Source organism: Micromys minutus (assembly GCF_963924665.1).
Source record: "Micromys minutus genome assembly, chromosome: 10".
In the NCBI taxonomy this organism is placed as follows: domain Eukaryota; kingdom Metazoa; phylum Chordata; class Mammalia; order Rodentia; family Muridae; genus Micromys; species Micromys minutus.
The window spans coordinates 36414418-36536135 of NC_137979.1; the positions used below are offsets into that span (position 1 = coordinate 36414418).

A 121718-nucleotide genomic window follows, 5' to 3' on the forward strand; every position below is an offset into this window, starting at 1 on the left:
ATTATCCTCAAGGACCATTGGACAGAAGGTGTGATCAATCCTTGGGCTGACCCAGCTTCCTGTCCATTTCTTCTTTAAAGTGTTTTATAGCCTCAGAGAATACCATTCACACCTATGTGGATCTGTAAATCTCTACACCCCTGGCCTGGCCCTGGCAGGTGCCGTGTCCTTTCTCTGAGTCCCTCCGGGTTGAATGCTGGCTGGATTTGGGGAGTAGAGTCCAGTTTCTCTTACTAAGCACCTTTTGAGCACCTAAGGTGGGGCCAGAGAACTCAAGTTTGATTCCCAGCACCTGCATCTGGAAGCTCACAATTGCCTTTAATTCCAGCTCTAGGGCATCCAACACCCCTGGTCTCTGGGAACACCTGTATTCATGTGCACATACACACAGACATACATATGATTAAAAATAACAAAATTTAAAACACCTTTAAAAAAGAATGGGGCTACCCATAGTAGGCAGGTCTTTCTACCTCTGCATAATCAGGAGAGTCCCAGACATGCATAGAGACCTGTCTTCTAGATGATTCTGGATCCTGCCAAGTTGACAAGTAACATTAATTACAGACCTCTTATTTCCTGCCTCCTTTATGACCATATCAATTTTGAGGGGACTGTTGTTCAGCCTCATCTCAGGCATGAGAAAATCTGATGGAAGATGTGTTGAAAAAGCCACCACCAGTTGGAGATTAACTTGAGATGTGGCCTGAAGGCTTTATGCTAGAATCCCAAAAGAACCAGGATGTCAGGAGACAGGCTATGTGCCTGTCTGGGTACGGTGTATCTTGGGGAGGCATTCCTTTCTCCTTCCCCTCCCCACCTTTACCGTGTCGACTGGAGGTACTGGGGTACAGCTCTCTTGAGCAATCCCACCCTGCGAAACATCAGCCTCTCTTCTTTTCCAAGAAAAAAGGGAGTGCCCCCACCTTTTCTGGATGGAGAAAGGCCTCCTTTTAGACCAGCAGCTCCCAATTTGTGGGTCGAGACCCATTTGACAATCCAGTCTCCAAAAATATTTACATCACAACTTATAATAGTAGCAAAATTGCGGCTATGAAGTAGCAACGAATGTAATTTTGTGGTTGGGGGTCACCACAGCATAAAGAACTGTATTAAAGGGTCGCAGCATTAGGAAGCTTGAGAAACCACTGTTCTAGACCCTCTTATTCCTGAGCCAGTTTCCGCCCTCCTAGGATGTCCTGGGTACAGTGCAATAGGCAAATGCGGCGTTGCCATGGCTGCAGCAATCCAGGTTTAGCGGTCTCTGGCTGTACCTTTGGTTTAATCTACTTTGCCGGCCTCTCTGCAGCTTCCAGGCCTCTTTCTCCCTAGAACTGAATGCCAGGGCGGTGGGGGAGGGGCACCAGGCCAACAAACAACTCTTTCGGAGCGTCAGCCCCGCCCTGCCTAGAACATCGCTGAGCTGGGATTGGCTGAGGTATACTGAATCCTGATTGGTTGGTTTTATCCTCTTGCTCATTCACAGATTGCGGGCAACTGCGTATACAGAAGCTTTTATGTGGAAAGCTACTTCGCTTCTACACTTGGCAAGATGGTTTGTAACCATTCCACGTAGACGGTCAAAATTCAATTCCATGGCTTCCTAAATCCGGCGCTAGCTCTTCTAAGGATAGCTGGCTGAGTCGGTTTATGTATCTTACATCCAAATCCTTTGAGAGCAAGCGAGGGAACCAGCCTGTACGAAACAGTGGAGGAACACATTTTGCAACCCAGACAAGACCACGACTTGTCATTAAAGGTCGACTGCTAGGCTACCCTTGCACCTTTATGTTAGCAACATCTAGACTTACCACACCTCCTTCCTTTGATCATACCGTTCCATATGCTAGAAATGCTTTTTCTTCCTTCCCATTTACCTATTTTTATAATGTGGCTAAATGCTTTTGTTCCTTTGGAACTCACTCCTTACCCCAGACCCCAGAGACAAAGATGATGCAGAGTTTATGTAGGGAAAACTCAAAGCAAAACAAACACCAAACCAAGAAAAGGTAAAACAGGGGTGATCTGTTTTCAAATTTACAGTAAACACCTATATGCCTTTTACAGAATTCACGTTCTTCCTCATGCTAAATCATCATGGACACCTCACTTTAATTAATCAATTAATTTCTACTTTTTATGTACGCCTGGCCTAGTCTGGTTGGGAACTTGCAACGTAAACTTCTTTGACCTTGAATCGCAGATATCCTCTTGCTCCTCCTGCCTTCTGGGTGCTGGGATAAAAAGCCTGAACCACCCCACGGGGCTCTTCTAATTTTTGTTTGTTAGTCTGTTGTTGCTATTTTCCTGGACTTTCCAGGTTTTCTACATCATGGCTGTGACCTGTAAAGATGGCTTTCCAAACACTTTTATACCTCAGCCTGGGCATTAACTTCACATAGTTATATGATGCTTTCATTTAATCAGCCACTCATAGTCCAACTTTTTCCTGTGATGGTTAATTTCATTGTCAGCTTGACTGGACATGGTATTGATGAGGCACATAGTTGGGTTCTATGAGGAACTTTTCAGAGGATGACTTTGGATATGGATGGTATCGTCCTTTGAGCTGTGGACCTCAACTGAATAAAGAGGGGAAGGGGGAAGCTAGACGAATCCTATCATTGCTTTCTTCCCTGCTTATTGGTCCATAGACAAGCAGCCATAATGGACTGTGTTCCTCCGAACTGTGAGCCAAAAGAAAACCTTCCCTGAAGTTGCTTTTTGCAGGTTGATTCCAGCAAAGGTATAAGTAATTAATATATTGTCTTTCCTCCAACACATTACATATTATATAGCTGATATTTTTAAAAGATACAGATTCCAGACCCCTATGGGGCTGGAGTGATGGCTCTGTGGTTAAGAACACTGATAGATTTTCCAGAAGACCTGGGTTTAATTTCCAGAACCCACATGGCAGCTCATGACCAACTGTAACTTCAGTTCCTAGGGATCCACTGCCCTCCTCTGATGTCAGTGGGCATCAGGCATGTACATGGTACATGAACATACATGCAGACCCAATACCAATATATAGAAAAAAATTAAAATTATACAGCCCCCCTACCTGGCTTTGTTTTTACTTGAAAATTTCTCTATTTGTGTTTGCTTAACATTGTCTCAAGACATTCTTCACTGTTGCCTGGAATAGTACATGGGCAATGTCCCCAGGGTATCACATCTGAAAGCACAAAATGTCCCTCTGACTCACAGAGATGAAATTAATTCTGATAGAGTGCCTACCTAGTCTCTTCTCTCCCTCCTTTCTCCCCTCTCTCCCCACAACTAATATACAGTGAGAGGGAGAGTCCATTAGGACTATTAGAAACTCCTACTCTTTGTCTGGGCTTCCCTCTGAAAACACATAAATTGGCTTAATTCAGTCTTCACCATAGTGAGCAAAGCATCTCTGCACAAGAAAGGAAGGAAGAGACTGTGGTTCACATGCCTGTAATCCCAACACTTGGGAGGAGAAAGCAATTAGATACAAACACTAATCCAGGAATCAGTGCTGCTGCTGCTCCTCCTCCTCCTCCTCTTTCTCCTCCTGCTCTTCCTCCCCCTCTTCCTCCTCTTTCTCCCCCTCCTCCCCCTCTTCCTCCTCCTACTCTTCTTCCTCTTCCTCCTCTCTTCCTCCCCCTCCTTTTCCTCCTTTTCCTCCCCATCTCAGTTCTTCCAGGATGATGCCTCCAAACCTTCCCCAGAGGACCAACTGCAGGATCCTGACACATTCCTATCCATAGGACCTGAACTGCACTATGGGTAAGAGGAGCAAGCTCTGTCAGCTAAATGTGGGCACTGCTGAGGGGCTGGTTCCCCAGGACCCAGTCCTGCCATCTCCTTAGGGTCCTCTTGCCCCAAAGGGCTTAATACTAACTCAGGGAGGGGAGAGTCTCTCTCTCTCTCTCTCTCTCTCTCTCTCTCTCTCTCTCTCTCTCTCTCTCTCTCTCTCTCTCTCTCTCTCTCTCCTCCCCTCCTCTCCCTCCTCCATCTCCACAGTCTTACTCTCCAGCTTTAGCTAACCAGACTGGCCTCAAACTGGGAGCTATTAAACCTGACTGATTTGTCTTATGAAGAACTACCTGCTGAATGAGCACTCCCTTAGGCACTCGCTGCTTTGGAATGATGCCAGACAACCTAAGTGAGGTTCTTCCACAAAAGAAAACCTTTGCGGAGTGGTGGTGGTCCATGCCTTTAATCCCAGCACTCGGGAGACAGAGGCAGGCAGAGGCTAGCCTGCCTGAGTTTGAGGTTACTCTGGTCTACAAAGCTAGTTTTAGGATAGCTAGTGCTACACAGAGAATCCTTGCTTGAAAAACAAAACAAACTTAAAAGTATAAGACATTCTTTTTCCATTTCTACTAGTGCTTAAGGACCAATGAGATAGCACCAGGAAACAAGAATGGGAGATACCTGGTTCCCTTGAAGAAAGAAGGAGCTTTCCTCCAGGGTGTCACAGTGTCTGTGGCACCCATTCCAAGTCTTGGTCAAGATTGCTCATCCACCCAACTCACTTTCACCCTATTTTCTCTCCTCTCTCTCTCTCTCTCTCTCTCTCTTTTTCTCCCTCATTTCCTCCCTCCCTCTCTCCTTCCCCATGTTCTCATGTACCCCGGGCTGGCCTCAAATTCTCTAAGTAAGCAAGGATCACCTTGAATATTCTTTTTCAGAGCAAAATAAGAATGGCAAAAAGCAGAAGAGGCATCCATTGCCGAATATGAAACTAGCAAGCAATAAATGGCACAGCCTGACTACTACTCATGACTTTGCCATAAAGCAGCAACTGATTTAATCTCTCTGTGCCCAGCTTCCTTGTCTGTAACGGGGATGATGGTGGTACCTGCTGTAGGGTCACTGAGCAGTGAGTCACCCTGTGATTGCCAGCTCAAAAGCTTCGTTTGCTTGTTATTAATGTTATCAGCAGAAGCACAGTGAAGTGCTGGGCTCTGGAGTCCGGATGAGTCCGTATCTGTCTCTAGGACTTCAGATGACTTCTTTGACCTCCCTGTATCTCAGTTCCCTCATCTGTAATGTCTGACAAGCTTTTCCCTGAAGATTTATTAACATATTCCAAAGTGCTTAAAACAGAGCCAGACACACTGTAAATGTTCAAGAAACATCAGGGCCACCAAGACGGCTTAAAGTTTACCTCTGACTTCCACATACACACTGTGACCACATCTGCCCAGGTGCTTAATCATACTAACACACATGCACACACACAATAGATAAATGTCATTTTAAAAGTTTTTTTTTTAAGAGGAAAATGAAAGGTTACTCTCCACTATTCCTGTTTCCAAGCTATTGAGATGAAACTATTGTCTTTGCTATTTATAGATTACATAAACAGAGCTAGGGCTGGAGAGATGGTTCAGTGGTTAAGAGTGCTGGCTGTTCTTCTAGAGGACCTGGATTCAATTCCCAGTACCCACATAGAAGCTCACAACGTCTGTAAGTCCAATTCTAGGGGGTCTGATGCCTTTAGACAGACATACATACAGGCAAAATACCAATGCATACGAAATATAAATAAACCATTTAAAATACTTAATGAATGAATGATCGAAAAGGAGGCTAAGTCACCCAGCAAGGATGTGGCTCAGCAGAGATTCACCTGTATCTTGGCCTGACCATCATTTTACCTTTATCATGTTCTGGGCAACTAGAGGGAATTCAGGAGGTACAGGCAGGCTGACCTTCCCCATTCAGAGGACCAGCAAGTTCTTCTCTTGAATCTGTGGATTATTTGTAGCAAATGCTTCCCTCCTAGTTGGTTTACCTATTTGGTACAGGGCCTTAGCTTTTGATGCCTTCGGTAAAGTCAGAGTATACATTCCAGTCAATTTTAAATTCTTCTTCTTTAAAAGCCCCGGGTGCCCCATCCACACCAGCTAAAGATTTGGTCCTTTATTCCACATACTACACATACTAGACCATTCCCCATCACATCCTCCTAAGGCTTCCCAATGTGCTTTGATGTTCACCAGCCATCTGCCTTACAGACCATTTTGCTATCCACCCACCCCCCACCTATGCACATGTCATCCACCCCACATCTAGAGCACACGCTCCCTGGTAATCAGATGCTCTCCAACCTCTCTCCTCTATGCCCTTATTCATGTTTTGCACAGAATGGAGGCACTCTCGTGTTCATTCAATCATTTCTGTCTCCCAAGGCTCAGTTAGCACCCCTGAGGTACCCTCCTTGTGTCCTCCCTTCCCCCAGAGCTAACCACTTCCTCCCTGTGCCCCCCACAGATATGCATGTCACATGTCATCAAGTGACATACACTTTGTGGTATTAGTTACCAGTTCCTTCATATCTGCCTTCCCCATAGACTTAGTTGCAATGTCAGGGAGGAAGTGCTACATATTTTTCGTCTTTGGAGTATCAGTGGGGGCATATGAGAGAAAAACAAAAGTGTTTATGAACTGAATGAAAACATTCTATGTTAAAGACAATTACACAGGAACTAGGGGTGTGGCTCATTTGGTTCGGTATTTAAGTGCCAAGCATGGATGAAGCACTGAGTTCTGATGTGATGGTGCATACATAAAATCCTACACTGAGGATGCTGAAACAGGATGATCAGAAGTTCAAGGTTGGAGCTGGAAGGATGCTCAGTGGTTATTTCGGTTTTTTCAGAGGACCAGGTTCAGTTCCCAGCACCCACATGGCAGCTCACAACAATCTATAATTCTAGTTCCAGGGATCCGATAACCTCCCAAAGACACACATGCAGACAAAACAACCAATGTACATAAAAAAAGTCATTAACCAAAAAAATTTTTAAAGTATGTTAAAGCCATGCCTAGTGATGGCACCTATAATCCCGGTACCTGGGAAACGGAGGCAGTGACACTGTTGTGACTTGCTAGTCGTGCCTTTTCTGTTTATAACTAACTAGAAGAAAATGAATGGGGTCAACTTGCAGTGAATCTTCTGAAGCATCTTCCTCAAAACATTAGATCAGAATGTTCTAGACATTAAACACGCTCTGAGAACAATTCTAATGGTTACGTGGGATTCCTCGTGCATGCTTAATCACCCTTAAGCTTTACCGAGAACCAGCAGGACAGCTTGTGTGCAGGAAGGTGGAGCCCAGGGTGGTCAGATTAGTCGCCACTCAATACAAAAGTATAAGGGTTTTTTTTTTTTTTTTGGTCTGGACAAACTAGGCATGTCTTGGTGCCGGAGAGATGGTTTAGTGGTTATAAGAGCACTTCTCTTCCATAGAACTCGAATTTAGTTCCTAGCATCTTCGCTGGATGGCTTTTAGTGGCTCACATCCATCTGTAACTTCAGCTTCCAAGGGAACTGACAACCTTGTCTGCCCTCTAAGCAAACCCATTCCCATGTGGCATACACTCACACAGAAACACAAAACTAAAATTAACAAACTAACTGATTAAATGTTAGAAAAAAAACCTTCCAGAACTAGTTATGCCCCATGAATTAAGAAGTTATTCCTGACACCAGGCATGGTGTCATACACATTTAATCCCAGCATTCAGGAGGCGGAGGCAATCAAATTCTGTGAGTTAGAGATAGATCAAAGCTGTGTGGTGAGATCTGTATCAAAATTAAAAAATAATAATAATCAAGTTTGACCTGGTAGCACACACCTTTAATGTCATTACTCAGTTCTGGTGAACTTCTGAATTCAGTTTAAACTGAAAACAGTTTAGTTCCAGGACAGCCAGGGCTACACAGAAAAAAATATGTCTCCAAAACAAACAAACAAATATCAACAAACAATAGAGACATAGATAGAGAGACAGAGAGACACAGAGAGAGGTTGGTCCTGAGGCTGGAGAGATGACTCACTCATTGATCAAGGGCCAATATGGCTTCTGCTGAGGACCACTTAGCTCATAACTGCCTGTAACTCCAGCTCCAGGGAGATCCGATGCCTGTGGCCTCCAGAGGCGTCAGCACTCATATATACATACCCACACAAGAGCATAATTAAAAATAGTAAAATAAGTCTTTTTTTTTAAGTTGGTCCTGTGGGCTCACTTTGCCTCTACTAGTTGGGTTTTGGTTCTCAGTCTTTTCAAACACTAAGCAATTTTGTTCGGAGCTAGTTTTTGAGGCTTCTGCCCACCGCCATGGAGGAACCTTCAGAGAAAAGTCGACCCAGTTGTGGACCCAGAAACTCCTCAGACGAAAGATGAAGAGGACTCATCCGAGGATTCAGTTGCAGAAATCCTACAACCAGAAGCACTAGTAAAGGTCATGAAAAAGCTAACCCTGACCCCAGTGCCAAGCGGCCAGCACGTCGCCGAGTCAAGAGCAGACCTGTGGAGAACGGAAGTGAAAGATTCTTGAGGGATGTTCAAAGCCCCTTTCCCAAAATAAAGTTCCGCACATTGCTGTCGGTGCTGAAGGTTCCCAGAGCTAGGATGAGAAGGCTTGTTCGGATTGAGCAGAGACAAAAGGGGCTTGAAGGAGATGAGTTTGAAAGGAACAGTGAACCATTCAGATGTCTATGCACTTTCTGCCATTATCAAAGACGGGATCCTTCTGAGAATGCTACAATCGGCAAGAATAAGGACAGTCAGTTTAAATTGTACCCTGTCAGTCCTGTTAGTGATGCCACACAGCAGATGTGAAAGCTGCTTTTTGTTTAAGATTAAACTTTTCCTGGTGTTGGGGAATCTTCTAACTTGTTAATTAGCCTTCAAATTATATAGGATGTGTGATGTTTGGATTCATGTAAATGACTTAAATTTACCCAAAAAATGGAGAATGAGACAAAGCATTCTGTGAACTTTAGACGCCTCAAGCCTCGGGCTGAGAAATAATGTAAACAGAATTTGGAGTCGTTTGGTGTAGAAGGTGATTGGAATAGATCTTTGAATTTTCTAGTTGGCAGAAATCTGTAATACAGGCAATTTTGTTATCTCAAAAAAAAAAAAAAAAAAAAAAAAAAAAAAAAAAAAAAGTTGGACCTTCAGCAAATAGTTACTATGTCTTAGAGGCTTGGTAGGCCAGTGTTTTTGGAGGCATAGCAGCATCCCCTTCTTCCTGGGAACAATGCAAAAACTGACCACACTGTCTCTGGGCTTTCCCGTGTCTAGGCTGCCTAGCTGGATGCAGGGACAACCAGGGAGAAATGTGCCTTACAGGAGGAGATGGGTATTTCTCAGGCATTCGAATAACACCTTCCTGGTTATTCACTTAGGTTATCCTAAAAGGGATAGTGTCCCCCACATTGTTTTAGATACTGCTTCTCTGATTCAAATCCTCAGGTAATATCTTTGGTGGTGGTAGGAGGAGGTGGGGGAGGTCTCATGGTGGTGGAAATGATACAGTCGCTTGTGTCTTCCCTGGAGCCCAGCTGTTGGGCAACAGCTGTCCCTCAGCCTCGTGCTTAGCATGGGCATAGAAGAGGCTCCCATAACCTCCACTTTTGTACTATGGGTACCAGGTTCCAGTCAGTGATGGTGGTTTTGGACTCTACCCCTGTGTATCTCTTAGGATGCTCCCTGATAAGACAGATGTACACAGTAGTGACTTGTAGGGAAAGACCGCCCTCAGTGCAGCCCAGATCAAAGTGAAGTCTGAGAGAAAAGAACTCATGCTACCCTTTCCTTCTTTCTGAGCAAACATCGCTGCTGCCGAGCTCAGACACCAGCATCACAGGTTCCAACATGGATTCAGAATTAATTCTCGCCAGAGATTTTGGCGCACATCCTCAGGACTACTGCGGCACCCCACTTCTGGGTCTGAGAAACTACTGTGTTCTCAGTTTCTCCAGTGTGCAGACCGCCTTTTTTGGGTTACCCAAGTCCTATCATGTAAATCAACCTAATAATATTATTTTATCTTACTTTTATTTTTTTGTGTTTTCAAGACCAGGTCTCTGTGTAGTCCTGGCCATCCTAGAATTTACTTTTTAGACCAGGGTGACCTTGAACTCAGAGACCCACCTGCCTCTGCCTCCCAATGCTGGGTTTAAAGGTGTGAGCCACCTCTGGCCTGTAAATCCCCTCTTATCATACATTATATAATATATAATAATACATACACATGTTCTATCGGCCTCGTGTCTCTGGAGCTCACCTTCTTACACTGTAGGTCACAGCCCCAGATTGGGTTGCATAACTGAATGTGAAGGTTACAAATTTTCTGGAAATAGTAAAAGGTCTCTGAAGACATAGTGTCCCCAAAAAATAATTTGAAACCAAACACTCAATGAACCTGAGCTTTTGCTGGCAGCATCCACCCATGTTCTACACATGCTTCACCACAGATTTTGTTCTGAACATACAACACACACATTTCACACCACCAATGCCACTGCAGAGAACCAAAACCAAAATCCAGCTAATACATCCAGAAACACGCTGGCTGGAATTCAAGACTATTATACATTCTGAGTTGCAGTATTTTTAATATATGTAAAGTTTCCTTTTTCTTCATAGAAACAAAGCAGTTTAATTATAGAAAACAAAGAGTTTTAATTTGTCACTTCCCAGCATAGATCAAATTATTGTTATTTGTTAGAGTGTTTGAATTTTAAATTTGCTGTTTGAGTTGCTGACTTGACTTTCATAGAAAGTATTAAATGAAACTAGGCATAGTGGCACCGGCCTTTAATCCCAGCACTCAGCAGGCAGAAGTGGGTGAATCCCTGTGAGTTTGAGGTAAGTCTGGTCTACACAGTGAATTTCAAAACAGCCAGTGTTACATAGTTGAGACCCTGTCTCAAAAAAAATTAAGTGAATTTTTGCTTGGGATTAGAACAGATTCCAGAAAGTTTTGAAATGGTCCTAAACATACCTTGCCAGCCTGTACTCTATGTTTATTTAAATATGTTCTCAGTATTGATGATTCTAAAATCAATATATCAAATATGAAGAACATTGAAGATGCTCTACAGCCTTCAGAATCAGCCAAGATCTGGTTCTTTATGTAAAACTGAACAAACATGTGCATCTCATTACTGTGCAATTTTGCTTTCACCTTTAAGAAATAGTAAAAGTTATAGGCATACCAAAAATCACTTAAATATTTTATTATTTATTAACAATAAACATTTGATTTGTATAACTGGGGTCATGTAAAAATCCTTGAACAAGAAGGGGTCAAGAGTTTCAGAAGTCTTGCTCTAGAGAGCCCTGACTGACATGATCAAGTATGTGTTGCTTTACAGGCTTTCATGAGGCGGCTTTCATGGCAGGGGCACTAGTTGAACAAAACTACTCTCCTGGATGGAGAGGGGAGGAGAAGAGGGAGGGTATAGGCATCACTATCCCCTCTGAGGCCATGGAAAGAGCATTCACTGTGTCCCATTTCCTGAGCTCTATCACCTGCTAAATATGCCAATGGTAGAGACCTAGGTTTTACACAGAGGCATTTGGGTAGCACTCCAGATCTGAACTGGAGCAGAGTTTAAATTTTACCCTCTGTGATGGTGATGGTTTTAATATGCTTGGCCCAAGGAGTGACACTATTAGGAGATGTGGCCTTGTTGGAGTAGGTGTGACCTTGTCCGAGGAAGTGTCTTATCATGGGCTTGGGCTTTAAGACCCTCTTTCTAGTTACCTGTCTGCCTTCGGAATAAGGTGCAGAACTCTCAGCTCCTCCTGCACCACGCCTTCTTGGAGGCTGCCATGCTCCCACCTTGATGATAATGGACTGAACTTCTGAACCTGTAAGTCAGCCCCAATTATATGTTGTCTTTGTAAGAGTTGCCTTGGTCATGGTGACTGTTCACAGCAGTAAAACCCTAACTAATTAGACACCCTCCGAGGAATGGGCAGTCACCAACCATATTCAACAGAGGGAATCACCAACTCTATGCTTCAGAACAACAGCTGCTAGCACTGGGGAGGGTGGTTGGCAGGCAAAATCCTGGTGGTAGAGCCTGAATCGGGGTAGAGTATAGAAATCCCAAATAAATTTAGAAATCAGAAAGCCTTGAGGTTATTGTGGGGTTTGCCTAGGAATTCACAGCTCAGTGAATGACATACGTCTTTATCCAGGACAGAAACTTTGGCAACTAAGAGAGAGTGTAGGGATGCTGAATATATGTGAAGGAGAAATAGCCATGGTACAGCCTGTGCCATGGCAGCTGTGCATCCCACACAGTAGACTCAAAAGGACAGAGGTACAGGGATAGGCAGGTCATTGGCCCAGCGTCTTAAGGAGACTATTGCTGTGATGGAACATTACGACCAAAAGGAAGTTGAGGAGGAAAAGGGTTTATTTGGCTTACACTTCCACATTATAGTTCATCACTGAAGAAAGTCAGGGCAGGAACTCAAACAAGGCAGAAAATCCGGAGGCAGGAGCTAATGCAGAGATGTGTGTGTGTGTGTGTGTGCTCGTGTGCCCGAGCACATGTGCCCATGCACCCTATTAGCTTGCTCTTCCTGGCTTGCTTCTTGTAGCACCAAGGACCAGCAGCCAAGGGACTGCCTACCCACTAGACATCACCCACTCTTACATCAGTCACCAGTTTAGAAAACGCTCTTCTACAGGCTGGCCTACATTCAGATGTTATGAAGACATTTTCCCAACTGAGGCACTCCTCTCTTTGATAATTCTAGCTTGTGTCGAGTAGATATAAAACTAGCCAGCATACCCCACTATACGAGAGAGTAGATGCAGGAATATATTTATAACAACACGGAGCATGTAGCATACCAAGTGCTGTTCTGCATACTTCAGACCATGTGGACTGATTACATTCACACCATGGTCCTTTGAGTGGGGCTGGAGAGATGGTTCAGTAGTTAACAGCACTGGATGTTCTTCCAGAGGACCTGGGTTTGATTCTCAGCCTCCACATAGTGGCTCACAACCATCTGTAACTCCAGTTCCAGGGGATCTGATGCCCTCTTTAGGCACACACAATCTTTGGCACACAGACAATTATGCAGGCAAAACACCCAAATGCATTAAATGAGCTAGACCTTAGTTAGCCCAAGTAAGAAAACTGAGGCACAGAAAGTCATGTAACAAGTCAAAGAAGCTCTGAAGGTTGGTGCCACTGAAAACTATTAACCTCTATGAATACATCCTAGGAAGTAGTTTGTTGGAAAAGCAAGAAGGAACTGGGTATAGAGAGGCTACTAAAGAAGTGTGGGGGTAGTTGGGAAAGCCTTATGGAACAGGGGATCTGTGGGGTGAGAGTAATTTCAAAGAAGCCTTAATTGCATCTGGTGTTGCATCAGAGTCAGGAAGTGGGGTGAGCAGAAGATTCATAGGTTTAGACAACCAGGTGCCTGCCAGGGCCTCCACTGAGTGTAGCTCCTGGGGTAACTGGGAAAGAAGGGCCAGACCACAGGAAAGAAAGGCTGTCCTGGAACAAGTAAGAGATAAGTGTCTCCATTCTAGAGGAAGTCTATTACAAATGAAAAGACATTAACAGGGCCGTGGCTTGTGGGCAGGGCAGGATCTGGACAGGGTTGTTTAAAAGGGGGCATCTTGAAGAGTTGGTAGTCTTGAAGCAGAGAGGGGGCGGTGGAGGCATTGAAGTCCTCTGAAGCAGGCATGAAGTTTGGCTAGAGAGCACAAGGGGTCTCCCACCAGCTGTGGAGACCAGAGCACAGGGGTTGGAGCCAGGCAGCAGCTGCCGGGGAAAGTCGGGGGGAAAGGGAAGGAAAGCAATAGAATACCCAGGAAGAGGGAGGGCAGGGACTGAGCTGGTTCACCTCAGTGCCAGAGATGGCGTTTAGATGGGGGGGGGGGTGTTTTTGAGTTTGTTGTTAGCCTCTGTGTGAGGTGGCCAAGGGACCTGCTGCTGGAGACCAGAGGCAGGCAGCAGATATGAGGGGCTGGGTTGCAGGAGAGACAGACCTGGTCTGAGCCTCTGGGTGCTCAGGAGCAGTAGTCCGGGTGAGTGAAGTTGCTCTTGATATGAGAACCAGAAAAGGGGGGGGGGGCGGCGACTAGCCAGCCTTGCTAATGACTTCAATGAAAATACATTTAAACATTTTATAAGTCCACAGGCATGCACAACCAGGAAAAATCTCCAGATTGATAGCCCCCACGTCAACCCCAAGTCTTGAAATGTCAAAGTGACTGGGACAGATTAGAGAAAAGAGTCTGCCAATAAGCAGAAAAAGTGACAGGTGAAGTTAACACTATAGAATAAGGTGACAGACTTGATACCATCATCGGTGACAGCTCAGAGTCAGCAGCCACATTGGAGCATTTCAGATTCGGAATCTTTAACACCGGGCGCTGGATGGGGGGGGGGGGGGGGCTAGGAACCAATTCCTGATAGCTTGAGGGTTTTCTAAAATCGGGTGAAAGGGCATGGGCAGAGGGGAACAAGGGACTCTCAAAGGTGAGGCTTTTCTCGGGGTATCCTCAGATTCCGCCTTGCTGAAGAGGTTACCCTTGGCATGCAAATGATGGGAACACTGGGGCTCTGGGTTGTGGTTTTTACACAGATGTGTCTTGGGTGAGCATGCCCAGCTTTCTCAGCAAAGCTTGCTGGTTGCAAGCCTTCAGAGGAGGAGAGGGGCTGTTTGCAGGGCTCCACACACACAAAGGGGCAGGCTTTCCTAGTGGGAGGGTTTAGATTTTTCGTTAAGATGTTGCTGATTTGACCTTCATCCTGTTTAGACCCCTCGTAGGTAGCTCCACTTCAAAACCGGTCTTGGTAGTCATCCCTTCTATTCCCTTTCTCATCTCCAAATTAGTGCACAAAACCAAAGCACTTGGGAGATTAGTCAAAGTTGGTCGACAGTTTATTAAACTGCTAGTGGAACCCTTTGTGGAGGCTCAGAAGCCTCGAAGCAGTGTTGAAAGTTGGGTGGAGATAAGATGTTAGGGGGTGGTAACTATAGGGTGAACTGGGTGTGACTTTGATTTTCCTCATCAACGCCATAACTTCCTCTTGGCCTCGATATTAGATTTTATTACCTTGCCTGAACCCTAACTCCACAGAGCTGCCACTTTCCCCACACTCCTGCTGTCACAAGGCCCAGAGGTTCGTGCACCTTCTGCAGCCCTCACTCCTGGTATATGTCTACAAACTTTCAGGCCAGCCTTACACTAAGGTCCCCCTCTTTCCCAAATCTCCCATGTCTCGGGTCTCCTTGCATCAACAACCTTTTAAGGTGCTCCCCAAGTTGGCAGAGCCCAAACACAGCACCTGGCCATAAAGGGAAGATCACCGATCCTCAAGAGGAGCGGTCCGTGCAGATGGCGCGGGAAAGAACAGAAGAGATTGTCGTCCCAATGTCCTCAGCTGCCCCTTGCCCCTTATCCCTCGCAACCGCATTGGCCTCCTGACCCCTATTCCTGCTTCCCGTCCTGGGGAGAGGGTCTGGGGGTGTCGCAGCCTGAGCCCCGCCGCGCGCGCAGCCCCGCTCCTCCCCGCGCGGCCCCACTTGTGGCCCCGCCGGCAGCTTCGCAGGGACAGCTGCATTTCTCGCCGCCCGCCGCTAGGAAGCCGGCCTCGCCTCGCTTTCTCCGCCTCCCGGCGCCCAGCCGCGCCGCCGCGCCACCGAGCCGGGCCCGCCGCCGCCGCCGCCGCCGCGGGACCGCGCCCCTCCCCCGCCGCCCGGCCCCAGCGGCCCCGCGGGAGCGGACGCGCGTGCGGTGCTCGGTAAGACCCCGATTCGCTCTCGCCGCCCCCAGCGCGAGCTCGCCGGCGCCGCGCTCCACCCCGGCCCGGCGGCCCCACCTTCCCCGGGAGCATCGCCGAGGCGCGGCCGCGAGGGCCGGGCCGTCGCGAGTTTGAGTCCTCGCGCGGTGGCCGAGAGCCCACGGCAGGTCCCCGGCCGCCCTCCCTTCCGCGGCTGCCCGCCTCGTCCCCGGTCCTGGGAGCAGGAGGCGTGCGAAGCCCGGGGCCGCGATCCGAGGGGTGGTCGCCGGCCGGCCGGCGCCGTGGGGTAGGGATGCGAGGCCTTGGGGAGCCTGCTCGTCCGGGGTCTCTGCTCCCCGGTTCCCCGCTTTGTGTGGACACCCTCCCGGCTTCGCCCGGGCTTGGGGGCGCAGCCTGAATGGCGATGGCGAGGCGGGGGCCTGGGCTGGGAGCTGAACTCCTTTTAGGGGGAGGGGAAAATCGTTTCCTGCTCCCGCCGTGGTCACCGGTCGGCTCAGCCTTTTCTGGTCCCACCCGGTCCCCTGGGAGCTGCGTCTCTCCGCGACCCGGCTGGAGAAAGTTCAGAATGCGCTATCCCCGCCCCTGCTCCCCCGCCCCTCGGACTCTAAGTGCCTGGGGCGCTGAGCTCCAGGGGGCCTGGGCTTGCCTTTATTCCTTCCGCGCTCTTGGTTTTCTCCCTGAGTGGTTGGTGGCTTTGCACCCCAGCACGGGCTTGTCCATTTTTTCCCCTTAATAAAAAGTTTTAGCTTCAAGAAATTTATACTCTATTAATTTCCTGGAGAGGGTGTTTTAAGGAAGAGAGATTTTAGATTTCCTTTATTTGTTTGTTTATTTACTTATTGTAAGAATAGAGGCTGGGAGGGGGGATAATTGGGAATATAGTGATGAGACACCCTGGAGGTGGTGTCGGACAGAAGACCATGTGCCTTGATTCCCACCTGTTCCTTGGGTAGCCTGAAACCCGGGAAATACACCTTGCAACACCCTGAACCACCTGGCCCAGGAGAAGGGATTCTGGGGGTGCTCTGGACCTACCAGCCTTGCTGTTCTTTACAGGCTGATGGGGTTCACTATGCTGTTTGAAGGAAGTGAGTGATACTAAGTCTCTTTATAGATGTCATCTCATGAAGTTTGGCCCCTGCTGGATCAAATGTGAAGTGGGACCTCCATTTGAATGGAGTGTGGCACTTTTTGTGCAGCTGGCTTGTGCAGCTGGCTTGCATCCACTAGGGTTAGACTGGAAATCGCTGGTCCATGCTCTCCTGCTGGAAGGAGCTGGAGACAAGGAAACAGCTGGGTACAGCCTTGGAAAGCAAAGGCTATGGGCAGTTAGGGTGGCTCAGGGCTCGGGAGAGATGGGGAAGACCAAGTGTGAGAGTTAGAACAAGGGCTTCTTTAGGATCTGGTGAAAGCTATACTCTAACCACACTTCCCCAACTTGCACAAGTGCTGGTGCAATTCATGCACACTACCAGATGGGTAATATACCCCCTTGCAACTGGGGTTCTAATTAAGACCCCTGTACTAGAGTTTGTAATCTAGTTCGGGCCTTTTTGGAGTAGTTAGTACATAATCCCAGGGGGCCCAAAGTAGGAATATTGTGAGGTTCTTTCTCATGCCACTTTGAACTTGTGGCCATGGAGACCTGGAAGCTCTGGCCCAGCTCCCAGCTCCATCCAGTTGGCTAGAGGACAGGGGCAACTGAGGTGGCCATTCTCCCAGGACCAAGTTTGCTGTCTGTTTAGTGGGGAGTGTTAAGGCCAAAGGGCTACTGAGTTAGAGAGAAACAAAAGGACAAGTGTGGGTAAGTGTGGAAGACATTTTCAGGAGTGTTTGTTTGTCTTAAGGACAGGAGGTTGAGGGGCCATATGGAGAGTATTGGTAAGTGTGGAAGAAGAGACTTCTGGGGAAGCCTTGAGGCAGATTTTCCCAAGAAAACAATCTGGGTATTTGCAGTTCTTTTCACGTCTTGAGACTTCAGAACACGAGTGGAGGACAGACAAGCCATTGGGGTTCATCCCCTGTACAGTCCCAAAGATGGTGGGTCTGCTGTTCTTACCCATGATGCTCTGGATGCTGGGCTGTTGGGGTGCTGTGCAGGTGTCTGTTCATCTACACCTGCTTGAGATCTGGAGGAGCCCAGGATCTTCCATGTTAGACTTATCTGCCTCAGTAATGAGAAGTCTTTCTTAGGCTCACACCAGCTCTGATGGTCCAGAGCACCTGAATGTGCTTTGAATGATGCCGCTAGCATGGTCTTAAAAGCCAGTCACAAATAGCCAATGCAGAGGCAATGTTTGGAAGTGGAACTCCCATCTCATAAAATGCAACAATGGCATTTCTGGTTTTAGTGTGATAAGAAGTTCTGACTCCATGGATCTAACCTGCAGCCTACCTCATCCCATGCCATCCAGCTCACGAGGACTTTTCTTTAGCTAGTGAGTACAGGGCTTGATGTGCAGACCCCCCCCCTTTTCCTTTAGAGTTCCCTAAAGTCACCCTGCTGTTACTAAGAACAGAACTCAGAATTTTTCAGAGTCTTGGGCTCACCTCTGACCAGGCAAGGTGAGCTGGAGCAGGAGGTGCCTGGGGTTTGCTGGCTCCTGCATCATGACAAGCTACAGTTAGGGCTGAGGATCCAGATTGACTGTGGTCTAGGATATGGGAATTGGAGGATGTCTTGGTAGCATGCAAGATTCCCCTTCCCTTGTGACTAGGACTTACCTTTCTGCTGGAGCTCTGGCTTTCAGATGTTGGTGGGTAGACTCAGCATGTGAGTTCCTTTGGCTGCTCTGCCATTGAATCCTCTCTGCTTCCAGCCACCAAGAGATACTGCTGATGTGCCGGAGCAATGTAATAAATCCCTTCCTAAGGAAGCAGCTAAAGTCCTCATCTTCAAAAGAAGTCATGGGGCTGGGATGCAGCTAAGTTGGTAGAATGCTCATGTACTTTCCTAACATCCCCCAAACCCAAGGTTCAACTCCCAGCATCCTATAAACTGGGTATGGTGGCATAAGCTTGTCATCCAAGCCCTGGGGAGGTGGAGGCAAAGGGATCAGAAGTTCAAGGTCATCCTTGGCTACATAGAGAGTTTGAGACCAGCCTGGGTTATGGTAGACCCTGTGTCAAATAAAATAAAATAAAACCATTTATAAATATAGCTAGGAGGTTGTGGTGGCACATACCTTTACTCCCAACACTCAGGAAACAGAAGCAGGTGGATTTCTGAGTTCGAGGACAGCCTGGTCTACAGAGTGAGTTTTAGGACAACAGGGCTACACAGAAAAATTCTTTTTTTTTTTAAACCAAACCAAATCCAAAACCTCAAAACCAAAGCAAATCATAAACCCATTCATAAACAGTAGATGGAGTAATTGCTTGGGAGCACAACTCCCTTCTTAAAAAACATACAGCCAGTGCTTTTCTACTACGGGGTGTCAAGGATCTTCAAGGAGTTCTTGGCTGCATACAGATGTGTAACCTGCACTCCAGGAAGCAGCCACTCTATTTTCATGCCCATTTTTAAAAAAAAACAAGATATTTTAAAAATATATATTGAGTACACTGTTACTGTTCTCAGACACACCAGAAGAAAGCATCAGATCTCATTACAGATGGCTGTGAGCCACCATGTGGTTGCTGGGAATTGAACTCGGAACCTCTGGAAGAGCAGCCAGTGCTCTTAACTGCTGAGCAATCTCTCCAGCCCTTCGTGTCCATTTCTACTAGGAAATCGTCGTGGTTTGGTTTGGTTTTTGTGGTGCTGGAAATTGGATTCGGGGCTTTTCCCATGCTAAGTGCATGCTCTACCACCGAGTTCCACCCCTAGCACCATGGCTTACAGGATTCCTGGTACTTACTGACTCATCTCCACGGGGCTCTTGATCTTACTCCGAAGCTTTCTTCATAAGCTTCCGCATCTCATTCTTCGAAGGTGTCGCCAGACAGATAGAGCCCCTTTGATAGTTGCTGTTATTTCTGTACGTGGGCTCACGAGCTCCGATACTTGCGGCTAAGGAAATAATCTTTGGTCAAAACTGTAGAGGCCGGGACAGATGTGGTGTTGGGGGGAGGGGACGATAAGTGGAGGTGTATGACTGCTAAAATGTCAGAGTGAGGTAGGAAGCGTGAAATGACTCAGTAGGGTTTAATGGCTTTTTTAAAAAGTTAGTGTTGGTCCCAAGGGACAAGGCACCTAGTGAGGGTGTGGCAGGGTCGACAAGTGGAGTGGTTAGTAAAAGTTTTCCTTCCTGTGAAGGAAGAAGCATTGGGATATGGTATAGTGGATAAAGGTCTACACCACACACACGCGCGCGCGCGCGCACACACACACACACACACACACACACACACAGACTCACACACACACACACGTCAAAACATACTCTCAGTCCACCAAGAAGCCAATCCTTGCCATGGTTAGATTTGTTCTTTTTGTTTTGTTTTTGTCTGTTTGAGACTCGGTCTCACTCTGTAGCCTTCGATGGCCTGGAATTTGCTGTGTAGACCAGGCCGGCCGAAAACTCAGATATCCACTGCTTCTGCTTGATGGGATGTGTGCGTGTGTGTGTTTTGCTTTAAAGAATATTATTAAAGATTCGTTCATTTTATGTGTCTGAGTGTTTTAGCTGCATGCACACCACTGTGCCTCTGGAACTGCAGTTATGGATAATTGTGAGCTACCATGTGGGTGCTGGGAATGGAAATTAGGTCTTCTACAAGAGCTCTTAAGTGCTGAGCCATCCCTTCAGTGAATCCTGTGCATTCTTAATTCCCGGGCTGGAAAGATGGCTCAGTGGTTAGGAGAACTAGCTTTCTCATGAGACCCCGTGAGATGACATTCATTTCTCAGGTGAGGAAACAGAGACCTAAGAAGTATCAAGAGATTAAATAACATGCCTGAGGTTGTGTATCTCAAAGTGGCAGGGTTGGGGGTGCTGTACTCAAGGTCTGCCAATGCAGTGTCTAGTCATTGGAACAGGTCTGGTAGGCTCTGCTCAACGTGTTCTGCTAAGAGCTGCTGGCCAGCCAGTTAGGCCTGACCTAGGCACAAAGCTCACCAAGATGGTCCTGTCCTCAAGAGGCCTGAAGTCCAGTAGCAGGATAAACTCTGGCAAGAGCTGTGAGATGGAACTCTGGGGTCAGGGGTGTAGCTCAGGCCTAGAATACTGATGCGAAGCCCAGAGAACCCGTGCCCAGCCCCCATAGAGTGAAAACAAGGTGAAATACCGAATAAGCGGGTAATTGCCGGTCAGAAGAGCTGCCAGAGCAGACAAGGCTTGGGGAAGATTGGGGAAGTGGCAATTGTCTTCCAGGCACTCCATCTGGCCCCAGCATGTTCCTGCTCTGAGATGCTAGTATAGCCCTGTGGGCTGGCGTGTGGTGTGTGAGGCATGTTAGGTGTTTTTTGTTTGTTTGTTTGTTTTTTGTTTTGTTTTGTTTTGATCCTGTAAAATCTTTGCCAGGTAAGGCAGAAACCCTGCAGTGTGGTCAACTTCCTGAATACATTGTTTGTTTGTCTTTGCAGGTTTTGTTTTGTTTCTTTTTGTTGTTGTTGTTGCTATTTATCTTCTGGTATTTTATATATGTGAATACACTGTTGCGGGATCTCATTACAGATGGTTGTGAGCCAGCCACCATGTGGTTGCTGGGAATTGAACTCAGGACCTCTGGAAGAGCTGTCAGTGCTCTTAACTGCTGAGTCATCTCTCTAGCCTGTCACTATCTTTTCTGTCTCTTAACCGCTGAGCCATCTCTCCAGCCCTTTTGTTGTTGTTTTTGAGACTGTCTCATTTTAGCCCAGGTTGACCTGAAACTTACTATATCAGCCTACACTGGCCTTGAAGCCCTACTCTCTTCCTAGCTCTGCCTCCCAAGTGCTGGGACTATAGCCTAAGCTACTATGGCAAGCTTAGATTTGTTTTTTTGAGACATAGTCTCCCTCTGTAAACCAAGCTGGCCTGGAACTCACTCTGTAGCCTAGGCTGGGCCTCAAACTCCTTTTGCCTCTTCCGTGCCCTAAAATGTTGAGATTATAGACATTAACCACCATGCCTGGCTGGTTTTGTGCTTTTTTAATGATTATTTTTATTTATGTGCATGGATATTTTGCCTGCATGTATGTTGTACACCACATTTGTGCCTGCTGCCTGCAGATGCCAAAAGAGGGCCGGCTAGTTCTTGGCACCGGAGTTACAGATGGTTGTTAGCAACCATGTGGGTGCTGGAAATCAGTCTGGTAGAGTCTCTGGTGCTCATAGCTGCTGGGCTGTTTCTCCAGGCTGGTTTTTGTGGTCTTCATAGCTAAGCCACAGTCGCTTCTTATAACACCTTCAGCGAACACTGAAGAGACAGACGTCTTACAAGCTGTGATGCTAAGAACACAGCTGCTCACTAGACAGATGACCAGAGGTGAATGAATTTAAATTGCAAAGTGTGTGTGTGTGTGTGTGTGTGTGAAGATGTTCCAGATAAGCTGTAATGAGTAAGAAAAGTGACTCATTGGAGCAGAGGGGAACGTCCCTTCCCCCCAGCTCCAAAGGGCTTGGGAAATAGGAACAAGATTCATTCATTTTTGTGGTTTAAGAAGTTCATCTGCAGACAGGAAGATGAAGTGGAGGTCCCTGGAGGTTCGTGTCTGGTCGGTTATAGTGGGATGAAAGCTGGAAGTTTTGAGGTTGAAGGGTTGCTTGAATCTGGCTTACCCTCTCCTTTGTGCTGTGGAGTCACTGAAGACTGCTGTGTGGCAGAGGGCAGTCTGTCCATGGATTTAGAGTCAAGATGTAAATTCTACCTGCTCAGCAATTGGAACTCATGCCTTGCCTGGGTCCTGAGACAGGCTTATGCTCTCTGGGAGTGACCCAAAGTCAAATAGGATGGAGTCCAAGCCTTGGGAAAAGAGGCATGGAAGCTGGAAATAACTGGACATTTGTCAGTACCTGGCTTCAGAATCATCCGGTCTATTCAAAAGACATTTGTGCTTGGGGCTACTGGGTTATTCACTTCATTCTAGTCAGCTCCCTGAGTTCTGCACAGGGATTGAGGCCCTCAGTAAACCCTGCAGAAGGAATGAGCAAACAGTAGCTAATCCAAGTTAATTCTCTGTGACCATTTACTTGCTGGGCCTATGGTACAATCATTTCATGATTGCTCCCATTAGCAAAAAAGGATCCTGATAGGCTGAGGGGGCAAGGGCAGGGTTAACAAAGTACATCTGGAGAGCCTTCTCAAAATGTGTAATTCTTCCAAAGATCATCAAGGGCAGGCGAGTTCATAAATATGGCTTTTTCCTTTTTCTCCAACCCCGCCTCAAACATAAAAGGCTTCAGCGTTTAGGGAAAACATGCATTATGACAATCTCAGCACAGTGAACAAAATAGCTACAAAAGTCTCAGAAGAAAACAGATTTGCTCTCAAAAGGGACTCATTAAGAATAAATCAGACTGGGCACGGTGGCATACGCCTTCAATCCCAACACTTGGGAGGCAGAGGCATGCTGATGAATTTCTGTGAATTTGACGCCAGCCTGGTCTACATAGTAAATTCCAAGACAGTCAGCGCTTAATTAGTCAGGGAGGCATGGTTGTGCATGCCTGTAATCCCAGCACTCCCAGAAAACCTCGTGTTCAAGGACAGCCTGAAGTATTCAGTGAGATCTTGGGATACAGTGAGAAAATGGAATTGAAGGCATGTCTCAGCTGTTTGAAGGGTTTACTGCTTTTATATCCATGATGGGGGGAGGAGAGAGAGGGAGGGAGGGAGGGAGAGAGGGAGAGAGAGGGAGGGAGGGAGGGAGAGAGGGAGAGAGAGGGAGGGAGGGGGAGAATTTAAGAATTTAAGTACGTTTTAAAAAGCAGGTCTGGGAAGATGGCTCAGCAGTTAAAAGCTTTGCCTTTTCCAAAGCTGGATTTGGAGCTTGGCTCAGGCAAAGATGCTTTGTGGTTGTGTAGGGTGGCCAGGCGCAGGAAATGATTTCACTTGGTTTGGTTCTGAGATTGGTTTCAGTTCCAGGCTGTACCAGGAGCTGAGTGCTCTGAGAGTCAGGGAGAGGCCCATTTGGAGGGACTTTCCCTGTTGTCTGTACAGAAGTAATGAGGTGGGTGGACAAGGAATTTCTGGGCTGAGCAGGGGAAAGAGGTGAGTCTGAGATGGAGCCAGAAAGCAGCAATGAGTGACTGGAAGCTGGACTGGCACAGTTGGTGTGGGGGGTCACTCAGGTATATGAAAATATATGTGCCGGTCAGAACCCCATGGCCCATTAGAAGACATGAAAACCACAGGCTTAGGCCATAGGGAAATCATACCCACAAATGACCTGGGTGAGGTAGTTTTCCTACAAGCAGGTGGAGAAAGCAAGCTCAGCATGGTAAAAGGTCAATTACATCTTGTGCTGGCATCCTTAAGACTAGCTCCTTCTGGTCTACAGAAATGGCCAGCAGCTAAGAGTACTGCCTATTCTTTCAGAGACCCAACTCCTGTGTCAGATGGAAGCACCTGTAACTGTAGCTCCAGGGAAATCTGACTCGCTCTTCTAGCCTCTGAGGACACACACGTGGCATGTTATCTCTCTCTCTTACACACACATTCACACAGGTTTTTTTTTAGATTATTTATGTGTTATGATTGTTTTCCTGATGGATATATTTGCACCACATATGCTTAGTCCCCTTGGAGATAAGAAGACGTTACATGCCCTCAAGCAGGAGTCAGTTGTGAATGGCTGTGTAGGATCTGGGAGCCAATCTTGGGTCCTCTTCAAGAGCAGCGAGTGCTCTTTAACTGCTGAGCCACCTCTCCAGCCCCTACAGATGCTTAAAAAAACTTTTAAAGATTTATTTTCTGTTTATGTATGTGTGCACACACAAACTGTGCATGTATGTGCACCTTATATGTGCACAGGGGTCCTTGGAGGAGAAAAGAGATTGAGTCCCATTGGAGCTAGAGAAAGGGCTGTTTATGAGCCACTGTGTGAGCCCTGTGGAAGAGCAGTACCCATTCCTGACCTCTCTCTAAGCTTCGAATTAAAAAAAGGAGACCATCCCTTCCATGGGACAGTGGCACATACATACCTGTAATCCCAATCCTCAGAGGGTGATTAGACTGAGGCCATTCTGCACTGTATAGTGCACTGTATAGTGAACTCCTGCCATGAACTAGCCTCTGATGGGTAACATTTTCTTGTGTTTGACTGTCTTTATAAAAAGGGCAAACATAAGTCGAAGAAGTAATGGTTGCAGACTTGCAGACCTTTGCATGCTGAGGATTCTCTGAGACCTCAAGCTGTCAATTTTCCCAAGACACTTTGGGGCCAGCCTGGTGATTTCACAGAGACCATCATTACCCTAGGACAGTAGAGGTTTTCCTCCTGCCTCCTTCTGGGCGAGGCATACATAGATGTTTTTGTCCATCTTAGTGAGTTGTAACATTCTGAATTTGATTTTTCATTTTCTTTATTGAGACAGGGTTTCTCTGTGTAACCCTGGCAGTCCTGGAACTTGTTTTGTAGACTAGGCAGGCCTCAAACTCAGGCCTACCTGCTTCTGCCTTCTGAGTGCTAGGATTAAAGGCATGTGCTACCATCCCTTTCTCCCCCCCCCCCAACTCTCACTCCCACACCTGGTTTTATTGTGTAGCTTTGACTAGCCTAGAACTTGCTCACAGAGATCCATCCATCTCTGTCTCCAGAGTGCTGGGATCGTAGATAAAATACCATTATACACATTTTATTTCTAAAAGAGAAACTTGGACTTTAAAGCCAGAGAGGATCTTGAAATGACTGCCTGCTCCTGGAGGAATTTGTAGTCCCAGAACACCACACACATTGAAAAGATGAAGGGTATTGGTTAAGAACCGTGGATACAAATCAGTTGATAAGAGTTTTTTAGTAGCATGTATGAAGCCCTGGGTTCCCATGTTCAGTACCATATGAAATATAGTGTGGTGGTTGGGGCTGGAGAGATGCTCAGTGGCTAAAAGCACTATCTGCTCTTCCAGAGGACCCAGGTTCCATTCCCAACATCTACATGGCAGATTACAACTATGTATAACTCCAGTTCCAGGAGATCTGACAGTCTCTTCTGGACTCCATAGGCATCAGACATGGTGTGGTACATACACATACATTCAGACGAAATACTCATATACATAATGTTGTGAGATATAAATAAATAAGTAAATAAATAGAGAAAGAAAGAAAGAAAGGAGGGAAGGAAGGAAAGAAAGAAGGAAGAAGAAAACATGGTGGTTCATGAGTGTAATTCCGGTACTGGAAAGGTAGAGACAGGTAGGTGAGAAATTGAAGGTTATCTTCAGCTACACAATAAGTGTGAGGCCAACCTGGGCTGCTTGAGACCCTGTCTCACTTGACAGCAGAACTGAATCACTTGCTTGCAAAGAAAAACAAAGACAACCCCCCTGACTATCTGTGTTTAAATCCACTCTGTGCTTGTGGATGCTGCTTGCAGGGAGGCGGGGGGAGGGAGGAGGCAGTTACTCAATGTTGCTCAGTATTAGTTTCCTAATATCAACAAGAGTAATGATAGTCTTAATGATTGTCAACGAGAATCAAATACCCGCTAAACCTTAGCTCAGTATAGCAGATATTCTCAACAAACAAGCTGTTACTGTTCTTTTTTAGAAGGCACGTAACCACTTAATGATAACAGCCAAGGCTATAGTGTTTAGTTCTTGTCTTCTCATCTCAGTCTGTTTGTAAGCTGCCTAACTCGGGAGATGGACCACACCCCAGTTCTCTGGAGGAGAAGACTTTTTTTTAAAAAAAATTTATTTGTCAGTCAGGTGTGGTGGTGAATGCCTTTAATTCCAGCGATGCGGAAGCAGAGGCAGGTGGATCTCTGAGTTGGAGACCAGCCTGGTCTACAGAGTGAGTTCCGGGACAGCTATTATGAAGCCCTATCTTACAAACATCGAATATATTTAATCAGGATTGCTAACATGAGTGAGTGAGTGTGTGAGTGTGTGTGTGTGTGTGTTCCTCAGTTAGTGGTGAGCCACCTCGGTCTCGAAGTACAAGGAAAGCATTTGACAAGAGTACGTAGAGAAGCCTTCTGTTAAGTGTTGACAGTGGACCCGAAAGATGTGGCTTGCACCCTTTGCTAGATCCGTTGGGACCTGGGACATGAGGGCGTCCTTGTGTTTAGATTGTTTCTTTCCGCACACACCATTGACCGACATCTAGAGGTTTCACCAGATTCTTTGCTTCTGCTGGGGAGTTTGGAGGTGTGTGTAGATATCTTCAGTGAGTTCTCCTCAGGTTGGGAACATCCATAAGCAGGAGCGGCAGGGCAGCCTTCTGAGTGTCAGGGAAATGCCCCTGTAGTTTGCTCGCTCTGAACCCAGAGTGAAGACAGTACAGATGTTTCTAAAATATATGGGTTTGGCAAGCACGCATGTGTGAGAGACCATGCCTACACAAATGCTTCCCAAGTGATTTATGCTGACCTTTCACAGAATTGCTGACAGCCCAGGAGCCTCCCGAGAGAGTCTGAGACTTGTGGAAGCTGGTGTGGGCCCTAGCCTTGAGTCGTCCTCGTCACTTTGGGATGGTGGCATCCTTTCCCTAAGGATGCTCTGGATTGTTTTTTTTTTTTTTTTTTTTTTTTTTTTCCCTAGAAGATGAAAAAGAACAGAAATTAATTTTGTTTGGCAAGCCACACATCACTTCCTCGAGACATCCACTGCCTTTCTGGGGGCCTAGAGAGTGGAGACTGGATTTTGATGCTGATGCAGGAGGCTAGGAAGAAGGAGTGTGTTAATGCAGGGGGGCCTTGTGTGTGCGCATTAGAATGTACAGCTCGAGCTCCCGAGGAAGCTCTGCTGTGTAAGGGCAGCGCCATGCTCAGCCGGTCATGCCACCGTCACCTTCTAACCTGTGCTCCCCTTCTTCCTGTCTTTCTTTTTCTTCCTTCCTCTCTTTTTCCTTCTTTCCTTTCTTCTTTTCCTAATTTTTTTTTGGGGGGGGGATAGGGTCTCTCCAGACCTCATGGAACATGACTTTAGTCCCAGCACTTGGAAGGTACAGGCAAGTGGATCTCTGTGAGTTTGAGGCCACCCCTGATCTGCACCCTCCACACCAGTCTGGGGTACATAGTGAGAACCTGTCTCAAAAATAAAAACAAAACAAAACAAACAACCAAACCAAACCAAACCAAACCACAGAACTAAAGAACTCACAGAGAGCTGGGTCTCACCACTTCTGGAAGAAAGGGTTGCTTTGCACAGTGCTGTTCAAGTTGAAGCTTGTTATATAGACCAGGCTGGCTGTGAACTTGTGGTCCTTTTGTTCCTCTGCCACCAACTGGTCTGCTGCGATTATAGGTGTGAGCCACCATACCTAGCCCCATGGGTACTTGGGCTTTGCCATTGATAGTGCCTACCTCTGAGCCTTGTTCTCTCCCTTCCTTCTACCTTTTTATTCTGAGCCTGGATCTCACTGAGTCATAGAGGCCAAGCTTTCAGTTCCCTCTGTAGCCCATGATGGCCTTGAACTTGGAGAGTTTCCTCCCTTGGTCTCATGGGTAGCTGGATTTCAGGCCTGTGCCACGAGGCAGCTCTGGTGTGTTATTTTTTCCACAAGAGCAAATGGCTGTAGAGCACACCTGTCAAACAGAAGTAGAAGTAACAACTCCAATGGCACAGGACTGCTGTGATGGTCCAGTAACCAGCTACATTTGTTGTATGCTTACTGGATGCCAGAAAGCTTTCTACTCATGTAGGAGTCTTACTGTATTTTATTGTTATTATTATATTTACTAGAGGAGATAGTATTGTTATTATCATAGAGATCTATTGAGAGAGACTATGTGTGTGTGTGTGTGTGTGTGCACTCACACATGAACCTTGGCATGGATGTGGAGGTCAGAGGATAATTATCTAGGAGTTGCTTTTCTCCTTTCCCTTGGTGGCCTTTTGTTTTATTTTAAGTTAGGGTCTTTTGATTTTGCCAATTTCTATTCCATCTCGAGGTCAGAATGTAGGATTACCAATAGGAAGCATCTGTCTGGCTTTTATTTTTATTTATTTACTTTTTCATGTCTGTTCCAGGGTTCCAACTCATGTCATCAGGCTTGTAAGGCAAGCACTTTTACCTGCTGAGCTCCGGGAGGTCAGATTGTTGCCAGTTCACCAGAGGAAAAGGAGGCAGAGAAGGTCAAATTAACTTATCTAAAGCCATCTCCCTAGGTAGTCCAGGAGGTGGGATTTGAACTCAAAAAGCCCCTGCTGGGTCTCACTAGGTACTTTGTCACACAGCTGTGCTGGGACCCTTCCTAGAATTGAGGGAGGGATAAACTGAACCTCCGAAGATTAAGTGTTCCGATTGCAGTCCTGGGAGGAATGAGGAGCTGCACTTAGGAGAACTGTTTTTAGAGTTCTGAGGAAACAGCTGTTTCTAAGTTTGGAAGTTTGGGACCGAGCTGAGGAGATTCTGCAGGGACAGAGAAGGACCTTCATCAGGTAGCTTTTTACTCACTGCCGAGAGGGGTTGCACCCCTAGAAGCTAAAGATCCACAAGTGGCACCCCTACTTCTACCCTTCCCCCTACCCCTCATTCCCCCCCAACCCCCCACCCCCGCCATGGCTCTGTATTTTGAAGCCTGTCTTTAAGCCGAGTTAGCACAACTTCAGTGGCTGGTAGGGATTCAACAAACTGCCGGGAACAGTGAATACTTTTTGACAGGAAAGGAAAGATGGTCAGTGCATCTAGGTGACAAGCCACGGAACAGCTTGTGTCCAGTGGATAGAGGGCTGGGGACACAGATGACTTTTCTTTTCTTAAGAGTTGATTTAATAAGGGAATGGATCATCCTATTAGTTTTTGTCCTTGAAAAGAAAGAGTTCCAGTGACATGGTGTTTGACTGAAGCCAGAAACCATCTGTGTCTTGTCACCTAGACAGATGCCTAGGCTTTGACAATTGCTGCCCAAGATGCAGTACCTCCAGAGGCCTTGGAAGGGCCCTTAGCTTCCCGCTGTTACCACTCTTGGTGCTACCATCCCTTCATAGGGTTCTGAGACCCTGGGAGACTCTTAGAGAGAAATGGATAAAATGTCATTAAAAGTAAATGACTAAGAATGGAAAGATGACTCCTAATGAGGACCCAGGTTTGATCCCCAGAACCTGCACACCAAACAGTTAGGGGTCGAAAAAACAAAATAAGGGCTGGAGAGCTAGCTCAGCAGTTAAGAACACTTGTTACTCTTACAAAGGAAGGGCCTGTCTTCAGGACCCAGCATCCACATGCTGGTTGTCAACCATCTATAACCCCAGTTTTAGGGGATCCAAAGCCTTCTGACCTCCACAGCCACCAGGCACATGTGTGGTACACATATATACAACAGGCAGAACACTCATGTATGTAAAATAAAAAGCTAAAATACCATGAAATAAGAACAGAAAATACCCCCGCATTTTGATGGCACATCACTTAATCCCAGCATTTGGGAGACGGAGACAGACAGAGCTCTGTGAGTTCCAAGTCAGCCCATGCTCATAGTAAGAACCTGTCTCAGAAACAAAAGCAGGGCAGGCATGGTGGCATGTATTTATAATCTCAGACCTGGGGAAGTGGAAACTAGAGGGTCCTTAGGACTTGCTAGCAAACCAGCCTCTTCTGCTTGGTGAATTCCAGATCAATGAGGGAGCTCTTTTTAGTGGGGGGTAAAAAGTAGCTGGACATGCCTTTAAGCCTAGCACTGTGGTGGTGGGGGACGGCAGAGGCATGCAGATCTCTGAACTCTAGGCCAGCCTGATCTACAGAGTGAGTTCCAGGACAGCCAGGGCTACGTAGAGAAACCCTGTCTCAAAGGTAGCAGCCACAAGAGCAACCAAAGGTAGATATTCCCTGAGGATCAAGGCACAAGGTGATCTTTTAGCTTTCATATGCATACAAGTGCACACACACACACACACACGCACACACACACACGCGCACACACACAAAGGACGAGTGAGCTCACAGTGATAGTTATGTTGAAGATATTGGCATAAAAATTCATTCTACCATGAAATCTATAATTTTGCCTGTAAGCAAAGCCCAAAGCTTGATCCTTAGTACTAGTTAAAAAAAAAAAAAAATCATTCTAAATGTCTAAGACTAGGCAATGGAAAAATAGTTTTGACTTTTGAAGGCAGCAGACCCTTCTGTGACAGTGCCAGGTTCTCTGGACTGTCTGTGGGGACATGCTGTTCTTTCTCAGATTCCAGCTGCCAGCCTTCCACGTGTGTCCTGCCCAGCCTGTAATCTGGCCATGAGAGGCTGAGGAACACATCCTGTTCTGAGCCACTCTCTTTGACCTCTCTGTGGAATGGTGACCTGTGACCTTACCTCAGACTCAGAGCTGAGTGAGAACCCCAAGGAAATAAGAAGGGTGCCCAGGAGGAGACCAGGGGGTGCCGTGAGAACTCCCAGATGTTTAGGAACAATAGCAGGGTGGTTCCTTTTGCAGACTCCAGATGCTGGTCACACATTTCCTAAAGTGTTTGCTTTTCTTTTCCCCCTCTGTGTGTTCCATTTGCCTCTGTTTCCTTCCTGTCCCCAGCCAGCAGCAGGGGCTACTGTGAAGAGCTTCCGTCTGGAAGAAGACCTGTTCTGCTCAGACATTTTTTTACTTATTCAGTTTAGTTCTTACCCCAGCCTGTGGCCTGCTGTTCTTTTGGATATGGGAATTGAAGACAGAAGACATTAATCTGTCCCAGTAACATACCTACCTTCTGAGTGGAATTTTTCTTACTTTAGTTTTTGCTTTACCTATTTATTTGCTTATTCATTTGTTTATTTTGTTTTTGTTTGCTTGCTTGTTTGAGGCAGGGTCTCGATGTAGCTCTGGCTGTCTTAGAAGTTGCTGTGAAGACCAGGCTGGTCTCTAAGTTAACTCAGAGATCCACCTGCCTCTCTATCTCCTGAGTACTCGGATTAAAGATGGGTACCACTGTGCCTGGCTTTGATTTTATTTGAATTTTTGAGATCGGATCTTATGTGACCAAAGCTGACCTTCAACCTCACTATGTATCTCCAGGATGACCTTGAACTTCTGAAAGTGTCCCTTTAGCCTTTGCAGTTAAGCTTTGTGCCACGATGTCTGGCTTATGTAGTACTAAGAATAGAACCCAGGGCTTTGAGTTTGCCATAGGAACACACTACTAAGCTATACCTCTGGCCCTTGATTTAAACTCTTACTATAATAAATGTCACACACACACAGTGTCAACACAATGAATTCTCTTGTACCCATCACCAAGTCCTGCCATATACCTTTGGGTCAGCTAGAAGAAGGTCCCCTTCCTCCAGGGTCCTCAGCCTGGTAAGCAGATGGTGGGCTGGATTCCAGCCCTCTCTGACCCTCTGACTGGGCACTTTGTGCTGTGAACAGCCTATGTAACCGTATATGACAACCCTGCCTAAGAGTCTTCTTAACTTGCTTTTGGCATAACAAAAAGCACCAACAGCCAGTCACCGGGTAGAGTGCTGATTGCAATGGTCGGTGCTTTGCTAAGTGGGACTCAGGGAGAAAAGCTCAGACGATGAGGACGTTTCCACTTCATGGTAAGCTAGGAGACAATTCCAGAGCAGACTGCTTATGTACAGAGGAGGGAGGAGACAGATGAACTGTGTCCTGCTGTTCCTGTTTCCTGCAGCCTTCCTCTTGTCTCCAGGATTCCCCACCCACCCACCCAAGGCTTCCCCCTTCCCTTCTGTGCCTGGGGGACAAGGAGGGTGTTTGTCTGTGGCCACCACAGTCTTGGGCTGGCAGAAGGAACTAGGTGGAGTCCAAGGTGTGAAAATCCAGTGTGAACTGCTGCTTGGCAGCTACCCTCCTGGAGTTCCTCACTGGAACATTCTCTGCCCCTGGGTCACTAGCTTGTCTGAGGCTCTGCTTAGCCAGGGTCTGGGTGGGAGTGCTACTTTTGCACCTGGAGAACTGTTTCTTTGTATCCCAAGCCTGCAGGCTCCTTGGGCCATCAGATGTGGGGCTTCTTCTGAGTAGCTGGTGTGTGTGTGTGTGTGTGTGTGTGTGTTTCTTGTCTCAAGTTTATTCGTAAAAACAGCATAGGACACTGGACATCTGCAAATAGTGGGTGGATGGGTGTGTCACCGCAGTCTCTGTCTTCACACTGGCAGGAGCCTTTTCTACAGAGCCTTCACAGGGGCCTGGGCACCTTTGGAAGTCTGAGCTGGAGCCGAAGCCTGGGCCTTAGCTGGAGCTTTGGCCTCTGCCTTGGTTTGAGCCTTGGGCTTTAGCTGGCAGAGCCTACCACCCTTGGCCATGTAGCTACCAATCCTCTTCCCAAGTTTGGGGTGATCGATGAAAGCCAGACGGCTGAGTTTGTGGTTGGAGCCCTTTGGCATCTTGGGCTTGATGGCTTCAGGCTTCACAGGCCCCTGATGGCCTCTGCATGTGCGCTCACTGCCTTTGCATTGCTGGCCTGTATCTTCTTCAGGCCTTTCTTGTGCTTCTTGGCGAAACCCATGTTCCTCAGGACCTTGGGGTCAACCCCCTTAAGAGATTCATATCTTTGTGACCGGGGTTTCTTGATGCCATTTCTGTGCCATTTGTGGGACTGGTTGTGTGTGGTGTGGGCTTGGCCATGTCTGCATGGTAACCCGCGGCTGCCGCAGCGCCTGGGACCGGAAGAGCATGTGTGTGTATTTTTAACTGCTGTGTTCTTGGCTATGCCCAGCTCCGTACCTGGTTTTGGTGTGCAAATACTGGTTAGACAGATGTATGTTACACAATTAATGTTACACAGTATCCCATGGAACAGGGGAATGTGCCAGAGGGCACAAACTGCTGCTTCATGCCTCTGACCGCATCTCAGTGGTAACCAAACTCTGATGTCCACTGGCTTAACACAGTTGAGGTGTGGATTTTTGTTGCTGCTTTTTGAAACAGTGTCTGTCTATATAACCCTGTCTCTTCCGGAAATTGCTATATAGGTTGGCTTCCAACTCAGAGACCCACCTTCTTTCTGCCTCTCAAGTGCTGGGATTAAAGGAGTGTGCCACCATGTCTGGTTCCTGGTGCACTTTGCTCATGGAGAAGCTGATGCGCCTGAGGAGTTCTTGACTTGTGACCACTCCATCTGGATCCTGACCTTCTAGGTGATGACAGAAACAGAAGGAGGAGGAACCATTTACTTAGTAGGTAGAGTCAGATGGATATCTGCACATTCAAGGCTAACCTGGTCTACATAAAGAATTTCAGGCCAGACTGGACTACATAGTGAGACTTTGTCCTGTCCTCTCCATTAAAATTTTTTTTTTCTCATTGTATCTGTATGTGTGTGAGCATGATGTAGCACTTTTACCTGCTAAGCTATCTCAGGCCCTTGCTATGGACCCCAGCCTGGCCTGGAACTCACTCTATATACCCAAGACTGGTCTGGAACCCTTGACTTCAGTCCCTGAAGTGACTGGGGTTAGAGGAATGGACCACCACACTTGGCCTGTTACTTCTGTTCACACTTCCCTGCCCAGAGCTGGTCAGGTAGCATGGGGATCTGGGAGGGGAGAGGGACAGAGGACTATCTTCAGCTTCCGAAGCACAGACTTTTATATTTTCCCTCGCTCATGGTAGCTCTACCCAAGTGCCTCTGGCTGAGTTGTTTACCCGGTCACTGTGTTTTTACTCGGACAGGAAGAGAACACCTGCTACTTAGGCCCAGAGGGAGGTGAGAGATCGCATTGAAGAGTCACATGGCAGGGCTTTTAACCATGGCAGGATGACGTGTTGGCGTTGACATTCATTTGTGAATGCCATGTCTGGAACCCGTTTCTTTTCTGTGTAGGGGAATGGTAAGACCAGCCTGCCTTGGTTCAGACAGAGCTATGGAAGTCATGGGAGAATTGAGGAACTGAGGACAGGAAGCACAGCTGGCCTCCCAGGTGCCTCTGCCTGGGGTACCTGCTGGATGTTCCTGCTTTTGTGAATGTGAATTTGACATCATAGTCTCTTGGTTCTCAAATATACCCACCCTCTTTCTAGTAACCAGAGAGCAAACAGTGACTGGACCGTGAATCAAACACCTTCCTGGGGAAGAATCTAATTGACTCATGTGAGTCTGCCTTCTGCTGGTCCAATCAGCTGTGATCTGTAGACATGGTCCTATGGTTTCCGCATATCACTACAGGATTTTCCCTTATGAACGGGGTGAAGACATTCTCACAGTAGAGACCTGAACTGGGAACGTACTCAGAAGCATGCCAAGCTTACCTCCTTGGACCAGGTTGAAAAGGGTTGGTTGGATAATATCTGGCAGCGAGATCTAAGAACTCTAAGGGACCACTCAATGTGAGCTGGATTGGGTGGGATCTCACTGAGAACCTTGGGACATTGTACCACCCGAACAGGGCATGGTTCGGTCTATATGATAGAACTGAAAAGTCTTGCTCAAGGCATGGGGGCTGTTTGTGGGGAAATCATGGAACAGGATGTGGGGGTCAGGTGGCCAGGGCCAGCCAGGCTTTTGCTGGAGGAAGTAAGGCAGGTTTATAGGCTACTGGATCATAACCTTGTAAAACAGAGAGCAAATGTGTATCTCTCCCCTACATAAACACAGCTGTTTCTGTGGTTGAAATGGTGTGACCAGGAGAGGATGTTGGTCCGGATTTAGCACGCTGGTCCTTGTCCTTGCACTACCCCAACTGGCTGTGTACCTATAAGGAGATCATCTCACCCCTTTGGGGTTTTGCTTTGCTCTTTAAAGACTCCCGTGTAAGCATTTTTATACCGAGGAGGTGAAAACTGAACAGCTAGGTTTGGACTCTTGTTCTTCACTTGCTGGTGATTTGACCTGGGCAGACTTCCTAAAAATGGCCAGTGTTTCCTCCCTTCCTCAAGGGGGTATTGTGAGGATCACAGGAAACCGGTGATCAGTGAAACATTAATATTATTATTAGGAACTGAGGCCACAGGGCTAGTGATGTAGCTTGGTTGGAAGAGTGTTTCCCTAATACAAATCTCCAGGTTTGAGCCTCACATACGTGGGGAAGTGGAAGCAGCAGTTCGTACATCCTCAGCTCTGTGGGGAGTTCCAGCATGGTATATAAGATATCCAGGAGGGAGACAGAGACAGAGAGGGGAGGGGAGGGAAGAGGAAGGAAAGGAAAACCCGAGACCAATTCCAAGATCGGAGAGGTGTAGTCCCTGAGCCGCTGGGAACTGGAGCAGGAGCAGAGGAATGGAGAGACTGTCAGTCACAGAGGCAGCCTGGGCCTCTCAGAGGCTGAGTGAGGATCTTCCTATTAGTCAGGCCCTGTCTGGGGTGTTAGTGCTGAGGCAGACACACTGTCTCCATCTCAGGCGCCAACTCCAGCCACCTGTCCCTCCAAGCCTCACCTGTTTGCCTGCTACTCCATAGGGATGACTGCAGAATTCTGGAAGTTTCTAGGTTCTTCCTTTCCATCCTGGGTCAGGTATTTGAGGCCTCCTGTTGGACAAGAGAGCATTTATGTCCTAAAGTTGCAGAGTTTTTTGTTTTATTTTGTTATTTTGTTTTTCGAGACAAGGGTTTCTCTGTGTAGCCTTAGCTGTTCTGGAACTCATTTTATTGATCAGGCTTCAAAATCACAGAGATCCATCTGCCTCTGCCTCCTGAGTGCTGGGATTAAAGGTGCGCACACCACTGCCTGCCTTTTGTTTTTGTTTTTGTTTTTGTTTTTTTTTTTGTTGTTGTTGTTTTTTTTTTTTTTTTTTTTAGATGAAGAAGCCCCGTGGACCACAGAACAGTTTAAAGGTTGCATTCTCCAAATTCTCCAAGGCACAGCTAGTTTCTGGCCACTCTCTCTGTCAAGAGCCCCACAGAATCTAGTGTCTAGCCCTGTCCCCTTTCCTCACTGCCTTTGTCCCTGCTGTCTCTAGCAGCAAGCTCTGTGGCTGCCAGGTCCAGACGGGAGTCCCAGGCCAGCCCCTCCCTTTCCTCTCAGCAGCTGGGGCCTGGCCTCCACCCATCTCTCTTGGATCCAGGCCCCAGTGATAATGAATTACATAAATAAGTCATTCCCATTAGCAGCACAGCCAGGCTCTGGCCCAGGAGGCAGGGCAGGTCCTGAGGCAGTATGGCTCTGGCAAACTGCTCCTCAGCAAGGTGGCTCCAAGCTCTGAGGTTTCTTGGTGTCTCTGGGAGGGACCTCAATGCTCTGGTCCCTTCCGGTGTAAGGTTTTCAGTCTAGAGGTTCCCCAACTGTCTCCTTCCAACAGCTATAGGGGCTCAGGGCAGGTGTGTTTAATACAACAGTTGGGCCCCTAGAAGGGGTTAGAGGTGGGGCGTCTGGTGGCTTAAGCTGCTCTTCTGGGCCTGCCTGGGCTTGGCTGGCAAAGGTGAGCAGTGACCATGGCAACCCTTGTCTGCAGGCAGCCCCAGGCAAACACTGGCTTTCAAAGGGGGCCTTGTTCCCTGTGGGAGCCTTTTGGTTCGCTGGGCCTTTCAGACCTGGGGAGGAAAAGGATGACAGAGAGGATGGGGGAGGGGCTGCCTGGGAGGAGAGGCCACCCCGGCCTCTCCTCACTCCCTTGCCCTGGCCCCAAGCATATTTCCTGAAGGCCACTGTTTTCAGACCCGTCGCTGGGGAATGAAAGGGAGAGTGAACAGAAGAGTGTGCCCAGTCTCCAGGCAACAGGGCTGTCTGTGCAGTTGAAAGGAGAGAGGAAAGTCACACTGTGCACCGTAGTGTGGGAAGTCCGATGCTGATCGCATCACACTAGCCACGGCCACCTAAGCAGATTCTTTGCTGGGTACCAAATAGGTAACATGTATAACCTTGGAGCTGGGAGGTAGCTCTGTTGGTGGACTGGTTGCCTAACCTACCAAGTTTAATATACAGCAGAGCATAAAAATTGGGTGTGGTGGCACACGTGTGTTATACCAGAACTGGGGAAGTAAAGGCAGGAGGCTCAAAATTTCAAGACCCAAGACCGTCACTGACTACTTAGGGAGTTAGAAGGAGAAGAAACTTGGGCTGCAAGGGGGTTGGAGAGAAAATGAGAGGAATAGAGAGGGAAGAGAAAGAACCACTATTTGTCAATGTAAGGCGACTACACTGTCGGCACTCTTTTTTTTTTTTTTTTTTTTTTTTTTTTAATGTATGTGAGTAACATCGTTGCTTTCTTCAGACACATCAGAAGAGGGTCATCAGATCTCATTACAGATGGTTGTGAGTCACGATGTGGTTGGTGGGATTTGAACTCAGGACCTCTGGAAGAGCAGTTGATGCTATTAACCACTGAGCTATCTCTCCAGCCCCAGTCTGTACTCTTGTGCAAGAGTGCCAGCCAGTGGGTGTAGGGGAAATGTGGGCTTTGCTGTCTTTGCAGCGGGTCAGTTCCGGCATCCGGCATTCTCACCGTTCATATTTTACCGTTATACTCCTCAAATATAAAAACCAGGAAGGCTGGAACCAAAGAGATGGCTCGGTGGTGAAGAGTACTGGCTGCTCTTCCAGAGGACTGGGTTCAAATCCCAGCACCCACATAGCAACTCACAACTGTCTGTACCCTCAAGATCTGACACTCTCACCTAGACATACATGTGGGCAAAACACCAATGCACACAAAATAAAGGTAAACAAAACAAAAACGCAGGAGAGCTGTTATGCCTGTCACTTTGTTCCCAAGTCACTGTTAGTCTGAGGAAACAGCATCCTGGCTGGTGGACTACAGCTCCTTGCTTCCAACCTTGGGGCCTGCCTTCCAGGTCTGGTGGGAGTGTGGCAACTCTGGAACAAGAGCACCCATGGGTAAGGACTCTGGCCATTTATACCCACCCAGGAAAGCATGGTGGGTCTCACTCAGGACCAGACACTGGGACCAAGATCTGGTGACCAGATTCTACTCCTCCACATCTCTGTCATCTCCCTGTGACTCTTCCTTGTTGTGTCCATTAATTGGCCAAATTGGTATCATTTAAAGGGCCTTTGTCATCTGGGCTTGAGGAGGAAGGCACTCATGAACTTTCCAAACTTTTCTTGATAAGCATAAAGGAAGAGGCACCGCCCACCGCTCCGGAGCCTTGTCGGGGAGGGGAAAGCCAATGCTATTCTCATACCAGGAGACTTGGTCTGATGGAGGAATCAGCAGACACACTGGGGACTAAGAAGTGACAGACTTTTCTGCTGGTTTTGGAATTGTTCATCAAGCAGAGCAACCTAAGCCATCGGGGAACGTCTTTCCTCAGCAGCCCTCTGTCCTCTTTACTGTTCATTAGAACAGCAAATCCTGCTCTGGTGTTATCAGGGCTCAGATGAGATTTTGTGTCTTTTAAAAACAGTTACATGTCGTTGAGTTTGTTTTTTTTTTGTTTGTTTGTTGTTTACTCATTTTCAAGACAGAGTTTCACCGTGTAGCCCTGGCTGCTCTGGAACTCACTCTGAAGACCAGGCTGACCTTGAACTCATAGAGATTTGCGTGCTTCTGTCTCCCAAGTGCTGGCATTTGTTCTTCTTTTCTAAAAGACTTGTGTGTATGTGTGTGTGTACAAATAAGCTGACATATGACAGTCAGAAGACAACTTTTGGAGTTGGTTTTCTCCTTCCAGTGTGGGGTTCTGAGGACTGAACTCTTGCTGTCAGGCTTGTCAGCACCTTTCCCCACTGAGCCATCTTGCCGGCCAGTGTTTTGTGTTTTTGAGACACAATTTTACCTCGTAGCCTCTGCTGGCATCAACTTGCAGCAATTCTCCTGCCTCAGCCTCCCCAGGGTTGGGACTTTAGGCATGAGCCACCATGCCTGGATGAGAGACACACCTAGAATTGAGGCCCATACTTCCAGTGCTGTGGGTCACAAATGGGACAGTTTTTGCTTCCTAGGAAACACTGGAGTGTTCAAAGTCATCTTTGGTTGTTTCACTTTGCAGAAAAGGGACACTACTGGTATTTGTGGCTAGAGGCGAGGGTTGCGGTTAAATGCCTTCTCCAACAGGGGATGATCTGTCTTCAAGAGCGTCCAGGGTTGAGAACTGTTGTGGTGACTGGATTAGACTCTGGAGAGGAAGAGATGTGGAAGAGTTGGGGAAGGGCATTGTACAGAATGATGCGCACAGTGTCACGTCTGGAGGTGGCATGATGCCACCTGGTTTCCCAGAGGGAAGAGGTGTATAGTTCCACGGGACTCACCGGAGATCCCAAGGAGGTTTCCAGCCTGGTGCTCCCTGGACCTGGATTTGTGTCTTCTTGAGACAGACATCTTTAGCCGGGAACTTTAAGTCCTCTCTACTGTGTTTGCCCTGCGTGTGTGATCTCACGGATTCTCGGGAAAGTTCCCTTCCGTACCCTTTGGGAATGTAGCTGAAGGAGCCCTACTTGGGCACTGCCATCACAAAAAAAAAAAAAAAAAAAGCATAGTCTCTTCCAGATGATGTCCTCCAAGTCCATGCCTTTGTGAGAGTTACTGCCCAGACAGACACTCACGATTTTCTGGCCCCAAGTGACCTTGACTCAATTAAAGACCATGTGACCATTTAACCACCACCATTCCCCTCACTACAGGTGTTTTGTAACTGCCTCCACAGCACCGGGCACTTGCTATAGCTCCATCAGCAGTTTTTTAAAAAGAATATCTTATTGGTTTATATGTATGATACTTTGCCTGCATCCTTGCCTGTGTGTGCTTGGAGGCCAGAAGCGCACATCGGACGGCTGGAGCTGGAATTACAGACGGTTGGGAGCTGCCGTGTAGGTGCCTGGAATTAAACTTAGGGCCCCTGAAAGAACAGAGCCAGTGAGCAGTCTTTCCAGGATCCCCCACCCCATCTGTATTTTGAATAAGAGAATGAATCTTCCAAATGAATGGGAGACCCTTTAGCTGCAAATTGCCCCTTCCTTCTGTTACTATGTTAACTAAATTGAATGCAGAGCTTCTCCCCCCCCCCCAGGCAAGTGCCCTGCCAGCATCCATTGTTTACTTTTTATTTTGAGGCAGACTCCTACTAAGTTGTCCCAGGCTGGTTTTGAACTTGTGGTCCAGCTGCCTCAGCCTCCTGAGTAGCAGCTTTAACTCTTGTGTATCGACTGGATTAGGAGAGACTGGGGATTGGCCTCTACTGTCAAGAATCTCCAGGGATGACAAGAGATGCTGTCAGGACAGGAGGGCCACCTGGGAAAGGGGGAACGTTCTGTTTGCGACTGTTTGGCTGCTTGTGGCGCTTTCTGCCTGCAGGAATTACCACGGAAGAGTGGTTTCTACCTTCCTGCTTTGACCACAGCATACCCCTTCCTCTGAGGCTTCCAGCTCTTAATTAGATTTCTTAGGTCTCACAGCAGATGTGAAATGTGAATATCTATTCCCCCCATCCTTTTTAAGTAAAAAAGAAAATTCTGCCTAAAAGTGTTTGAGCAGTTATTCTCATGGGCACAGCTGTCTGAGACTTAGCTGCTGTCTGGAGCCTGGGAAGTAGGCATGCATGGTATCTCTTAAGGCCGTCCCTTGTTAGGAATACCTCTGACCTCCTCTCAATGGATTCCACTTTCTTTGTCTTCCCTCAAGCCCTTAAGGCAGAGAGGCTGTGGTTTCTGTCATTAGGGGAAAAAGGGTCCCGGGTATCCCTGGCTGATCCTGGAGTTGGGGAGGTGCTTTGTAAGAATTGTCTATGGACCACACCCAGTGCCAAAGCCTTCTGCTCTCTAGGAGCGGGGGTGGGGGGGGGTGGTGCAGATTATTTACCATATCAATTCACAATCGGGCAGAGTTCCCAGCACCAGGCTGTGGGGGCCCCTTTATACAGGTTCAGGTAGAGCTCTTATTTTTTTGGGAAGGGTTGTTTTAAGATAGGGTTTCTCTGCGTAGCCCTAGCTGTTCTGGAACTTATTCTGTAGACCAGGCTGGCCTAGAACTCGCAGAGACCTGCCTGCCTCTGCCCTCTGAGTGCTGGGATCAAAGGTGTTACAGGTAGAGACTTAATATTGGAAGTCAGGTCTGCAGACAGAGTCCCTGATGTCGACTTGCCCAGTAAGAAATGGGCATCAGGCACACCTTGGACACTGGTGTCACTTGCCTTTAAGAAGGTGGCTCAGGCTGGAGAGATGGCTCAGCGGGTAAGAGCACTGACTGCTCTTCCAGAGGTCCTGAGTTCAATTCCAGGGAACCACATGGTGGCTCACAACCATCTGTAATGGGATCTGATGTCCTCTTTTGGTGTGTCTGAAGACAGCTACAGTGTACTCAAGTAAATTGGGGGGGGGGAGGGAAGAAGGTGAAGGGTGAAGGTGGCTTATTTGCACAGCAGAGCCTGAGAAAGCTTGGGAAGCTGAGGGACCCCATGCTTATGTGTGCATTTTTTTTTTACGCCCCCAGCTTTGTAGAATGCCTTAAGCCCTGGATGCTCTGATTGTCTCAATGGAAGGACGACTCACTTCTTCCGTGGGCATGACCAGTCTGTGCAAGCCTGACAGTACCCAGATGAGAGGCAAATCTGCAGAGCAGACGCCTGGATGTTGTGGAATGCGGACTTTCTAGAAATGGTTTAATCCTCCTTACTTCCCTGTTCTTAGATCAGAGTTGAATCCTGGCACCCGTGTGTTCTCGGGTAACCCTGTCTGATCTCCGCTTTGATTGTCTTTTAATTGATGATAGCAATGGCGCTGCCACATAGGCTTGATGGCCAATTAAAAGGAAAAGCAAACAAACAAACAACACCAGATTTGATTTTGATAATCTTGGGTGTCACGTGTTGGCTCCTGACAGTTTGGGGCTGTCGGCAATGCATTTTGTCACTGTGAAAGTGCAATCAAAGCCTGAGAACAGACTGCAGACAACTTAGAACATGTTATAAGTGCTGGGAAGAAGTAATAAACATGTAGAAAACCCTCTATCCCATGGGACCCAGCCATTAACCCTTTCCCCTCTCCGCCTACGATGTATCCTGGGTACCATTTCCCAAGCAGACTGGATTCTCGGTGCCCAGCTGGTTGCTTATGACTTTCAAACTGCCTCCCTTTCTGGAAAAACTCAGACTTTCTTCTTGGTTATTTCTTGAGCAAGGAGGTACAGTCAGATGTATGTTCTGGACATGCAGCTTGTTGACATTTGATTCTTAATTTTTATTTTTTATGATATGTGTGTGCATGTGGGTGAATCTGAGGACAACTTTCAGGAGCTCCTTCTCTCTTTTCACCATGGGATCTGGGAATCAGATTCAGGTAGACAGGCTGGACTCAAACTCAGGGATCTGCCTGTTTCTGCTTCCCCATGTGCCACATGTCTAGTTGTGCTGTTTTTAACCATTGAGACATTTCTCCAGTCCAGGCCCTTAGTTCTTAATAATATTTCTGGCCCCAGACCCCTTTGATAATTTCAGTGCCATTATAGTCTGCTTGCTTTTTTTTGATTCTATAGTGCTGGGGGTTGAACTGGGAGCTTTGTGCAAGCTTTGGAATCACTTTATCATCCAGCTCCATCTCTAGTCCCTCTATGGTAATCTAAAGAAAACTTTGATTACCCCTTGCCATGCTAAACAGTTTGTGCACACATTAATATGTTAAACTGTGTATCCAGTTTCACAGGGGACTAGTAGACCTGGCAGAGACTTCTCTAGCTCTTCATAGAGGGTTATTAGTTCCACAACACTGCTATCCAGTATACAGTAAGGGGCTCTTGGGAGGCAGTGGGGTGAAGTACTCAGGCCCATGAGCCAAGTGCTAGGGTCTGTATACTTCTTCCTCCCCTACTTGTTCCCCCCCTCCCCATGTTAATAAACACTATTTTCAGGTCATTATAGTATGCTCATTCCCAGCTGAATGTGACTTGCTGGCTTGTTGACCTTGGAGTACAGTTACCTACACCATCTAAGCTATAGGTTCGCCCTCCCCCCATTTGTAAGGTTGACCTTCCTTGTGGCTGGAGTGATGGTTCATCAATTAACAGCACTGGCTACTTTTCCAGAGGACCTGGATTTAATTCCCAGAACATACACAGTGGCTCACAATGTCTGTAACTCATTCCAGAGAATCCAGTGCCCTCTTCTGAGACTAGGCACACAGATGGTACACAGATACACATGAAGACAAAATACAAAATAAAACAAAAAGAGTTAAACCGCTCCAACTTTAAGACTTACTCTTTAGCTACAGAGTGACTCCTTACCTTCTGGAGGAAGCCCACTATGGTAGGAGGGATTTGTTCACCCTGTGCAGAGTGGGGAACAGTATCCCCCCCCCTCTCGTTATGGAGATTCTTAACTGTGGTCAGGGCAGTGGCAAGGTAGTGGTGGACTTCAGGTGACAGTGCAGAAATGCAGGAAGTACCTTCAGGTGCCCCTGCTGCCCAGGCCCCTCTGTCCCTTGTAGCTGAGCTGTGGAAACCTATCCTCATCCTGTCTCAGCCCTGCATCCTCTCAGCTGTGTGTGAGATTGGCCAAAGTTAAAGAATTCCAAACATTGACCCCCCCCCACTGGACCCTTAATTACATTAAGACACACAGTGGCAGTGCCCAGCAGCGGGTGGATTCTGGCTGGCTGTCCCGGGAACAATTGAAGGTCTGTTCTCTCCCAGCTGTGCTTTCATCTCCGCCTCATTCCTAGGGATGCAAGGGCTCTGGCTTCCTTACTTCTCCCCTATCTCATTGGTTTTGTGTCTGCCTTTCCTCGCCCCTGAGTGGGGGAGACTCCAGCAGGGATAGCCTCTTGGCCCATTTCTTCACTTCCTACATCAGCCCTATGCAGCTCAGTACTTTGGAAAGTCAGGTGGTTTTGCTTCTCTTTTATATGTGGTCCTGAAAGGGAAGCAGAGGCCCCCACATTATTTGTTGGTTTACTTGTCTGTTGTTTTTGTTTTTTGGTTGTCCTGGAACTTGCGCCATAGCTCAGGCTGGCCTGGAACTCAGAAATTCTCCTGCCTCTGCCTTCTAAGTGCTGGGATTAAAGGTGTGAGACACCACCACCCTGGCAGTCCCCATTTTATGACACCCTGCAACCCATGGTACCTTCAATTCTATTTATAATTTACTAATTTTCAAAAGTATAGTATACATTTTCCCCTCAGATCTGTGTTGATGTGGCAGCTGGGAAGGGGGTGGGGTCACAGTGTTTCATGGGAGTGACAAGCTCGATGAAGGGAGGGCAGAGACTGGCAGGTCTCCTTTCCAGGCCAGTGTGTGAGAGAGGGGTTGAGGTGGGTGTTGAGACAGGGTCTTACTGTGTAGCACAGGCTGACACCCAGTGATCTTTCTCTGGCCTGCTTCTTTGGCTTTGGGAACGTGGCCTTTTCTTCCCTCCCAGTATCTCGTCAAAAATGTCCTAGAAAGAGGCCATCTTGTAGAGCACTCTGAGGACATCTTGAAAGATCTTCTAGAGAAGTTGGTTTTAATCACCCAGTTTTCCCCCCCTTTGGGGGGATTAATTAAAATATAATTACATTACTTTCCCACTTCTCTTTTCTTCCCTCCAACCCTTCCAATGACTGTTTCCAACTCCTCTCAAAGTAATGACTATTTTTTTCCTTTGGTTATTATTGTTATACACACACACACACACACACACACACACACAGAAATACAACCTGCTGAGTCTATTTGGTGTATTGCTTGTGTGTATATGATTTGTGTATATGATTTCAATGCTGATCACTTGGTATTAGATAACCAATCAGAAGGCTCATCCCTGAGAGAGACTAATTCTCCTCTCAGACATCATCAGTTGCTTGGAGTTCTTTGTCTAGGGTGGGGGCCCTGTAGAATTTTCCTGTTCAGAGTTAGCATGTCTGTTGGTATCAGCTTTGTTCAATTCTTGTTTAGGCAGCCATATTGTTGAGGTATAAACGGTGTGGCTTGGCTGTTGGTTCTAAAAAACACAGTCTCACAGCAGAGTTCCTGGTCCTCTGGCTCCCTGGCTCTTACAGTCTTCCCACCATCTCTTCTGTAATTTTCCAGCTTTAGGTCCAGGAAGAGTGTTGTAGATGTATCTGTTAGGGTTGGGATCCTCATGATTGGTTGATCTCTGCGTTATGACCAGTTGTGTTTTTTTCACTACAGAGAGAAGCTTCCTTGATTAAAATGACAGTTACACTCTTTAGGTATAATAAGGTTGTAGGGTGCAGTTAGGAATAATATTGGTTCAAGTAGTGGTAGTAGGTTTTCCTCTAAGATTCATGACCTCGTTAGCCTGGGGTAGTTGGCCAAGTTTCTAGTACCAGGCATGATTTCCCTCCTGTTGAGCAGGCTTTAATCCAATCAGACAGATATTGGTTACTGTCTAGATATGAGCACCACAATTATGTATTTAGGGCTATGTTGCTGTGTGGTCAATGTTGTGGTTTATAGGCATCGCAGGTTTGTAGGCTGGATCAGACTATTGATTGCTTCTCTCCTCTGGCAACTTTCAAAACACCTTCTGCTAGTCTAAAAGCTAGACCACAGAGAAGAGATTTTCAAGGAGGACCCAGCATGACTCTTGTATCTGAAGTGTGTGGTGTCTTCAGCAATGGGACCTTACCTTCAACCTTTGAGAGGCAACCAACGGCAATAATAGCAACAGAAACCTTTGTTGTTTTGGGAGTCACTTGGATTGCCCTGACCAACAACTTGAGTTGGAGTTTCTCATGCCTGGTCCTGGGGCTCTTGTTAAGTAGTTTATTGTTGTTGTTGGTGGTAGTAGATTTTTTGCTTTTTGTTTGGTTTTGTTGTGTTTTGCTCTTGTGGGAAGCACGGTCAGCCCAGGTAGCATAACTTCAATTATGCTCAGTATACATGTATACAGCATACACGTATAGGTATGCATACTTTTAGGTTAATATAAAATATGACTCTTTGAGGTTTTATCAAACATCCTTTAGTGTTATTTCCTCTTCCCTCAGCACAGAGGGTAACTTTTTTTAAAATCAGAGTCTCACTGTGTAACCCAGTCTGGCCTTGAGCTCCTCCCCTCCCCCTCCCTCTGCTTTTCTAACACTGGAATAACAGGTGTGCACTAGTTGACAAGAACCTTTCTTCCCCACTTCTCTTCTTGACTTCATCCCTTCCCGGGGTCAAGGGACCAGGACATTCCTTTTTTCTCACTCTAGGGGCTACCTAGATCAGCTACGCAGGTCTTTAAAATCTCAGGAGAGAAATTCTCTAGCCTCCCCACGATCCAAAGGCTCCTAACCTGGCCCCCAGCACAGACTCCTGCCCCTGTGAAGAAAACATGAAGCCGGACTCGTTTTAGATGAAGCTCAGGTCCCTCAGCTCCAGGTAGGCCTCTTACTGTCCCTGAGGCAGTCCCAGGCATAGTGTGCAGACCCCAAGAACATGAGGCCCAGGATCCCCTTTGGTGTCAATATTAGGTTTCTCTCAGGAGGTCCAGCCCCCATGTTTAGACTTCACTGGAGACAGCTGCTGGCATTTCTGGTCTTTTGACTTTGTTACTTCCTCACATTTGCAGATGGCTGAGGGACCTGCCATTCTCACTAGATTGGGTGTGTCTCCAGGAGGCCTTTAAGCCCCATATGGTGAAACTTGTCTCTTTTATATATCCATGTGCAGTGGCAGGCCTTTAGCCCCTGCCTGGGGCCAAGCACCTGACTATACTGTTGGTTGAAGAGTCTTTTGCCAAATCCTTTAGAGCATTTGAAAAGGAACAGCAGGTCTGAACAAGCCTCAGGGTCCCCAAGCCTCCACAGTGCCCTCCCAGCCCAGCCCCCTGCCATAGACAACTGCCTGGAGGCAGATACTATCCCAGAAGGTCTTAGCTGCTTTCCGTTTAATGAGGTCTGTTTAGCCCTGTATACTACTTTATTACTATATACTGTATTACTCGGCTTGTTAAAGAAAGAATCAGAAAATACTGCATTTCTGACCCATTCATATGCTCATATACAGGTATTAAAGCCAGATTCAAAATGAAATGGCATAGCTAAAATGTGTATCTATTTATTTGTGTGTTTGCGTGCCGCGGATGAGCGTAGAAGCCAGGGGACAACTTGGCAGCAGTAGTGTGTCCTCTCCTTCCACCACATGGGTTCCAGGAATCAAAATCAGGTCATCACATTTGGTGGCAAGTGCCTTTACCCACTGAGCTATCTTGCTGGCCCCAGAATAGTTTTTAAAACATCATTCCAGTTGCTGTAAAATCTTTGATCCTAAGACTAGACTTGGCCCCTAACTCAGCTTTACTTTAAGCCTCAGAATGTCACAGAGTGAAAGTCGGAGAACCATTTGTTCTGTGGGTGTAAGATTGATGTAGGGCCGGGCCTTTTGCCAAAGTCCCTTCTTGCCAAGGTTCTAGGAAGAGGGGCCTGCTAAGCTACAGAGTTGGGATGGGAGTTTCTGGTTTTAGCCCTCAGCTCTGTAGTGTGTAAACTGAGACACACATTTACCTGTAGACATTTCTCATGGCTTGTGCTGAGTTCAGGTGATGGGGTACAAGTTCAGGTTCAGGTTGGCTGTGGGGCCCATCAGCTCATGGATTGAGCCTCATTTTCAGCCATGAACCTGGCATGTCACATAGGTACAAGGAACATGGTCCTTTGACTTCCTCCATAACCTTTCTTGAACTACTGGGTGCCTTGGCTCTTGCAGCCAAACTCTTCCTCCACAGAGTCTTCAGTAGTGAACTCAGAGTCCCCCAGTACTGCTCTTATTATCCAGAGCAGTTGTTCCCAACATGTGGGTCCTGACACCTTTGAGGGTCACACATCAGATACCTACATTATGATTCATAACAGTAGCAAAATTACAGTTATGAGGTAGCAACAAAATAATTTTACAGTTGGGGACCACCATGTGAGGAACTGTATTAAAGGGTCACAGCGTTAGGAGAGTTGAGGACACCGTTCTAGAGGAAGTTGGCTGCTAGAAGCTACCCGGAGTGGGGGGAGGAGCCCTCAACAATAAATAGATGCTCTACAGTGGTGGTGTTTAATAGTGATTATAATAAGCCCCTTCCAGTTCTGCTGAAGTCTATACACTTTCCCCTCTTCTTCTCTACTCCAGTGAGGCAGTAAACTCAGCCACTGAGAGGTTTAGAAGCGTTGAGTAGCGATAGATTGCAGTAGGAGGAACTGAACAGGATTGGGTTCCATTCTGGGTCTGTCCTGTGTAAGTCTTTTGTCATTTACTACTGGAACCTTAGGTTCCTTGTGTGTTCATGAAAACAGAGGTACCAGATTGGCAGCGCTTATGTGAAAAATCAAATGAAAGTATTTCTGCAAAGCTGCTGGGCCTGTGCAGGGAAGCTGGCACTTAGTGGGGTTCATGGTTCATAGTTCTGGGTTTTGTTTGTTTGTTTGAGACAGGGCCTCACTATACAGTTTTGGCTGTCCTGGACCTCCCTATGTAGGCCAGGCTGGCTTTGAACTCGAGGAGGTCTACCTGCCTCTGCCTCCTAAGTGCTGGAAGCAAAGGAATGCACCCCCTACACACAGGTCAGAGCAACCTTTCAGCTGTGTCTTCAGCAGACCCACCCCAGGCAGGCAGCTTTCTTGCTTGGGAGGTATCTGGCTTCCCAGAGCAACTGTTCCTACAGCGTTTTGTGGCTGGGACGTCCTGCCCAGGCAGGCCATGGTCTCCACCCCACCCCGACTCATCCAAGCGAAAGTAACCAGGGCTGTTTCCCTCTCCCCCTGCTCCCTTGCTCTCTTGAGAAAGGCAACTCTTTATGAACACAGGGTAGACTCACTACTCTTTTGCTGGTGTCTTTGTGACCACACTTGTGGCCAAGAAGCCAACAGGAAGCCAAAGGCAGAGTCATCTGGGGACAAGCTTTGGTTCTTGATCTTTGAGCCTCAGTCTGAGGTCATGTCCTTGGCTGCTTCTCGGAGGCATTACGTTTCCTGCCTGGCTGGGGAGAGCTGCAAGGTTGTAGAGGAGACAAACACTATAAGCTTTCTAGCCATCTGCCCATGGCCTGGAGTTTGGGGGACCATTCTTCTGAGACTATGGACCAGCTGTATTAGCATCACCTTGGCCATAATTGGAAATGCTGGATCTTGGGTTTCACACCAAACGTAGTGAGTCGGAACCTACATTCTAGGAACACCCCCAGGAGCTTTATTAAGGTCGATATTAAAAACTGAGAGGCTGAAATGGACCACAGTTCTCAGCCATGGGTACACACCAGAGTCTCCCAGATTGCTTTTCAAAAATGTACTGGTTTCCTAAGACCCGTACTCATCCCCTGAAAAAGGAGAAGATCGGACTGGAGAGATGGCTCAGTGGTTAAGAGCACCAGCTGCTCTTCCAGAGGTCCTGAGTTCAAATCTCAGCAACTACATGGTGGCTCACAAGCATCTGTAATGAGATATGATGCTCTCTTCTGGTGTGTCTGAAGTCAGCTACAGTGTACTTATATATGATAAATGAATACATCTTTAAAAAAATAAAAGGAGAAGATCTGGGCATTGGTATTAAAGAGAAAGAAATTCAGATGTGGGATGTGTACTTATAAGCCCTACACTGGGGAAATAGAGGCAGGATGGGCAGGACAAGACCAGGGTTAGTGAGGTAGCTTAATGGGTAAATGTAGGGGAATGCCAAGGCAATGAGGTAGAGAGGGTGATTAGGAGGGAGTGCACCTTCCTGAAGACAAGTGGAGGGGGAGGGGGATGGAAGCAGGGTGGGGGAAGAGGATAACATTTCAAATGTAAATACAGAGGGTATCTAATTTTTTAAAAAAAGCAGAAAGAAAAAAAAACAAAACAAAACTTGTTTTCTGCCTGGCATGGTGGCACATGCTTTTAATCCTAGCACTCAGGAGGCAGAGGCAGGCAGGTCTGTATGCATTCAAGGCCAGCCTGGTCTCTATAGTGAGCTCCGAGACAGCCAGGGCTACATAGAGACCCAGTCTCAAAAAGGACAACAATAAGAAAGCCATGTTTCCAATGGTCCTGATGGGGCATGCCTGTATCCCAAAACTCAAGAAGCCAGAGAAAGCAGGGAGATTTGAGAGTTCAAGGCCCACCCGGGCAACATAGTGAGACCCTATCTCAAATAAACAAAACAAAACAAAAATCAATCAATCAATAAACACAGCATGTGCTTTCATGTTTAAGCCTGTCATCAAGACCCAACTGTATAATTTTCATTTAAAATGCCAACTAAGCCAGCTGTGGTGGCACACAGTTTTAATCCCAGCACTTGGGAAGCAGAGGTGGATGAGTGGCTCTAAATTCAAGGGCAAGGCCAGCTTTGTCTAGGGCAGCCCAGGCCACATAGAAACCTTGTTTAAAAAAAAAAAAAAAAAGGCAAGAGCCAGACTCTGACCCTCCCCCTCCCTTCCCCATCCCATCCCACTCCTCAGAGGAAACCTCTGCTGAGAGCCAGTGGACTCTCCTTTTGCATTTCAAATGTGTCACTGATGGATCTTCTGAAGTTAGAAGACCTAACCATCTCTCCTGATTTTATTACCAGCTGTGTGTATGTGTTGCCTAGAGGGAAGCAAACTTTCTAATGTTAGTTCAGGAAGATAAAGCCAGGATGGTTAACCAGCAGTTTACCGCCGCAGGGTCTCCAGCTCCCCTCGGTTTGCTAAAGTCCAGGAGGTTTGGATTCAGTGCTGGGGTCCTGCTTTGCTAGAGAGTTGGTACAGATGTCACTGGCTGAGAGCAGAAGTGTGAGCAGGGAGGGCCTTGGCAGCTGCTGGCTGGGTGGGCTAAGCAAGAACACGTGATACCTGCAGCTGGGTGTGGTGACGCACACCTTCATTCCAGTGCTAGGGAGGCAGAGGCTAACCTAGTCTACAGACTGAGTTTCAGGATAGCCAGGACTACACACAGAGAAGCCCTATCTTGAAAAACAAGAAAGCAACAACAACAACAAAAGAGACACCTGCCTCTTGAGTCTCTGTGAAAACAAAATGAACCAAGGCCTTGAAGCACTTAGCCCAGAGCCTGGTTCGATAAATATTAGTTATTAATATCATCTAGATGTAGCATAAAGTGGTCCGAGCAAAACAGAAAATACTTACTGGTTGGCTCCTGTTCGAGCTCCTCGTGATGACACACATGCCTCCATTATTCCTTTAAGGTCGTTGCTAACACCATCTTTGAAAAGTTGACTGTCCCTTGTAGGGTGTTGTATTCATGCCCTTATGGGGAAACTGAGGCCCAGAAATGTTGAGTAATAGCCACATCCACATCCCAGAAGCCTCAAAGCAAACATATACCCATGGGTCCTGCCCAGACTAAAAAAAAAAATAGACTGTAACTTTAAACAAACTTCTTATATGCCATGCTCCTGATTTAGGTGTGTTTTGGTCAAATCCCTAGAGTGGCAGGGAAGTCCTGGGAAGTTGGGAAGTGTCTGCAGTAATTTCTAGTTGCCAAACTGGATCCCATGGTGAGACCAGCCAGGCAAAGTCTCAGCACTGTGATTATAAGCACTGTGTGTGTGTGTGTGTGTTTGTGTGTGTGTGTGTGTGTGTGTGTGTGTATTCAGACAGACAGACAGACAGACAGTCAGTCTGAGAGAATGAGAAAATTTGGGGAATTGAACCTGGGCCATCATGCTCCCAAGGCTGGCACTTTCCTGACTGAGCTATTTCCCCAGACCCCTCAGTGTCTTTATTCGATGAATTTTGTTAGCCAAATGTCCTTGGGTCAGAATCCTTGCCTCCCAAGTCTGCCTGAATTAAACAGGTGCTTAGATAAGACACAACGAAACACAGCCAGCCACCTTCTCTGGGTCCTAAGGACCTTCTGTCTCCCTGGGATCCCCCATAAGACAGCCTTCCTTCTGTTTGTCTCTTTAGACAGGGGACAGTGTAGAGGGGGGTGGGCTTCTGCTTCAAGCTCAGACGGTAGTACAGCGGAAAAGGCAACAGGTAAAACCAGATACCCTGGAAGCCATGCTTATATGTATCTGAGCATCCCTGGGAGTCACTAGGTTCCCCCACGGGTTTCTCAAATATTCCTAGTGGGACAATCAGTCAACTCCAGCCCCAGAGATGCCACCTAAGTGTTTGCCCTGCAAGGCCTGCTCTGTGCTTCCCAACACTGTGGCCTGCGGCTGCTGGGAAGGTTTGCTGAGGGAGCTGGGATCCGCTCTACTTCTCACTGCCTGGCTGACACACCTTGGATGTGTGTGACATGTTCGTCTCCGTACCTTATAAGTATGTGCCCTTGCTACAGAGTGGGAAACTAAGCCCAGAATAGGAATGAATAGGCCACAGAACAGCTACAGTCAAGGAGAAGCACCACAGACACACGTGCCTTGGGATAGGGCCACTGAGCCTGTCCCTACTCCCACCCCCACCCCCGGGTCCCTGCTTTGCCTCTACTTCAGCGTCTGTTCCTTGGCCACCCTCACACTTGGTCTCTGTTGAATGAGGTCGATGTGGAGGCGTGAGGCAGGGTCCACTGGCTCTGTAGCTGGGCAGAGCTGAGTTTGAAGAGGCTTTGCCTCTTCCCAGGCATGTGACACATTCCTCTCCTCCCTCTGCCTGCTTCCCTGTGAGTAAACAGAGAGGATAATGGCTCCCTCGTGGGGTGGTGAAGGAGATGAGGGAGTCTAATAGTTCCACAGTGCCTGGCCCACACAGGATGCTCAGGGAATATTTTGGTTACTATCCTTGGTTTCCGTTCCCTGTAGGAATTACAGACAGGAAAAGACCTAGCTCTGTAACATCCTGGGGAGACTCTCCAAGGACAGGTTGGTAGCCTGCTTTGTCTTCTTCCTGACGTGCCCACGTGTCAATAGTGTTTGCGTTGGGAGAAGAGCAAGCCAAAGGGGCTGGGAAGAGGGCACAGCTGGTACAGAGCTTGCCAGGAAAGCGTGAGGACCTGAGTTCAGATCTCCAACACCCACATAAACAGCAGGGCACAGTGGTGTGCACCTGTAGTCCCTGTGCCGGGTGGGTAGAGACAAGAACAACCCTAGAGTTTGCTCGTCTCCAGGTTCAGTGAGAGACTGCCTCAAAAAGTAAGGTAGAGAGTGGCCTGGTACATACTTAACACACAAAGAGAGTAAGAGAAAGGGGCGGGGGCAGGGAGGGAGGGAGAGAAACAACAAGCCAAGGATTCTAATGACTGCATCAAAGCCCCTGCCATCTGCTGAACATACACCTAGCATCTTCTTGTCCATACCCATGGAGCGATGACGCCTGCTCCCCAGTTTTCCTCTTCATCTAACTAATGGCTTAGAATAGTAAGCACCCACAAACCCCTCAGGATCCTCACACACCGGCTGCTGGGTCCCTTGTCTTTTGTTCTTTCATTTATGTCTCGTCCTCTGGTACTATGAGGGCCTCTCCCGGCAGATGTCTTATAAGCAGGGCCCTGTGCCCTCCTTCTGCCCCCACCCCTTGGATATTTCTCCCCCTTCTCTTATAAACTTGCTACTGGAAGTTACTCCCTCCTTTTCTCCCTATTCCTCAGAAGTTAGTCCTGAGGCGGAGAGAAAGCATCTGCCTCCCAACCTTTCTGCCTTGTCTGTTTCCAGGAATTCTTTTGTCAAGCAAAGAATCTCTTTATGAAGAGAAGACTCTCTCACTTGGGATTTCTGCGGAGGTTTTTCTCAGGAGTTGGGCCGGGCAGGCAGTTTGTTTGCCTGGGGGCCCAGGGTGCACCAACTGAAAGGGCTCCCCAAGTGCTTCTAGATCTGCCGATCACCTTTCATCTGTCCGCTGTCTTCCTGTCGGGGCACTGGCCCGCCAACATCGATCACGCTGGCCCGGAAGGTGGTGACGGGCTTGTGTTTCTTGCTCCGTGTTTTGTTCCTTTGCTTAGTCAATCTCGTCTCCATGGAAACAGGTGCAGCCTTTGTGTTGCTTTTGCTTTGGGTGAATCAATGCTCCCCCACCTCCTCTCTGGGATCAAAGGGGGAGGTGGACTCATCACAGCAACTGACAGGGGGCCTTGTGGTGGCCTGGGGAGCGGGGCAGGGATTAGTCTTCTAGTCAAGCATCCCCACAGCCGCGTGGCTGCTGCCCTGTGCACACAGTCTCCCTTTCGCCTCTTGAGATCATCGGGATGCTGTAGTGTATGCCGCAACTCATAAATGTCCTTACCCCAACCCCCAGGCTCGCTATTCTCAGGGGCAGCTGCTGGCCATCTGGGGCGGGTTCCTGAGTAAGGGTCAGCTTGCAGGCCTAGCTCTGCTTCTTTGGTGTGACCTTAGAGGCAAGGCCTTTGACCCTTCTAGGCCTTGGCTTCTAAAAGATTGGAAAAGCTTAGAACTGGGGAGAAAGTCGGGCTTTTGATAGCAAGACTGCATTTGCCCTAAAGAAAACCACATCTGGACAGCGGCAGTTTTTGTACTCTGTTCGAGGGTCAATAGTAAATTCTACGTTTGGTTCAAACCAGTGACATTCAAAAATCAAGGAGCATCTTGATTAATACCCCCTCACCGCACCCTCCCCTTCCCTGCTGGTCCAGGGTGTTCTGTTTTCCCTGCTGATGACAACCTGTCAGAGGCCTTCTGTTCCAGGCCAAAGCTCAATGCTTTTGGATACCCAGGGTCTGCTTTGTGTCCTGAGGATCCTCCAGTGTTTCAGGCAGGGGGAGGGAACAGGCAGGAAAGGGTCCTGAAGGGAGTTGTGAGCTTTCTGCTTGAGCTGCTGCCATGCCTGCCCTCTCTGTGAGGGTGTGATGAACACCACTCACTATCCAACAGGTGCACTGACCGGATGGACCTGTAGGAACTTTTGTGCAAGCTTCAGTGTGGCCCCAGTAACCTTGGTGACAGTGATTAAATCATCAAACCCTGCCTTATTTATAGGAAGAAAGAAAGAAAGAAAGGAAGGAAGAAAGAAAGGAAGGAAGGAAGGAAGGAAGGAAGGAAGGAAGGAAGAAAAGACTTTCTTTTAGTATCTAACCTCTCGGACTGTCCGAGTGCTGAGTTTATCAAAAGCTGCATGTGACCTCGGATTTTGCATTGTTTAAAAGCCTCCCTTGAGACTGGAGGTGGGGCCATGGCGCCTGAAGAGACCTCTAAATGGGTGAGGATCTGTGATAAAGATCGAGTTTCCCATTGCTTGCCACTCAAGTGGCCACTTGAAGCTGCTGCTTTCCCAGGTTTATCCTGAGGAGTAAACTCGACCCTCTAACATCTCTCCTGGAGTCTAATCTAAATCCTTTTTTATTTTGTTCCATCTTCAGAAAGGGAGATGATAAAGAACGAGTATCCCTCAGGCTTTTCTCAAAGGCCAGGGAAATCTCTCCTCAGCCTTGGCCAAACATACCCAGTGTCTGAGGGCTGCCTCCTCGGGTCTCTCTCTTCCCAGTGTCTGAGCTTCCTGTTGGTTAAACAAGGAGAACAGTAGCTGCCTCGTCGGGTTGTTGTGGAAATCAAATAAAGACTGTGAGATGCATCTTGCCAAGTGCCTGGCATATGGTCCATTTTCAACCATGCCAGCAGACTCTGAGATCTTAGTTCCTGCCTTTTGTGCTGAGACCTCCTGCTTTTTCACTCATCCTTTCCTTCTCTTCTTTGTCTTCCTCCTCCTCCTCTTTTCCTTTTTCTTTTCAGCCTCTCCTGAGTAAAGCCCCTTGGGTTAAGGGACATCTTCAGGCACCTAGAAAGGCTGAGGGGCCTCACCTCTCTGCCGTTCCCCTCTAGGCTGGTATCTCTTAGCAGCATGGCCTGGAATATCCTGTAGGCCTCCTTGATTTACTTGGGGCCTTCAGGGCGGGGGTGAGTGTATGTAGGACATTCTGACTGCCTTTTTAGTCTAGTGGGAGGCCGGTGGTGATGAGGATCCCTGCCCAAGTCCCTTGGTGTTTCTTTTGTTTACTTTTTGGGCATTGTTATCTTTCTTGTTTATTTGTTTTGAGGTTGGAGTTCAGTCTGTAGCCCAGGCTAGCCTATAAGTCACCATGTGCCTTCGGTTGGTTTTTGAGCTGGCCAGGATGCTCCTACCTCAGCTGCTGTTGTTGATGATGTTTTATATTTCTTAGATTTATTTATGTCTTATGGTGTGTATGAGTGTTTTGCTTGCCTGTATGTCTGTACACCGTGTGTATATCTGGTGCCTGTGCAAGTCAGGAGTGGACAGTAGATCTCCTGGAACTGGAGTTACAGACAGTTGTGAGGTACCAAGTGGGTGCTGGGAATCGAACCTAATCCTCTAAAAGAACAAGAGCTCTTAGCCACCAAGGCGTTTCTTCAGCACTATTTGTTTATTTCTTTTGATTCTGAAGACAGGGTTTCTCTGTGTAGCCCAGTCTGTCCTGGAACTTGCTCTGTAGACCAGGGTGTCCTCAGGCTTGTGTTTTGTTTTGAGACAGAGTCCCAAGCGTGCCTAAGTACATGCCTGTGTACCATGTGTGTGCCAGGTGCCTACAGAGGTCAGACTAGGCACTGGACCCCTAGGGAACCAAACTCTGATCCTCACCAGAAGCAGTGTATACTCTTAACTGCTGAATTGTCTCTCCAGCCCTACCTGTGCTAAGTTCAAGGATCCCAGCATGTACCACCATGCCTGGTGTTTGTGTTTTAATCTCTCCCTTTTTTCCTACCAAAGAGAAGTGCTGTCACTCAACTTTCTGGCTTTGCTGCTCCCCCCCCCCAGTAATAAATATTAGCAGATAATGAAACTCAGTCACAAAAACTGAAAGCTGTCCAACATCTAGGAGGAACCAACCTGTCTCCCAGAATATGTTCTCTTTGGCCTGCTTAAAATCTTACTGGGCAGAAGGCCTGAGGTTCTGAAGCCCCAGATGTGTGAAGAAGTGGACCTTGTCTACTCTTAAACATCCACATCCTTTTGATTGGGAGTCAGGGTTTTCTCTTCTCTTTTTAGAGAGAGCCAAGCCCCAAGCCTGTGTCGCCCCAGCCATTGTTCCTTTTTGCTCTGCCTGCTTGCCTGGACATCTGTTCTGATAATGTTTGCTCATAAATCCTGTCCCCTAGTGCAGGGTGGCTTAAATGAGGAACAATGGAGTCCACGGCCCGCAGCCAAGCCCTCACTATGGTTACGTGACGGTATGACCGCAACTGTATGTGCTTGCTGATGGGTACCCACACCTGCGTCTCAGGCCAGGCAGGGGTGTGTGTGTGTGCGTGCGTGTGTGTGTGTGTGTGTGTGTGTGTGTGTGTGTGTGTGCGCGCGAGCGCATTTGGGAGAATTCTTCAGAGTGTTTTCTGTAGACTTCTGCTGTAACTCGTGTTCTGTAATACTTGGTCTCTGTGAAGAAAGGGATTTTTTTCCCCATAATGCATTTAAATGTTATTTACACGTTACTTTATTTACCACATTTCTTTGACTAGATATTTTTGTGCTGGTGTTGGGGATCAAGTCCAGGAGGGTTTCCTGAACTGCAGGCTCAGGGAGGGGTGGGGGAGGGACTACCCTAACTAGAGAACAGCGGGAAGGCTCTTCAACAGACAAACTATAAGAACAGAAAGAGATGGAGGAGAAGCAGCAAATTGAAATGGACTTAAAAACAAGCACCGGAGTCGGACGCGGTGGACATGGTCATTCCAGCACTGGCATACAGAAAACACGCGTGTTTTTGCAGTTTTCTCTATCTATTTAAGTTTTTTAAAGGCTGGCACGTTGGCTCACAGGCTGGTGAGAGATCAGAAGGTGTTGCCACAAAACCTGACAACCTGAGTTTGACTCCTCCAACCCACACAGTGGGAGAAAACTGACTTCCACAGGTTGTTCTCTGACAGCCGTGTGTGTTCCACGGCACATTTACATCGGTTTTCAGTTGAGGGCTGGGATGTAGCTCAGATCTTGCCTAACATGTACAAAGCCATAGGTTCAATCCCCAGCATCAGGTAAACTGACTGTCACAGTACAGACCTCTGATTCGAGCGCTTGGAACGTGGAGGCAGGAGGATTAAAAGTCTCAGTGGCATAGTGAGTTCATGAGAGGAGTCCTCAAGAAGGCTGGTTAAATGAAGGTGGGAATGGCTGAGGTGTAGATCACCGAACGATGGTGATGGTGATGGTGGTGGTTGTGGTGGTGACGGTGACGATGATGATGATGATAGTGGTAGATGTGTGCATGTGTGCTCTGGATGGATGGAAGAGGCTCAGTTACTCCCCATTTTCTTCAGTCTCCCTGTCCCTTCCAAATATAGGACAACATACAGAGAGTCTTAAATATAGAGTTTAACATTGAGTTCTTAAAAATCTCTTTACCTTCATTTATTTTTCCTGATCATAGGTTCCTTGGGTGGTGTTGGTGGTGGTGGTGGTGGTGGCTGTTGTGGTTGTGGTGGTGTATGTGATCTTTCTTAAGCGCATACCCCACAGCCATCCTCCTGCCTCAACTCTCCATTTTCTCTTTTCTCTTTCTGGAAATGGCAGACCCATGTGCAGACACTCCCAGGAGAGGGACAGTGGTGGACTCTTGATGGTACTAAGACATGTCCCCAACACCCACCTACCTAAGGCTGGACAGCGTTGTTTTCTGAATCTCACACTTCCTCTCGGCTTCTGCTTCCCTCTGCCTAGGTAGAAGTTTCCCTAGGAGCCAACCAAAGCTTTGATCTAGGATGAAGCTGGGTCACCAGTGCTGGAAGGACATAGATGACAGGAAACTTCCTCTTTTGGAGATGACTACCCTTAGTCCTCTTTCTGCCCTGGTACCTGGGATAGATCACTTGCAGGCAGAGTAACTCGAAGCTTTTGTCCAGGAGTTGGACTTTTCTCTGGGTTCTAGAGCAGGGCTGTCTGAAGGAAATGCTTTAACGTATGCACCGCTTGTCGTGATGGCTATTAACTACAGGAATGTCAGCACAGCGTGAGAATCAGGGTTCTCACACAGTAAATGCTGGGAGGATAGAAATCCCCAGAGTGGGTAGACTGACCAGCTGAACCGCAAGCTGTGGGTTCAAGTGAGAGAACTTACTAGAATATGTAAGGTGGAGAATTCTCAAAGAAACTTGACATCTGCCGAGGGCCTCCCCAGGGATGTGCATACATGTGAGCCCCCACACAATCACACACACACACACACACACACATGAAAGCAAGCAAAACAAGAAGTGGTTTGTGCATCAAGGAAGTGCAGGTTTGATCTCATTTAATTTAAATTTAAATAAAACTGTCTATTGCCACACATGAGTAGAAACTATCATTCTGTCAAGGAAAGTTCTAGAAGCAGATCTCTTAGAAGGCCATAGGGTCATGCTAGAAATCTTTCAAAACTGCATGTCCCCCCTTATGTGCACTTGCACATGCATGTATACACACGCTTACACATGGGTGTGCATGCACACACACACACACACACACACACACACACACCAACAAATGCTACCTGGCAACAGGATGCTCTAGTTGCCATGTCATTTTATAAAACTTTACTGTTGAAATCTTATCTCAGGAGAAGCAGAGCTGCCACTGACCACAAGTGCCCCCACTTCTACCCTACTTCTTCTTGTCCTTGTGTGACAGAGATAAGCAAACAGGAAACCATGCTCCAGCTGGACTGCCTTGGGCAGTCCCAGTCCTCAGAGCATGGCATCCCATTCAGGCGAGCCCAGGCTCCCTTACACGTCCCCTCTAGGAAGGAGGAAGCCGTCTCCGTTTATGATTGGGGATGGGTGCGCTTGCGTACGGCCCAGCCATGACAGTGCCCAGTCTTGCTGTCTGTTTGCTGGATCCAAAGCCTTAAGTAAGAGAGGTTTGATCTTCTGCAGGTCACCCCCCCCCCGTGTTTTATAGATGCGTGTTTTTGAGTAAAATGGGTGAAAGGCAAGTGGCTGGGGGTGCGTGTGGGGTTTTTGATGGCTTTTGATGAATCTACCTTGTGTGGGGTGTGGACAAACCCGATTTTGATGGCTTTACCTTGGATTTTTCAAGTTCATGATGGAATGAAGAAGTGTGCCCATGCAGCAGGTCTATGCCCCACTTCCCGTGCGGCATTCAACACGTTACATGAGCTTGTCATCACTCAGTATAAAGCAGTCTTTGTGTCTGACTTCTTTTCTTTGCCCAGCTGTAGGCTACTATAAGTATTCAGAGCTCAAGGCATGTAACACTACGGTGTATGGGGGGTAGGTGCGTGGAATTTGGTTGTGACTTATATTTCCAGTCCACGTGGGTTTATCAGGATGCAGCTCCAGCAGTGAGGAGAATATGTATTTACCAGATGGGTCTTTTCTCTTCCTCTCTGCCCCCACTTTCCCACGCTGAGATCCTGAAAGCATTCTGCTGTCCTTATCCTCTGAGTGAGTGGTCTGTGCCCATCACAGCCGCCTCTAGGTGGATGCCCCTTGTTCTCTCAGGCCAGGCTGTTGGCCCTTTACTTCCTACAGCAGATTCTCCCTCTGTCCAAGGCTCCCAGATACATGCCTCCTTTTCTTGCATACAAACTTAAAATCTCCCAGTATACGGCATCCCATCAATCCTGAATGTCCAGGAAGTAACCCTGCACCTCTGTCTCCTTCGCCCATTTGGCATGTAGGCCTCTGCAGGCTGTGTGAAGAGTCCCCATCAACAGGAGTGCCATTGTATCCCCAGCCTACTCTGTGCAGATGGCGACAGAACCCCCTCTGTGTTAGCCAGGATTTCCTGTGTGCTGATTGCTGTGTGAAGGTCCCAAGTAGTGCTCTCTTGTGCTCCTGCTTTTAGTCCTCTAAAGCCTAGCACCTCATTCTAATGGGGGGAGGGGTATAGGAGTCACTTCTCTCTCTCTCTGGGTGTGCAAAATATACATAATATAAATATTATCATTTAACTTTAAAAATTAAATTATGTTGATTTTGTGTGTGTGTGTGTGTGTGTGTGTGTGTGTGTGTGTGTGTGTGTAGGTCAGAGGACAACTACAAGAGTCAGTTCTCTCCTTCTGTTATGTGGATCCTAGGATCAAACTCAAATAGTCAGCCTTGATGAATACCTTTATCCACTGAGACATCACACTCTGGGCCCTTGTTTGTTTGTTTGTTTGTTTGTTTGTTGAGTTAGGTCTCATGTAGCCTAGGCTAGCCTCAAACTTGCAATGTAGCCGAGGATGACCTGGAACCCCTGACCCTCTTGCTTGCACTTCCGGTGCACTGAGCTGACAGGTGTGGATTGTTGCACCTGGTTTGCGAAATGCTGGGGATAAACTCGGGGTTTCGTGCGTGTGGCATGCTCTCTGCCCGCCAAGCTACACCCCCAGGTCTGTAACTGTTTTCTACGGCACAGCTCATTTAGTGCATTCCCTGTGTTGTGTAATCACTACCGCTGTCCATTTATAGAGCCTTATCATGCTCCAAAGAGCAACTCTGTGTGCAGCAGATAAGTCCCCAGTCCCCGAGACCCGGAAAACCTCTGAGCATGCCTGTTCTGGACATCTCATGGGAGTCAAACCATATACTATTTGTCCTTCTGTTTATTTTATTTAACATCTTTCCAAGGTTTATGGTTCATTCACATTATAGCACATATTAAATCTCTCTCTGGTTAAGTAATGTACCATCGTTGTGTGCGTGCATGTGAGTGTGCGTCTGTGTGTTACCCTCTGTTTACTCATTTGATGGACGCGAGTTGTTTCCCATTGTAGGCTATCATGGGCAATGCTTCTATCAGTACTAGCATAATGACCTGTTTGTACCCCAGTTTCAACTCCTTTGTAAGAGTACCCATGAGCAGAGTGGTCAGGTCACACGAGAATTCTGTTTTCCACTTTCTGAGGCTCTAGCAATTATTTCGGCATGCTGAATTGTTTTATATTCCTGTGGATACTGCATTTAATATTCTAAAATCTTTTTAAACTGTTAGAAATAGCATGAGGATCTTGGTGAGCCAGTGCACATCTGTGAACCCAGCTCTCACGAAGTGGAAGAGGGAGGGTCAGTTCAAGGACCAGTTCAGGTTTGTTATGGCTACATAGCAAGTTTGAAGCCAGCCTGGGCTGCCTAAGGATCTGTATTAAAAATAAGAAATCATGGCACATGCCTTTAATCCCAGCACTCTGGAGGCAGAGGTAGGTGATCTCTGTGAGTTTGAGGTTAGCCTGGTCTACAAAGAGAGTTCCAGGACAGCCAGGGCTGTTATACAGAAAAGCCCTGTCTCGAAAAGCAAACAAACAAATAAACAAACAAAATTAATGGATAAACTAAAAATACAAAAAACAAAACAAAACCAAGATGGTAGCCTTGTACAGCAGCCCCCGTTGCTTTCGTTGGTTGCTGCCACTGAGAGATAAGAAGTGGGTGATTTCTCTGTTTACACAGATTGCAGCCTGTGCGGGAGAATGCATGTCGGTTGAGCCTTGCACTGGAAGCCAGGATCTCAGAGCCACCTTCCCACAGTCTCAGCTTTTCCTAAATTGTTCCCCCCCCCCCAGTTGCTCTAATAAGCAGAGTTGTGAGCTCCCTCTGGCAAGAGGGCCACCCACCTGGCCTTAGGAGGTTGACAGACAGGTCAGGCCACCTTCCCTCTGGGAATACCAGGTTTCACTTCAGCCAGGAACTCAGCCAGAGTAGGGAGGTGAGCATCAGGCTGGGGTTGGGGGGGAGGTGCGCACATACATGTCTGAGTGCACACAAACACAAGTGTGTGTGTGTGGGGGGGGCTCTAGTAGTGTTAGAGGGAAGGGTATTCACTATGATAGCTTAGAGGGGCCCCAAGGCACATAGTCCCTTCACATGCGCAGCAAGACCTATTTAGGCCTGGCACAAAGCCACCTGGGAAGCCAAAGCCCAGTCTTTTGCCAGCACCTTTCTCAGCAGAGCCCCGGGCAGCTGCTGGGAGAGAGGACACAGAGGCCTGGAAAATCCATAAACGGAGCAATCAGCCCCTGTGTCTTGGCCCCTTGACTCTGTTTATTGCTTCCTGCCCCGGAAAGCCCTTTACAAACACAGCCGCTTTGAGGGGCCTGGGGGGGTGAGTGGGACCTGGTGGGTGGCCTGCTCACACTGGGCGTCCAGAGTGCCCAAGGAACAACGTCCCTAAACAAGCCTATGATTGTTGTCTGTCTTTTGCTGCCACTCTGCAGATTCTGGGGAGCAGGGTAGGAGGGTGGGGAAAGGACGAAAGGAGAGGGTGCTATCTAGGAGAAGGAAGACCCTCAAAGAAAGGCAGTGTCCTAGAGAGCTTTTTGACAAAGGCAGGGCTCCCACTTCTAGTTTTCTTCAGGACTTCAGGGCTAAGCTCTGATGAGTGGACTGAAGTAAAAGGAAAACTTTACCTCCTGAGAACAAGCAGGGAGTGGGGGAGTGAGTGGCCCATTCCCAAGGGCCTGTGACCGCTCGTGGTTTATGTAATACAGGTTGGCCTCGAACTTGCTATGTATCGTGATTAGAAGAACACACCCCATGAAGTCTGTCTTCTCATTGTTTACATTGCATTCGTAAGAACAGATTTTTTTTTTTTTCCATTGAGTTTTCTCCCTGGTAAGCAGATTTCTTCCCTCCCTTCCATTTTCCTCAGAATTAACTATACCTTATGTCTTTCCTACCAGGGCTGGTGCCTGAGATATGATTCTGTGGGTTTCGTTGTTGTTTGTTAAAGAAATTTGATTATTACATTTGTTTATCTACTGTGTGTTCAGTGGCTGCAGGGAAGGGTTGGGGGAGGAAAGGGGAAAGGTAAAAATATGCTCTGGCACATGCTTGGTCAGAGGACAACTTTTGGGAGTTTGGAGTTGGCTCTTTCCTTTGACCATGTTCAAGTCCCCAGGATTGAACTCAGGTTGTCAGGCTTGGTGGCAGGTGCCTCTTGCTGGTGGTACTTCTTCTCCTCCTCCTCTCCTCTTCTTCCTCCTCCCCTTCCTCCTCCTTTTTCTTTTCTTCTTATTCCTCCTCCTCCCCTTCTTCCTCCCTTTCTTCTTTTTTCCTTTTCCTCTTCCTCCTCCTCTTCCTCTTCTTCACGGCAGGTGCCTCTCACTGGTTCTCCTCCTCCTCCTTCTCCTCCTTCTCTTCCTCCTTTTCTTCCTCCTCTTCCCCTTCCTTTTCCTTCCTTTCTTCTCTTTTTTTCCTTCCTTCTTCTTTATTGTTTCCTTTCTCTTCCTCCTCCCTTTCCTTCTCTTCTTCATGACAGGTGTCTCTCACTGGTTTTTTTTTTCTCCCTCCCCTTCCGCCTCTTCCCTTTCTTCTTCTTCCTCCTTTTCTTCCTCTTCCTTTCCCCTTCCTTCTTTTCCTCCTCCTGCTCCTCCTTCTCCTTTTTCAAGTCAAGGTATTAAATAGCCCAGGCTAGCCTGAAACTTGATCTGTAGCTGAGAGTAACCTTGACCTCCTGCCCCTCTAGGGCTCACAGGCACTCAACTGTGAGTGCCATCCCCGGTGGTGTGTGACTCTGGAGAACGAGCTGCCTCAGTGGCAGTTCCAGGGCTACTGGTGCCTGTGAGGACTTTTGTGGGTGTTTTTCTCTCATCTGAGAACAGGAAGGGGTGGGATGTAACACCTGCCTTCTTTAGGAATGCTGATACACAGGCAAGCAGCTTTCCCAGAGACTGAGGCTGAGGGGATATCCTCTAACTCTCAGATGCTGGCTCCTTCATACTACTGGTTCCAGAATCTTCCTCGTACTTCTGGCTTGACCTCCCTGACATAGAAACCCTGCTTCTACCCTCTGTTGAAGCCTCTGTAACTTAAAACATATTGGAGTTGGCTTTGTCTGTACACACTTGTGCTATCCCACACCCGCTTTGTATGTACTGGGACCCGAGGCTTGCTTGTGCTTTTTTAAAAAAACTTTGTCAGTGCTGGAGATCAAAGCCAGAACTGTGTATAACACACATGCTGGACAAGCTTTCTACGCAGCCACACTCCTTACCCTTGGCTTCTCTGATGGGATTTCACAATGTAGCTCCAGCTGCCCTCAGACTCCTGGTCTGCAGGCCTTTCTCAGCCGCTCCAGTGCTGCGATTAGCGGTGTATGCCACCCTGCCAGGCCTGCCTGTGTTTTAAAGGTAGCCTGCCTATGCCAACTTCCACAGGGGATCTGTGTTTTGGTTGTGCAACTCTGAGCCCGCCACACCCTCCTAGCTCCTTTCTGAAAGTAAAATAGTGTACAGTCCTTGCTCAAGAACAAAAGGCCCTTAGCTTAGGCCTGCATGTTAATGATTTTCAAGTGTGGTTATTTCCTCTTGCCAGGCCCGACTTGCACTGCCTGGGGCTGGAATGTGACTGTGTTAGTAATATGTGCGGAGAATCCAGACCTGAGCAGGGAAGCCCTGTTTGTGATACTAGTGCTCACTTACGAGCTGGGACCCCTTTTCTCATCCATCCCGGACCCTGATTACCCACTGTAGTTACATACTCAATGCCTTCTGCTCCAGGAGGACTGGAGGAGACACTTGACAGTTCACTCCCTATGCCCAGCCCTCCTCTGCCCGAGTCCCATTTGCTTTGTTATTTTGAGTAGAAGTGTGAGATTCGGAGTGGAAACCTGACCTGGTTGCTCCGTGGCTGTGAGACCTCAGAGAATTACTATGTACCTCAGTTTCCCTAGGGTTCAAATAACAGTTCCCAGTTTTTAGGGTTACTGTGAAGAGTTCCTTAGGCTAGCCCCAAGCCTGGCTGATGCAAAGGCTTGTGGATGTTCTTCTAATTTTGCAAACTACTAAGTGGTTCGAACACACAGCACAGTCATCGGAAGCAGTCAGTGTGGTCAGGATGGAAGTGATTTACTTTAGATTTCATAAATGACAAGGATCAGCAGATCTTGGTGTAACCCACAGATGGTTCTCACCGTGGAAGCTGGGCTTCCGCTTCATTCTTCTCTTTCCTGTGTGTTCTTCCCTTTAGACATTTTTCTTGAAGATTTATTTAACTTTTTAAAAAACCATGTCTCCGTATATCTGTGTATGGTATATACACAGGGTTGCAGGTGCCTGAAGCCCGAGGCGTTGGGTCACCTGGATTGGAGTTACAGGCTGTTGTAAACCATCTGATGTAGGTGCTGGGAACTGAACTCAGGTCCTCTGTAAGAGCAGCATATGCTCTCAACATCTGAGCCTTCCTTGCAGCCCCTCTCTGCTTTACTTGTTATGTTTGCACGGGCTCACCACAGATGAAAGTCGTATGAATCTGAATTCAGCCCCATGGTGGACTGTGCTCTCTGATGGAGACGCTACAGCACCCTGGAAGCTCAGCATGTTTGTTAGGTGGTTGTACGGGGAGGCGGGGTTATTGCTTATGTCTGAATCAAGGAGGCGGGGTTTGTGGTGTGCTGCAGAATCAAGGAGGCAGGTTTAGCTACTCTTGGTAGGAGCAGGGGCACAGTCTTCAGGCCATAGCACGCAGCATGGGAAGAAAGCTATGGCAGACACTTTCTGCACACGTCAACATTCCCACTTGGACCAGAAGCACCTTTGCCCTCTGAGCCTCTGAGGCCGGGGAGACTTTGCCAGTTTCCTGTAAATATGAGGCTTTGGTCCTTGATATAGCCGAGTCTTGTCAACAGTTCACATCCACTTCCAACTTCACACACTCGGCATCGTCGGCTCCTCACCCAACTCTAGTAATCCCTACGGCTACTCTGCTAAGGATGCATAGATTTAAAAGTGGTCATCGTCAAGCAACGTTATATCACTGCCTGACTACAGTGTTTTCTCTCTCTCTCTCACTCTCTCTCTCTGTCTCTCTCTCTCTTGTGTGTGTGTGTGTGTGTGTGTGTGTGTGTGTGCGCACACACACACACATGGAAGCTAGAGGACAATGTAAAGTATCATTTTGTCTTATTTCGTTTTTCACTGGACTGGAACTAGGTATAATACTGAGCTGTCCAGTGAGCCCCCATGGACCTACCTAACCAGGTACTAGGATTATAACTACAAGCCACACATTTTTTGAGGTAGGGTCTCTCTATGTAGCTCTGGCTGTCTTGAAACTCTCTATGTAGAACTCACAGAGATCTACCTGTCTCTGCTTCCCAAGTGCTGGGATTAAAGGTGTGAGTCTGGGGCTCAACGTCACCCCTCATGCTTGGAGGGCCGCTCCTTTACCAGCTAAGCCATCATCACAGCCCCATCATTGTGGGTGTTTTGCTGTTGCTGTTTCTTTGTTTGAGACAGGGCCTCACCATATAGCCCTTGGCTGGTCCAGAACTCTCCACTTAGATGATGCTGGCCTTGAATTCATGGAGGTCTGCCTCTGCCTCCTGAGCGCTGAGATTAAAGGCATGGGCTACCACATCCTATTTTAATGGTGATTATGAAGCCATTCAAGGACCAAGGGATGCCTTACTGCTTCTGGAAGGTTCTAACAGCTGCTAGCTGCTCCTCATCCTGTCTATATAGCCTTGCAGCCCATTTGTATTCTCTGCACCTTGGTTTTGTCCTGTGCTAGGAGGCAACTCATGTCCACACGCCCCAGGCTGCCGCTTCCCGTGAGAGACAGAGCTTGTGCAAGCTGGGGCATGGGAAGCCATTTGGCAGCACTTTTGTTTGATGACTGTTGACTTAGCCCAGGTGTGCAGACCCTGTGTTTACAGATCCGTGGTTGGCTCTGGGCTGGAGCTGGAGTGGAGAAAATAGATGTTCTGGGGAGGAGGGAAAGGGTGTGGATAATCCAAAAGCCATTTGTTTAGGGCTTGGAGCCAGAGATAAGCTGTTTCTGCAGATTTTCCTAAATCAACCAGACAGGAACTCTTTGTAATGAGCCTTCAATGTATGTTGACCTCATAATCCTCAACAATCACTCCATACACATGTGAGCCTTCTGGGCCCTCAGAGATGCACGGGGATGGGCGGGTTCTCAGAGCTCACGTGGTCTTTCCTGACCGTTTTCACAAGAGGTTTAAAAGGTAAATAGACTTGCCCAAGGCCGCTTGGCTACTTAGTGATTGTCTTAGTTAGAGTTTTATTGCTGTGAACAGACACCATGACCAAGGCAAGTCTTATAATTAAAACATTTAACTGAAGCTGGCTTACAGGTAGAGGTTTAGTCCAGTATCAAGGCAGAAGCATGGCAGCATCCAGGCAGGCATGGTGCAGGAGGAGCTGAGAGTTATACATCTTCATCCAAAGGAAGCCAGGAACAGCTGAGCATCCTCAGGCAGCTAGGAGGAGTGTCTCCATGCCCAACCCCAGAGTGACACACTTCCTCCACCAAGGCCACACCTTCTACTAGTGCCACTCCCTGGGCCAAGCATATGCAAACCATCACAGTGATGGAGCTCAAACTGGAATTCAGGTCTTCAAACTGTATCACCCTTTAAGATGGTGGTCCCGTGTGACCATGGATCAGAGTGACTGGGAGTTGGGAAAATACAGGTTCCCTGGACACACACTCCCAGAGGTTCTGATTTAATAGCAGTGGAGAAATGTGTTCTTGGCATGGCTCCAGGGACATTTGATGACAGGGAATGCCATACTCTCTGCAGATGCTGCTAGACCGTAAAAAGCGTTTGTTTCCCTGGCTGTAGGAAGGCACACATGTGTTCCTTGAGGCTGGAGATACAGTCAGTTCAGGTGACCGCCGGAGGGGTGGAGCAAAGCTTTAAATTTTGTTTGAGACAAGATCATATGTAGGACAGGCTGGCCTTGAAGTGCTATATGAAGCTAAAGATAATTTTGAATTTCGAATCCTCCTGCCTCCACTTCTATATTAAAATAAAGGTAATGTATCACCATGCCGGATTTATGAAGTACTGAAACTTAAGCTTGGGCCTTTGGAGTTCCATGCATGAGTCATAGCACCAGCCCCTTGCCTGGCTTTAAAGCAGAATACAGGTGACCAGATGTTGAAAGACTCCATAGTCTCTCTTCTGCCCTGTGACACAAGACTGGTTAGAGTTGGCCAACTTCTGGACAACTTGTAGCATGCACCTGACTCAGTGTTCACATCTATAAAATGGCTAGAGTGAGGTGCAAGGTCATGATCTATTTTATACATTGTCATGAGGATCTCACGGCAGGGTGTTTTAGGAAGGTCGCCCAGCAGGCATCCACTGTCAGGTTCTGGGTAGTGAATAATTGCTGGGTGTGGGTGAGCTCAGGCTTCTGCTTCGTACTGATGAGTTCCTACTGACTGAGGGACAGGGATTCTGGTTCTGTGATGAAAATGTCCAGGTCCTTCTGACTTGGAACAGCGACTTTCTACAGAGGTGTCACTGTGGACTATCACTAGCACGTGGTATCTTTCCCTGGCCCTGATCCCACCCTCGCCTGTGCACCCTAGGGGTTTTCAGTGGTCTGACCAAACAGAGACTATTGCTCTTCACTTTCTGAAAGTAGAGAGATCAAGGCTCCTGGGAAGCCAAAGAGGCTGGCTGAGGGACTCCAGGGATGCCCGCCCTATCTCTGATTATCAATTTTGAGTCCTAGTATTACAATCCCAGCTGGCCCTAGGCCCTTCCCTCCCATCCTGCCAGGGGCTGGGCTTGCAGGCTGTCAGTAAGCAGAGCCTCAGCTGGCAGGACACTGCCTGCTTCTGCCAGTTCTTTCCTGTCAGGTCAGCCTGACCCCACTAATGCTATAAACATGACAGACACGATGGCAGCTGGGGAAAGGGGTTCGGAGGTGGGGATTCTGGGGCCTCAGGTGGCCCTGCCATCAATCTGGTGAAGGGAAATCTATGCAGAGCAACAGGGAAGAAGGACTAGGGTACCCACGGGTATATGTGTGTATCATTCACACCAGCTTCAGAGCTGGGAGAGGGGAAGCAGACCAAGTACCTGGGTAGAGTGAGGAGGGTCTCAAAAAAACCTGGAAGAGAGTGTCTGTCTGGGACGGCTGGCCTGGAATAAGCACGTGGTATGGCTTAAGTTCATTGCTGAGTGTGGCAATGAGCAAGAGCCTGTTAGCACACACGGGCCCGTGAGCTGTATGTTGGAAGGAGCCAGAAAGTATTCAGGGAGAGAACCCTGGCTCGGGATGCTTGGGACCTGTGTCCTGTCTCTTTAGTTACTACTCTCTGACCTTTGGCCAGTTGTTCCTTACATGAGGTGGCCACTCTCCTTGTGACCACAGGGACTTCAGAATATGTGTATGATGGGGATGACTGAGACTATCTGATGAGGAAGGATGCTGGGTGCTCCCGACTGTAGAACAAGAGCCCTACAACTATTAAACAATGGAGGGAGGAGGTGTCAGTGGGGTTGGGGTGGAGGACCAAGGAGAGCAGGAATCAGCCAGTGGCTGGGGAAGTAGTTGGCTTTTGCTCTAAACAATCCCATCAGCCATCTGTGCTGGACCTCTCTGGGTGGAATTTCTGACAGTGTCCTGGCTGGTGTGTGTGTGTGTGTGTGTGTGTGTGTGTGTGTGTGTGTGTGCGCGTGCGTGTCCCCCCTCTCTGCTGCAGCTGCTGCCCATTCCTTTGAAGTTCAGCCACCGGCCAGCCACCCCTGTTCCTCCGCCTAGTATTTCACTCCTGAACTGCCTAAGCAGTGTTTCTGAGCATGTAGATTGTCTCCTAGAGCCTGAAAACCCTTTCTTAGAGGGCAAGCTCCCTGGGAGCCAACCTCCTGTCTCAACGGGCAGAAAGGCGGGGCCATCCAGACTGGGATAATAATATTTGAGTTACTCCCACCTTACAAACTTCTCTGGGGTCCAGGTCTGGGCAGCAGGCTGCGGGGTCACCCATCCTGAGGCCTCTGTGCTTCACATAGTTCTTCTGAAAGGCTGGCTTGGGCCCAAGGTCACAAGCTGTCCCTGACTCTGCTCCTGCTGTGTAGTTTTGGGGTATGCAAGGCTCATGCCAGCCCTATACCTAACTAGTCCACCAGGAGTTCCTCTCAGAATGCCCACCTAAGAGGTGTAGGTCCCCTTGTTTTACAGACTTGCTGAGAGATTCAAGCCACCTAGACAGCTGCAGAAGCAGGATCTGCTACACCCACACCGAAGTCACACCTACTGCCTCTGTCCTTTGGTCACCTGTTCTGGCTCAACACAGGCGCCATCGGGCTCTCAACAGGGACACCCCACTGTCCACTGGGCCTTCATTTCCCCCCTCATTGTCTTCTACTAGAAATGAGCAGGTCTCTAACCAAGATTGGGGCAGAGGGGGAAATGCATGATGGGAGTGGGGAGCACAAGCTGTCCCGGAAGAAAGTCTGCCCAAGCATTCCCAGCTCGTAGGGCTGCTGGGGAGTCTAAAGAGGCCATGGTTTTGTTTGGTGGTGGTGGTGGTGGTTTGTTTTGTTTTTGTTTCGATACAGTGTTTCTCTGTGTATCGCTGGCTGTCCTAGAACTTCCTCTGTAGACCAGGCTGCCCTGGAACTCAGAGATCTGCCTGCCTCTGCCTCCCAAGTGCTGGGATTAGAGGTGTGGACCGCCATGCCTGGCTCTGCCTACCATGCTCTGGGCTGGCTTTCTTCTCGAGACTTTTTGAATCCTTGCTGTCCTCTGTTGCTGTTGCTTTCTTTTATTTAGGGAGACAGACCATATAGGGGAAGTGGATACAACAGCGTAACTGGTAGAGCGCTCATCCTATCATGCAGGAAGGTCAGTCATCCCCAGCGCTGCATAAAAGAGACCCGGCAGCACATGCCTATGATCCCAGCACTGAGGAGGCGAAGGCAGAGTGATCAGACCCTTAAGATCATCCTCAGTTTATGTAGCAGGCTGGAGACAGCAAAACATGGCCTTTGGAGCCAGACTGTTGATTCAGATTCTGATTCTGTTGCTGAGTGTGATCCTATGTGAATCCGTGAATCTCTTTGAGCTTCAGTTTTCCTCATCTATATAATTCGTAGAGTGATGGTTTCACCATGGTGACTTGAGATGATACATGACATGACAGATGAACATCTGTCCGTAGCATATTCTCATGGGTACTTGTATCATAATTATTAAAGAAGCAGCTTGAGGGGCCAGAATCGTGGCTCACTGACAGAGCACGTGCTTATCAGGCCCGAGGTTCTGGGTTCAATTCCAGCATCAAAGTAAACAACTGATGGTCACTGTGGATAATATACATACTCAGAATGAGCAGAGAAAAATCTCTGGTACTGCTAGTCTTTTGATGTCCTTGGGTACACATGGGTAGACAGTCACCATCCCTAATCCTTCCACGACACACTACAGTGTCACAGCTAAATTCATGGGTGGTCTCATTGCTCCTCCAAGTCTCAAGCAAAAAGAGAGAGAGAGAGAGAGAGAGAGAGAGAGAGAGAGAGAGAGAGAGAGAGAGAGAGATGTTGAGGAGCTGGAGAGATGGCTTGGTAGTTAAAAGCACTGGCTGTTCTTCCAGAGGTCTTGAGTTCAAGTCCCAGTAGCCACAGGGTGGCTCACAAGCATCTGTGATGGGATCTGATGTCCTCTGGCCTGCTGGTGTAGAGGCAGACGGAGCATCATGCCCTCATTTTACCATCCTCCAACATCTCTGTTCTGATCATCTGCTGTCCCACGACCACAAGGCTCAGTTCTCTGTCCATGTTAGGCCCAGGTTCAAACTGAATTATAGGAACTCTCCACAGATGTGGAACTCATGAATCAGTGGGTGGGAGCACAGGGCACAGCAGTGGTCCAAGTAGAGACATGGGCCGGGACCTTTCATTCCTTAGGATCTAATCTGCCGCCCTGAACTGAGCACTCCACACCTGCTCTTGCATTGCCTGGTCTAGGTTTCCCAGGCATGCTCCTATGCTAAGTTGTAGAGGGCCGAGTGGAGCGTTAGCCCTGCTGCTATCCAGATTTCCGAGCTCATCTGTAGACCTTGCAGCTCCCTCTGTTCAAGCTGTTGGGCTTAGGCCAACATGAGCTCACTCCTGGAGCTGGACCAGCTTCCTGGCCCTGCACCTGAGCTGCTGGTGGCCCCTTTTCCAGGTCTGGACAATTTCACTTGATCCCAGGCACGTACATGTCCCTGCCAGTCCCTGGGGTGGAGTGGGGGAGCAGCCCCTCTCCACCCAATGAGGTTTCATCTCCTCAGCCCAAAGTTGAACTGTTGGCTGACTTGGCAGCGTTTGTTGATAGAGAGAAAAACTGTTGTGGAAATATTCCCTGGGCCGCCCAGGTTTTGGTACTAAACAGTCTGTTACTCAGGCAACTTGACAGTTTTGGTGGGATTGGGAATAGGAGCTTGGTTTTAAAAAAAAACAAAACTGGTTTTGGTGAGCTTTCTGTTCTTCTGGTGCAACTTTACCTTCAGCCTCTCTTCTCTTGCTCCCTGGACTCAACACTTTTTCATAACTGGAAGACCTTATCCTGTATTCCTCAGCTCCTCCAGGGTTCATTTGCACCCTAGGATTCATTGCCGCCCCCAGTCTGGAGTTCTTGCTGTGTGCTCCCTCTCTGCCCATTCTGTGGTCTGTGCCAGCGAACAGAATGGCTCTCCAGCCTCTCGGATGTTGTGTTGAATCTGGAATCAGACAGCTTGGGTTCAGATTTCAGCTTGGCCACTTAGCCATGTGACCTTGAGCAAGTGTTTCACTCCCTGAAGCTCACTTTTCTTTCTACCATCAGAGAGGGTGGAAAAACATTTACTGCTTAGGGCTGCAGAGGGCATGAAGAGGTGAACACACATGAGGCTCTCTGCCACAGAGCCTGGTGAGGAAAGAGGCTCAGGTGGTGGGCATCGGTCATTGTGGCTGCGAAGCTGTTATCACTTGTTGGAGACAGGGTCTCACTATGTAGTCCCGGCTGGCCTGTAACTCACTATGTAGGTCAGGCTGGCCTTGAACTCACAGAGAAGTCTGCCTGCTTCAACCTTAGTGTTGGGATTGCAGGGCGTGAACTATGACACCTGATCTTAAAAAAAAGTATTTGTTATTACATTAAATTTATTTTTACTGTATGTAGGTATGCATAAGCTCACCAGAGCACACATCTGAAGGTCAGAGGACAACCTGCAGAGATTAGTTCACTTCTGCCCTGTGGATCCTGGAGATGGGACTCAGGATGCTTGTACCCACTGAGCCACCTCACTGGCTTTATTTATTAATTAATTTATTTTTGAGACAGGATTTTACTCTGTAGACCAGGATAGCCTTGAACTCACAGAAATCCTCCTTCCTGTTCCCCTTTGTGCAAGGATTAAAGGCACACACACACACACACACACACACACACACACACACACACACATTTTGATCCTGGGTTCTCCCAGTGTGAGCCCATTTCGCATTCCTCCTGGGCTTCCAGGTATGAGCCACCCATGAGCCTAACACAGGAACTGAATGTCTGTTATGAATGTCTGTGGAGCTTCATCACAGTTGGAAGTGGGGTTGGACTCCTCCAGGCGCCTTTTATGGCTGCTAAGTGTCAGGGCCGGGATGAACAATGGTGTCCTAAGGGCTGGCTGAGGATCTAGGGCCAGATCTATCCCTGGGGGAGGGATCTTAACTTCCTTTGGAACCCTTTGCCCTGGTGCCTTATCCTCATACACATGGCTACAGATGTGGTCACTCGAGTTGATGAAAGAGAGACAGAATTAGGGAAGGTTCTCCTCACAAAACAAGATTCTTACTTCTTACCCTGTGAGCTACCTACTCTGGAAACCATGTCTCTTCCTAGTAAAGAGTTCAGGAGTCTTTTTTTTTTCTTTAAATGTATTTTTCTTTGTATGTGTGTATGCATGTGTATGTGTGTGTGTGTGTGTGTGTGTGTGTTTGTATGTGCACCTGTTTGTATACCATGTTTATGCAGGTGCCCACAGAGACCAGACAAAGATTTTTGGATCCCTTGGAACTGCAGCTTTAAGTGTGAGCCAGCTAATGGATACTGGGAACTGAACTCTGGTCCTCTGCAAGAGCAATAGCAAACTCACTGAACTGCTGAGCCCTCTCTACAGGACCCACCCCATCCCCTTACTCCCGCCCCCCCTCCGCCCCTTTCTTCTTATCCCCTCCAGCGCCTTTTTTTTTTTTTTTTTTTTTTTAAATCCTCGTGTTTAACAGGTGACAGATGACTAACAGAGAGGTAAGAGGCCAACCCTGGTCACACAACAGGGTGTAGCAACAGTGTTTTTTTTTTCCTCTTGCTGCGGTTGCTGCTGGTTATAGAATGGGTACAGGCGTAGCTGCCCCGCCGATCTAGGGGCTCTGGGAATGAGGCGGGCTTTGTTGTCGTCCCAGCAACTGTGACCGTTGGGGCTGAGTGTCCATTAAGCCGTTTCCGAGCCTTGGGCGGGAGCAGGAGGCTCGGCATTTAAAGGTCACCCGGCTTCTGAAGCCACAGCGACATTAATAGCTTGTGAAGAAAACAAGCCTGTTCAGGAGCCGGAGGACAAGGCGGCTCTGTCAGCGCTGCCCCTCCTCCCCAGGGTGCTTGGCCGTACACACGCCGGCGCGCGCGCGCACACACACACACACACACACACACACACCGTAGCTTCTGCCTTTTGCTTGCCCACCTTCCCCTCCTCCCTTTTTGAGCCTTAGAACTCGGCAGATTGCCCTGCACCCACCCCCACGGTGTCCGAGGTGACAATTGGACGAGGAGGCAGCTGCTGGAGCCCGGCAGCTTTTCCGTTCACACCGCCTCACCCACTTAAGCTTTCCCTGGGACTTAGCCACATGACCTCATTCTGACCCCTCTGGCCCTGGTATCCTAGAGTCTTGCTGAAGCAGTCAGCCTGCCCCCACCCCCTTCCCAGGTGGCAGGGTACAGATGTCACCCTTCATGTCTGATGGCTTGCCTCAAAGCTCTGCCACAGCACTGGCTGCACAGGGTTCCCAGTCCGGGTAGGCACTGGAGGACAAAATGCCTTGAGTGGATTAATTCTATCTGCTGAGGAGAGAGCACAGAAAGTGGTGTCTCGCCTACCACCCCAATCTTCACCCACCCCTTTCTAAGATGCTACCCAGTGGCTCTTCTGTCTTCCTGTCAGTCCCCAGGGTGGGGGTGGGGCAAAACAAGGTTCTGGGAGGGCAGTCCTTTCCCAGGAGCAGCTGTGGCCTGGGCCCTGGGACACCACCTAGTGGCCTGGCCTGTTGGTGTCACTGGACTGTACAAGGTTCCTAGGCAAGAAATTAGTCCATTAAGACAATTGCAGGTGGACCAGATGTTCCAAACATTCCTTATTCACTATTCACTGTCAAAGAGGAAGCCTGGGGCAGGTGAAGACAGGGCTGGCCTGGGGTAATCTCTCCCTTCCATAAAGAGAGAGAGAGAGAGAGAGAGAGAGAGAGAGAGAGAGAGAGAGAGAGAGAGAGAGAGAGAGAGAGAGAGAGAGAGAGAGAGAGGAGAATGTACTGGCTCATAGCTTTCATATCTCCTCCAGGGTCCTCAGGTTCTGACCTCCACATTTCTAGCTTGACCCGTTCTAGCTTGGGAAAAATGCAGTCATGTCAGCTGCGGGCGGCGGACTGTCTCCTGACCCCTGGAGCTGACATTGGTGAGCCAAGGGGAGGGCCCTGAGAGAGAGCTTGTAGGACCCAAGCTGCTGCTGCAGCTCCCCAGCTTCAGTCACTCTGTCTGGGAACTGGGGACATGGAGCCTCCTCCCTCTAGGTCTTATAAGTTGCAGGGGAGCAAAGAAGCAGAGGAGAGAGCGCTTTACTGTGTTTCTCCACTGGTGGCCTCTCTGCTTGCCCACTTACCCATCACAGGCCGACTGTACTGGGAGCTTCAGGGACACTGGGGACTCCACACTGGAGGTGGCAAATCTGCCCTTGAAAATGCTGGTCTAGTGTAGAAGATGGTCACTGGCAAGAGCACTATTTATGGTGTTTGTGACAGAGGATGACAAAGCAGGGCAAAGGTCAGGGAACACTGGAAGATAAACTGAACAGGCCCCCTGACAATGCAGCAGGGAGCAGAAGGAAGGGAGAGAGGTACCAAGAGACCCTGAGGCTCCAAAGGGGAGTATAGGCTTGCTGGTAGAGTGAGCCTCACAGAGTACTCAGGGTGGCCAGACAAATGGCAACCGTGTCAGTATTTGTCTATCTGTGTCTCTGTGGGTGTTCCTTCGGAATACACATGTATGTTTTTTTTTTTTTCCTCGTGTTCCACTCTGGCTTTGACGTTGCTCTGTAACTGAGGATGACCTTGAAGCGATTGTTCCTCCCGCCTCCATTTCCTGATTGTTGGGATTTTAGATGTGCACCACCACACCTGGTTTATATGGTGTGGATCAAACCAGGGCCTCCTGCATGACACAGGCACCCTGCTGACTGAGCTATGTGTTTAGCTACATGCAGACACATTGGATGGTAGGAACACAAAGGGCCTTTTAGGCATGGTGAAGTTGTGGGATGTGCTCTAAGGACTAACAGCCAGGGGTTTTGGAGGTAAGGAAAGGCATGTGTCCACAAGGAGGCAGGGAGGTGGCAGAGGGCAAGAAGCCACCAGGTCCAGAGAGACAGTATAAAAGGCAAGGAAGATCAGGATTGCTGCGGGTTGAATAGGCTCTGATCTCAGTGGGCACAGGAGGCACCGGCAGGGTTGCCTACTCCGTGGCATCTGTGTAGAGATCACAGTAGGTTGCATAGTTGTGGTGTGGAGGGAATGTCTGGAGGAAACTCAAGAGCAGGAGCCAACATGCAGCTGTCAGAAGATACTTAAGCCACAGGATTTTCTCAGGAGGTATTGCATGAGGTACCAGGGCCTCGAAACAGCCCCCTTACAGCCTGTCCCAATAGGGGCTTCCTCCATCCCAGGGTCACATGTGGGCCCTCCAATCCTCAGACAATCTTATCCCTGGTGCAGACCTGGCCATCGTCTTCATGAACAGGCCTTCTTAAGGCAGGAGGCTGGCTGTTTTGACCTTGGACAAAGCTGGCTGAGCCACACTGGGGCAGCCTGCCCACCTCCTTGGGCCAGGCTCCAAGTGACTCAGACTTTGTAGCTTCTTCCACTCCAGTTGGAAGTTGGAAGCAGGCCGCTCTGGGCCTGGCTCCCTGGGCCCTGGGGGAGGACAGGTATGAAGTTTCTGCTTCCAGGTCCTGAGGTTACCCACACCCATTCGCTCAGGGAGAGGTCTAACGGGCCCAGCAGGTTTGATCCACTTCCTCCATCTGAATCTCATCAGGGATTACCTTCCTGTTTTCTTGCCCATGGTAGCAGTGGGTTCAAAGAGGCGTCCTGCTCTCTCCAAGGTCACATAGCCAGGTCTGGGGCAGTGCCAGCAGACCTCCCCCGTTCTGTCTGGGTCATGTTTCCTTTGATGGAATGTCCTAAACCCAGGCACACGTGGCTGCATTTCTCAGGCTCCTTGGCTCTCAGCCCTGCAAGCCTTACTTGGCATGTTTGCTCTCGGGAAGTAGAGATGCCAACTCTGGTTTTTCTACCTACCCACTAGCTGTGTGGTTTTGTACAAGTTACTTGACTTTTCTGAACTATTCCTAGCGTTCATTACAAAATGGAGATGGTCTAGAGAGTTATAATAAAGATGAGGGCAGCTTCTGTAGAGGTGACATGGGAAAGGGCCCAGTCATCCCTGTGCCTCCTTTCTTTCATGTGTTTTAAACTACAATTTTTTTTTTTTTTTTGAGCAGAGTTTGTTACAAAAGGCAGTGTGACTTGGTGATCCTTGATTATTTCCCCTGTTACTAGCACACCTCAACCCTGGCCTCAGGCTGGCTTTAAGTTTACCAAGAAACAGAAGGGACAGCTCGAGCCCCTACCTGCTGCTAGTTTCAGCAGCCTGGATGTCTCTGAGGCGTGCCTGTTGATCGGATCCTATTTCCCTGGCTTCCTGTTTCTGAACTACTTTCTCCAAACCCACAGAGCTACCTCGGTGGAAAGAGCTAGGCTTTTCCATTTCTCGTGCCATGTTGGTGAGCTCCTGTCTGCCTCTCCAGCTATACTGACATGGGGGCTCAGTTGTGGGGGCAGGTTTGGGTGGTCATCTGAACTGGGGTATCTCCTGCTGCAGAGGTCTCAGGACCTGGCTTGTGCTGGGAGAATCCACATATCCTTCAGTGATCTGGAGGAATCCCTGGGTTAATAGCCAGGGGCTAGGAATGAGCCCCCATATCATCTCTCCCTCCTTTCCATGGGGCAGTGCAGCCATGAACCCCCCTACCTCAGCCTCACAGGCAATTTGCCATACTCTGACATAGGTGGAGGGCCAGTTTGTTTCCTTTGCATGGAAACAGTATAAGCCCCTAAGAGCCGGGCCCTGGGCAACAAGGGAACAGGAATCCCCACAAGAGAGCAAACAGTCAGTTTCAAAATGCCTTTCAGGAATATCTCAACACTCAGAGACCCAGAACCCAAGGAACCCATGAGAGGAGGGGCTCATGGGATAAATGCAAGCCCACTATTTTTCTTCTTTCTCTTCATGGAGTTGCTCTTGGCAGAGTGACAGGCCTGGTCTCTAATCTTTCTGGCTGAATTACACGCAGGGCAGGGAGGTGGTGGCTGTATTCTCAAGGGCCTTAACCAGAGATGCTGACCCTATGTGTAATAGCATCAGGGCTTGGCTTCTGGGGCCTGGTGGCCCAGAGGTTAGAGACTTGAGTGTAGGCCTCCAGAGTGGAGCACTCTTAACAGAACCACTGAATGGCCTCAGACATCCTACTGTAGGAGGGAAGAGGAGGCCATGTATGGTTTTGGCAACCTTCTTAGACTCATTCTCACAACCAAATCCCTAGACTGATCATCGAGGCCATCCTTATTTCTCCTTGTGACATGACTTTGGCCTCCCCTGGTTGTGATTTGTTCCTCTAGGCAGGCAGGAAATAGAGGGAGTGGGAAGGTGAACCCTGGTTCACTCAGTTGACAAGCATGTAACATGATGTGATGGCTCTCTGTTCTGATGTGGGACGATACCCACAATGTGCCATTGAGTAGATCAATGGAATGGTATGGTAGGATTCACAGTTTAATTATACAGCAAAATCAGCTCATGAACTTGGTGGCATGTGCAAGGATCAGATACCTACACAAGTGTGGCACATGATCTCACTGAGTGAGTTCTCTCAGGGCAGGAAGGGACTTCAGTGTCCACTAGCTATTCAGAACCTGTGTGCCTGTAATTTTCCACTTCCAAATCCAACCCATTACATGGGCACAGTGGTATATGGATGTAATTTCAGCACTTGGAAAGTGAAGGCAGGAAGATTAGGAGTTCAAGATCATCCTTAGCTACATAGTGAATTCAAGGATAGCTTGGACTACATGAGACCCTGTCTTTTTAAAAAAAAGACAAAACACCAGCAAGATAGCTCAGGAGGTGCACTTCATTCACCAATAAGATTGGTGACTTGAGTTTGATCTTCAGGGCCCACATGGTGGAAGGACAGAACTAACCCCCAGAAGTTGGTCCTCTGACCACATGTGTGTCACCCCTCCACACACACAAAATAAATGTCACTTTAAAAAAGTTTTTAGGGGCTGAAGAGATGGCTCAGCAGTTAAGAGCAATGACTGCTCTTCCAGAGGTCCTGAGTTCAATTTCCAGCAACCACATGGTGGCTCACAGTCATCTGTAAAAGGATCTGATGCCCTCTTCTGGTGTGTCTGAAGAAAGCTATTGTGTACTCATATACATAAAATAAATAATTCTTTAAAAAAATAAAAGTAAAAAGAGTTTTTAAAGTCCCATCCATTCCATCTCTCTGGAAATAGGCAGGCACCCAGAATAGGATTCCTTAAGAAGATTATATCTTCCAGGTGCTGGTGGTGGCAGTGACATACACTTTTAGGTCCAGCACTTGGGAGATAAAAGTAGGCAGTGAACTCTATGAGTTCAGGCCAGCCTGGTCTACAGGGAGAGTTCCAGGACCGCCAGGGTTACATGGAGAAACCCTGTCTTGAACAACCAACAAACTAAAGAATGTTCATGTTCTTTTGAGGAGAGGGAGGAAGTAAGGTGTTAGGGCCTCGGTGTCGTGAGTACTTGAAACCACTTCCTGAGAATGAGATCTGACCTGAAGGTGTGTATCAGGAATAGCATTGATGAATCTTCCCATCCTGGGTGGGGTGGTCTCCCCACTACCACCGTCCCTGCTTACCTCTGACCCTGTCTTTTCTGTCATGGCCGTCAGTGCACAGCCACTCTTGGATGTGACAAGGATTTGCTCAACGGACAGCTTCTCCACCCGTGGTTAAGATCCATGGCTCCCATCCTAGAAAACAGAGACTAGGTTTGCTTTTGGTTCATCGGGCGTAAGAATACCCTTGGAGAAACTGTGCGAAGCATTCCTGGGGTCTGGAGGCAGAGGCAGCATGAGCTTGGGAACAGCAGGAGCTACAGAGCGAGACCCTGACACTGTTCCACAAGTTGATGAACCAACTCAATCTTGGGATACGATGGAGAAAGTCAGAGCCATTTTTTTATTATTATTATTGTTTTTCATTGTGTGTGTTACACCTGTGCAAGTCAGGAGCCAATTTGTAGGAGTCAGGTGTCTCCCTCCACCATAAGGATCCCAGGGATTGAACTCTGGTCATCTGGCTTTACCCACAGCTATCTCGCTGGCTCCAGGTTTTGGTTTTCTGAGACAAGCTCTCTCATCCAAGCTGACCGAAAACTTCAAGGACAGCCTCAAACTCCTAACCCTCTGCTGTCTGCCTCCCAAGAGCTGGGAGTACTGGGTTTACACTCATGCCTCACCAGGTCAGGTTTTATTCTGTGGTAGGAATAGAATTAAGGGCTTCACGCATGTGAGGCAAACACCACATCCAGTGAACTGCATCCCCAGCCCGGGACAAATACTGTCTCCTTTGTCTACACTACTGATGACATCATCTTGGTTACCATTCCCTTGTCTGGCTCTGAGAGGTCTGTTGTAGATTTCAGTCCCTAGTCACTCTCGACTTACAGTCCTGTCTGTGCACATCCACGTGCTAGCCTTGAGGACCAGCTAGGTGAACTGTGGCGGGGAACTGGGTTTGGGACGGAGCATGAACAAGATTTAGATGCACGGGATTCCTCTGGACAGGTTTGGGAAGCTCAGTATGCTGGTATATGCCTGTAATCCAAGCCCTCGGAAGGCTGATTCAGGACTGCAGAAGGCTGAGGAAGGGGCATTAAGAGTTCAAGACAAGCCATGCAATGGTGGTGCTCACCTTTGATCCCAGCTCTCAGGAGGCAGAGGCAAGTGAATCTCTGCAAGTTTGAGGCCAGCCTGTTCTACAGAGGGAGTTCAAGGACAGCCTCAGCTGCACGTTGAGTTTGAAGTCAATATGAGCTAGATGAGACCCTATCTCAAAACAACCACAAAAGTAAAAACAAAGTAAAGAAATAAATAGGAAAAAATGTGTGTATATGCATATGTATATATATTAACATGTTTAGCATGCACAAAGTTCTGGGTTCTATTCCCAACACCCAAACTAGGGAGAACAGAGAGAAGCAGATCCCCTAATTTGCTAACAGCCCACCACCAAAGAGTTGAGGTTTGTTTGTTTCAGCTCCTGACTCCGTCCCTTATTTCAGGTGACATCAGTCCGTTGCAGCCCCCTGTGCCAGGATGACCCGAGGATGTGGATGATCTGCAGTCCATCAAAAACCTGGCTGAGGTCCGTATGCTGCCACCATCCCGGTCCCTGTCCCCTAACCCGGGCCACACATTCCTGCTAGGAGGAAGTACAGGAGTGGATCTTCTGAGCCTGCCGAGCAAGCTAGTGGCCACCGACGGAGGCACCCCAGGCCAGCGGCTTCTCGGTTTGTTGGAAACATCCTCCCACAGCGGCTCCGCAAGATGACCAGCCTGTTTCGCAGGAGCAGCAGTGGCAGCGGCGGCGGTGGTGGCGGTGGGGCCACCGGGGCTCGCGGGGCCGGGACGGGGGCTGGGGATGGCAGCGCGGCCCCTCAGGAGCTCAACAACAGCCGGCCGGCCCGCCAGGTGCGCCGCCTCGAGTTCAACCAGGCCATGGACGACTTCAAGACTATGTTTCCTAACATGGACTACGACATCATTGAGTGCGTACTGCGCGCCAACAGCGGCGCGGTAGACGCCACCATAGACCAGCTGCTACAGATGAACCTGGAGGCCGGTGGTGGCAGCGCCTACGAGGACAGCTCGGACTCAGAGGACAGCATCCCACCAGAGGTAGAGGGGTGGCTGGAACAGTTCACTTCCAATAGAGATCCAGTCTCTCTTAGAGGCTCTGGGTTGCTCCCAGCCATAGCCACAGAAGGTGGGGGTGTGGTGGGTGGAATAGCTGGCTTCTAACCAACAAGCATCTCCCTTTAGGAAACTTAAGATCAGGCAGTGACCAATATTATAGGTAACAATCATGTACTCATTCAACAAACACCCAGCAAGCAAACATCTACTCGGTGGTATACTAGGGATAATACACAACCCTGGATAAAGTCCTAAGAATTAAGGTGCTTGTTTAAAATGTAGGTACATCAGCCTCACTCCAACATTCTGATTCCTTAGTTCCCAGCCTAGAGTTTCCAGTGTATATTTTCCAAGAAAGATTTTTCTTTTTGTTTTTTTTGTTTTTTTTCAAGACAGGGTTTCACTGTGTAGCCCTGACTGTCCTGGAACTTACTCTGTAGACCGGGTTGGCCTCGAACTCACAGAGATCTGCCTGCCTCTGCCTTCTGAATGCTGGGATTAAAGTTGTGTGCCACTGTGGTGGGTTGCCCAGGTGCTGTTTGTATTCGGATGTTAATTCTGTTTCCTCCAGAGGCGCTGCTCTGAGGAGTAGTAGATCTTGGATTCGGCTGATTTCATGTGAACCTCCTCCCCATCCTAAATGGTCTTAAAAATAAAGGCTAGAGCCTGTGATTGGACAATGGAAGGGAAAGGTGGGGCTGGAGGCCTCAAAGAGTGGAGGAAGGAAGGGGAAGGATGGAGGAAGAGGAGGAGGAAGGAAGATGGAGCAGAACCACATGGCCTGGAGAAGCCATAAGTAACAAGGGGTCTCATAGCTGGGGAATAGATGAGCGTAGTGGTAGATCTGCCCATCTAGGCGTGCAGTTTATAGATATAACTGGGTTGTGTGTTTTTTACATGGGCGTATTGGGGCTGGAGATTTACTATTCCCAGTAATTCATGAGGGGCTCTTGAACAGCAGCCAAACCAGAGTGTTTTTAGAACTCACAGGCTAGTGTGGATTGGAGCCGTGAGTCGGACCAGAGTAGGAGAAGCACATGCAGAGAGACATAGTAAGAGCAGAGAAAGAAAGTGAACTGGCCCCAGGACCACCTGTCAGGAGGCCAGAGAGGGGCTGAGACCAGTAAGGTTGGCCATACCCTCCTCCACATAGAAGAGTGGGGTGCACCCCTGCAGACAGGGGGTGGGGATGGTTACAGAGTATTTCAGAATTGTCAGCCTCCAGAGCCACATAAGCAGGAAGCCACTGACAAGGTGGAGGGCACTGCCAGTCACAACTAATCAAGGCCCACCACTTGTGAGTAGCTGGTTTTCTCCAGCCCCATGCAAGAGTTCTGTGCCCAACCAACCTCCAACCTAGAAGCAGTTCTCAGGGCAAATGGGTAAGCTATGCAATCAGGGCAAGAGCCAGGGATGAGACTGGACCAGAAGACAGGACCAGACTCCACTGGTGGTCCTGAGGGATAAACCCAGGAGTTCACACGTGCCCTGCATGCCCTCTGTCTCAGAGCCACGCCCCAGCCCTCCTTTTACATCGGATTTCCCTAGGTGGAAAAGCATATGTTTACTCTGTAGCTTGGGCAGACTTCTTGTACTTTCCATCCTCCTGCCTCCACCACTCGGGTAGCTGGGATGACAAGCATGCTCCACCAGAATTTCACTCTCTCCAGGGTCCAGCCTATCTTGGGCATCTCTGCCGCTTCAGAAATGCATCTTTTCTGTTCCTCAAACTCGATGAGAGCAGTCAGTCATCCTCCTTGTTTATGTGAGGACTCTGGACCAGATTTGACTGCAGAGCCCGGTCTCCTTGGTTCTCCCTCCCTCCCCTATCGGGTGCTTCTAGGATTCTCTCTCCACGGAGAAGCTGTGTGGGCAACAATATGACTTGTGCCAGTGTGGTGTTTTCTCCCTGAGCACATAGTGGTGAAAGGGGAATGTTTGCAATGAGTAGATGTTACTAGTGTTTGCGTGTGTGTGTGTGTGTGTGTGTGTGTGTCTGTGCATGTGTGTGTGTGTGTAAGCCAGAGACCCGTTTAGGATGTTGTTCCTCAAGAGCCAGCTACCTTGTTTTGGGAGACAGAGTCTCTTGCTAATTCGGCAAGGCTGGCTAGCTATGGTGCTGCAGGGATTGCTAGTGGCTCCACACCCCCTAGACTGGCATCACTAGTGGGGGCCACCAACGTTTTATATGGGTGTCATATCTTGAACGACCCCTTTGGCCTGCCTGGATTAGTCAATAAAGAGAACACTGGAAAATCCAGACGCTTCTCGTTGAAAGGAGGTGTGAGATCCTGTGCATGTGTGCATGTGTAGGTGCATTCTTCCAGTGTGAGCTGGAAGTTCCCTGCATGCTTTGGCTCTCTATGGTCCTGTTGGTCCTCACAGTCTGGCAGGTGGGGCGTTTTCTGCTTTGCCCACAGCGCCCGTGGTCTCTGCAAGGCTTCCTCAGCCCCAGGCATCGGACCGTGCTGCACTTCTGTTCCCAAGCAGCCTGCTGTCCACGTTGAGCCCCTTCTGGGCCACCCTTGGCATTCTCCCGACCCCCACCTTTCGGAGGCCTGCGTGGGCCCACTGGCAGGCAGCTCCTGAGCCAGTACAAAGTACTGCAGAGAATTTACGAGGAACAAGAAGCATGACAAAAACTGCTGACTGGAAAAAGCCCCGTCTCTAGAGGCTGATGGATGGTGGGCTGTCTCAAGGGGTATCCTTGTCACGAGAAACAGCTCCTGTCAGATAGATGGCTCAGAGCCTGCCTCCCTCCCAGCCTCTGGACCCGAGGGCACCCAGGGAATTAGGCTACAGACCACAGAACCTTTAGAGCCAGAAATATGGGGGGTGGGCAGAAAGATGCTGGGGTTCCCTCTCTGGGACTACAGGTTTTCCTTTCTGGAGCTGGCCTGCCCACCACGTGTCTCCTCCCCACTACCAAGCATTCCTCTCTAGAGGCTGTATTACTGTATGTACTGTAATGCACCCTGCCTCCCCGTGCTCCTTGAGTCCAGGGGCACACCACAGATCAGAAGAAACCCATGGAACTCTCTTCTCCCTCTCACCAGACCAGGCCTGGACCCTGTTCCTCAGAGCCAAGGACTGTCAGAAACGGGGGTATGTGGGCTGGAGGAGGCAACAGCCACTCTTCTGGGTACCCTAGGATCTTGCTCCTGTGCTAGGCAAGGGGCTGTCACCATAGACCAGGAACCCATTCCTTATACCATCCCCCGCCCTGCATCCCTCTCCTTCCTGGTGGAATGTGGGGTGAGCAGCGCAGTGTCCTGGCCAGTCAGGCAGCCTCATTCTTCTTCTGCAGAAGCATCTGTTTAAATACTTTCCGCCTCACAGGAAAGAACACGCATTCCAGGGCGGGGGCCTCCTTGGGTCAGGCTGGCGTGCAGAGCGCTGCAGTGCGTGTGCGTGCTCACTGCCAGGGAGTCCTGCCGACCTCCCCGTTCTAGGTGCAGCTGGGCTAGGGGTCAGATATATCAATGGAACCTGGCTCGGCAGAAGCAGAGACACAGCTTTAGGGGTGTCTTTTACAAACCCAGGGTTCAAGTGGGTCTGGGAACTTAGGGGCTGAACCAGTCAGGGTCTCTGAGCCCTTCCCAGGTTCTTTGGTCTCTGAGAAAGTGGGAACAGAGCTGTAGGGGTGGGGTGGGTTCAGGTGTGTGACAGGGATCTGCCCAGATGCTTCTGGGGGGCAGATTCATATCCACTGGATCAGAGAAATTTGACTTCACATCATCCTCTGCTTCTCCCTGTCCTGCTTTCTCAGTGAAGAGAAAAGGGTCCAGAGGGACAGTAGGCAACAGGGCTGTTCACCCTGAGCAGCTTACTTAGGTGTGCAGGCTGCCTGAGGGAAAGGCGTGACCGAGAAACCCAAGGTCCCTGTTGAAGATTCCAATCTAAATCCAGTGAGTGGTTTTGCCCTGTTACTTAACCAGACCACAGCCTCACGGGGCCTGTAATCTGATTCTCAGCAGACAGAGCAGGAGGATCAGAAGTGATATGACCTATGGTCCTTTGAGCTGTGACATGGCCATTACCATCTTAGTCAGAACAGCTCTGACTTCCTGCACCAGTTCTTTGGCAAGCTTGGGCCTGTTCCCTCATGGAAGGCAGGAAGGGTCATTAGAGGGTCACCTGTGATTTTAGCCCCTCCCTCTCTCCTATAGCCACCTCCCAGTGGTAAACATTTTTGCCCCAGCTGCAGATGGATTTGAGAGATGCTGGGTTATTCGAGAGGTTAGCTAACTCGGGGCTCTATGGCGCTTTCAGGGGGGTGCTACTCATGCTGGGCTGGGTCTTTTGATGATACAGTTGTTGGGGGCAGGCACTCTTAAACTTGGGTGAGATCACTTCTTTGGCCAGTCATTGGTGTTCTCTCTTCCTCACATCTTCCCAAGAGAAATAATGAGACAGGTTCAAGGCCAGCCAGGGCAACTTAGTGAAACCCTATTTCTGAATAGAAGTAAAAAAGAACTGGCCCATACCTCAGTGGTAGAGTTCTTGCCACATGTGTGTGAGATTCTGTGTTCAATTCCAGGCACCACAAAACAAATAAAATACACCCAGGCCTTGATTTTCTCATCCATAAAATGGGCCTTAACTTCCCAGACTGGGGGTTAAGATAAGAGATGTGGAAGTGTGCCGAAGGAGGGTATGGATGATGTCATCATCAGAGACAAGTACAGAGAAAGAACACGGGTGTCAAGTGTGCAGTCCAGTGAGGTTTCATAGCACGTACATGCCACGTGGCAAGCACCCAGGTCCATAACCCTCTTCCACAGACCCCAGAGTCCCAGCCCTCCTCCCCTTCTCTCCAACCCTCGCTCTCTCTCTCTTCCACCCTGTGCTTTGCTGCTCTCGACCATTGCTTGGCCAGATGCTGCTGCCATGAACAAATCCTTTGGGACAGTGCGTTGTCCTGTTTGCTAAGTAGAATTGAGGGGTCATGGCAGCCACGTGTTAGTGTTAATACAGAAGGCTGGCATCGCCAAGGAGCAGCTCCCAGCAGCAATGAGCAAAACTCCCTAAGTCACAATCTCGCCTATCCTCGGTTTCATCCGAAAGCCGCTGAGGTTCAAGGATGGATTATTTACATCCTAATCAATAACTGTTACTACATCTCTCTTTGTTTTCTCTGACTTAGATCTTGGAAAGGACTCTGGAGCCCGATAGCTCTGAGGAAGAGCCCCCGCCTGTGTATTCGCCGCCAGCGTACCACATGCACGTGTTTGACCGGCCTTACCTGATGGCTCCTCCAACTCCACCTCCCCGGTGAGAGTCCATCTTTATCTCCGAGCATAGTGGGTAGAGGTGGAGATAGGAGTTGAGGTTGTTTAAACCACAGTGGGAAGCTGGCCGCCCCACGGCAAACATTACTCTACTAGCTGCAAACTTGTGCAGTGGCAAGGGACATTTTCACAGGACACCTGGAAAGAACCTTCAAAAACTTCAACACTGTGGGCAGAGTGCTTGTTGTACAAGCAAGGGGGCCTGGGCTTGGATTCTTAGCCCCCTACATGTAAAAGCTGGGCACATCTGTAACACCAATAGCCGGTATTTCAAATACAGGCAGATCCCTGGAGCCCAGTGGTCAGATGATTTAGCCAAATCGGTAAGTTCCAGGTTCGGTTAAGTGAAAATTAGAGAGTTGGCTGTCCCTGAAGTGTGTAGAGCAAACACAAGGACCCGAGTTTGGAACCCATGTAAAAAGTCGGCCATAGCAGCGTATGCCTATGGGATACAGTTAATTAAATATGGCTCAGCCTCCGGGTTCTTGGAATGTGTAATCAAGGGAGAGGCAGGGTAGGAAGATGAGCTCATGAAATATTGTACTGACCCTTCCCTTCCCCAGCCCGTGGACACATTAGTAATTAATCATTGTGTTGTCTCCTGCTGAGGCAGGATGAAGCTCAGAATCCCTCCAAACCCAGCCCCCCCCCCCCCAGGAAGCCCATCAGTCACCAGTGGGATGACTGTCTGTCATCCCTGAGCTAGTGATGTTGGAAGGATTTTTAAGCAATGTGAAGATGTGTCTTCTTCTGGGCTAGTTTGATGACTGGAGACAGGACTGGGGTCCACTGACAGCAAGGACCCCAGAGACTTGTCTCAGCTTTGAGACTCTTGTTATTTGAATCTTAAAATGAAGCTAGTGCCTGTGATGCCTGCTGTATGTGAAGTGCTTGCTTTCTGGGCTCTGTGTTCGGCAGATGCTAGAGCCAAGGTGTGGTTGCTTTGTCCAGGAGCTGTTGTCTTTGACAATGACAGACCGGGTAAGAGGAGATGATACCAGGGGGGAACTGCTATAGTGATCCCCAATTCTAGACATCTTAGGAGCCCCAGCACAGTGATAGCGGGGAACCCAGAGAGCCAGTAAAAACAGCTGCCATTTGCCAAACACCCTTCAAATGCCAGAGGCGGCCACAGTCCTTTACTCAATGACTTAAGTACTTAAGTGGTAAGCAGTGCCGTAGCCAATTTCATAGCTGACAGAGCTGAGCCTCAGAAGGTTACCGCCGTCTCCATGGCCAAGGATGGGGTGTGAACCCAGGTCATCTGACTTTGAGGCAATCAGTTTTCACTGCTGTGTCCTCTCCTCCCTGCTGAGAAATCAGCTTGTAGTGTTGGGTCCTGAGAGTCTGGAGAGTTAGCTGGGTGGGATAGAGGCCCTCTGTTGAGTCCACAGTGTATAAGAGATACAGGCTGGGGACCGGGGCTTAGAGACTTTGGTGACACTTCCAGAGAGGTCACACCCATGGCAGCTTACAGAGATCAGGGCTAAGTGACTTTCCTATGACTCCCCCCACCCTGCCTCCCACACTGGTCTCCGTGCAGCCTTGCCTGACCTAGAATTAGCGCTGTAGACCAGACTGGTCTGGAACTCACAAAGATCCACCTGCCTCTGCTTCCTGAGTCCTTCCTGGGGTTAGAGGTGTGTGCCACCACCACCTGGCTTGACTTCTGTGTCATTGCTGTCTTAATCTATTTCATTTATGTTGCTATGACAAAACACCTGAAGGCAAGGACTTGATTGAGGAGAGGCTTATTTGGCTCACGGTGTGAGAGGGATTTTAGTCCTTTATGGCAGGAAAGGTATGACAGAGCAGAGGGCAGGGCCATGGGGCTTTCACATCAGGAAAGCAGGGAGAGCTGGTCTAGAGCCAAAGGCCCCTGCAACCTCCCAGGCCTGCCTCTAGTGATGTAGATCCCACTTGTAAAAAGCCCACAGCTTCCCAAAGCAGTGCCGCTGGCTGGAGACCAGGAGTTCAGCCACACAAGTCTGCGGGTGACATTGCAGACCAAACTAGAATATTTATTCCAAAGTACTTAAATATTCAAATTACATTTAATGTGTGTGTGTGTGTGTGTGTGTGTGACTTGTCTTCTGGACCCCTCTCCTGTAGATCAAATTTAGGAGAACCAGGAACACAGGGACCCAGAAGCTGCTGCCCAAGCCATGGTCTGACATCCACAACTCCTTAGTTTAGTGAAACTGAGGTGAGAGATATGTTTCAGACAGAGGAACTGGTGTGTGCGCAGGAAACACAGGAAGAGGGGGCCATCTTGAGGAGCTCCTGCAAGCATAGTTTCATCAGAGTGAACGGAGAGGAACATGGGTCAGTCATGGGGGCTCTGTGGACCTTTCAAGGAGCACACACCTTACCCTGCAACTCCATGGGACTATGCCACGACAGACTGATATTCTAAAAATCTTTGGCTGCTGAAGGTTACATTTGAGAAGGGCTAGTGATCTGGTCCCTTTCAGTCACCGTGTCCCTGGGATGAGCCTAGTGACAGGGCAGAGTTTCAGAGTTCAGTTACTGTTCTGCTGGGTCCAGAGAGGCAGGGCCATTCCAGAGAAGCAAACCTGGCAGGATCCTTTACCTAGGTTTTTCCTGAATGATGTGACCTGTGACAGGCTCTGGCCCATGTGAACTGCACGTCCAGACTCCACTAAAACCCCCTCCCGAAAGGCCCATGTCTGAAATCCTTCCCAGTCAGGTGGTCCAACATTCTGTGAGTAAGTGAGCGTGAGGTCATCCATCAGCTTGAAATTCTAGTCTGGGGGCTCTGGGGGCTCAGTACCTGAAGATCCTCCATCTCCTTCCCCCTCCCCCACTGAGTTCTTCCCTTTGGCTGCCTGAGTCTCAGCAGCCCAGGAGGCCCCTCCACAGGCTGCCTGCTTTTTTGTGTGGAAATTGTTTTACCTCAGAGTTCATTTCTCCCATTCCTTTCCAACCACAATGGAGTTGCTGGGCTGCCCTTTGGGCTGGCCCCCTGCAGCTGAGGATGACTTCACCCCAGGGCTCGGAAGAGGATGACTGGTTGTCTTTCCAGAACCCGTGCCCAGCTGCCCGGGAAAACTCTGGAAGAAAAGGAATTCTTCCCATGTCAGCCCCTCACCCCGTGGGCATCCCAGATGAAATAGCTAGAGGGGTCTCGGTCAGAGTTTGGACTCTCCCTGTACAGCCATCCTGGGTGGCTTCCAGGTATAATTGACTTGGAGTGTTTACCTTGCTGCAAAGGAAGCCCAGACAAGCCTTTACGGCTGGAAGTGGTGTCTGTGGGGCTGACAGATGGGCCTTGGGAGGAAACCAGAACTTGGGACAGGGACCTAAGTGGCAGAACATTGTGGAGGAAATGTAGCCCCGGGCTCCCCTGCAGGCTCCTCTCTGGATATCTCTGCATGTCTCTGGCTGTGAGCTGAGCTCCCCCTAGCACTTAGCAGCTGCTTATCCGTCTGCTGCTGCCCCCGGCCTCCCCTCAGCCCTCCCCTCATACCCACTGGGCCACCAGCCCGAAATAGAAAAGGAAAGGAAGTTATTTCCACAAGTTAGCAGCAGACGGAAAAGCTCCCCTCCAGTGAGGGGGTGGAGGGGTTCCTGGAGCTGGAGGCCAAATCAAAGCCAGGCTGAGCCCAGCATGGCCCCCACCACCCCCAAGCCGCCTGCCTTCTCCATGTGTCATTTCCCTGATTCAGCAGGACACGTGTCCTGCGGTTGCCACGCAGCAGGCTGCTAAGGAGCCCTGGAGCTCCTGGCCCAGCTCCAGGCTGCCTTCAGGCCTGGGCTTGGGATAGAGCCTGGGGTCAGGGCAACCAGGCCCTTCTTCCTCTCCTATCCTGTCTAGCACAGGCACACCTGGTCTGGGAAGAGAGGCCCCATTGAATCCCTTGGAAACAAGAACCTAACTCTGGCCCCCTCAGTTCAACCTGCAGCTCATGGGGGGGGAGTGTCTGTGTGTGACCCAGTACCTGGGCAGGAGGCCAGCCAGGTCTTGATTTTGTACCAAGGGCTCCCCAATGCTCCCTACCCCTTGCTGGCTGTAGTTGAGCTAGAATGGGAACTCAGATCTGCTTATTGACCAGAAATCTTGGGGAGCTCCCAAACAAGGGGAGAACAGGCTGTTGGCAGGCTACTTGTCTGCTGTTGAGGGCTAGGGGCAGGGGGGGGGGTGCCTATTATTTAGCAGTTCAGCCCTGGTACCCTAGGGACATAGCACAGAAGTATCTGACCCATCCAATCCCCCCTCCCCCATCTGTAGGGGACATTCATAAAGTCTGTATGTAAATCCATAACATTGACATTTGCCCCAGAGACACTGAGTGACAGGAATGTAGCCTAAGCCCAAAGCCAAAGCTGAGGAAAGCAGAGCGGACTGAGGAGAGCCCCGGAGAGAAGAGAGAGATCCCCATTGCCCCTGGCCTGGCTGCCTTCCTTCTTGGTCTGCTGTTTCCCTCATTCAGCTGAACGCATGCCTGAGCCTTTGTTCTAAAGGCAGTGTGGGCACTGGACAGTCTGCGTAAGATCTCCATCTGCCCAACAAAGCTAACTCTGGCTAAGGTCTGACTGCTCCCTGCTCTCCTCATCTCCCATCCCCTAGGATTGATGTCCTGAGCTCTGGACAACCTGCAAGCCAGAGGCGCTACAGAAACTGGAACCCACCCCTGCTGGGCAGCCTCCCAGATGACTTTCTCCGAATCCTTCCTCAGCAGCTGGACAGCATTCAGGTAAGAAGCTGCCCGGGAACTTTCATGCCTACCTGCCTGTCCAGCATCTCTTCCAGGCTACGTCATGGTCTGTGCCAGGCAGATTTACTTCTTGGTTTTTCCAAGCTCAGGCTGGTCAGCTTCTGTGGATTAGCATTTGTAAGGAAAGAAAGGTTCTCTGGCTGTAGCCATCGCCTCAGGCTGAGGGAGGGAAATGGGGTACCTATTGGTGGGGCATGCAGCCGGGGTGGAGAAGTGTGAGACTGGAAGTCCATGCACACACCTGCTTGCTTGAGCTGCTTGCAAACTGATTTTCAGGATGGTTTAGGTTCCAGAGGAAGGAATGAGGCAGCCCTAGGTTGGGAGGAAAAGTCCTTTTGATGTCCTTTCTAATTCTGCTGCACAGTTCTGAGCTGTCCAGCAAGTTCTGGCTAGTGACTGGGAGCAGGGGGGCACAGGACGAGGCTGGAGGATTCTGGGAAAGCACAGCTGTACGCATAGCTTACATGGATTTAAGTAGGTGATGTGGATGCTTACTCTTTCTCAGGGTCACCCTGGGGGTTCCAAGCCTATGAATGGAGAGGGAGCCCCACCTGTGGCTCCAGGGCCCATGGCCTGCGACCAGGACAGCCGCTGGAAACAGTACCTGGAGGATGAGAGGATCGCCCTCTTCCTGCAGAATGAGGAATTCATGAAGGAGTTGCAGCGAAACCGGGACTTCCTCCTTGCCCTGGAGAGAGGTGGGCACCAAGCCTCACCATTCAAGAACAGAATGACATGGGCAGGAGCCTCGGACCTCAGGAGGCCTTGTGCTGTGTGCCAGCACGCTAGGCATTGTCTAACCTGCTTAATGGCCCCACCTGGGTCATGCAGGAGCTCCTGGGTTCAGTGGGGGCTGGAAACACCTGAGAACCCAGAAAAAGAAGGGCACGCTCACTGGGCCTTGCCCTCTATCTTTCAGAGTTCAGCATTAGCCTAGGCGTGGGTAACAGGGAAAGAAATGCTGCACTTCCCATCCGCCTCTAGCCACATGGCAGGGGTACCATGTCTTGAGCCCTGGGAGCAAGGTGACTGGCTTCATGGGTGCCAGAGTGGGAGGCTTCCTGAATGGAGGAGGTTAGAGCAGGGTGGGTCAACCTGTTCCTCAACCAGTTGCCTTTCCTTTTCAGGTAGGGTTTAGAGACAGTGCTGAGAAGTGGTCTTGTAATGGTCACAAAGGGAAGGAGGGAAGGGAAGGAGTCTGAGGAGTTTGGGAAGAAGGGAGCAGATTGTGCTGCTGGTATGGGCCGGAGGAAGCAGGCCCACAGGTAGCATAAAAATGGCCTGGCTAGAGCCAGGCTGTGGTGGTGTTCACCTTTAAACCTAGCACTCAGGAGGCAGACACAGGCAGATCTCTTGAGTTTGAGGCCAACCTGGACTACAGATCAAATTCCAGGACAGCCAGGGCTACACAGAAAAGCCCTGTGTTGAAAAACAGAACAAAACAAGCTAACAAATAAGTTTAGACTCTTGGGAAGTTGCTAATTCTGACATTCCAACATTGCAAATGCTTATTAGGTAGCTGCTTCTCTTATCACAAATTCTTAAAGAATTAGCAGATGAGTGTGTGTGTGTGTGTGTGTGTGTACATGCATGCTTGTGTGTGTGTGTGTGTGTGTGTGTGTGTACATGCATGCTTGTTCTTTGGGGGATTCAGCATCCTGCGGCACCCTAGAGCTCACTTCCCTGATAGAATCTGTCTCCTTTTCCAGATCGATTGAAATATGAATCCCAGAAATCCAAATCCAGCAATGTGGCCGTTGGAAATGATGTTGGCTTCTCCTCCTCTGTCCCAGGTAAGCTTGCTGTCCTGAGGGAGAGCCTCAAGGACTCGGTGGGTCCACACCCCAACTTTATCTTCAATATGAGAACTTAGGGGTAAGATGAGGAAACAGATCAAGAGTGGGACCTGAGGCCCCTCAACAAGCAAGAAGGGATGCTTCCTGTGGAGTGAGGTATCGCCCCTATGGAGTGAGTGGCCCTGGGGTCTTGCTGCCCTGGGAGTTGTAGGTTACCTACCACAGGCTGGCTGACCTCCCAGCTAGTTCTGCATCTTGGACTACTAGAGAACACACTGAACCATGTAATGTCTCTTCACAGCAACTGAGAGTAGGGAGGTCGTAGAGCCTTGCGAGGTTTGGCTTAACGAGGCTCAATGCCTAATTGGTACACCAGCAAAGGCAAGACGTACATGTGAACTGTATCTAGCCCACGAACAGGGAGAGAGGGAGAATGGGAGGGGCATGTTTACTTTAGTATCTGAGGACTATCTGCCCTCGATGATGTGGGGGGGAACAGGGGGAAGAGAAATTCTGAGCATGGTGTGCAAGATAGTTCAACAAGGACTACCAGAGAAGGGTTCGGAGGGATAGCTCAGTAGTTAAGAGCAGTGGCTGCTCTTCCAGAGGACCTGAGTTCAATTCCCAGCAACCATATGGTGGCTCAGCCATCTGTAATGAGATCTGATGCCCTCTTCTGTCATGCAGGTGTACATGCTGATAGAGTACTCACAAGTATAAAAAAATAAATAAATCTTAAAATTCATTTAAAAGGGGGTGGGGACAGAGAACAAAGTCTACAATCTGTCCTTTGCTGCCCCCCAACTCCTTTCAGACTACATGTGACTTCCCTCCACTGCCAGCAGCACTGGGGCTGACAGGCCAGAGGGTGACTGTATCACTGGGATGTGTAGACTACAGCAGAGCTGAGGTTGGGAGTGTGGACAGAGACTGTTCATCCTTGGTCCCTGGACTAATCCTGGGTCAGCTACCTCCATCCTACAGTTGAGCTGGAAAGGCAGGAACAGAAGGGTAAGGTGCCCCACTAATCCCAGCTCAGAGAAAGAAAATCCCATAGAAATGACTCATAAGCAAGCAGCCAGGAGCTTAGGCCTCACCAGATGTTCAGCTGGGAGTTTTCACCGAGCTTCTTGTCCTTGATCCCAAATTAATGAGGGACACTGGAGCTGCTGAGCTGGATCAGAGTGACTGAAAGGGAAGTTAGCAGGCAAGGTGACTCAGGATGAGCCAAGTTACAGCGCGGTGAGGGCCCTGAGAGACCCTCGCACGGGTGGCTCAGTGCTTTCTGACTCTGAGCTGAGCTCTGCTCTCATCGCGGTTCAGCGTCTGGGAGGCGCTCTTGGCTCCCTGTCTTTTCTGCTTCAGTTCACCAGAGTTAGGATGCACAGAGGGTCATGATGTACCCGCAAACGGTTAACATTCTGCTTTGGGTGCAGGAGAAGGCTGATATGTGGTCCGAGGGGATTTCCATGGTGTAGATCTCCCCGGCCAGCTCATTTCAAGCTACCAGCATGGCTTTGACGATATGGGACCTGCTAGAGAGGTTGGAACCCAAGGTCACCCGATTTCCCACACGTGCAGCAGATCTTAAGGCTGCCCTCCTTTGCTCCGAAGAGGAAAATGCACCTTGCAAGAAGGCAGTACTCTTGCAACTTTGCCTTAAACTCCCATGGTTAGGGAAGAAGTCTGCATCTTTGCTGTAATAAAAGAAACAACCATGGCGGAGTACCCTATGACCTACTTCTCTAGGGCCTTGGCTTACTCTCTCTCTCTTAGTGGGACCTCGGAGACCCAATGGGCCTGGTCCCTTAGCAGGTGTCTCCTCTTTCTAGGACCCAGTGATACCAACCCCACTGTGTCAGAAGATGCCTTATTCAGGGACAAGTTGAAACACATGGGAAAATGTGAGTCCTGCTCCTTGTCCCCTCCTGGTCCCAGCTCTCTTGAGGCACGCCCTGTGGTCTCATGAGAGGGAGAGATCCATCCACCCCTGAAGATTTTGTCGACTCTTGGTGAACTCGGGTGACATTTTAATCACAGGCTAGCTCCCTCAGCTTTCCTGTCTTCCTTTATTCTGCAGCTGAGTCTGGAGACAAATTAAGTTTAAATCCTCTTGAGCCAGCTGTCTGTAGAAAAATAATGTGTGTCAGTGTTCACATTTTCTGGCGTGAGGGCTTGGCTGAGACAGGAGTCACTGGCTGAGTCTGCTTTCTGTGGGAATGGCAGACATTTTGGGATAGGGGAAACCTCTTCCCACTTTTGTCATCCTGTCCTTTCCAGTCTCACAGACTCATAACCTGCGGGAATGAAGCTGGATTCTTTCAAGGTTTTATTTCAGGGAAAATTTCCGATGACTCATGGAAATCCCGGGACCAACTGTGGAGGTGGCAGGGGAGGGGCGGGATGGCTGTGGCAGTCGGCGAGCGGGAAAGAAAGCCAAGAGCCACGGTTGTCGGCCTCCAGGGAAGGAATACCCGGATCTTGGTCTGGAAGCAGGCTGCTGTGTACTTGACTAGCGGTGGTTGGTGCTGCCCCTGGAGGCGGGCCTGGGACGGCGCACTTGCTCCCTAGGTGGCACTGGTGTCTGCAATTCCTGTCACTTTCCTCTTCCCAGTCCCCACTCAAGGGGCCTGGTGCTGCCCTGGCTGCCCCCAAACCTGGAGGGAAGCCATCTGATGCTCTGGCTCTCTGGAGCATGAAGGGCTCACGAGTCTCTCTGCCCCAGCCACGCGCAGGAAGCTGTTTGAACTCGCCCGAGCCTTCTCTGAGAAGACCAAAATGAGGAAGTCAAAGAAGAAACATTTACCGAAGCTTCAGTCGTATCCTTCTGCTTGGCCCTGGGGTGGGGTGGGGAGCGTAGGCGACAGTGATGGAGAAGGGCTGAACCCTCCTCCGGAGTGGGATGTGGCTCTGTAGCGGCCCCTCCTTGATCTGTGAACCAGGAAGCCCCGTCATCAGTTCCTGTGTTCCTTCCCTGGGACGCTGTCCTTCCTGTGTCTCCTTTACTTTTGGCCTTGAGTCATCCGCATTTTGGGAGAAAAACATCATCCTCCCATTGAAAATCACGGAGGCTTTCCCTAATTTCGCTAGTTGAACTGGTTCTTAGGTCCCCTGCAGCCGAGTCTCCAGAGGCCTGCTTTTTTCACTTCTGGCTTTTTGAATGAAAAGATGTTTCCCTGTCTCCATACCAAAGTTCTCATTCGCCCTTATCCAACAGGGCCTGGGATGTTGAAAGCTGAGTAGCTGAAGAACAGGGAGAAAGTCACTCTCCCTCTCCCTAGTAATGGGGCCAGAGTGAGGGTGTCAGGCCTGGATAGATAGTTCATTGACCCCAGGAGAGGGGCCTAGAAGGGGGCACCGTTAGGCAGTTTGGGGACAGGAGGGTAGTAGAAGCCTCTTGAGGTTGGTGGATTATTAGGACAGTACAGGCAGATTGAACAAGCTGTGACAATACCTATTCATCTCTGGGATAGTTTTCCTGAACAGTCTGGCAGGCTGGGGGCTGCCGCATCCACAGCCAACCTTTTGGATGACGTGGAGGGCCATGCTTATGGTGAGGCGAGGCAGTGAACACTAAACTCCAAGTTGCTTGGGATGGGTGACCCTTCAAGAGGAGGTCCTGAGTGTTTAGTATTCAGCAAGAGAGCACTCAGTCTGGGGGACATGTCAAGGGTCAGCAGGCAGGTAGCCCACAGAAATGTGGTTCCTTGCTACAAGGTGCACACAATGCTGCCCCCTTTCCCTGGTCCCTGAAGGGGAACCCAGGGTTCCAGGCACTGTTCCTGGAGAATGGTCTCTAGGGAATGAGGGATAGACTGGCAAGCCTCATACACAGACAGCCATAAGTTAGAAAAGTTTAGTAGCATGTAGCAGTGGTACATGCCTTTAATCCCAACACTTGGGGGACAGAATCTCTGTGATTTCATGGCCAGCTTGGTCTACAGATCAAGTTTCAGGATAGCCAGGGCTACATAGAAAAACCCTGTCTTTAAAAAAAAAAAAAAGATGAAAGAAAGAAACAAAGAAAGAAAGAGAAAGAAAAGGAGAAGAAAGAAAGCTTCAGTCTAAAGACCTTGAACATTTTACCCAGTACCTTCTAAAAGTCCTAAGAAGTCAAAAGACCTCTCTAGGCCAAGTATGGATGAACTGTCATCATTAGGTTCTTAAAAGGTTGGGAGACACAAGATACAAAGACTAGAGGGCCTTGGAGGTCTGGATAGTTCTATTTGATAGGTTAAAAAACCGAAGCCCGGACAAGGGTAAGACTTGTCCAAGGCCTCAGAGCTCAGTGGTAGAGCCAGGTCAGCATCCAGGTTGCCTTTGTCTCTTACTCTACCACACACTGCTGCCTGGGGTGTCAAGATCCAAGCACAGGGACAGAATTAAGGCAGCTCCCCTGCCCAGCCTGGGGACGGGCCCAAATGAGGTTCTCCATGGTGGAAGATGAGGCCTTTTCTCTTTGCCTTTCAGAGGAAGACTTCCGGGGAAGGCGGCAGGAGGTGCCTAAGGTGGAAGAGGCTCTAAGAGAAGGACAGTAAGAGGTAAGGCTTGGGACCGCAGCTGCATCCAGGAGCAACAAGGGCAAAGACCCTTCACCCATCACGTGTCATCTAATGATCCAGAGATGCTAGACTAGATCTAGCAACAGTGGTCCTTGCTCATTTCTCTTGTGGTAGGGCACATGGTTTCCCCCTACAAAAGCAGCGTGTGTGTGTGTGTGTGTGTGTGTGTGTGTGTGTGTGTGTGTGTGTGTGTAAATATAGTCTTATGTAACCCCTCCACTTCCCAAGTGCTGGGATTACAGACTTACTGTTTCATACCTGGCTTTGATAGATTCTCTGAACAGAAAAACCAAATCAGCTTTTGACCTTGAATAGTTTGCAACCCCACTGACGAGACATTTCCAGGACACACAGTGACTATTAAGAGAATAACATAAGAAACACTGTGGTGTCCATGCACATGAAGAACTGTGTTCAGTTCCCTATTTAGGTTGGATGGTCAGAGATCTGCTGAAGGTCAGGAGATAGTCCCTGGAATGACTGCCTCTGCCTGGACCCTCCGGGCTGGGCTGCCTCTCTTCCAATCTCCTCTGTAAACTCATTTGAGGGGGGGTTGTACTAGGGAATGCCAGCATCTCCTGCAGAAGCTAGGCATGCCTGCACCTCTCCAGGTGCCTCAGTGCCCAGTGCCCGTGAGAAGCTGCCTGCCCATCCACCTGTTAGTCTGCCCAGTGGCTATCCTGCTCTCGGCACTTTGCATCTTTTTAGAGCTGTGGTGCAGGTGCAGCAGGTTTGGCCCTGTTGTGGAGATGATAAAGCCCAGGTGACAGAGGACATGATTAGCAAATGCAGGCAACTGCCCCCTTCCATCTTGTCCCTCTTCCACATTCTTCTCTCAGCTCTCTTCCCTGCTGCCCTGAATTTCCTCACCCACAGAGCTGCATCCCAGCTCCCCACTTTTCCTAGGTACCCAAGTAAGGGCAGCTAGGGAAATAACCCACCCCTGCCCCTTCTTCCATCCCACTGGTCCCTAGGGAAAAGGCGTTCCTCCCAAAGCCACCTCATCTTAAAACTTGCTCATCACTTCTGACTCTTCCAGCTTGGTTCCCCTCCCCACTCCCCACTGTAAAAACCAGATATTCCTATATCTACTGCAAACTGACAGGCTCCAGAAAGGGACTGGATCAAGGTGGTCACCTGCCAACTCCAGAGCCTGTTGTGCCTTCTGATGTTTTCTTCCACAGTCAAGGCCTGGTTTACCCATCGCCTCAGGATCCCTGGTTTCTCTTCCCCCTCCTGGGAGCCTGTCTCTCCTCCCTCTCCCTCCATGCCTACTCATTGCTCTGCCTTTGAAGCTCTTCAGTCTTCTCCCTTCTCTCTCAAAGGGACCAACTGTCTTCCACCAGAGCTGCTCTTCCAGATCTACTGGGTCCCTGCTGCACCTTCTAGTCCTACAGTGTGTCTGTCTGTCCCGTCAGTTCCCTGCAGGCAGTCTCTCCCCCCTCCTAGCTTTTGCCATCTGTCTTGACATCACTCATGTCTCCATTGCCCTGTTAATCTTTCCACCAACCCCTCTCCCCAACGTTTTGGTATTTTTAGAGACAGTGTTTTTTTGTATGGCCCTGTCTGTCCTGGAGCTAGCTCTGTAGAGATCCACCTGCCTCTGCCTCCTGAGTGCTGGGATTAGAGGTGTGTGTGCCACCAAAACCACTTTTGTGCTTTTTTTTTTTTTACACGAGTCTTTTGAGCAAAAGTCTGGCATCTGAGGCTCATGGGATTCTAGCCTAGGAGTCCTCTGACTTAGTGTAGCTCCTTGAAGCTAACAGGACACAGATGGGTGGGGCAGTCTCCCACTTATGAGGCCTCACCACGCACAGGCTTCCTTCCCACTTCAGTCTCCCAGTCCATGTCTGGCTGCTAAGGTCCTTGCACCTGAGCAGTGGGTGTGATCCAAAGTAGAGTTCCAGAATGACCTAGAACCTCTGGGAGAAGGTGGAGGTGCTAGTGGCAGAGCTCCTCCTGGACGAACACTTCCATTCTCTCTACTTCTCAGGTGCCAGCAGCTTCACCTTGCCAGAGAGGCTCTGACTGGGTGGAGGCAACCAGAGAGCAGCACCAGTGCCCTCCAGCTGCAGCCCAGACAGACGGTGCTTGCACACCAAGGCGTCCTCAGCCACAGTCCAGCCCAGCCACTGCCGCTTTCCACGGGACTTAGAACTTTCAGCGCTGCTTGTGATTGGAGGAGGAGCCTTGAGACTGCAGCCAGCCAGCCACAACGCCGCCATAGTCTGGCTCCTCTATGGGGGATAAGCAGAAATGCAGGAACCACCTCTCCTTTCCAAAAAGAAAATAGGAAAAAAGAAAAGAAAGAAGAAAGAGAAGAAAAATAAGAAAGATCCCATGTGGAGGCTCTTTGGGTCTGAAGAGAGTTCTGCTTCTTTCCTATCTCTCTTGACCTGCCATAGTGGGTCTGAGCAAACACCCTCCCCCAACACCCTGTTCCCCCCACACAAAGGTCTCCTGCCCCTCAGCCTTGTTGGGGACTGCTGACTCTTGGCTCCAACCTGCACAGAACTCTGGACACTTAGTTCTTGTCGGGTCCAGCTTATAGGACTGCTTCTGTTAAGGGCTGGCTGTCACCTCCAGCAGCCTCCACTTGACCCAGCAGAGATGGGGAGAGTGACCCCCCCGGAGCTGGAGGATTCTGTTTAGGCAGGGTCTTTAGTTTGGCAGAACACAAAAGCTGGTTCTAAATTTACATCACAGTGGAGTACCTCAGGGTCTGGACCAGTCCTGCTGTTTTGTAAGATGGAGAGGCGCTGGGGTTTCAGAGTGGGGGTGATCCCAAGTGAGAAGGCAGGCTGAAGTGCAAGTGGGGCGGTTAGCATCTAGAACGAGGACTTTCGGGGTGCCTCAGGTGGAGAACCAGAGGTGATTTAAGGAACCGGCACCAACCACTGCCACGGGACAGAGGCCACATCTGTGTGCCTCTCATCCCTTGACCTGGGAACGCGCTCACCATTTAGAAGTCTGGGAAGCCTGGGCAGGTGCGGGGGTCCTGGCTGAGAATGGGATCCAATGCTTGGGGTGGTGCTGGCTGCTAAGGACTGGCAGAAAATAGGGTCCTGGTGGGACTGAGACCTCAATCGCCTCAACGCCTGCGGGTTAGTCGAGCTTCCCCGGGCTCGGAAGAGTGGTGCACGCTGAAAGCGACCGAGTTTGGAAGCCTGCGCAGTCAGTCCGGGTGGGGGTGGGGACCACGTTGGCTCCGAGCCAGGCCTGTGACCCCTGGGGAGAAAGACAGCTCCCCACCCCCAGGAGCCCCTAGGAAGCTAAACTGAGCTCCAGACGAGTCTGGGCCCTCCATGCTCCAAGGCCTGGCGCGCTCGGGGAAGGCCTAGGTTTGTGTGTGTGTCACTTTGTTTTTTTCCCCCCTCCAGTGTGTGGTTTTTTCCCTTGGAGCTGTTTCATAGGAATTCCGGTAATAAAGACTTCGTGTTCTCTTGGTGCTCTGATGTGGCCGGCGGCGTGGGCTAGACCCTCCCACCTTTTGCCTCCGCAGGGGAGAGGGTTTGACTTTTGGAGTCGTGCCAATTCTTGGGCCACATGTCTCGCTTTTCCCATCTCCATCTCTCCGCGCTCTTTCTAAGGTCCACAAACGCTCTTCACACCGCCACAGGCGGTGACACCTGCTGCCTGTGCGGCCTGCTGGCTTTGTCTAGCGAGCCTCCTTCCTCTGTGCCTCTTTGCCTCGCAAAACAAAACAAAAAACGAGGTGGAGAAACCCAACCGGTTGCGAAAGCCTCACCGTGTCTCCCCCGTGTCTCCCCCGTTAAACAACAAAGCAGGGATTAATGCTGACTTCAGGCGACAGGAGGCTCCTAGGTGTGCAACACAGAAGTGTGCACCTTATACTTGAAAGGGAACGCAACGGAATGGAATCTTAGCTTCCTCAGTCCCCAATTGAGCTGGACTCCCTTTCACCCGTACGCGGGCAGGGACAGGATGCTGGTGGCTACTGAAAAAGGAAACCCGAGCTTCTCAAGGTTAAAACTCTTCCTTGTGTGGAGCCAAAGGCCTTGCAGCTTTTAACAGCTTATGTTTCTTGTTCTGGGCTCAGAGTCATCTCGACAGGGCTCTTTCCCCCAAGGAAGGAATTTCACGGTAGGATATAAGAAACTGTCCCCCTCGCCCTTCCCTCAGGTCCTACCTTAACCCTAACAGATACAGATGGGCTGGTGCTAAGTCAGGTGGCATGCTATATAGGCAAACTAAGATTCTCTTCCTAACTTAGGCCAGTTACTCATCAATATTCTAGAGCTATGCAGCACCAAAGATATGCAGAGCTATCTGTGAACGTGTAGAAATGCTTGCTTTCTAGGTTCCGGAGAGCTAGGCTGAGTGGCTAAGTGCTCCTGTAGAGGAACCAAGTTCAATTCCCCCGGCAACTATGTCAGGCAACTCTCAATTGCCAGTGACTCCAGCTCCAGTGGATCTGATGCTCACTTCTGACATCACAACACATCACACACACACACACACACACACACACACACACACTTTAAATCAAAAATTTCAAAAAAGAAGTGCCCCATTCCAGACCTTCTAAGTCAGAAACAGGGTGTAACCAAGCCATCTGTGGTTCCTATAGACACAGGAATTTGGAAGCCATGGTGTTAGGCTACTAGTGCCCAATGCTTTTTCAAAACTCTTGAACTTAGTACCCCAGACCAATCAAATCAACAATTCTGGGTTTTGTTTTCAAATTTGCAATGAAGTTAGATCCAGGACTCCCGGCTAACAGTCTCCTGTTGATCTTGCCCAATAACCACCATACAGACAAGGAAATGACATTACTTTAAGTGACCTACCAAGATCACAGAATTTTAGGTTAGAAAAGGGACCCCTCCTTGCTCTATGCTCTATGTACCAGCACCCCTGGGTACTTGTTACAAATGCTTGTTACAAATGCTATTTATCTACCAGCCAGGAGGTGGTGGTGCATACCTTTAATTCCATCACTCCAGAGTCAGAGGCGGGTGGATCTCTGTGAGTTCGAGGCCAGCCTGGTTTACAGAGCACGTTCCAGAATAGCCACAGCTACACAGAGGAAAAGTCTTGAAAAGTCTAAATAAATAATTATTTTTAAAAAGCTATCAAAGTTACAACCAGAAGACCTTGTAATAAGCTATGAAGGTGATTCTAATCCATACTCAGGTCTGAAAACAAGTTCGGGGCCATCAAGACGGCTTCGTAAGAAAAGGCACTGACTCCAACCCGAGCTTGATCCCAGATCTCACTGTGGAAGTAGAAAGCTACCTGAAAGTTCTCTGACCTCTGAGTACATGCTTTGGCATATGCATGCAGGAACGCACACACACAATTGTAATAAACATAAATTTAAAAAGAAACAGCCCCCAAAAGTCCCAGAATCATATAACATGTTTTAAATCAAGTGTCTTTGAACACTGTAGCTTAAAAAGTACATAGGTCCGAAATTTGCACTTTAGCATCCCGTAGACCCTATTGTACTTGGTTTGCAATTTAGCCTGGGAATTTGATTGTAAAAATCTCAGGTGGTTCTAATATACAGCAAAGTTCTTAGAGCCGTGCGCCATTTTTCCTGTTAGTGTAAGAGAGACCAAAGGTGATTGTAACTGCAGCAACAGAGTGAGAGGCATACAGAGAGACTTTGCCAGGTTAAAGAGCGTGAAGTCCGGACCCAGAAATGGAGACAGCCTGTCCCTCTCGACCATCAGCCCTTGAACATCATGTTCATCTGCACGTCTCAAAGATTTCTGTAAAACTTCTGTGTAGATTCCGAGCCTGTCAGTGCCCCTGGCCCTTCATACATTTTGGCCTCAGCTTGCAAGGAAGTCATGGGATCTGATAAGCAGTATACAGAAGAACTGGTGTGGTTATGTTGGAGTCTCAACTTCTGTCCCCTAGTTGTCTTGAAGCACATGCTTGGCAGTGCGGGATAATGATCAGAGAATTAGTCCTGAAGAACAAGAGGCAGGTAAGGCGTGAGGTGCAATGATGGGGTTCGCTGTCTGCCAGCCACTCTCCTGGGGTGCTTTATGTGTTTTATTGCACCTAACCTTGACATGAGAATACAAAATCAGTATCACTCCAATTTTTACGCCCCAGGAAATGGAGGTGTAGGGAGGCACAGAGATGACGTTGGGTCTCTTATATGATCTCCATCCTTCGTAAGTATCCCTGGATTTGAACCCAAGCAGTAGAATTCCAGAGTAGATACCTAAGAGTTAAGCTACCTGCTGGGGAACAAAAGAAGGACTGGTGACAAGGTCCAGGATCCCCACATGGGTACAATTTGTGAAGAACCGAAAGGGCCTACCTGCTCAAAACTACTTCCCAGAATATCTGTGACCCAGCAGTCTGTCTGGAACTCCCCCGTGAGCATTCTTTTCTCTGGGCTTCAAAACAATCTCTTAAGCATATCCGGCAAGCGGCAAGCCTGCTATTGAGAGAGAAGCACATGGACTCCTCCTGCCCATTATCGCAGCATAGATTAATTTGTTGGATTAGTGATCTGGGCCAGCTAGGAGAAAGCTGGAAATTTCTGGCAAGGGGGTGGCGGTGGATGAAAAGGGTCTGTGTAACTCTACTGCCACCAGGTGGTCATTTTGCAGAAGTGGATGTCGCTAACCACAGAAAGGTGGAACTTTTTTTTTTTTTTTCCCAAGAGGCCAAGAATGCATCTTTGGCTTCAAGCCATACAGACCAAGGTTTGTTCATATAGCCACATTTGGTGAAAATTGAAAAACAAAGGTGTTTTAAAATGTAAAATGTCACTAAAGTTATATAAGCTTCCGTACCCATAAGCCAAGTCCTACTCTACCTGGTGGGGGGAGAGGGGCAGGGGGAGTGGCGGCACAGTCTACCTACAGTTGTCAATTCTAGATTTGTTATTGTTGTTGTTGTTTGATTTTGTTTCAGAGAGGATCTTACGGTGTAGCTTTGGCTGTTCTGGAAGTTGCTCTGTAGACCAGGCTGGCCCCAGACTCAGAGTATCTGCCTGCCTCTGCCTCCCAATGCTGGGATTAAAGAGTGTGCCAGCTCTCAGGATCATTAATTAAAGGGGGAAACCATGTCAAGGAGACTATCCCAGTGACTCTAGCATGGGTGGCTATGAGGCTCAGCTTAAACTCTGCAGCAGCCTGCCTTGCTGTGACCTAGTCATCCAGAGTGTGGCCTGGATGCAGAACTCTCAATGCCAGCACCAAGAAAGTCCATCCAGATTTTCAGTATAAACTTGAGAAAGTTGATCGCCCTGTTTGCAGACTGGCTGTCCTCAACCTAGAAGCTTGTTAGAAATGCAGCTCAAGCTCCCAATGCAGACCAACCTAAACTGATTCTGCCTCCTCAGATTCCCTAGGAGTTTCCCCCAGTTCACATGCCCTGAAATACCTGCCGGGAAAACCCCCAGAATGTGTCTAATTACATAAACTCCAATGGGATGTGGAGCAGGCTCAGCTCACTTCTCTCTCCCTGGTTGTGGAGAGGAGACGAAGTCACGTGAGCTCCAGGGCAGTTATGGGCACGAAGCGTTGCTCTCTGTCTGTGATGGAGTCTTCTGAGCAATCATCTGTTAGTGCAAGGAGACTGTGAACGTCCTGCGAACTGTTAGATGTGATCGCACTGTGGAACGCTCTGCTCCTAAGTGGGAGTCTTCGGAAATCACCATTAATATGCTCACTGCACAGGTGCTTTTCAGCGCTGACTCTTTACAACAAGGCTCTTTCCATCCCTGCCCCTGAGACAGGCTCTTGTTTCGTAGCCCAGACGATTCTGAACTTGAGATCCTCCTGCCTCCACCTCCCAAGTGCTGATATTCCAAGCAGGCACCAAGGCTCACGGAAAGCAGACTTTCTGTTAGGTGCTATGGTCATCTCCATTTTACAGAAAACAGCTGAAGCCCCTGAAGACTATAAAAAGTATTTATTCATCGCTGAGGCAGTGGACAGCCACAGGTAAAAGTGACCGGGCATACTCAATGCATGGCAGGGTAGGAGAAAATCTCCACACAGACAGTGTGTTTTGGCAAGACCTGAAAGGGCTCAGGGGGCTGCACCAGCTGTGTGCTGGCAGACAGGCAGGTAGAAGAGGCCTCTGGTCACTACAGCCTCATTTGTCCTACCTTGGCTTTATTTATCTGTGCTGTTCTCTAGAAATCTCACGAAAAACCAGTGGTGAGCCCTGCCCCAGGCTGGGTGTAAGCAGAGGCAGGCCCAGTTCCTGTCATGAAAGAAACATGGTCCAGGGAGATAGACTTAGACAAGTAAACAGGCAGAACTGAGAGGAAACTGTGGCTGGTGGTGGTGGGGGCTGCAGACGTGGGCATCCTAGAAGGAATGCTTAGCTAGAAAGGGAAGCAGACCAACAGCCTGGAGAACAGCAATGAGACCACACTCTCCTTTTCCTGCCTTGTGCCCTCCTCGACTTAGACCCATTCAGTAGAGGAGGAGTGTGTGTTTTTTTTTTTTTAATGATTTGTTTATTTATTATATACAAACACACTGTCGCTGTCCTCAGACACACCAGAAGAGAGCATCAGATCTTATTAGATGATGGTTGTGAGCCACCATGTGGTGGCTGAGATTTGAACGCAGGACCTCTGAAAGAGCAGTTGGTGCTCTTAACCACTGAGCCATTTCTCCTGCCTGTGTGTGTGTGTGTGTGTGTGTGTGTGTGTGTGTGTTTTAAGACAGGGTCTCTTTCTGCAGTCCAAGCTGGCCTGGAACACATTACATAGTTCAACTCTATAATACTTATACTGTGTAAGAACACATACTATTTCTTTCCTTCCATTTAAAGCAATTGCTGGGGCGAGGAGGTGGCTCAGCAGGTAAGGGTACTGGATGCCAAGCTGGGGCACCTGAATTCAGTCTTTGACCTCTACACAGAGAGTAGAGAACCATCGCCCATGGGTTGTCTTCTGGCATGCACACCTCTCATAATTTTTTAATATTTAAATGAAGCAGTCACCTAATTACCCAGTAAACCCAGCTCTCCAGCCCACGAGGAGTTCTCATAATTTCAACAAGAGGCTGGCATTTTCAGTGTTCTCTTTGACAAATTCCCATGCACTACTTAAACAGGGGTGCTATTTACAAAGATGTTGGCAGAATATATGGAAGCCATGTGGGATGGGTATGTAGACGGGATGCCCTATTAGCTGAGCCTGGTCTGAGGGATAGCTGTGCGGAGTGACTCAGGGTAGGCTGTGAGACCTTATGTTCTCAGAGTGTGCAGGGATGGAGCAGGAGACGGGACAAAGCTCACCTCCTTCTACTCCCTGCCAGTGTCTTCAACGAGAATCTAGCTGGAAGCCGAGAGTGAGGGGCGGGTGGATGCAGCCCACATAGAGAAGCCAGGCTCCTGCAGTGCAGGGTAAGGTGAAGAGTAAGAGCTGGCAAACGGGAGTGTTCAGCTCTTTCTAACCAATGGGCTGAACTGCCTCTCCTTCAGTTCATATAGTGAAGTTCTAACCCTAGGTTCCTGAGACTATGACTACATTTGGACACAGTCTTTAACGCAGCAGTTGGGTTGAGCTGAGTAGATAATCATAGACCTTAATCCAATGTGACTGGTGTCCTCATATGAGATTAAAACACACATGTCTTTGCTCACAGAGAAAAGGCCATGTAAGGGAGGTGACCAACATCTACAAGGTGAAGAACCACACTACAGAAATACCCAGCCCCAACCAATGTGATGGTGTGTGCTTAGAATATCACCATGAATGGAGTCAGAGGCCAGAGAATTTCAGAATGTTTGGGGGTAGCCTGAGTTTAAAGCCACTCTGTACATAAGGCTGTGTAGTGAGATTGTCCCCTCCCAGCCCCAAGACAGGGACTTAGCCTAATTTGGCCTCAAAGTCGCTTTGTCCTTGAGGATGACCTTCAGCTTCTGATTCTCTTGCTTCTCCCTCTGGAGACCTGGGATGACTGTTTCGTATCATCATGTCCTGATCTATTTGATGCCGTGCTTCGTGCAAACTACACAAGCACTCTACCAGTGGAACTGCATTTCTAGACTCAGTCTATCTCAATAAACCACCATGGCAATCGGCACAGTGGCACATGCCTTTAATACCAGCACGTGGGAGGCAGATGCAGGTAGATTTCTGTAGTTCTAGGTCAGCCAGGCTACTTAGGGAGACTGTCTATAAACAAAACAGCAGCAGCAGCAATAATTCAAGCCAGGGGCTGAAGAGATGGTTCATTAGAACACATACTGCTCTTGTAGAGTCAGGCGAGAGCTTGTGTTTAAGGGTTAAGTGGACAAAAATAGATAACCTTTTGGGGAGAGGGGAACAAAACAATTCCAGGTTTTGCTCAGGACTGTAATCCAGAGGCTAAACTAGAAGGATTACAAGTTCAAGGCCAGCCTGGACAACTTAGTGAGCTCTTGTCTGAGTAAAACGTGAGAAGAGGGCAGGGGTAGGTAGGACTTAGCAGCAGAGTACTTGCAAGGGATGTGCTAGGTTCACCCCCATCTCTCATAAGGCCACCTGTGGAGTGCCATCAGCTGCACTCCCAGATGACCTCACAACAGTGACACTATAACCACCATGGGACAGTTGCTGGCCAGCACTTACTGTGTACCCTAGCCCATCCCTTTCAGCCTCATCTAGAAGACAGAGAGCCTCAACTCTCTGTTCTTTCTGTTCCCAGCTACCCGGCAACTTCATCTTGTGTAATGAGTGAATATGTCTTGAGTGTGGACTTCTGATCAGCCAAGTCCCCACATCCCCAGGTCCTCCTCTCTGCCCACCAACAGTCTTTTCTTCCTGTTACAGAAAGGATTAAACGTGGTAGGTAAATTTCAAAGGCTCAAGATGGACCACTCCAAGATAATTTAGAGAGACACCCCAAACACACACACACACATTTGCAATTTCTTCTGAACTGAGAAGTTTCATTTGACTTTCCTCCATGAACTTGAAATAAGCCTTTCCAGTTCTTTCCCATCATAGGCTGGGTTAGCTTCCAGGGGCAGGCCTTGGAGGGAGAAGGGCTCTAGGCAAAGCCTACAGATAGCTCAGACACAGACAGAATTAGAAAGTTGTTGAGGGCTGGGAAGGTTATATTTAGCCAGGAGTGTTTACTTCCCAGAGCTGACTACCCTAGATCTCAGGAACTTCCACCTTGAGCCTTCACAGTTGACCTAGGGGTCAGTCTCTTTTCTTTTTTGTCTTTATATTACACACATGGTTCTGGTTTGTAGGTAGTGGATTTGAAGAAATGCCTCTGGTTTTTTAAAAAATATACATGCATGCGCACGCACATACACACATACACTTTTTTTCTTAAACATTTATTTTATGTATATGAATACACTGTTGCTGTCTTCAGACACATGAGAAGAGGGCATCAGATCTCATTACAGATGGTTGTGAGCCACCATGTGGTTGCTGGGAATTGAACTCAGGACCTCTGGAAGAGCAGTCAGTGCTCTTAACCATTAAGCCATCTCTCCAGTCACACACACACACACACACACTTTTTTTCTTTTTCTGAGACAGGGTTTTTCTGTGTATCTCTCTGGCTATTGGGAACTCGTTCTGTAGACCAGGCTGGCCTCAAACTCAAGATCCACCTGCCTCTGCCTCTCAAGTGCTGGAATCAAAGGTGTGTGCCACCACCACCTGGATGAATTATTTCATTTTACTCCCCTCCCATGTGTGGGTTACAAGTACTGTTGGTGGCCATCCACTCCAGAGGCATCAGATCTCCCTGGAGCTGGAGGCTCTAGTCATGCTAGGAACTCAACTCAGGTTCTCCCAAAGAGCAATATATGCACTTAACTGCTTTGCCACCTCTCCAGACTTTGTCTTGAGGTAATAGAGATGCCCACCTCTCAGGCCAGGCCTCGGATCATCTTCTGCGGATAAGGCCAGTTTTGTTAAAGCCTTCCCTCTCCCCAGTCTTCTGGTTTAGGCTAGTTAAGTTGGCACTGTGGGATGCTGGAAAGTTCAATCAGTTGCATGTCAGACAGAGGTACTTAAGTTCCTGCGGCTTTGCTTTCTCATCCATAATGAAGATGATAATAGCTACCCTGTGGGTGGGCAGTTATCTGTGAGATAACACAAGTGGCAACTGCTCTGAAAACTTTCGCTGCCTTCCTTTCTGGGACCTCCTTTAGAGTAGGAGGATTTTTGACATAACTTCATGCTTGCTTGATGTGACTTCACGCTTTTTCCTAAGGTTGGAGAAAGATAATGGGCTCCTTGGAGACCTGGAGTGTGATTCAAAACTTCCTCGGCGGCATAGAGTTTACATATGAATACAAACTCTCTACAAGGCAATTCTGAGTCTAGAATAAAGAGGAGGCCGGGGAGAAAGCACACCTCTGAATTCACCCATGCATTTCTGTCCTGGGGATAATTGAAGTTCACAGTCCCAGAGGTTATCCTCCTACAAATGATGGTACCTGTGAATGTTTTCCCTTTTCCCCTTACAGACTGGGTTCCCACTCAAGTATTTCTGCAGTGTTTGATTTAACCACAAGCCATGGGCATTAATCTGGATAGGTAAATACAGCGGGTCCTAGCTTGTTAATTTTACTAGGCGCACAGGGTTTCATAGAATGCACAAACCCTAATTTTCAGCCACTGGTTTGAGATAGGTCTCTCTCTACATAGTCTTGGCTTTTCTGGAACTCACCATGTGGTCAGGCTGGCCTCTAACTACAGATATTCCGAATATCTGCCTGCCTCTGTATCTCTAGTGCTGGGATTAAAGGTGTGTGCTACCATGTCCTATACTACTTTTCATTTGATGAAATATTTTCTTGTTGCTGTTCTGTTTTTATTTCCCCTGGACAGCATTTCTCTGTGTAGCCCTGGCTGTCCTGGAACCTGATCTGTACACCAGACTGGCCTCAAACTGAGAGATACCTGCTTCTGCCTCCTGAGTTCTGAGATTAAAGGTATGAGCCACCACCGTCCGATCATATGATGAATTTTAATTAATTTTACGTGTATCAATATTTTGCGTGCATGTAAGTCTGTGCCTGCAGAGGTCAGAAGATGACATCAAATCCCTGGGATCTGGAGCCCTCTCTCCAGCAGATGTTTGTTGTTATTTTATTTTTTTTTTTTTTTTTTTGTAATCTTGTCACTACAATCAACAATGATTATCCTTGCACAAACACCCTAATTAAATTTCTACGGGGTGCTTCTTCTTGGAAGAACGGATATTCCTCCAAACCCATACTTTGAACAGTTGAACAGTGACAGACTACGTTTCCCCAGATTTTTTAGTTTCTTTCTCCGACCGCGTTAGTTCTGACCGCTTTCGCTTCTTAAAGCGCCAGCGCTAGCAGGCGGGCTGAGGAACCGCGACTTGCAGGGAGCTTTCCACTGAGTGTGAAAACAGACTGTCCCAGCGAGCCCCACTTAAGGTGCAAGGAGGAGGCCTGGAGGCTCATGTCACTTGGAAAAGTGACTTCGCCCCATTGGGTCTCAGTTTCTTTCTGAGTAGTATGAGGGGCTGAGATTAGGTCCAGTCGAGGCTGGTGGCCTCAAATGTCAGATTGGCTGCTCCTGACTGTAGGATATGCCTCATCCCCGCGAGCCCCACATTGTATTCCCTTCACTCTGACAGACCAGCCGGAGAGGAGGAAGCTTTATAAAATCAGAAAGAAGAAAGCAGGCGCCACACTCAACCCTTTCCCTGGACCGGCCGTTTACTACTCTTGCGCAGCTTTGGCGCACTCCCGCTCTTTCGGATCGGGAATTGATTGCTCGTGTCTGAACCTCCCGCGCGGAGTTCCAGAGCGCCCCCGCTCAGCCCATCGTTTGCTTCTGCCTGATTCCGCCCTCCGATGACGTCAAGGCGGGACTGTAATCCTCGGCTCGGCCAGCAGCTTGTTTCCCCCTTCGCTTGCTTGCTGCTGTTTCCGCTTCCGGGAACCAGCGACTTTCTAGTCTAAGTGGCCATGGCGGGGAGCCGGCTGGAAACGGTGGGGAGCGTGTTCTCCCGGTGCGTGCTACGAATCGGGCGAGGGCAGAATTCCCAGCGGGTCACGACCCTCCCGGCGTAGCCTGACAGGACGTGGTTGTGGGTGTCCGAGCCGGGTGATGCCCTGGCACGGAATCTGTGTGTCTAAGTCCCTTTGGATATCTATTCTGTTAGGTTGTGTTCGCCACCCATTTCGGTGGAGACCCTCTACAATAAAGAGGCTGAAGGGTCTGACTGGCAGACTTTGCTTTTCCACTATGGAACGGTGGCTGGGCTGGGGATTGAGACCGGAGCAAGAAGATCGAGTGGCTTAAAGCTGAGTGTCGTGGCTCACGCGCGTAGGAGGCGAGGCAAGAGGATTGCCGTAAGACCAGGGACAACCTGGCATCGTAACGAGGTTCAGGCCACTGAGGCTACTGGCGGACTTTAGTCAAAACAAAAGCTTGCGTGGACACGCTGTAATCCTAGCAGTGGGAAAAATGCAGGGAGGCACTAAATTCAGGGTCATCCTCAGCTACATTGTGAGTTTAAGGCTAGCCTAGGTTACATGAGAGCTAATCAACAGGACTTAACACTGGTTAACACTAGGTTGCTGTGGGTTTTGGCCATGCTTCCTCTAGGTGGGAGGTCCCTTTCAGGGCACCTCTACCAATCCGCTCTTTCCTTCGTTAAGTTGATTCAGAGACTTTACAACCCTGTTGTAACCGACTGACCTTGGTTCTGTTTCCTCTCTAAGGACGAGGGATCTGATGCGGGCTGGGGTGTTGAAGGAGAAGCCATTGTGGTATGACATATATGAGGCTTTTCCGCCTTTGAGAGAGCCCGTCTTCCAAAGGCCTCGTTTGCGATATGGCAAAGCCAAAGCTGCCATCCGGGACATCTTTTACCAGGAGGATCAGATTCGAGCGTAAGTGTCCATCCCCTGTAGTGAGCAGGGCACAACAGAAAGGAAGGCTTATGTAGAAGTCAGCTAACAAGCTGAATTGGGGGCTTTCTCTGTGGAGTTGGTCTTGTATAGCAAGTAAAGTCGTGACATCTTAATCCCCCACTGCCCTCCTCCCCTCCATGGTGAGATGAAAGAGGTTCTAAGACGAGGAGTATGGAGGCCCCAAACTGACAACATTGCAAATGACATGTCTTTTTACTGGTGTCTGTTTTGTATGAGGTACTTGTTATCAAACATCAGCTCATAGACTTTATTACTCTAACCATGTCTGCGAAGGCAGGTATCCTTGCCTCTGTTTTATTCAAGAGAACTATCAGGTTCAAGGAGGTTAACCACCTACGGCTGTTCAAGAACTGACTGCACACTTAAGCTGGCGCTATGACATTAGCTTCTTAGGAAGTAGAAGTGGGAGGAATATAGTCTATGGACTTAACGTCTAACAATTATTGAAGCCACAATGGAGAGGAGGCTTAGAAGTTTAAAGCGCTTATAATAACCATGACTAGAAATTTGAAGGAAAGTGCTTGCATATTTTATTCGTTAGCATCAATTTCTTCCTTTTTTTTTTTTTTTTGGCCCCTCTTGAGACAAGGTGTTGATCTTCCTGCCTCTGCCTCTAGAGTGGGTGTTATAGGCTTGTATCACCATGCCTTGCATATTAAGACACATTTATTATAGAAAACTGAGGGACAAAGGGAAAGTATGAAGAAGAAAGCAGAGCATGCTCACTGCCCTCTTCTGAGGTAGTGGTTTGAAGGCAGCCCCTGGGACTTAACTGTCACTTTGAAAACATTGTCCCTGTAATCTTGTTTAACATCATAAGACAAAATACTAGTATATCATAGTTGGAAAGGGGAAGAAGGTGCTGCCTAAAAGCATTTTGCTATTTTTAAGATTTTTTTAATAACCTGTCTTTGTGAGTGCTTGTGAGTGCAGGCGCCCTCTGGAGGCCAGAGGTCTTGCAGTTTCCTTTAAATAAAGAGTTATTTTTATTTTATGTGTATGAGAGTTTTGTCTGTACACTTATCTGTATATTGTGAGTGTTCACTGCTGGAGGGTGTCAGATACCTTGAAACTGGAGTTAGAGGCAGTTGTGAAGCTCCTGCCCTGGGTTCTGGGAACTGTTGTAGGTCCTTTGGAAGAGAAGTAACTGTGCTTAACTCTTGAGCCAGCTCTCCGTTCCCATAGTTAGTGCTTTTCTTAGCGTATAGAAGTTGTTTATTTCAGTTTACAAGTTTTCTCTTGGGCTTTCTGTCAAACACTGCTCTATGTGTGTTGGGCACTAAGATATATATTCCCATCTACCAACTTTTCTTTTTCTTGGCCTAATTGCCTGTATTCTTAGAGTGTTTGGGAAGGTCTTTTTTCAGTAAATTCAGCCATCTTATTTTTATATTTTTGACCCAGGATAATCTTTAACTTCTAGTCTTTCTGCCTGACTTCTGGGTTTTCACATCTGGGTATAAATCACCACATTTGTTTACTTTGCATGTGTATATGTGTGCACTTGTGCACATGTCTGAGGGCATGCATGTGGGATTAGAGAACAACTTGTGGGAGAGTTTTATTTTTCCTTTTACAAGTACTATCAGGTGTTGTTGACACAAGTAAAAATATGTTATTTAATTTGCTTCCCACTCTTTCTAAATAATGTTGGAAAATGGACTTCTTTTTTTAAATATATACATTCATACACACATATATATACACACACATATATACATACACACATACACATATATATATACACACACACACACACACACACATATTAAAAGACATACAGCCCTTGGTTGCTATGTAACCCAGGTTGTCCTCAAACTCATGGTCCAGCTACTTCACCTGCCAGGTGCTTTCATGTGTGAGCTATCATGTGACATCCGAATTTTTCTTTACTATTTAAAAGAAACACAAGTGGACCTGAAGTCCATGGCTTCCCTAGCACGTGTGAGGCCTTGGGTTCTTCGGTCTCTAATTCTGTCTCTCTGACACCCTACCCTAAAACAAGCAGAACCCAAACCTGCCATGGACCAGGTGCTGTTCCACTCTGCCATAATCTCAGTGTCTGCCCAGTTGATGGTCTGAGTTGTTCATAACCCTCTGTTGATGAAAACCTTAGTGGCTTAATGACTGGACGAATCCACCGGGCTAGCTGAAGACACGGAGGAGGGCGGCCAGAGAGTCAAGATTGAACTAGTTCTTTGGTGTTTTGTTTTTTGAGACAGGGTTTTACTTCAGTGAGGCCAAGGTGATCTCAGTTTTGTTCAGCTTTACTTTAGTCTCCATAGTGTGGGGGTTACAGACATGAGCTACCACACGGCTCTCTGTAACACAGTCTGCTTTGCTAACTTCCAAACATTTCTGCTTGGGGTTGACACATGTACGTGGTCACTTACACAGTGCTTCTTTGTGCTTTGCTGAGCCAGCTGTCGAACTAAGGCTTGCACACATACCAGGCAAGCACTCAACCACCTCAGACCTTTTTGGTGGTTTTCTTTTGTTTTGAGACTCGTTATGACTCCTGGGTAGAACTTGCTCTGTAGCTCAAGCTGGCTTTGAACCTGGAGCTATGTCACACTTCTGAGAGAGCCGTCTTCTTGCTATGTCCTTCCTTGAGAGAGAGCAGAGGGAAGCATGCCTTCTGTCCTTCCCTAAGGCCCCCATGTGTTTTCTCTTAAGAGCTGACCTCTGATGAGTTGCCAGAGCAACACTTATACCCTGGGGTTTGCCCATAGGAATCTTTACTCCAAAGCAACCACCACAGGGACAATGGGCAGAGATCATGAATGGTTTAGAGAAGAGGAATCCAGTTTGCTCTCAAACTTAAAAAGATGTCTAATGGCTTTTTTTCTCTCTTTTTTTTTTGGGGGGGGGGAGGGGTAGGTTGGTGGTGGTGCTAAAACCATAATTAGTTGTAATTTTTAGTTTATCAATTTAGCAAGGGTCATAAAACAGGAAAATAGGCACTTGTATATTATAAAATTTACTTGAGTATAAATTTGGTGCAGTTGCTTTAAGGAGCACTTGGGCAATTTGGAAAGTTGTTGTTGTTGTTGTTGTGTGTGTGTGTGTTTGTGTGTGTTTTGTTTTTCAGATAAATAAGTACCTACTTTGATCTCATAATATGATATTTTGTGGATTTATTCCATGGTCTTACTTGTGTACCACACTAGTAAGCACAGGTGTTCTTGCAGTAGTCTTGATGGCCAAGGACTAGAAGCAGTGTCTGCGGTCATGAGAGATAATTTTTTCTAAAAACACAAGTGAGGGCTGTGAGTATTAAATGGTGCTGGGCCTCTATGGGAGATGATCAGAATGGTTTTGAAGGGCCAGCAAGATGGGGGTAAAAGGCTCTTGCTGCCAAGCCTGAGGACCTGAGTTCAAGCCCTACAATCCACATGATAGGTGAAAATCTACTCCCTAGATTTTTTTATTACATTTTATTAAAATGGGGATGTGCATGTATGTACATGCATGAGTGCGTGCATATAGGAGTCAGAGGACAACTTAGCAGGGTCCTCGTCTTCCACCATGTGAATTCTAGGGATCAAACTCAGGCTGTTAGGTTTGATGGCAAGTGTTTCTACCTAGGCCACTGCAAAGATCCAACAAAGATTAATTTTTTGATAATGCAGATTCTTCCCCAAATTAAAAGAAAGGGAGGGGCACCCCCTCTTTGGGTTAAAGAATGTGACTGGAGACTTGAGACAGTTTAAGAGCACTTGCTGTGGAAGTGTGAAGACCTGAGTGTGAATCTCCAGTGCCCGTAGGAAAGCGGGGCACACCTACAGGAGCCTCTGACCGTGTTGGGAACAGAGGGGAAGCAGATCTCGAGTGCTTGCGCCAAAGTGCTGAGCTCCAGGCCAGCGAGAGACATGGTCTCAGCACTAAAGGGGAGAGCTGTAGAGGAAGACGCTGGATGTTCTACTCTGGCCTCCACATACACCTAAACATGCAGTGCACATGTTACACACACACACACACACACACTGATACATCTATAGTGTTATCTGTTGGTGGATGACACATGAATCTGGTTAGTGTTCTCTGAGACTGGAACTGAGAGGTTGGTGGGGCAGAGGAATGAGGGAGTGTTAGCTCTCCCTGAGATTTCTTTGTCCACTCAATGTATGCATTGTTTTTTGGCTTGGGCTCTGTAACTTCTTGGGGCCTTAGCAGTTATACTGTATTCTTTCTGCCCCACTCTCCATGGCCTGTAATTGGAGATTCATGTTTCTGTATTTTCTAGGAAATTCTTTTCAACCTATGGATCTGGTCACAAAGCTTTTGATCTGTTCAACCCAAACTTCAAATCTACCTGTCAGCGGTAAGCATTTCCCAGGCCTGGGTAAATCAAGCCCTCCCGAGGGTTCAGATGTCATTTTGAGGAGTTGTGTAGAGTTCCCTCTCAGGAGGGAACTTCTTGAGGAGGGATGCTCTTTTGGCCGGGGGGGGGGGGGTGTCTCTAGGCAGGTCTCTCTGGGCCCTACTTGGTACTGTGTAGCAGATGTCTCTATAGCCCCAACACAGGCCTAGTATGGGCTGCTTGGAATCCTAGGTTTGTGGAGAAGTACATAGAGCTGCAGAATCTTGGAGAAACAGATGAAGAGAAGTTGTTCGTAGAAACGGGGAAGGCTTTGTTGGCAGAAGGTGTCATTTTAAGACGAGTACGAGAAGCAAGGACTGTGAGTACCTGATTGTCAAAGCTGTTGTTGGGCTGGGGGTGGCTCAGCAGAAGCATGTGGGAGCGTGCGTGCACGCATGCATACACACACACACACACACACACACACACACTTTTGGTGTTGCCTCTCTGTCCATAAAAGGGGTAGTTTGCTTCCTCAGTCCTTGGCACATGCCTTAAACTCTAGGTCAAATACTGTTGTATTGAATATATTGGATTCTGCGGCCACCGCTTGGAACAATTGAGTTGCTGTTAGGCTCTAGAGGATGTAGTTCTATGGATCTTTGTGTGCCTGGTCACTGGAACACTGGCAGCATCTGAGATACATGCTTGTTCCGAATCTTGTAAGCGCGGTGATGTTAGTCACATTCTCTGCAAACCCTAACAGGTCAATGTGAGACTCCAAGCTTCATCAGAAGGAAATGAGCCTCAGGAAGAAGATGGCCAGAAGCAGCGTGTGCAGGTGAAGCAGGAGCCAGAGGCAGCCCCCTCGTCCCCCTGAGGCCCTTCGGTGCACTGAGCATGCTCACCGCCGCTGGCCTAAGCTGTTTGGACTCTGCTGGCCTCCATCTCTCAGGCTTGTGTGCCTTCTCTTAGTTCCTGTTCCTGGGTCGTTATAAATCTCAGTACTGTGGTTTGAAAGCACCAGTTTGGTGAACTTTTATTTCAAGACATGGTTAAATAAAGGGTTTTATCCAATGCTTACAAAGTAAATTTACTTTGAAACTGTAAATAACACCAGGAAACCTTTAAAGGTGCCTTGTGCTGGCTGTGGGCCACCGCATCCGAACTCTTTCTGTCTGGATCCCTCGGAATCCTACTTGGCCACACGGTGTGGTCCCTCGGCCAAGTATCTGCGGGTGATGTTTGTACTTCTTGCTGTAGAGCTATTGACTACAACTTGACAGGCACAGCAGAGGCACAGCCAGCTCCTGCTGCAGCAAGACTGAAGGCCTGTTTGATGTGGACAAAGACCAAATCCAATACTTGAATGTCATGGGTTGGGTTAAGCGTGTTGGAGATGATTAGCATGAGCTCACAGCTCATAGACTGCCTAGAAAATGTTTGGTGAATGAATAAATGATCACGCCTAGCTAAAGACTGATGTTTCTCTTAGTCACTGGATTTCCATGATGGCAGGGGTAGGGGCAGCTGATCCAGATGGACTGCCCCACAAGCATCCTGCCCCTTGGTAGCTTTATTATGTTGTGCTATACTAACTAAACGAGATATCTCCTATCAGTGGGTAGCTTCCTTCACCCAGTAGCCAAAAGCAGCTTTCGACGCTCCTTTTCTTAAAGCCTCCATGGCTTCTCCGTGCAGTTCTGAGTGCAGGCCTTTCTCCATTGTGGACTGAAGGTCAGAGTCTACAGCCTGTCCACCTCATGCATGTGAATGTAGGTGAAGGTAAGTCCTCTAACTGAAGTGTTTCTCTGCAGTGTTGCCCACTGCTTCCGGCATTGCTACTGCTTTGTGTCCTCACCACGGGGTGATCTCACTGTGGAGAAGCAAAACCTCATCCATTCAAAGACATTAGACGCCTATTGGGTCCCAAGTATCAGGTTAGGTGTTGGGGAGAAATGGCTCTGGTTGTAGGGGTTGTGGGTAAGACAGCCCCAAGGGCAGGAGAGCAGGCCCAGCACCTTCCCTGGGCAGCACAGTGGAGCTGGCTCTGGTGGCCTAGGTGTGGGTGAGCTGGTCGGGACAGTGCTGGAGAGCTCACCCTGGGTAGTGTGGATGCAGGAGAGATGGCAATCTGGCCAACTCAGCTACCACCCAGGCCCAGATCCAGGGCTCTAAGGTATCCCACCCCAACATCTACTCCATCTATGAATTACTAGAGCACAGGCTAATGACTCATTGCAACAAACATTTGCAAGCAAAGAAGTGTGGACAAAAGTGTATACTGTGAGACACACCGACTCACTACAGCTACCCACCCCCAGGATCAGCTGTCCTACACTCACACCCTTGCAGCTGGCCCACATGCAACCCCACAAGAAGGGTCAGCTCTATTGTGGTGCCCAGGTGAGGGGCAGAGCCAGATCTGTCATGGTCCCCAGCATCCCAGTGAGAAGTGGAAGCTAGCCACACATGCAACCCTAGTGCCAGAGACAGGGTTCAGCTAGCCACCCAGCTTAGCCTTTGAGCTTCAGGCCAAACTAGACCTGACTCACAAACAAAACAAACAAAAACCAAGGTGGGTGGCACCTGAGGAATGTCACCTAAGGCCGACTTGTCAGGTGCACTCACACAAGGACCATGGTAGAGGTTCCTAAGGGTGGGGGTCCTCCTAGGATTAATTTCAGAACACTTGATGAGGGAACAAGGAAAGTTCTGTGTCTAAATCTTGACTACTTTATGGCTTCCTATTTCTACCATCCTCCATCCTTATCCCTTCCAACACACCAACACAAGGTAGGAGAGAGAAAAAGCTAGAGGCAAAAGAGGACTGTCAGTCTCAGTAAACTACTTCCTGCTGACTAGGGGCTTGTGTTCCTTGGAGCAATATTGATCTTCAACCACCAGCGGCAGGGGGAGCAGCAGCCA

At 48.6% G+C, this 121718-nt stretch overlaps 2 protein-coding genes across 2 annotated transcripts; both read left to right on the top strand.

Moving 5' to 3' along the window:
• Positions 1-15433: 15433 nt before the first annotated feature.
• CUEDC1 (CUE domain containing 1) lies at positions 15434-103051 on the top strand. Its single transcript, XM_080924466.1, has 11 exons — positions 15434-15575; positions 82583-83198; positions 88363-88490; positions 93099-93225; positions 93752-93944; positions 94956-95039; positions 96875-96946; positions 97768-97861; positions 98537-98595; positions 99513-99583; positions 101598-103051. The coding sequence occupies exons 2-10, from the start codon at positions 82848-82850 to the stop codon at positions 99578-99580; spliced, it is 1176 nt and encodes a 391-aa protein (XP_080780592.1). The 5' UTR covers positions 15434-15575; positions 82583-82847; the 3' UTR covers positions 99581-99583; positions 101598-103051.
• A 10367-nt stretch (positions 103052-113418) lies between these two features.
• Positions 113419-120261, top strand: MRPS23 (mitochondrial ribosomal protein S23). Its single transcript, XM_080922260.1, has 5 exons — positions 113419-113559; positions 114275-114445; positions 118734-118811; positions 119043-119169; positions 119557-120261. Exons 1-5 carry the CDS (start codon positions 113516-113518, stop codon positions 119668-119670), a joined length of 534 nt encoding a protein of 177 aa, XP_080778386.1. The 5' UTR covers positions 113419-113515; the 3' UTR covers positions 119671-120261.
• Positions 120262-121718: the final 1457 nt, after the last annotated feature.

Excerpts from the sequence above, each read along its gene's own strand:
- CUEDC1 (XM_080924466.1), top strand. The coding sequence starts at position 82,848 with ATGACCAGCCTGTTTCGCAGGAGCAGCAGTGGCAGCGGCGGCGGTGGT. Across the intron at positions 96,947-97,767 it reads GTTGAAACACATGGGAAAAT|CCACGCGCAGGAAGCTGTTT; the intron begins GTGAGTCCTGCT and ends TCTCTGCCCCAG. Across the intron at positions 98,596-99,512 it reads CGTGGAGGGCCATGCTTATG|AGGAAGACTTCCGGGGAAGG; the intron begins GTGAGGCGAGGC and ends TTTGCCTTTCAG.
- MRPS23 (XM_080922260.1), top strand. The coding sequence starts at position 113,516 with ATGGCGGGGAGCCGGCTGGAAACGGTGGGGAGCGTGTTCTCCCG. Across the intron at positions 113,560-114,274 it reads GTGGGGAGCGTGTTCTCCCG|GACGAGGGATCTGATGCGGG; the intron begins GTGCGTGCTACG and ends TTCCTCTCTAAG. Across the intron at positions 119,170-119,556 it reads GAGTACGAGAAGCAAGGACT|GTCAATGTGAGACTCCAAGC; the intron begins GTGAGTACCTGA and ends AAACCCTAACAG.